The sequence below is a fragment of the Xenia sp. Carnegie-2017 genome, unplaced genomic scaffold (genome assembly GCF_021976095.1).
Source record: "Xenia sp. Carnegie-2017 unplaced genomic scaffold, XeniaSp_v1 HiC_scaffold_1, whole genome shotgun sequence".
Lineage (NCBI taxonomy): Eukaryota > Metazoa > Cnidaria > Anthozoa > Malacalcyonacea > Xeniidae > Xenia > Xenia sp. Carnegie-2017.
Window position 1 is genome coordinate 6,464,470 of NW_025813402.1, and position 124,571 is coordinate 6,589,040.

At 35.0% G+C, this 124,571-nt stretch overlaps 15 protein-coding genes and 1 long non-coding RNA gene across 23 annotated transcripts; 10 read left to right on the top strand and 6 right to left on the bottom strand.

Moving 5' to 3' along the window:
• Positions 1-877: 877 nt before the first annotated feature.
• On the bottom strand, positions 878-3,557 carry LOC124459600. The gene is made up of 4 exons (XM_047009072.1): positions 2,979-3,557; positions 2,525-2,770; positions 1,765-2,460; positions 878-1,621 (listed from the first exon to the last, which is right to left on the bottom strand). The coding sequence occupies exons 1-4, from the start codon at positions 3,555-3,557 to the stop codon at positions 878-880; spliced, it is 2,265 nt and encodes a 754-aa protein (XP_046865028.1).
• A 15,279-nt stretch (positions 3,558-18,836) lies between these two features.
• LOC124442570 (sodium leak channel non-selective protein-like) lies at positions 18,837-24,550 on the bottom strand. The gene has a single exon (XM_046993068.1). It carries the CDS (start codon positions 24,537-24,539, stop codon positions 19,479-19,481), a length of 5,061 nt encoding a protein of 1,686 aa, XP_046849024.1. The 5' UTR covers positions 24,540-24,550; the 3' UTR covers positions 18,837-19,478.
• A 489-nt stretch (positions 24,551-25,039) lies between these two features.
• LOC124442596 (R3H domain-containing protein 4-like) lies at positions 25,040-31,469 on the top strand. Its single transcript, XM_046993087.1, has 8 exons — positions 25,040-25,213; positions 25,458-25,615; positions 25,872-25,990; positions 26,626-26,743; positions 26,822-26,901; positions 27,000-27,085; positions 27,403-27,458; positions 31,212-31,469. Exons 1-8 carry the CDS (start codon positions 25,122-25,124, stop codon positions 31,304-31,306), a joined length of 804 nt encoding a protein of 267 aa, XP_046849043.1. The 5' UTR covers positions 25,040-25,121; the 3' UTR covers positions 31,307-31,469.
• Positions 31,470-32,212: 743 nt separating this feature from the next.
• On the bottom strand, positions 32,213-37,165 carry LOC124442585 (5'-3' exonuclease PLD3-like). Its single transcript, XM_046993077.1, has 6 exons — positions 36,676-37,165; positions 34,557-34,768; positions 34,304-34,451; positions 33,909-34,101; positions 33,646-33,808; positions 32,213-32,740 (listed from the first exon to the last, which is right to left on the bottom strand). Exons 1-6 carry the CDS (start codon positions 37,163-37,165, stop codon positions 32,459-32,461), a joined length of 1,488 nt encoding a protein of 495 aa, XP_046849033.1. The 3' UTR covers positions 32,213-32,458.
• Positions 36,659-37,630, top strand: LOC124442630. Its single transcript, XR_006947308.1, has 3 exons — positions 36,659-36,879; positions 37,025-37,370; positions 37,499-37,630. It is a non-coding gene; the product is annotated as an uncharacterized LOC124442630 (long non-coding RNA).
• Positions 37,631-38,378: 748 nt separating this feature from the next.
• On the top strand, positions 38,379-40,699 carry LOC124442605 (uncharacterized protein NKAPD1-like). The gene is made up of 5 exons (XM_046993098.1): positions 38,379-38,763; positions 39,363-39,451; positions 39,556-39,660; positions 39,747-39,815; positions 39,901-40,699. The coding sequence occupies exons 1-5, from the start codon at positions 38,671-38,673 to the stop codon at positions 40,283-40,285; spliced, it is 741 nt and encodes a 246-aa protein (XP_046849054.1). The 5' UTR covers positions 38,379-38,670; the 3' UTR covers positions 40,286-40,699.
• Positions 40,700-40,965: 266 nt separating this feature from the next.
• On the top strand, positions 40,966-44,653 carry LOC124442617 (thioredoxin-like). Its single transcript, XM_046993109.1, has 5 exons — positions 40,966-41,099; positions 42,443-42,547; positions 44,024-44,083; positions 44,181-44,246; positions 44,319-44,653. The coding sequence occupies exons 1-5, from the start codon at positions 41,076-41,078 to the stop codon at positions 44,382-44,384; spliced, it is 321 nt and encodes a 106-aa protein (XP_046849065.1). The 5' UTR covers positions 40,966-41,075; the 3' UTR covers positions 44,385-44,653.
• A 1,066-nt stretch (positions 44,654-45,719) lies between these two features.
• Positions 45,720-58,402, top strand: LOC124434123 (protein Hook homolog 3-like). 2 transcript variants are annotated; one of them, XM_046984006.1, is made up of 28 exons: positions 45,720-45,860; positions 46,646-46,734; positions 47,002-47,074; positions 47,439-47,489; positions 47,572-47,623; positions 47,968-48,048; positions 48,305-48,372; positions 48,465-48,530; positions 49,468-49,551; positions 49,980-50,077; positions 50,167-50,243; positions 50,535-50,599; positions 50,686-50,769; positions 51,571-51,613; positions 52,616-52,701; positions 53,327-53,380; positions 53,554-53,604; positions 54,028-54,087; positions 54,260-54,405; positions 54,812-54,884; positions 54,986-55,053; positions 55,217-55,333; positions 55,562-55,644; positions 55,746-55,846; positions 56,213-56,263; positions 56,758-56,814; positions 57,393-57,464; positions 57,931-58,402. In XM_046984006.1, the coding sequence occupies exons 1-28, from the start codon at positions 45,822-45,824 to the stop codon at positions 58,066-58,068; spliced, it is 2,127 nt and encodes a 708-aa protein (XP_046839962.1). In that variant the 5' UTR covers positions 45,720-45,821; the 3' UTR covers positions 58,069-58,402. The 2 variants fall into 2 exon arrangements, with proteins under 2 accessions (XP_046839962.1, XP_046839969.1); XM_046984013.1 differs by lacking the exon at positions 47,968-48,048.
• A 2,742-nt stretch (positions 58,403-61,144) lies between these two features.
• LOC124434141 (5'-AMP-activated protein kinase catalytic subunit alpha-2-like) lies at positions 61,145-68,473 on the bottom strand. The gene is made up of 16 exons (XM_046984025.1): positions 68,179-68,473; positions 67,359-67,500; positions 67,115-67,208; positions 66,945-67,027; positions 66,055-66,204; positions 65,851-65,920; positions 64,765-64,813; positions 64,500-64,605; positions 64,325-64,424; positions 63,679-63,790; positions 63,237-63,316; positions 62,602-62,656; positions 62,450-62,527; positions 62,197-62,267; positions 62,059-62,124; positions 61,145-61,874 (listed from the first exon to the last, which is right to left on the bottom strand). The coding sequence occupies exons 1-16, from the start codon at positions 68,345-68,347 to the stop codon at positions 61,632-61,634; spliced, it is 1,668 nt and encodes a 555-aa protein (XP_046839981.1). The 5' UTR covers positions 68,348-68,473; the 3' UTR covers positions 61,145-61,631.
• A 543-nt stretch (positions 68,474-69,016) lies between these two features.
• LOC124436297 (thimet oligopeptidase-like) lies at positions 69,017-78,679 on the top strand. Its single transcript, XM_046986219.1, has 25 exons — positions 69,017-69,202; positions 69,817-69,889; positions 70,206-70,272; positions 70,411-70,450; positions 71,449-71,527; positions 71,610-71,741; positions 72,107-72,144; positions 72,665-72,777; positions 72,856-72,910; positions 72,980-73,027; positions 73,319-73,435; positions 73,544-73,685; positions 73,870-73,889; positions 73,964-74,029; positions 74,462-74,566; positions 74,945-74,977; positions 75,077-75,151; positions 75,331-75,404; positions 75,873-75,976; positions 76,398-76,480; positions 76,907-76,951; positions 77,040-77,103; positions 77,262-77,329; positions 77,851-77,967; positions 78,387-78,679. The coding sequence occupies exons 1-25, from the start codon at positions 69,047-69,049 to the stop codon at positions 78,474-78,476; spliced, it is 2,004 nt and encodes a 667-aa protein (XP_046842175.1). The 5' UTR covers positions 69,017-69,046; the 3' UTR covers positions 78,477-78,679.
• Positions 78,680-79,591: 912 nt separating this feature from the next.
• LOC124436316 (DNA-directed RNA polymerases I, II, and III subunit RPABC2-like) lies at positions 79,592-80,551 on the bottom strand. The gene is made up of 3 exons (XM_046986227.1): positions 80,488-80,551; positions 80,337-80,400; positions 79,592-80,204 (listed from the first exon to the last, which is right to left on the bottom strand). Exons 1-3 carry the CDS (start codon positions 80,547-80,549, stop codon positions 79,902-79,904), a joined length of 429 nt encoding a protein of 142 aa, XP_046842183.1. The 5' UTR covers positions 80,550-80,551; the 3' UTR covers positions 79,592-79,901.
• An 82-nt stretch (positions 80,552-80,633) lies between these two features.
• On the top strand, positions 80,634-84,557 carry LOC124436305 (RNA 3'-terminal phosphate cyclase-like protein). The gene is made up of 9 exons (XM_046986221.1): positions 80,634-80,766; positions 80,894-80,965; positions 81,200-81,375; positions 81,756-81,830; positions 82,380-82,504; positions 82,746-82,871; positions 83,562-83,718; positions 83,849-83,952; positions 84,077-84,557. The coding sequence occupies exons 1-9, from the start codon at positions 80,640-80,642 to the stop codon at positions 84,237-84,239; spliced, it is 1,125 nt and encodes a 374-aa protein (XP_046842177.1). The 5' UTR covers positions 80,634-80,639; the 3' UTR covers positions 84,240-84,557.
• A 1,617-nt stretch (positions 84,558-86,174) lies between these two features.
• On the top strand, positions 86,175-89,797 carry LOC124438636 (zinc finger protein 214-like). Its single transcript, XM_046988849.1, has 5 exons — positions 86,175-86,370; positions 87,200-87,351; positions 87,425-87,556; positions 87,677-87,867; positions 88,361-89,797. Exons 1-5 carry the CDS (start codon positions 86,357-86,359, stop codon positions 89,246-89,248), a joined length of 1,377 nt encoding a protein of 458 aa, XP_046844805.1. The 5' UTR covers positions 86,175-86,356; the 3' UTR covers positions 89,249-89,797.
• Positions 89,798-91,260: 1,463 nt separating this feature from the next.
• On the top strand, positions 91,261-120,317 carry LOC124438375 (general transcription factor 3C polypeptide 3-like). 4 transcript variants are annotated; one of them, XM_046988669.1, is made up of 23 exons: positions 91,261-91,521; positions 93,534-93,857; positions 94,555-94,631; positions 94,705-94,819; positions 94,925-95,034; positions 95,302-95,355; positions 96,345-96,432; positions 96,795-96,853; positions 97,523-97,732; positions 98,832-98,916; positions 99,048-99,109; positions 99,857-100,034; positions 100,628-100,728; positions 100,820-100,949; positions 101,233-101,313; positions 112,943-113,001; positions 113,498-113,696; positions 113,855-114,022; positions 114,139-114,263; positions 115,019-115,106; positions 115,445-115,524; positions 116,124-116,275; positions 119,724-120,317. In XM_046988669.1, the coding sequence occupies exons 1-22, from the start codon at positions 91,305-91,307 to the stop codon at positions 116,238-116,240; spliced, it is 2,727 nt and encodes a 908-aa protein (XP_046844625.1). In that variant the 5' UTR covers positions 91,261-91,304; the 3' UTR covers positions 116,241-116,275; positions 119,724-120,317. The 4 variants fall into 4 exon arrangements, with proteins under 4 accessions (XP_046844625.1, XP_046844558.1, XP_046844489.1 ...); XM_046988602.1 differs by lacking the exon at positions 119,724-120,317 and adding an exon at positions 116,667-117,060; XM_046988533.1 differs by lacking the exon at positions 119,724-120,317 and having other exon boundaries at positions 116,124-116,374.
• LOC124438718 (zinc finger protein 431-like) lies at positions 108,854-111,324 on the top strand. Of its 4 annotated transcripts, none has more exons than XM_046988951.1 (3): positions 108,854-109,035; positions 109,518-110,108; positions 110,680-111,324. In XM_046988951.1, exons 1-3 carry the CDS (start codon positions 108,987-108,989, stop codon positions 110,937-110,939), a joined length of 900 nt encoding a protein of 299 aa, XP_046844907.1. In that variant the 5' UTR covers positions 108,854-108,986; the 3' UTR covers positions 110,940-111,324. The 4 variants fall into 4 exon arrangements, with proteins under 4 accessions (XP_046844907.1, XP_046844979.1, XP_046845044.1 ...); XM_046989023.1 differs by having other exon boundaries at positions 108,855-109,075; XM_046989088.1 differs by having other exon boundaries at positions 108,858-109,374.
• LOC124459609 (QRFP-like peptide receptor) lies at positions 117,046-118,392 on the bottom strand. The gene has a single exon (XM_047009082.1). The coding sequence runs from the start codon at positions 118,084-118,086 to the stop codon at positions 117,046-117,048; it is 1,041 nt and encodes a 346-aa protein (XP_046865038.1). The 5' UTR covers positions 118,087-118,392.
• Positions 120,318-124,571: the final 4,254 nt, after the last annotated feature.

A 124,571-nucleotide genomic window follows, 5' to 3' on the forward strand; every position in this document is an offset into this window, starting at 1 on the left:
ATATAAAACTCGTCTTATAAATCTCGTCATATGAAACTCGTCATATAAACTCGTCATATAAAACTCGTCTTATAAATCTCGTCATATGTCTTATAAATCTCGTCATATAAAAAAACTCGTCTTATAAATCTCGTCACAGTTTATAAAACAACTCGTCATATAAATCTCGTCATACACAACTCAACAATAATAATATAGTTTTCACACCGCATTATAGTAATTTCGAGTACCACTTTACGATTCTCGAATAGACTTATAGTAATTCTAATACGACTTATAAATCTCGATACACTTTTGGCAGGTTTGGCTTGCCATACAATTCGATAGGAAATATCATATGCACTCTGTTCACACGATACAGGACTCGCTGAGCAATCCGATACGAAATATTATATGCACTCTGTTCACACGATGCCGGATTCGTAAGACGCAACATAAGTTCTTAATTCGACCCAGTACTTGTACGGGCAAGTAATAACAGCGATGTTTGCTAATTCATATATTTCGTAAGTGACCTGCGGTTGGGCGAAATAATGAAAAGCTGTATTCACCTTTATACTCCGGCGTGTGAGTAGGCTTTTTCTATTAATACTAATGCCTTGTATTCTTTTTGACATGTTAAGCATTATAATTTAGATGTTAATGTTGATACCATCTTTCTTTTCACACTAACCAACTTATACAGAAAATGGAGCGTACATGTATTACTTCATTTTCATCAAATTGAATTTTTATGTACTATACCTCGTACTGTGGTCTGTACGGACTATTATAATTAATGGCATAATCTATTATGATTGTCATAGGTGTAAGTAACTAAAAAACGAGAAATCGTTTAAAGGATCTGATATAATCTCATTTGCGAATTTTCGCGCTACTACTCAACCATTTTCGCAATCGAAATCCTCCATTTAACAACACGTTTTTCGATTTTGAATAAAGTTATCGCATCGTTTTCAGTTTTATCTCCCGAAATAAGATCATCTACATAAAAACTATTTTTAAGTTTCTGAACAAAGTCGCCATCACGTTCAACAAATTTATCAAAATGGTAACGAAGTGTCGCATTCAAAAGAAATGGAGAACAGTTCACGCCTAATGCAACTCGACAGAATCGGAATACCATTGGTCTATTCGTGCAAGAACTTACGTCTCCTACACACAAAAATCGCAAAACATCGCGGTCTTCTTTAGCGACCTCAACGTTCAGAAAAGTCTTTTCGTTATCCGCAAGAAGCGCAACACGCTTTTCCCTAAAGCGCAACAAAATATCAAAAAGAAAAGGAGCCAAAGACGGATCGACATGCAAACAATCATTCAAAGACGCACTATTCTTATTCTCCTTGCAAGACGCATCGTACACCACTCTACCCTTGGTAGTTTTAGCTTCCTTTTTGACAATTGCATGTTGTGCTAAATAATGTACTCTTCCTGGTTTCTCTAATTCAACCACTTTCTCTATTATTCCGGATTCTAACTCTTTGATTATCTTATCATATTTGTTTAAGGTGTTTGAGTCTTGTCTCAGTTTCGTCAATTGTCCTTTAAGACGTTTCACACTGACGTTGTAGTTTGAGGGCAAGGGATTGTGGCGTCCTTCCAAGGCAATTTGACTTGATATCTTTTTCCATTAAAACTTATCCCATCCTGTAATGCTTTATGCACTTGATTTCCTTCCCTTATACCTAAAGATTCATAATCCCACAACTTATTGATATTGTTAAGAACTTTTGGTTCTTCCGTGACAAAATTACCACAACTTACCTGCTGCGTTCGTGCACTTTCACACAATCCCTTATCCTGCCCTGACAGTACCCAACCCAAACTTGTGTCTACAGCAACCGGTTCATTAGGTTCTCCACGCACAGTCTTTCCATTTTGAAGGAGCCAAATATAATCTGAACCTATTAATACATATATCTCAAACACATCTTTAGACTTAGACACATCTGAAAGCCAGACATCACGTAAATGAGGATACTCCCCCCTACGCAATTCGACGTGCTCATTTGCTACTTGAGCTATCGATTCCACACCGAACGTTTCCATTTTAAACGATTTCGACCCTTTTAAAGGTGCAATCTCAAGCTCAAAAACATCTCGTAGCTGATTATCCCTCATCGCCTTCCCAAACGTTGTAATTTCAAGCCATTCCTTCCTGTTAACAGGTAACCCCGCTGCCTTAACCGTCTTAGACCTAACAAATGATTTATGACTACCAGTATCAAACATAACTCTTAAGCGTGCCTCCCGATTAGCACCCCTTAGCAAGCCTTGAGCAGTATGCAGTACAACACGACACTCGGAGCCGACATGCAAATTTTGACTCACATTACTTCTCGCAACATTCCCAGAGTCAACTAGGGTATTTAACTCACAAAGGGATACGTGATGCCCACCCATGTTACATTGTTTACAGTTTACCTTATTTGGGCAATTCTTAGAGATAATGCCCCTTACCTAAACATATGAAACATTTTCCATATTTTCGAACTAACAATTTTCTATCCTTAACACTACTCACTTTTTTACAGTTCTCATGCGGATGCCTTTCCAAACAAAAAGCACAACGATCGTCTCCTGCTTTTGTTGTTAGTGCTGCTGCAGTTCCTTGTTCTTCCTTACCTCCGTCGTCCCTTTGCTGCAACTTCGGCTTTGAATGCTCTTCTCGCAGTTCTACTTCCGCTAACAGTTCCACATGTAACTCGTCCATCGTCCATTCTTCGTGCCTCTTTCCACGCAAAAGATTCAATCGAACAGTTTCAGGCAGCTGATATAATAAGCTCGGAACGACAATCTTCTCAGAACCTTCAGTGCTTGCAAGCCCCAATGACGAGTTTCCATCGCATCGTAGAGAGCTCGTAGTTTTGCTGGATCACGCACGCTGTAAACGGCTGGCAGATTTATTACTTCTTTGATATGAGTCCTTTTGATGATGCGAGTACGACCATACCGTTGCTTTAACTGTTCTTTTGCACCTCGTAAATTGCTGCCGTCAATGCATAACCAGAAATTGAGTCTTTCGCTTTATCCTTCAATAAGCCGCGAAGATAGGAGAACTTGTCGACGTCAGACAATTCAGCATTTTGGTCGACTGAGCTACAAAAAGAGTCCCAAAACTCTTGCCAATGCTCGATCTTTCCGTCAAATTTCTGCAACTCCAATTTTAGAAGCTTCACTCGAACATTTCGACGACTCAGTGCTTGTTCGTCTTCAATCGATCGTACAGAGTTGTGTTCAGACTCTACGACAGGTATCAACGCTTCTTCTAACCTTCGTATCGATTCCTTCATTTTAGTTCTCAACAACCCTGCTTCTTCGATTTCACTCAAAAGAACGTCTTCTTCCAAGTCTTCAATGTCTTCTAAAAGACGCAATATCTCACTAACAAGCGACTGGATACCCTGCAGCTTATCTTCTATTGTTATTTTACGGTTCTGTATCAGCTGTTTATCTTGTGGGGCAATGTCTATCATTTCTCCGACTTCAGCGAGGATCCATTTTACAAACCCGCGATGACCGTTTCGTGTGCGCTTCTTTTTTCTCAAATTTTCCATTTCACAATCGTTTTTTTTTCTTCAATCCAATCAATTCAAAATGATCCGGCTCGAATGACCATGTGTCGAGGAATCCGCTCCTCAGCTGGTTCACTAACACTCTTCGTTTTTAACCTTTTATTTTACAAGCTAAACAAGCTACAAGTACATCACTGGAGTATTTTTACGCTATCTTTTAGAGTTAATTATTTACATGTATTTATACTAACTGTAATTACAACAAAACATAAGTCGAGCTTTCCTTTTACGTCTTAGCAGTTCTCACTCTTTCATTGCGTTTCAAAAAACTAACATAACTACGACAATTTTATTACTAAGCTCAAAAGAATCCATATCCCACAAAAGTCATCTTGAAAAGTCAAAATTAGTGCTCTTAGTATTGATAGAAACATACATGAAAACGTAGTTCTTCAATTAGTGATATTCTCACTCCATTTCAAAACCGATATATTAAACAGTGTTGTGCGGAGCACAGTGTTTAAGATAAAATTGGGTAAAAGTTGTGAAAAATTATTATGAAATTTTCTTTGCCATCATTAAAATGGTGAAACGAGGAAAATTTTTGATTGATTTCAAATTGCGTCAGTTCTTTGTTTAAAGGCGTGGTCTTGTAGAAAATTATAAATGTAAACCTATATGATCATTCAGCAAATAATTTCATTAACTCACCATCTATGCACTTTTTGGTGTTAAACCTGCACCATCTAGGTTTATACAATTGCAAAATGTTATACAATTTTAGCGCAAGATTCGAACCCGAACTATACGTTGCCCAAAATCATAAGTGACCATATATAGTGTGAACACATAGTTATTTTATTTTTTATCGGCTAGAAAAACAATCCGATGCGAAAGCATCCGGTATCGTGTAAACGCGGTTTGAATTGTGTAGGCCGAAATGGTTGTCAAAGTGCGCTTTGGATACTTGTAAAAATGATTCTTGCTTTCCAAACCGGAAGAAATAATATGAAAACAGTGATTCAACAACAAGTTTGCCTGTTTTTATCAAGCTAACATTGTTCTCGAACGCTAGCCAACGTAAATGATTTTCGTATGATTTTTGAATGAAATATTTCTCATTCTGAAATAAAATCTTTTCTCTCGACCCAGGATTATGTCGTAGCTAATGCTTCTAACACATGTTTCACTTTACTCGACAATGCAATTTAGTGAGTCAGCTTATTTTTGAGACAAATATTCAGTTCTAAAAGATTTTGTCTGTTGTAGTGATGTGTGAAAAGGAACAGTTTGCTGGCTAAGATCGCTTTAGGGAAATTGAACATGAGAGTAATAAAACTTGTTTAGTTGAAAGAAGCGTGATATTTATCCTTTCACCAACCGAACACCGCATATAGTGTAGGAATTATTTGTAAAATCAAACATTAAACAAGAAAGTATAGATTGTTGTACAACATACCTTTTAATCCGAACGAACGTTTGTTTTTTCTAAATACTGCTACTCTAGCTCTTGTTTGACGATTTCTTCAGCAGTCTGCTTACATAAATTACACGAGCACTTTTCACGTTAACATTTATGTCCTTTAACATCAATGATTTTTTCGTGATTTCGGCATTTCCTACATTTGGGAGGACTCTTTCTCTTGATTTTGAGGTCTTTCTTATGGTCTGATTTGCTCTGACTTTCGCATTTTTTGTAATAAAACCTTGACAAGCCTCTAGCGCGTCACGATGAAAACTGACAACAAACGAACAAATCGAAACTTCCGCGTTATATGCAAAGTACTATGGCATGTAGGCGTAAGCATCTTAACATTCATTGGTTATGACATTGCCTTTTTCCCAAATTAGCATATTATTCATGATAAATTGTGTGTCAAATTACTTTCACCATGACAAGTAAACCACTCAATTACCAGGTGTGAGAATAAACAGGATCTCTTGAAGGTTCTCTCGGTGGTAGTCCTGACACAATTCTGCATTTATTGCAAGGGCAATCTTTAAATTGACAGTTTTCTTTGTGATTTCGCCTAGGAATTTTAATGCCATGATCGAAGCATTTAGCACAATTATGTGTTCGTCGACCTGAAGATGAATTATCTCTATCTGAATCACTCATCTTCTCTTTCTTCTATCAAGTGAAATTATTGTTGACCTTCTTCTAATTAAGATCTTGCTGTAAGTAGCTCCAAGCAAATGTGTGGTAGATCTAGACGTATTGCAAATCTTATATATTTCCGATTCCTCATAATTACTCATGAAGTTTTTTTACCTTTAGTATTTAATTACTAACACTAAGACAGCCAGATTATCAAACCATTGTTGAACGAGGTGAAGAAGGCAAATATTTGATATAAATAGTCCTTTAAGAATTTGATATTTACCAAAAAACTTTCTGATAAAACTTATTTGAAACCATGCAGTTATGTTTCACTTCGAATTCATTGCTTTTCATGATATATTTTACCATGTAACGCTTCATTGGCATTATGCCAACTCCTTCATCTCTCTCAAAATTCAAGTAATAAATTGACTGGTGCTCTTGTAAGTTGTAACGTAATTGCTTTTTAATGTTGTGCGTAAAATTGAATGTCGATTTTGAATAAAAAAAACTTGCTTGAAAATTTATCAAAACACAAGAGAAATATTATATTTTACAGTATTTGTTCATTAAACAACACATTGTAAAAGAACTGCAAACTTACACGCTAGAAAATATAAAGTAGACTAATTTGAAAAAGTTGAATTCTGTTCATTGATGATTTTGATTATTATACATATAAAAGTTTCCAGTAATTAACGTAAATGCTTCTCAAGACACTTCGTTAAAACTGAAAAAAACATTTACTCTAAGACACACTATTTCCTTATCATTAAGAAAAGAGAAACGCGTCAGCTTACAATAGAACAAATGGTAAAATTCAGAAGTAGGAAATTACTAGAATCAACAACAATTATAAAATATTAACCGCATATTAACTGCAAATGCAGAACAATTATTGCTCAATTTAAACATTTAAACTATCATAAAGGTAAGCACAACTAAGTAAAATCAACCTACAGTTGACCGAGGAGTCTAATGACTCATTAATTCATTCCTGGTTTGCTGTTAAGCACTGTTGATAGCAGTTTATGCTCTTAACAGCAGTTTCAAATAAGGAACTATTTATAAAAAGCGATATTTGCAACAGTGGCCAGGAATTTTGCAGCGCATCAGAACAAAGAGCTTAATCTCATTCAAACATCAGCACAGTCTAAAACAAACACAATTTACATAACAATAAATGGAACTGGACTTGGCGTGCAGTTCTCGATTTATCTAATCAACTAAGATCAGATTTCTAAGTATCACATTTTCATTTGTTTTAGGCAGCTTGTAACTTATTGCCAAAGATTTTGTTAGATTCTTTTATAAAAGATAAAATCACAAATTGCAACTTGACTTTTGTGTCACGTGATTGTTTTACGCATCCCGCTTTTGTCACACACGCAGGCATATGCTAACAACTATACACCTAGCGACAAAACTTCCCAAAAATAACACCATCAGTTACATACGTTGATGCAGATAATATTGACATGACAATAATGTACAACTGTAGTTTTGCTCTCACTATCTTCTTAATAACCTTTTGATAGTATCTCAATCAACTTATTGCCGTTGATTTTGTGCCAACTGCGATTAAATGATGTTTAATCTTTGAACGCGGAGATCGTAAATAAGGAATATTTTATCGTATTCATTAGCCAGGCCAGACTTGCACCATGCATTTAAATTTTTTGTTATATTTGACGTTTTGTCAAATCTGCACCTATATTATACGTTATCATAAAAAAAATACAGGCCAAACATTTTCCTCACCCGATCACTGTTTTAACCGAGCACTTTAAAAATGGCAAAAACAAAAACTCAAAATGGAAAATTAGTTAAAAGAAAGGTTAAAAACCAATCCTATGAAACAATTTAAAGAATTAAATCAAGACTATCAACTTTGAAACTGTATATGAACTCAGGAAGCAGATGTTAGTAACAAATATAGTCAGTTTTGGAACTTTAATGATGGCGGCTTGCTTCACACGTTATCATAGAATTTTTCCGAGTCAGATATGTAATTAATTCTAGGTTATTGTCACCAATGATCTTATCCGGTTTGAATTGTGTAGGCCGAAACGGTTGTCAAAGTGCCCTTTGCGTACTTGTAAAAACGATTCTTGCTTTCCAAACCGGAAGAAATAATATGAAAACAGTGATTCAACAACAAGTTTCGCGTGTTTTTATTAAGCTAACATTGTTCTCGCTAGCCAACGTAAATAACTTTCGTATGATTTTTGAATGAAATATTTCTCATTCTGAAATAAAATCTTTTCTTTCGACCCAAGATTATGTCGTAGCTAATGCTTCTAACACATGTTTCACTTTACTCGACAATGGAATTTAGTGAGTCAGCTTATTTTTAAGACAAATATTCAGTTCTAAAAGATTTTGTCTGTTGTAGTGATGTGTGAAAAGGAACAGTTTGCTGGCTAAGATCGCTTTAAGGAAATTGAACATGAGAGTAATAAAACTTGTTTAGTTGAACGCAGTGTGATATTTATCCTTTCACCAAACAAACATCGCATATAGTGTAGGAATTATTTGGAAAATCAAACATTGAACAAGAAAGTATAGATTGTTGTACAACATACCTTTTAATCCGAATAAACGTTTGTTTGCTCTAAGTACTCCTATTCTTGCACTTGTGTTACGTCTTTCTTCATCAGTTGTCTTACAGAAATTACACGGGCACTTTTCACGTTAACATTTATGTCCTTTAACATCAATGATTTTTTCGTGATTTCGGCATTTCCTACATTTGGGAGGACTCTTTCTCTTGATTTTGAGGTCTTTCTTATGGTCTGATTTGCTCTGACTTTCGCATTTTTTGTAATAAAACCTTGACAAGCCTCTAGCGCGTCACGATGAAAACTGACAACAAACGAACAAATCGAAACTTCGCGTTATATGCAAAGTACTATGGCATGTAGGCGTAAGCATCTTTAGGCCCAGTTCAAGCGTCGCATTTTACATGCGCCGAATCAAATGCGGGAATTATGTGCATGTAAAATGCGACGTTTGAATCAATTAAATTCGACGGATTTTAATTTAATGCGACTTTAGTCGCATATTCGGCTGAGTTAGTCGAATATTCGACGAAAATTCGATGTTGATTCAAACGTCGCATTTTACATGAGCCGAATTTAATGCATAATTTATTTTAAGATATTTCTAAGCAAAAATCAATTATTTCCATGCTAAATGCCATGCGCAAAGTTGTAAAAACATGGCGGCGGCGAGTGATGGTAATGGCCCTTATATTTCGTGCACGAGTTTAACAAAATACACTTGTTTTAAAGTGCAAAAAATTTATATGTACAAGGAAAGTTTCCTCGAGATACACGAAATGTTTTTTTGAATCGAAGATCAGAATAAATACTCCAAACTTTCTTCCACCAGCGGGAAATTTCTATCTTGCCTTCGACATGATCGATAAGGAGGGCTACGTATGAAGGCATTTCTTTGACCAATTAACGGTAGAAAAACATGGGAAATTTGCAGAGGCTGCCGTCTCGTTTCTAATAGTTTATTTGCTGTAACATGCATCAATATTCGTCTTTTCCTATTAACACGAATCATATTTGAAATGCATAAACTCAACATTTTTCTGTTCGCCATTTTAGGAAATTAGTAAAAGAAAATGAATAAACTATGAAAAGGTGGAAACATAACTATAATAAATGCGACTATTAAATTCGACGTCTGAATCAAACTACGCAAACTACTACAAATCTGAGTTTTAGTCGACTAAAACTCAGATTTGATTCGGCGCATGTAAAATGCGACGTTTGAACCAGGCCTAACATTCATTGGTTATGACATTGCCTTTTTCCCAAATTAGCATATTATTAATGATAAATTGTGTGTCAAATTACTTTCACCATGACAAGTAAACCGCTCACTCACCATGTGAGAGTATAATCAGGAGATCTTAAGTTTAACATTGGTGTATAAAGAAAATGGGATTTACAAAAAACACATTTCCACTTATGAAGATTACCTTTTGACGCCCTACGTTCTCTCTTATGACTATGGTCCTGTTCACACGATACCAGATTCGTATTGTAGCGGATTTGATGTGCAATTTGATAAGAAATATCATATGCACTCTGTTCACATGATGCCGGATTCGCTGAGCAATCCGATAGGAAATATCATATGCACTCTTTTCACACCATGCCGGATTCGTATTGTACCGGATTCCTTGAGAAATCCGATACGAAATATCATGTGCACTCTGTTCACACGATGCCGGATTCGTAAGACGCAACATAAGCTCTTAATTCGCCCCAGTACTTATACGGGCAAGTAATAACAGCGATGTTTGCTAATTCAAATATTTCGTAAGTAACCTGCGGTCGGGCGAAGTAATGAAAAGCTGTATTCTCCTTTATACTCCGGCGTGTGAGTTGGCTTTTTCTTTTAATACTAATGCCTTGTATTCTTTTTCAGAGGCCGCGGAACCGGGGGGCATTGGGGGCAAGTGCCGCCCCACTTTTTACAACAGGGAAAAATTTGCCCTTTTTCTGGAATGAAAATTCCCTTTTTCATGGTGTAGAAATGCCCTTGTTTTAGGTAAAATTGGACTAAAGAAGTTTTTCTTAGATACAAGTAGCCCCGAGAGTCGAACAAAGTCTGTCAGCATCATGCGAAATCAGCTATAGCTTAGTTTTTGATCTTCATTACCCAGATGGATCAAAAATCGCGTTTGTCGATTGGGGTTGTCCTCGCAGACGTCCGCCCAGTAACTTAATTAACCAATGAGAAGTCGAAATTTATGATCCACATGAGACTGTAAATTGTACGGCAACGCATTGCTCCCGTCGTATTGTCTTTCAGGCCATTGGTCCTACAAAACTGTTGAGAATTCATAATCATAATAATTGAAAATTTTGCGGTTTAAATCACTTCTAATCAAAATCATCATGCCTAGAGCTGCTAGGCGGAAATGAGAAAAGGAAAAAGAGCTTATAGAAACAGCTAAAAGGATGAGAAAACTGACGAGTTTTTTTAGTAGTGCTCCAGCAGAGAACGTTGTTGACCAAAACATCGACTCTAGGTCTAATATGACACTGCCGTCAGCTACAGAAACTCCATCAACATATTTCTCTCCTCATTCTCATTCCAAACCAAAATTCGGCGATTCTGACTTTACATCGTCTTTAAAGATACTAGTCGCGCCGCCGACCGAGCCAGTTCACACACCTTCACAAAACCTAACGTATGCGTCTTTGCCAAGCTCCACGACTACCGCCCTATTGGTAGGACCTATGCAAATTGAGTCAACCGAATGTTTGCTAGGACTCGATTGTAAGCATTTGTGCTGTACAGGCTGACAGCGTTACCATCCTACAGCAGTAGAGAATACGCATAGCATTCTAAGAATGTCTACCAATATTTTGCAGACTTTGAAACTTAATCATGATTCACGAAACAATACATATCTGTAATATACTAAAACAGTAAGCTGCAAACTCACATGCCCTTTTCGGTCAGTGCCCCCCCCCCACTTTTGAGATACTTCCGCGGCCCCTGTTCTTTTTGACATGTTAAGCATTTTATTTTAGATGTTAATGTTGATACCATCTCCCTTTTCACATTAACCAACTTATACAGAAAATGGAGTGTACATGTATTACTTCATTTTCATCAAATTGAATTTTTATGTACTATACCTCGTACTTTGGTCTGTACGGACTATCATAATTAATGGCATAATCTATTATGATTGTCATAGGTGTAAGTAACTAAAAAACGAGAAATCTTTGAAAGGATCTTATATAATCTCATAGGAAACATTTCCGTTCTATGAACGCTTGTAAAAACCTGATGGCATATCTCACTGAAAATATTAATTAGAAAACTTTGTAGTAAGTTTTGGTGTGGAGAGCAGACGATTCTTGCTTGCACGTAATACAAGCCCTGCATATAATACAAATTTCCTTGCTGTACTATGACAGAGGGAATATTCAAAGTTATCAAATGTATTTTAAGATATACGTTGTTTCAGTGTATCTTTCAATTGTATGAAGTCGTAATACATACAGATAGGAAGTCATTTATGCTGAAAAATTTGAAGTAATTTGTCACTTTTGTTTACTCTGCACGTATCTATCTACTTTATATCAACTAGTTAGTTTTGACATTGTCAGGAGGAATCTGGTGCTCGCAAATATTGCTGCTTTAGGGAATGCATTTAAATATTATGAACTGATCATTTCTATCATAATAAAATACATGAAAAATCATCATCTAGAAACCAACTTGGAATACTAGAGTCAACTTGACTCCGAAGATGACTACCGCTAAGGTTGTCTAAACATCAATCAACAACAACAAAAACAGTCCTTCTCAGGACTATATTAACCTGGACGATCTACATTTACAAACATGTAACATTCACAGATTTTAAGAACTAATTTTTAAAAATCATAGCTCATATATAGGATACGTGAATGCATTAAAATTGTGAGGTGATTTTTCTCCGCTTGTCGGCAAAACTGGACAGGGGGGAGACGCTAAGTTAGTCTGAAGATGACGACCACTAAGGTTGTCGACACGTAAGTCAACATCAACAACAACAGTCTTTCTCAGGATTCTACTTACCTGGACAATCTACATCTACAAACATGCAGAGAAAATCTTTAATAAACAGTTTGTAAATTTGTGAAAAAAAGAGTCATAAAGAAAAGTAATATAATTTGCTTTATGAAAAATTACATGGAAACAAAACGCCTAAGTTAGTTTAGCCTAGTTCACTCGGACTGAGCGAAAACAATGTTTGGTTATATTTGCGTATCATAATAGTTGCCAAATAGAACAACAAAATTCACGACAATGCAATCTTACATTTGGCATTCACTTGCACTTGTGACTTTTAAGGAACACAATCTGCTATTAAGTATAAACAGACGAAACAAAGAAAAAATATATAAGAAAGTAATTATTTTTAAAAAGAATGCTATTCAAAAAACAACAAAAGAGATTAAAAACGTTGATTATCATGTTGCACACACTATAGTATACTATGCTGTTTGAACAACTTTTTTTCCATCTGACTTTCACAAACTCATTTGCTGTCTTGACGTCTTCATTTAAGTGTGTTTTTTCATTACTCTCCACTTCCGTATCATTAGTCAACAAGTCATCCTCACTGTTTTTGTCTTTCTTAATGCGAGTGATTCTACTTGCAATCGTAATTGTTGCAGTTCCTTGGGAACAAGGGTAGGTCATACAGGAAAAACAAGTTGTCAAAAATGAGTAGGTTGGAGGTGGTTGGGTACGGAAACGAAATTCTGTTAGCTGTACTTTTGCAAACCAAATTGTGATTACCCGTACGTAGCTAAATGTTGTGAAAGGTGGAAATAAAATTGTAGCATTTTTCAGGGTGAATTAAGGGATTCCAATGGGTTTATCGAATCTCGTAAGATCTGGTATAATGAATAAATATGAAATCCAGTAAAACTTTTTCATATTTCTTGCCTCTGGAATTAATTATAGTCTTCTTCTTTTCATCGCCATTTTTGTTTGGACTTTTGTTAAGTGGCTGTATCGTATATTATACAATAAAAAATATACAATAGCACCACACCATGAAACTAAACAATAAAATAGTGAGTAACGTCAAAATTATAAAATTACAGTTAAAAGATATTACTTAAACTATTAGTTCATAGTTGTAATTTAGTTTCAAGTATTTTAAAAGTTTGAATGTCTCTCATATTCTTTGTTGAAGTATTTCATTCAACTAAGGCATGATAGATAAATTTTTTCTTGCTCGAGTTGATCCTGATTTTCAGATGATTGATACATAGGGGAGTTTCAATTTTGTTTTTTGAAGAAAGGCAGTAGTATAAAATTGCGTAGCAGCACAACTGGGGACCCGTGGTTAAAATAGTACAAGCCCCCTTGATGACCATATTATAGTGTAATAACTGCCACATCTGGTATGATTTCGCTGTCTAGCCTTTAAGTTTAAATTTTTTGTACATAAGTTTATGGTGTGCAATTTTTCTTGTTTTAATCCACAGTATAATGATAATCTTCTTATCTGAAAGAGGCCTCCTTAGCCCAGGGTGCCCGTGGGTTCGCCCACTCTGACAATTATTTTTGGTAATTTCTTCAACACAATCTCCCCATGTTAAGTGCGCCCAAGTATTTAAAATGCTTCTTCTCTTCAGTTACTAATTCTCATTCACACAAGTAGTCGGATCAGGGACGTCGCGAACACCTTGATTTCTTTTTTTGTGGGGGGTGTCATAAATATTTACCTGACGATTTTTTTAAATTTACCTGAATTTTTTCGGAAAGAATCAGTCATTTATTCGTTCGCCTAAAATTTTATTGCGTAGGTAACTCAAGGTTAGTCATCGAAAGTCGAAATAATGCAATGTTTTGTTTACTTTATGTCTATACTTCCTACAAAGTATACATTGTTCATGCATTGTGCAGGTTATAACATATCAACTGTCAGGTTTTCAAACAGGTGTTGTAACTACTGTTTCTTTGTTAATTTACATTAATGGTCAATTTAAAATGTTTAAATTTTAACTGGCATCAAAAATATACCCACTCTCACATATTACATGCCAGTAATTTAAGACTGGCAACCAACGCAGCAGTTTCCAGTTGGAATTATCTAAATTGATGGTTTTAGCAATAATTTATATAAGCATCGTACTAATTTACCACATGATTTTCACCCCCGATTTATACCTGATTTTTACCTGATTTTTGTTTTAATTTTTGATTTGGGGGGTGTTGCACCCCAACATCCCCCGGTAGCGTCGTCCCTGAGTCGGATCTTGAAACTTTTCGACATTTTTTATTGTGATCTGGTTTGATTGCAAATGTCATAATATTTGTCTTAATTGCATCTAAAATTTAGAAAGTTAGAAAGTAAGAGTTAAGGCAGCATATGTTTATCAGAACTTCGTTCGTTTTCAACACATTTATTTTGAATCTTTTTTGTGGAGTTTTCACAAAAAAAATAAATGTGTTATCCTTTCTGATACATCACAATTCTTTGAGACTGTGGGTAGATCATTAATTTGAATGATGAATAAAAGGAAGCTGTTACACTTCCTTGAAGAGCACAAACTTTAATTTTATTAAATTAGGATATGAAGTTTCCAGTTAGATGTTACAAAATAGCGAGTGACAATTTCTTAATTTCTTTAATAGCATACAGGTCACAATCATCAGTTTCACTTGCATAGACCACATCCAGAAAGGCTGCACCAGTCATTTTACTCTTGTCTAGATTGAGCATAAAATTTTGTTGGTGAAACGCTTCCTTAGGGAAAACACCACGTAAGATAGAGTAGTCTTAGCAGACATTCATTTTCAGGAATTCAATTTTGGCCTGGTTTTTTGCTGTAGTTGTTGACCTTCTGTTAACAGAACAATTAACAGGTGATTTGAAAATTCACAACCCATATCGACCTAACAGTTGTGCGGTCAATGTTACTTAATTTATACAATTTTTTTGAATTTTGTTTTTCAAAGAAAAAATTTCATGCAACAAAGTGTGATGAAATTTTTGATGTATTTTACCTAAGATTAGGAGAATAACTGAAGGAGTTTCAATGTTCTGGAAGCGACTTGAGAAAAGTGTTCAGAAAAAAAACACAGTTTCAGTTGAACAGACTTTAGTTGTTCATCTTAGTTTATCAGTTTTTGGACTTACTTTTTATAAATATCTCACGAAAAGCAGGGGGAGGTGTCACATCCTCACACCACATTTCGTAATCTGCCCCCTTGCTTTGGGTTAATGTTAATCTACTTTTGATAAATTTTGTCAATTTTCATTTAAAATTCTGAAGATTTCTTTCGAAACGACCCTTACTTGCATTTGATCGTTAAATTAATGTTTGGAATTTTTCCAGTTTTAACGAGTGGCGTCACAGCAAGTTTCTTTATGCTATGAAAATATTTTGGTGTGCACTCACTGTAAAAACAACAGTAGATTTCTAATGAATATCGCTAATGATGAAACAATTACATAGCATGAAAAAATTTGTTGACTGGCTACGCCACTATGCTTCCAGTTTTTTTGTGTTGTTTGCTTTACTTGAGTAATACTTTCACTGAGATTTGAACGTAAACGCAAACCTCAGTCATTTGCATGCTGAAACCAACTGAGTTCTATATGACTTGTATCATCCAGGTCTTATATAGCTCAATTGGCCATATGTTCAAATGCATGCGAGGAAATTCAAACCACTGGACTAGAGATTTCATAGGAATAATATATGTGTAACCAGTTGTGGATGTAATGATAAAATAAAAGTTCTGTGATGAAATAATCATTTACTATTCACCCGTTGAAAACTGTAGTTTGGTAGCCGAAAGCTCGCGAGAGAGAAAACCAGTAAAATTTAAAAAATCAGAGAACTTTTATTCTATTATTGATTCGATCCTTATTTGGAAATACTCTCAACGCCTCTGTGTTGGTTGTATAAATTTGTATTTTATATCATTTATTTGGTTTCGTTTTAAACATGGATGTTTCATTCGATCCGAATGTTGTAACCAATAAATTTTGTTGTTATCAATAAATTATTGGAATTGTCAATGGCTAGCCGAGAGGTTAGGGTTTGGGTCGAGTACATTATGTATTGAAAAAGCAACAATCTTAATAACTATTGGGAATTATTAAACATTGTGTACAATAACTTTATTGGGTTACAATATTCGGATCGGCTGGATGTGTTCCTCAACGGTGCAATAATGTGGATGATTGTATAAACTTTGAAAATGACTGCTTGGGAAATTTTGTTGGCTTTGGACTGCTAATCGTGACGTACCCAAGCTCAACTACCCATCTTTGCTATGGTATTACCCTGCAGACCCTCCTAACATACCGCCATTAGTTCTTGTGTTATTATTCTGACTGGCTGCCATAAATCTGTAGTCAAACTCTTCTCAAATCAACATCGCAAAAATGGACTCGTATAACGCTGAAATCTTAAAAACGTTCGTCATCGATCCTGACCAATGATATTAACATCACATGTATGGAAGACAATTTTATTGCAACATCTTACTTACAGTGCAAATTTTGATGTCGTATTATGAAACGTGAGTTGACGATATCGTCTTAGAATTGTGAAGTCGACCAGATTATGTGATTCATCATGACAGAATAGGAAGATTTGGTGGTCATGCTCTTGTGACTGTAAAGTATAAATTAGATGTCACTTCTTGGTTAGATATAGATTGACTCAGATTGAATTGTTTTTGAACTCAGAACGGAACATAATGAATCAAAAATGTTCGTCATCTAAATTTGTCTCTTCAGAATCTACTTGTGTTTTTTTGATGAGCGACTTTGTTCCACGTTCTACAAACTGGTCATTAGACCAAACAATGCCGGGGACAATTAAAACGAGCATTTTGTTACTTGGCTGGTGACAACTTGCTCCAACAATTTATCAGGACAGTGTGTTACTGGTTTCCATTAATCAATGAATGCTGGGCTCAATGAAGAGAATTTTTTTGAGTGCAGTAAGCAGTATATAAACTTATTCGAATAAAGACGTTAATTCACCACCCTCCATGGAGACTGAAGACATTTTCACAAATATAAAGTATTTCGTGCTCAAATTTTATCGCCAAAGTCGAACTGAATATTGAAAAAGAAAATTACATGGTTTAAGTCAAACTGTTAAAAGCCTTGCTAAAAGAAAACATCGAGATTATCTTTCCAAAGTTAAAAATTTATCTTATGCTACAACCCGAAGCCTTTTCGGAGTTATGATAAAAATATCAGCTCATGTGACTCAATGACATGAGAATTTAAAGAAGACAGTGAAAAACTACAGACTTGTTTCTTTATTGCCTATCGTCAGTAAAATCACGGAACGTTGCATTACTTTTATAAAGATGTATCGTACCTCATTAGTCTTGGCAACATAGTTTTCTTCGCAACCGCTCCTTCCTCCAATGACCTTTATGATAATGGTCAGAATTTGGAATGGAATACGCAAACAAACATCTACCCAAACTTTGCAAGAGCCTTTGATTTTTTGGAACATGCAATTCTAAAAAAAAACAGCTTTGTCATGGTGTGACAAGATCTCTCTAATGTTTTGTTTGCTTATAACTAAATTGCAGGATATATGTCTCATTTACATTATTTACAGTCTTCTTTGGAGTACCTAAACAAACGAGCCATCCTTGTACGCTGAGGACGTTAAATTCCATCAAAAAAATCACCACTTTCCAGACTGTCTATCTTCAAAACAATCACTGACAAGTTTGAACTTCTGAAGTAGGAAAAACAATCTTCAATTCAATGTTTTAGACTTACAGTATTCGACCAGGAAGAAAAATCCGAAAACTTACTATGCTGGTGTGATTGTGTAGACTACATCTTCCTGTAAATTACAGACTTACTTGATCAGTTCGAAAGCCAACAGAGTGCATAAAGTTCTAAGACGAACCTGCATGTACCAGTCTATCTGATCTCTTCCTTGCCATTGTCATTTTGAATTTACTTCGATTCATGCCGCAGAGTGGAGACGGATTCCGAAATGGATCCTGATGAATGAAGATTTGAGGTGCACAAAATTTCTTGTGCATGGCCTTAACTCTTTATTCATTAACATTCGACTTGGAAATTAACTTGATATTTCTGTACCCAAGGTTTTATTTGATTTTTCCAACATCAACGTTATCAAATACCTATCATTTGCTACTCATTGTTGTACTAGACTATGCCAAACTCCAAAATGTCCTTCAAAATCAACCAGCAGAATACGCACCGAATATGACTTGATTCTTTTCTCTAAATGTTTTAAAGCTTGCGTAGATGTACTATGTTTCTCATAGCACTTATGATCTTGAAATATTTAAGATGGTCATCCTTTCTTGAGACTTTTGATTTTTAAGTAAAATTTGCCAAAAATATCGTTTTCAGAAAGGCGCAGCATGAGCAACACAAAATGAAAAAGGCGGTTGGCTGTTGCTCATTACGTAGCACCAGTTTACGAGAAAGGATGACCACGTTTACTCGGTAATAATAGAGATATTGATATAGTACTAGATATTTCTTCCTTGTATTCCAGGTACCTAGTATGATTCTATATATATATATAGTTTCGCTCGTACATTTCTGTTTTTCTTCTTTTGTACATCTCATTTGTGTTTTTAAGCTATTTATTAATTTAGCCTTATATTACTTTATATTTGCAAATAATTTAATTTTCCCATCTACGACATCATTTGTAAGAGTGCAAAAGTTCATTTGTAATTTAATTGTACATTTTCATTTATATATTTCATTACATATTTAGCATACTATAAGTTTTTCAATTATATAACGATTTCCGTGTTTGAATGCGTCCATTTAAATTTAGTTAAGAGAATGTTCTTCGATGATTCTACAAACTGCATTCACGTCACGTTTATAAAATATTTCTCAAGATCTACTAATGCAGAAAGAAACACTTTCAAGTGTCTGGATACAGTATCAAGCAAATTACGCTAAAAAAGTTTTTGGTCTATAAACCCAAGCTCTTTCATACTTTAATGTGACATGCTTGCCATGCAACTATTCCAAAATAAGTGAGTTTCCGTAAATAAGGAACTTCCAAAATGAATCTTACACTTTTTGTGCACTACTACATGTTGAGACTTGTACTGAAGTTTATCGAAATTTCGAACTTGCACCATCCCACAAGAACCTGATGTTACCCATATTCCATCATCTGGGCCGGAGTTCATTGACTTATATTTTATCGGGTTTCAATATATAACCATGTAGAAGGTTGAACTTTGTATAATGAAAGATAACATCTATGACTACATTCCAAATACAAGCAAAAAAGTAAATAAATTTTTCTCTCATCTTGGTGTTTCCATGTTTATTTGATTTGATCATTAAACCATGCATCTAACTCTGTGTCATCATCTTTTTTCTGCTTTGGCTCAAGTTTGGCTTTTGCCGTCTCGCGAGAGGTACCCATCACCAATTTCAACCCCATATTTCGCTTTTGTAAACCTTTAACAGAAAGCCTGTTTGGTTGTTCTGGTGCTTCTTCCTCGCTGGAAAATGTTTCCACACTTGACGCGGAGCTAGCGTTACTAAAAGAGAAGCCACGCTCTTTCTGCATCGCTTTCTCCTTCTTGAGATTTAAAAACCAGTCGCGTATAGTCTGTATAGCCACCTCCTCCTCGATTGATCTCTCGAGTTCCTCACGAGCCAGCAGCTCTTCCAACTGTAAACTTCGTGAAATGTCTTCGATTGAACGGTAAGCTAAAATGTCCAAAAGATCGTGAAAAGATACGTCACGACCTCCACGAAGCTTTTCAATCTCTAAACAAATATGCTTGTAAAGAAACGTCGAGGAGTCAACACCAAGTTTACCACGTAATAATCTTAACACCAAACGAGCTTGACGAACTGTGATGAAGCCTTTGCGGTTTTGATCAACAAGATTCCAAGTTAATTGATATTGATAAACATCTTGATGACTCAAAGCTGCATCTTCCTCACTCGAATAGAATAGCGAGAAATTTTCGATAATAACAGCAATTAAAAGGTTTAGCAAAACAAATGTCAAAATTACGTAAAACGATATAAAATAACATATCGCACCAAATTGATAACCACAATCAGATTCCCAGTAATCTTCACCTGATATTTCCGTACAGTACGGTTTTTCTTTCCTACAATCTTGCATTATCTTATTCCAATCTTCACCTGTAGTTATTCGGAACAGAACAATCATGGCACTAATGCTATCTTCAAAGTTAGCATCGGGAGTGACCCCTGCGCCATGTTTAACGGTACCAAACAAAATCACTCCAATCATTGCATACGACATCATAATTAATATCAACACGAATATGATATAGAAACTCTTCACCAGGCTCATTACAACTGTCATCATTAGCATCTTCAATGTATCATGCTTACCAGACAGGCTAAGAAACCGAAACAGTATGACACCAACACCTAACCAAATAGTTCCATCGTAGATTGGTCTGTGCTCTGTACGATGATTACCATGATAGACAAATGACAGATGAAGAATAATCCACATTACACCAGCTACTGTTAAGGTAAAGTCAAAGCGGTTTCTACGACTTCTCCAGTATCCTTTAAATGTGTAAGCAACAATTTTGACAATACATTCAACGACAAAAAAAATAGTGAGTACAACAGATAGCAACATTAACGACTTTGTTAAATCATCACTCGGTTGTACAATCCACGGAACGACTGCAAGAGGTAAACAATTCAACGCAACCAAGAATGCATTGAGTCGTGCGTAACGCTTCGATTGCAAAATGTCGTACAAGCGGGAACGGATAGGACTATCATCAGGTCGTAATGGTAGATGAAGGGGTTGGGTTAGACGTAATCTCTTTCTCAAATCCTCCCATCTTCTCTGGTCCACAGTAAGTAATGCAGTACCCTTGTTCTCATTGAAGTTATTCACTACAACACCAACAAAGAGAGCAAGACCAATCATGGAAGCAATTAATACGTAACCGTGAATATACACTCCATATACCACAAGGCTCTCTCTGTTTTCAATGACATTTCGAATGTCCAACCAGCCCTCGAGTGAAAGAGCTTCAAATAATGCAAGCAACGCGTGCCAAATATCATCAAAATTGAAATTCTTCGGGTTTTGACTCACGCGCGGGACAAGAAGTTGGTTTTCACTTCCTGAAAGGCTTCGTATCTCTCCCGGTCCCTTCAAGGTTGTGAAGAATACACCTTTACAATGATCCGGGTTACGATCGTCATCATTACATTTCTTGAGCATATGTTGAAACATTTGCAAACCATAGCTAGCAAAAATGAACATCACTGATAACTGCAAAACGGCAACTTTCAGGATTTCCTTAAAGCCTCCAAATAACTCTTGAATCACCTGCTTGGTTTTTGGGATCAAGTTTATGATTCTCAAGGGACGCAAAGCACGTAAAATCAATAAAAACTGCTGTGGCGAGAGTCGGGGGATGTTTTCAGGCGATAAACACACGTATATAACGCCAATTAAATAAATCGATATGTCCACAACATCCCCGAAATTCCGTATAACTGCATTCGGTGTGAACATAAAACCATCAGCGAGAACACGAATCAGTAACTCGATAGTCGTGGAGACCACGAAGAGATACTCGAAAGATTTGAGAGCGGGTACGCTAAATGTTCTATAATTATCTCTTTCAAACATCATTGCGATACAGGATGAGAATGTAATGAGAATAATCGCCCATTCTAAATAAGTTTGTGTTGATAAAACTCTTTTAATCAATGCATCGTTGATCACAAGACGTTTGGATTGAACTTCACCGTTATTGCCTGAGATCTCATACCGCGCATGCACAATACGCTGCAACCATCGACGAAATTGACTGTCACGTGGTACAAGGAATAGTGGGAAATCAAAATATGGATGATTCTCTCGCAGAGATTCTTCACGTGCCGCTTTCACTCTTTGAGCTTGCTCTCGGCGTGCACGCAATTCCCGGATGTTCCAGTTCTCGTTACCTGTGGTCCCACCGTTGCTATGTGATAGCGTTGTCATTCCATGGCCACTTTCATTCTTCATCTGCCGCAACGTACTGATATCCGCTCTTTCAGTCGTCTTTCGTGCACCTTGAGTTAACTTCGCTGCATTGCGGTTTATCTGACGAGCTGTGTAGCCTAACAAATATGATTTAGACGCATGTCTTCCTTGTGTAGACGTGTGATCGGTGTGATTACGTCTTCGTGTGGAGTCTTGAATTAGTTGGGTAAGACTTGTACGTTTCTTTAATTTCAATGTGTGAACATCATCGGGCACAGGTGAACTAAGCAATTTGAAAGGTATATTGTTTCTTTGCGTCATCAATGCATCTTCATAAACACTAGGGTTGGAGGTAAAACGAGACAAACGCATGCGTCCATCGTCTAAAAATTTCCTCATGAAACTCTGTCGCACTTTGGGTACTGGAAAATCGTTTGAAATTTTCGAAGTTTGGACTAATCTAGGGCTTTCTTTGAACTTACCAAATATCTGAAGCCGTTTTGGTAAGCTTTCTTGAATGTTCAATACCTCTTCCCCCAATTTATGCTGTTTCAAAATTTTTGTTTCTTCTTTTATTTCCAAGTTATCTAGAATTACAGCAATGAGAACACTGCCAAGAATGAGCGAGGCAAAAAGGTTGTAACTTGTAAAATAAATGCTCACAAACGGAGCGAGATATGGTTTTGTAGCGTACTTAACTGTATCTAAAACTTCTACCCAACCTTCTTGTGTTATAATTTGAAACATGGACGATGACGATTTAATATAGTCATCGAAGAGAGCATCCTCGCCTTCACCAAAGTCTAATCCTGAAAACAATTGCAGACTCAGAATTGAGGCGAAGACCAACAAGAACAAGGTAAAGATAAGAACAGCGCCTATTTTAGTTCCTGTTCCAAAAGCTTTATGCAGGAAAGCGTTCAGGCTTGGAACGGCGATGATCAAACGTGTTATGCGTAAAACGTGAAACGCAACGAAGATGTCGGGTTCCATTAATTTGTTTTCTGCTATAAAGATGGTGCTGCCGACCGCCAGAAATAATTCAAAACGATAGACTGGGATTTTCCAGTAGCTCTTTATACCAACACACCATATCTTAAAAACACTTTCTATGTCAAATATTATTGTAAATACTATTTTTGAAATGTAACGCCTTCCCGATCCTAAAATTGCCTGAAGTACAGCATCTATCGCCAACAACGACCAAATAAGATAGCGAAAGTATTTAGAGGAGAGGAACTTTCTGAATCTGTTCAAAGCCTCAGTCTTCGTCCACTCGTCCTGAATTGCAACTAAATGCCAACCCATTCCATAGTCCTGAATAATCTCCGAAGATAAACCTGCTATGCGACGGTTTGTACGCCAGTTCTTGAGATATAACTGTGAACGCAAGTCAGCAAATGTCTCCGTTATCACAGCAATAAATACACTTTTCACTAACCAGGCTACGAAGAATATAAGAGATATAAAATACACTGCACTTGCGTAGTAATTTTGACTTTTCATTTGTGCATACATGACAAGCACCCAGCCCTCCTGCGTGGAACTTTCGTAGACCGTTAAAAAACTGTACCAGATATTTTCAAAGTAAGTCGTTTTTTGCGTCGACGACAATTTCAAACTTTCACAAACAAACCCTTCGGGACATGGCCTGTTCGCATTAGTGTCATTATTACACCGTAACTCAGGTAAATTAAGGTCTTTGTACGTAATGTTCGCCGTGTTTGCACCATCTCGAACGCAATAGTAACTTTTCTTCCCAAAAAGTTGTACGCCAATAAGCGAGGCAAGCATCATAAAATACGACAGAAATAATGCAACATTCCTAATTTGCTTTCCAGAACGTCTCGAGACTTGATTTAATAAAGAATAATTCACCAAGTACCTCAAAACACGAAACAAAATGAACGATCTCGGTGCTCGGGCGATTATTTTCATGAATTCTGGAACATGACCAGAAAGTGAGGGTCCTTCAATAATTTGCAAAACTACTGACATTAAAATAAAGATTAGCATTGTCAGATTGAAAATCTTGAATCGGTTCTTAAAAAAGGCCTTTTCGTCTTTCCATAAACCGAGTATTTTCATCTCCACGAGCGATTCAATAAGAAATAAAATTAAGACCATAACGTCAAGCGTTAGAGTAACATACCAAAGTTGTTTGACTTCTTTAAACGTTTTCTTACTGTTCATAGCTACTGAGATAGCACTTACAACGACCGACACTTCAATTAAACGTTTAAAATAAACACTATTGATAAATTGTGCGCTCGGTAGTTCGTCTTCATCGTGTTCGTTGTCTTCAGGTCCGCTTGACTCTACTCCAGTGCTGGCCTGTACTTTGGAATTAGAAACATCACTCGCCAGATCACTTCCATCGCCAGTGTCGGCCTCCATATTTGCATTGTTTATTTGCCCTTTGGAAAGAGCATGTGCAGATGTTCTAATTGTTCTTTGCTATTTCCTGTTGCGAATTATTTTGCAATTATTGGCGCTTATGACTTATGTTAATAAAAATATAAGACAAAATATAACATATAACATAGTTTCCTTAAACGGGGTATGCATGGCATAAATATATTTTAAACCCTAATAGTTGAATAGGTATGTCGACTTAAAAAGTCAAAATCAATGCTATCTTTACTCGCGTAGACTGCAAATTAAAAACGCTTGACTAATAAGTACATTTATAATATAACGACTTTCGAGAACGCAATAAGTTGCGGCCAAACTTTGAAATGTGAAGCAAGCAGAACAAGTTAGCAAACAAACATGGAAGAACCAAAAGGCAGTGCCACAAATATATTATTGTTATGAAACTTAGTACGAGATGAATAGTCATATTTCACGCGTCGAGTCACCGTTTGCGTGGGAGTTTGATAATTTTTCGCGCGTAGTACCGCGTCCACGTTAGTGTTCCGACAACAACAATATACGGGCCTTATTATTTTCCTAATTTTAGCTTATTTATTGATACCTATGGGTGTATTAAACACCCCGGATTGCCGTAAAAGAGCTGAATTGTTGAATTATGTGATTGATGATGACGACCAAGACTCTTCATTTGAAATGTACGCTGTTTATTCGTGCTAGTAATATATTCAATATATTATCAATTTATCAGTGTTTACTATATGGTTGAACGATTTTATCATCCGTTGAAAAATATTGATTGTATCTTTCTGCGATTTTTTTTACAATTGCATTTTAATGTTTTGTGTAAAGTGCTTTATGTCTATGCAGCAGTCTTTTTACTCTTTTAGAAACAGGAGTTGAAAATATACTATTCATTCAGTAAAAGAATTTTTTGTGTAGATCTCATGCACTTGACTTGAATGAAAGAAATAATCAGCGAAGACGTAGACGGAACAACAGTTTGCAAAAATCATCAAAAGCAGCAAGACCACAGTCTCATATAAAAAATACCGGGCGAAAAGCAAAGGGATGCTGTAATTCACGGAAATTTGAGAATGGTATCCATTGAACTTACTCTACTTCATGTTGGTTGAATGAATTATCTTTTCCATTATGGTTAGAATTACATCTTGACATTGTGGCATCATGACCAACTATCAGAAACAAGGAAACTACAACTTAAAAATTTGAATAAATTTTTAAACATCAACTACCAATACATGTATATGAATCATTCTCATACACATACAACCACACTTGCTATATCTTTGGTCTCTGTGTGCTTTTTTAATACATTCCGTGTGTTTTTTTCAGCTAACTTTCTTGCACAAATGATTGAATGTGAAGATTTTGGTGACCTGAATATAGCAGACTTCATGGTTCAATCGGCATCAGCATTTGAGAAGGTTTTTCAGAATGAATCACAATTGAAGGTAAGGTTGATCATGAATTTTTGCTGCTAATAAACCTCCTTTTTAAGTTAAGTTCGCATCAACAAATTTAGCTGGTAAACGTTTTTCCTAGTAAAATTGCTCGCACTATCATGCTATTGTGCACACTAAAACAAACAACATTTTAATAATCAATCTGACCAATTGGTTGATCATCAAGTGGATAAGAAATTGCAGGACACTGTTTCTTGACCCTTTTAATTGACTTTTAAGTAGACCAATGAAACATTGTTTTCAAATTGTAATATCAAAGAAGCAAATAAAACTAACAACAAAGCCCATAAAGTAAACATTCTTCTTTACATCCAAATTCTGGTAAAGTGTTTGATTTTTTGTTTCACCAATATAATGTATCACAAAAAGAAAGAATGAAAAATTGTTGCTTGGAGTGTACTTTTGGTAGTGCTGCTGAAATTGAAAACTATTTTATTCCAATTTTGTTTTGATCTTTTGCTCAAATTGCCATAACTACAGACTAAAATAATAGAATAACAGATGTTAAAAAAATTTTCATCAACCTGAAATGTGTTAATTGGTCAGCTGAAGATAATATATTTCTGCTATGTTCAAGCCACTAAAAAAAGCTTCTATTGCCCTGTATTCAATTAATTTTTCAGAGATGGAATGCATTTATGAATCTCAAAGGTGAAGATCAAGATCAATATCTTCATGAGTTATCCCAGGGAAATGATTATAAAATAACAGTTTCACAACAAACTTCCAGCATTCAAGCAGGTTATATGCTATGTTTAACATTGTAAACTTATGCTTCAGTTAAACCTTTGTCTTAATTATATTTTATATCAATTGCAGATTTTGGAATTGCTTCGAAATGTTTTCAAAATGTTGAACACAAGATCAAATCCACTTTGAAGGGCAGAAACATTTCCATGGTACAAAGTTTGGCAAATATCATCAGTTGATTAATGGCTTAATAGGGATTACTACTCTCAGTTATTGTTTAAATGTAATTGTTGATTTATCTATTTAGTCCGGCCTCAAGTATTTTGAACAAGAGTTGCTATATTTCTTCAATCAGACACAGGAAACTGTTCTTATTTCCTTAATACCTTCAAGGTATGTACATGCGCTTAAAAATACATTTGCTCAACAACTGCCAGTGGTATTTATAATACACTCTATAATGCAGATGGTGCAGCAACTGTTGCAAAGACTATCATAGTTATCATTTTATGATAGCATTTATTCAGTATCATAGCCAGCTCAACTACTCAAAATACATATGTTATCAATTTGGTGCTACTGCTATACAAGCAATACATTCCTATAAAATCAGACTATGGCAATGATTCAATATTTTCATAGCTGGAGTATTTCTGCATGTATAGTCAAGCTTATACAATTGTTAATATCTGATACCTGATCACTTGTAGTATGGATCGACTCATTATTCATGGAATTTGTCAATACCTAAACCTTTCTTCTCAAAGTAAGTTTCACAAATCTAATGATTTTCAATGTAGGTGTTTAAGATAAAGTAAATGATAAGATAAATAAACACAGAACTGGTTATTTGCTATCACTGACATCACTGACACTTGAATCACTGACATCGCTGACACTTGAATCACTGACATCACTGACACTTAAATCACTGACATCACTGACACTTGAATCACTGACATCACTGACACTTGAATCACTGACATCGCTGACACTTGAATCACTGACATCACTGACACTTGAATCACTGACATCACTGACACTTGAATTACTGACATCACTGACACTTGAATCACTGACATCACTGACACTTGAATCACTGACATCGCTGACACTTGAATCACTGACATCACTGACACTTAAATCACTGACATCACTGACACTTGAATCACTGACATCACTGACACTTGAATTACTGACATCACTGACACTTGAATCACTGACATCACTGACACTTGAATCACTGACATCGCTGACACTTGAATCACTGACATCACTGACACTTAAATCACTGACATCACTGACACTTGAATCACTGACATCACTGACACTTGAATCACTGACATCACTGACACTTAAATCACTGACATCACTGACACTTGAATCACTGACATCACTGACACTTGAATCACTGACATCGCTGACGAATCACTGACATCACTGACGCTTGAATTACTGACATCACTGACACTTGAATCACTGACATCACTGACACTTGAATCACTGACATCACTGACACTTGAACATCACTGACATCACTGACACTGACACTTGAATCACTGACATCACTGACACTTGAATCACTGACATCACTGACACTTGAATCACTGACATCACTGACACTTGAATCACTGACATCACTGACACTTGAATCACTGACATCACTGACACTTGAATCACTGACATCACTGACACTTGAATCACTGACATCACTGACACTTGAATCACTGACATCACTGACACTTAAATCACTGACATCACTGACACTTGAATCACTGACATCACTGACACTTGAATCACTGACATCACTGACACTTGAATCACTGACATCACTGACACTTGAATCACTGACATCACACTTGAATCACTGACATCACTGACACTTGAATCACTGACATCACTGACACTTGAATCACTGACATCACTGACACTTGAATCACTGACATCACTGACACTTGAATCACTGACATCACTGACACTTGAATCACTGACATCACTGACACTTGAATCACTGACATCACTGACACTTGAATCACTGACATCACTGACACTTGAATCACTGACATCACTGACACTTGAATCACTGACATCACTGACACTTGAATCACTGACATCACTGACACTTGAATCACTGACATCACTGACACTTGAATCACTGACATCACTGACACTTGAATCACTGACATCACTGACAATCACTGACATCACTGACGAATCACTGACATCACTGACACTTGAATCACTGACATCACTGACACTTGAATCACTGACATCACTGACACTTGAATCACTGACATCACTGACACTTGAATCACTGACATCACTGACACTTGAATCACTGACATCACTGACACTTGAATCACTGACATCACTGACACTTGAATCACTGACATCACTGACACTTGAATCACTGACATCACTGACACTTGAATCACTGACATGACACTTTCACTGACATCACTGACACTTGAATCACTGACATCACTGACACTGAATCACTGACATCACTGACACTTGAATCACTGACATCACTGACACTTGAATCACTGACATCACTGACACTTGAATCACTGACATCACTGACACTTGAATCACTGACATCACTGACATGAATCACTGACATCACTGACACTTGAATCACTGACATCACTGACACTTGAATCACTGACATCACTGAATCACTGACATCGACACTTGAATCACTGACATCACTGACACTTGAATCACTGACATCACTGACACTTGAATCACTGACATCACTGACACTTGAATCACTGACATCACTGACACTTGAATCACTGACATCACTGACACTTGAATCACTGACATCACTGACACTTGAATCACTGACATCACTGACACTTGAATCACTGACATCACTGACACTTGAATCACTGACATCACTGACACTTGAATCACTGACATCACTGACACTTGAATCACTGACATCACTGACACTTGAATCACTGACATCACTGACACTTGAATCACTGACATCACTGACGAATCACTGACATCACTGACACTGACATCACTGACACTTGAATCACTGACATCACTGACACTTGAATCATCACTGACACTTGAATCACTGACATCACTGACACTTGAATCACTGACATCACTGACACTTGAATCACTGACATCACTGACACTTGAATCACTGACATCACTGACACTTGAATCACTGACATCACTGACACTTGAATCACTGACATCACTGACACTTGAATCACTGACATCACTGACACTTGAATCACTGACATCACTGACACTTGAATCACTGACATCACTGACATTGATCACTGACACTGACATCTTGAATCACTGACATCACTGAATCACTGACATCACTGACACTTGAATCACTGACATCACTGACACTTGAATCACTGACATCACTGACTAAATCACTGACATCACTGACACTTGAATCACTGACATCACTGACACTTGAATCACTGACATCACTGACACTTGAATCACTGACATCACTGACACTTGAATCACTGACATCACTGACACTTGAATCACTGACATCACTGACACTTGAATCACTGACATCACTGACACTTGAATCACTGACATCACTGACACTTGAATCACTGACATCACTGACACTTGAATCACTGACATCACTGACACTTGAATCACTGACATCATCACTGACATCACTGACACTTGAATCACTGACATCACTGACACTTGAATCACTGACATCACTGACACTTGAATCACTGACATCACTGACACTTGAATCACTGACATCACTGACACTTGAATCACTGACATCACTGACACTTGAATCACTGACATCACTGACACTTGAATCACTGACATCACTGACATCACTGACACTTGAATCACTGACATCACTGACACTTGAATCACTGACATCACTGACACTTGAATCACTGACATCACTGACACTTGAATCACTGACATCACTGACACTTGAATCACTGACATCACTGACACTTGAATCACTGACATCACTGACACTTAAATCACTGACATCACTGACACTTGAATCACTGACATCACTGACACTTGAATCACTGACATCACTGACACTTGAATCACTGACATCGCTGACACTTAAATCACTGACATCGCTGACACTTGAATCACTGACATCACCGACATTTGAATCACTGACATCACTGACAAACAAGATTTTTTACCATTTTACTGTTTTCTATCTGATCAGTTGCGTTCTTCGCTCATGATCTGGTTTTTGAGCCATAAGCATGGAAGTCAGTGTCTTCTAACTTACCTTTTGCTAAATTCAAGCTAAGAACACCCAACAAACAGTGGCTACCTTTCAAGTTGGGGATTATTAGAAGGAAGAAGGCCGGGGGGAGATAAAAAGGGGCTGAGTGTGGGTGGGGGAAGGGTTAGGAGGTGGGGAGGGAAGGGTTAGGAGGTGGGTTAGGAAGTGGGGCTATAACAAGTCTCGGGCGTTAAATAGAGGAAATACAGTTTGTCAAGTTCACAATTTGCACTGTTTTTTTTGCAGGTGAGCCAAAAAATGTGATTCAAGTTGAAAATCAGAAAAGTGAGTTTTTCCCTCCCAATATATTGTTATCGCAGTATTTAGAACGCACAAGATAACGTCCGCCATCTTCAACGTTGAATAATGACAAACCTGATATTTTAGGGATTTTATCTATTTCAACTATTGTAAATTTTTTGAAATAGCGTCAGTTTTCCGATGCCCTTTACGTAAGATATAGCAATACTGAATTTATAAATTGTGGAAATTAACCACCAAAAATTTTTCGTGATTTGTTTTTTGGTTAAATGCATCACAAGATTTTTTATCCTCGCCTGTATCCACTGGCTACCCATGTACTCGGCCAGCAGCGTAGTGAAGTCTATGTTTTTGTTTTGGGGGGTCGGAGCGTCAAATTTGCCGATAAAGTGAGCGTGGCATGGTCTTGGTTAAGGCGAAGTTACTGAAAACGTATTGAAATTTAGTGATCATTTATCGATAAATGAACAGTTTTGCCGACAGAACGATGATTGGGGGGTCTGACACCCCATTACCCCCACCCCGTTCGTGACGACCCTGCACTCGCCCGTGTATCTATGAGGTCCGTTATTCAAAGATTCAATAGAAAAAATGGAATAAATAATACTTGAAATTGTCTGGTTAAATTCAAAATAATAAAAAGGGTCCTCGTGTTATCAAATTTTTGTTTCTCTGTAGTCGAATTTAAAGCACATGTATTTGTTGCATACAAAATAGTAACGTAATAGTTAATAATAAATGCCAATAAAATCACAATTTCCATTCCGTTTTCTACAAATGTGCCCCCCCGGCCCCCTTATAAAAATTTTATGGTTGTTGCCCTGTGTTCATTTTAATTTTTACGTTTTGAACATTCTTATCATCCATGAACTAGAAATGCTATTTGGCAGGGAGGGTATGGAATACAAGCAACAGGTCGTATTATTTCAAGAAGCGTAGAAGACGCTTTTAATTCAGACTTGATTTACGATAAATGTTTTAATACATTTAGGATTTAGAAAATTTTTATCTTTGAAATCATTATGTACACGATAAAAAGCAGAACGGTACATATTTTTTATAAAAAATAGCCCCAATGATTATGTAACTTTTATGGTTCGATTATTTGTAATGAACTCTCTCGTCACAAAGAAAAATCGTATTCTTAGTAAAATTGCCCCCAATTGCAGTAATTAGACCAAATTAAATTCGATAACCAATTAATTGTGTAAATTTAATTATCCGCGATTGCATTAATAAGACCAAATTGATTTTGTGTAAGGCGAATTCCAATCGCGGTCGAACACATCTTGTAGCTGCCTGTGAATAATCTCCGTGTATAGGAGTCGAGTCTCAAATTCTGGTAATGTTTGGTTGATGATTAGGCCAATCCCTGCCGTATTTACGAAATAATCCGCTGACCAGTTAGATGTTCCTACATATGCAACGTTTTCCGTGACCATATATTTGGTGTGCTGCACACGGCTGTATGGAATTCTTGCTTGCCTTTTACTTGCTGGTACTTTGAATAATCTCTGTTCAATAAAATGAAATCGATGTCTCTAAACCCCAAGTAAATTAGAAAAGCATTTGCACATTATTAAGCCCTTAATAACAGAGCGCGAGGTCTTTACGAAGAAATAACGGACCGATGTCTTTTTGTACAGACCGAGCCCGTAGGGCGAGGTTTGTACAAAACACAGAGGTTCGATATTTTTCAGTAAAGACCGAGAAAGCGAGGTTATTAAAAGGTTTACTATACGGCATTATTTGACTTGAAATGAAGCTTGCTTTCTTTTTTGTTCTGGCTGTTTTTTACCGGTTGCCTTTCACTTTTCTAGTTTTCGTCCATAAAAAATAAATCGTTTCAAATTGTAGCTATCGTCTGGATAGTCAAACTGTTTTCCAAGTGTTTTTCCTTCGAATCACATTCATAAATGTTTTTTTTTGTTTCGTTTATTTTGCGTTTTGCTGTTTGCATGACGAAGTTTGTTTTTTTACATTTGACTGTAAAATTACGCGTTTTGGACCGTGGTCGATCGCGGGAAAATAATGGACCGGCAAAAATGTTTTTGAGCCAATCAAAGCGCGCCATTTCGCAGGAAGTGACGCTTACCATATAATAATTAGAAATAAAGCATTAGTGGGTATAAATTTCCTTGCTGTAACGTAAAATCGACTTCGTTTCTGGTATAAGGTCAAAAACGTGGAGAGGGAGATGAAATTAAATATATTAGGCTTGAAAACAACAACAATAGATTGCTCCATACGTATGTTTGTACCTCAGAATAAGGAACTCATCTCGAAATGTCATCTTTATACTTTAAATTAAACTCAACTTTCTTTGGGGGTGAGACGAATGCGACAAGGAAGGCAGTTAGGGTGTGCAAATTAATAAACTGTACAGAAAAGAAGAAAAAAGCTTTGTCAGTTTGCATACCACTTCAAGATCGACAGATTCGATTGTTCCAACATTAGCTAAAGACTTCAAGAATGGGATCATAGTAGGTATTGTGTGTTCCCAATCGCTTGCCATCAAATGAACCTGGACTCCACGATCGTATGCAGCTGAGCGCAAAGCGTCATCAATAATGCTCCAATATCTAAATATTAGCAAACAACTAATGTTTTAGTTTTAATCCATCAAGACAGACCCCTTCCATTAGCGCGTGAAATACAATCTGTCCTGCGTAAATTGATTACCTTTTTTGCGCGGTATATAAAAATGTTGGGGAATAGTCCATAACAGAAATGTGGATAAATTTTTTCGCTTTGTATATGACATCAAGGATCGAATCGATATCCGTCGTTCTTCCACTTGTACAAAGTTGAGGAGGGGACGATGAGAGATAGGCTTTACCCTTATCGCCATTGATCGATAAATCTAGTGGATATTCTGGAAAACAAAAAAAGACTGTCAGAATGGTTGAATCATGTCGGAGAAAATGTTTTTGATGATATGTGTGTGCATCATTCGGTTAACTTAACGTCATTAAAATTTATCTAATTTTATCAATGAATGTATACGAAAATGTCCGATGATCATGCAAAATGCCACCTTCAATACAAGAAAGACCTTGGATCGGGTACGAAATCACCTTTATTGTACATGGTGTCCAGAAAGGATGGCCAGTATTTTGGTATTGACGAGTATGATGTGGCCATCATCCAATAAATGTCAAAGATCTTAGACATATCATTTGCAAGGCACATGCAATTCGTGTTTAGAAGACCAAGTTCTTTGACCTATCAAGTTTTCAAACGGTACAACAGTTATTCTGCCCCATAGTAGTAATGATGCTAAAATAACTCTACAAAATGGGTCCAAAACCCCTATTTAATATGTTTAACCTGAGTAAGTGACCTCCAGTCCATATTGGCGCTACCAAGATAGAAATGTTTGTTATCGACCAACCACATTTTGGTATGTATGATCCCTGCTCCTATCAGCCTTGTCATGTCGAGAACTCGAACTTCAGCAAGTCCCATGTCTTGCAAAATCTTTGGGTCTCGATTGGGTAGATTTTTCGAATCAACTTGATGTACAATTTTGACGTCGACACCTGTAAAAAGCGATTTTTACAACTTCAAGCCTTTCCGCAAATTTGCGTCTAGTGAAAATGTTAAGAAATCTTTACAAGTGTAAAGCAACATTCATGCATTCAAAGTTTATTTGTTTGGTTATGTTATGTTAAAGATAACTAGTTCATTCGTTAGATGCTGAAGAATAACAGAACAAAAGTCAATATGAATAACCTCTTCCATGCTCATAGCTAAATAAACGCACTTCACGAAGGAATTGTTAAGCGCGACAAAATCATAGAAATGGTATATAAGGGCCAAAAGGCAATGTTACTGTTTAATGGACGCATTCCCTCGTAAATTTAGTGATAATTTGGTGATTAGAAAACAACTTATTAAACCTGCAATTATCTGAGCGCCTTCGTCCAATTCTCAGAAATAGGTCACCTTTTTATGTATATTTGAAAAGCGAAAGTAATGCCATGCCATAAAAGAAACGACAACAACGTGGTGTCTAGCATTATTATCGCAGACAAATGAGACAATGCCCAATTGTCATTCCTTACCGAGCTTCGTAAAGTGAAAACAATGAACATACATTGATTTTTTCAAATCAACTCTCCAAGAAAAGTCGATGTTAAAAGGTTTGTAACAATACGGGGAATTGGGATCGAAGTCAAAAGTACATGCATCCACGTTAGATACGTCCATAAAATTCTGGTAAAATCAGGGTTATGTTAAACTTTTCCCTGTATTGGTCATTGCACAGTTGGCATTACGACAAACGCTTGCTTTTTCTTTACATGGAATGGCTGTCTAGATCTAGCGTTTTAATTTTAATATTTGTAGTTATTTGCATGCAATATGTTTCAGATTTTTCACGTACTAAAGTTTTGGGCATCTGAAAACAATTATATCACACTTGGGTGAACTGTGTACATATATATACACAGATATCTGGATATGTTGTGAATAATTTCTAGTCACCATTATGATTAATGAAAAATATATAATATATAAATAATATGCTATATATTTGAAGATATTCAGCTAGTATAGATCTTGCCAAAAGGAATTAAGACAATATAATCTGTAGTCATAACATAGTAACAAACTTGCTAGCAAATGCATACAAAGTTGTATACAAATCTCGCAATGTAACTGAAAAGAAAAAGTATATCAAGACTTGTGTAAATGTTTTGACATGAAATGCACTCCCAAAAAGTTATTCACAATGAAGCACATAACTTTAAGGGTATAAAGTAGTATTCATATGAACCTTAAAATGTGGTATATTGTGATGTTTATTTAGAAGCACAATTGAAATAATACATTGAATATACTGAGAACAAACTTTTTTAATACAAACAGGTTTCGGCAAACTTATACCATCATCAGTGTAAATACAACAACAAACAACAAACAACATTTGTATACCGGCCAGTATTAATCCCCGCCAGGGGGGTTGACCGGTCCATGAACTTTTCTACGCCAAACGTCTCTATCTCTATCTGTGTAAATGAATGATAAATATTCAAAAAGTTTGTTCTCTATATTCATTGTAGTATATTGTATTTTAATGTAAACTTTAACACCTAAAATGACCATCAAAGTGTGATTTTTGTCTGATGAAATAATTTGGCTATTACTTTATAAAGTTCAAAACATTACATTTAAAATGCATTGGCCTTATTAGGGTGTCAAAATGTGTAATTATAGCACTTGTAGCTATAATGTACACTAGCACTGTATTTACCTGGTGACCTCTGAAAGTTATGGCATGAAGAGAGTAACTACAATAATTATCAATTGCCTTGTCAACTTCTCTTTGTTAATGTTGTAATTTAACTTTATACTCAAGATGGTTGAAGCTAATGGGAAATGTCGCTGCTATATGGAAGCATATGGCCTGGTAAAATTTACTTATAAAGACCATAGGCAGCAATACCTCGTTTGGCTACTTCGATAAGCTTGGAGAAAATATATTCCCCTTGCCATGAGCTGGGATTCCACACTGGCAGGTCATCAGATTGTAGTGTCCAATAAGAAGATGCAATATATACACTTGATTTGGCTCTGTTTAAGAGCTTCAACCATCCATGGAAAGTGGACATGTGCCTTGGAGCACCATGATGATATCTTAAGTTTTGAGGTATGCTCTCCAATAAGGTAATATTGCAGTTGGCTGACCCTAAAGGTTGACAACAATCAGTCTCGTGATTGACGTAACTCTCATTAACTGTGTCACAAATGAAACGATATTCTTGTTTTTCATTGACTGTACTCTGTTTCCACAGTATACATAAGAAGATTGCACCGCCGACAAGAACGATAATGGCAACCGATACCGAAGAGCAAATTAAAGTTTTCCGGCGTTCGCTTGACTTATGAAACATTTGCTTCAACTTTATATGATCCGTTGTTGCAGCGGCATCCATTTTTCCCAATAATTAAATGTTTCCTCGAATTAATGACCGAATGCCAAAACGTAATCGAATAACTTTTTTGTGACATCAATAAATGATATGCTAATAGTATAATACAAACTTTTACGTTAGTCTCAGAAAAAGACCTTTCACAACAGGAGGTGATAATTGCTATTCTTGGTAGTGTGATACCTGCGAATGGCAAAAATAGCTCCAGGTAATACAGACCACATTAACACGACTTCGACTATTTTGGCTATTACTGTGTCTTTCTGTACGGACTTTCCTTAAAAAAAATATTCAGAAAATTTTTTTGCGAAATTTGACTTTTTGCCTTTGTTTCAGTTCCAGTGCCTGCAGTGACTCGCTGCAGTGGCTCGCATGCGCAAGCTCGACACAGCTTTTGACCATTTTTGGAGCTATCGAATATGGGGTAATTGTAATGATCATGTCTATTAAAACAAAGTTAAATCCTTAGGTTGTATTTCTTTATATCAGTTTTTCATTTTCCCAACTTTCATCAGTGTTGTAAATTCAATATTTAGAGGTTTTAACCATTTTATAATTCTGTGAGGCAATTGGGATTTTCTTTTATTTGTTAGCTGTAAGTGCCCAGAAAATCATTCAGAGAATGTTATTTATGAATTTTTGCTAATGCTAATAATGATTTAGCCTTAACTACAATCGAGACGTAAGTTTGACTTTACTGGAAAAACATCAGTGCTGTAGAAGTAGGGGGGAGCGCTTGGGGAAGGAGCCCCTCTTCTACCTTTGAAATGGGTAATTTTGAAAGGGCACTATTCATCAAAACGTCAAGAGAGCCCCCCATCTGATAAATTTAGTTCTACAGCACTGAAAAACATGATAAGTACATAAAAACATGAAAGGATTTAGCTAACTTCTTTTAGTCTTTATTGTTTTCTTTAATTAAAATTTAAAAATACAAGTTTTGCCCATGAAATTTTTCTTTTGTTGTCTTTGACTTCTTTAAAATAATCTCACAATAAAATACTTTCATCAACTCAATGTCCACATGAGCAGAAAGCCTGAAGAATACTGCGTTAGTATTGGAGGCTAAACGTTTTAGTACAACGTAAATAAGTATATTACAGCCTCATCATCCATTCAGCCGTCTTGCATTTCTCGAATGCCAAAATTCTTATTTTATTAGTATTTTATTTTATTAGTATTTTTTTTTTCTTCATTGAAGAAACATAGTTTTTTCCTGGAAAAATCGTCTTGTGTAACTCTGCCGGAATGTACACACATGCAACGGTCCTGGAACTTGAGAGAAGTGCTGGCTGTACAATTTATTATTTGCTTTGTTTAATTGATTGATGTGTACGTTTGATAGTAAATTGTTATGGCGATGTTCACAATTGTTTGTTGTTTAGGAGAATAGACAGATAAGAAAGATTTCTTCCCGCATCGAGCTCGACCTTTGGGGGATGCAAACTCGTCTCGCATACTACATGATGAGGATTGTATTATTGTTATAAACAACAGTTAGCTGAGTCATGGACGATGTTAGTAAATGGAAAAACGCGAGGAAAAGTGTAAATAAAGGGTTATTAAAGAACATCATTAAACATACAGACGCCCATAACAAGGTAAATTGAACATAAATAGATAAATTTATGGCAAAAAGTTATCCCTCATTCATGGCGAGCATAGAATTGTTCACCTATGCGGCTTATTGTGGCGTCATACAAATAGTTAAGTTTGCTTTGTGTATAGTAGTTAGTCATGCTTGGTAAATAAAATAGCTAACTTATGGTGTTTAAAGATGTGGTGTTTGTGGTCTGTGTAATGGCAATTTCAATGAGCAGTTTTCTACTTGAGTGTTAGGATCATTGCTGTAGAAAACTTGCTTATTGGGGTATGCATGTTTTAATTTGTAGAAAACAATTGATTTCAAAGGAACTTATTATAGCAAAATATGCATATATATGAATTAATGAGTGTGTCCCCCCTTCCAATGATTAAGTTTGCTATGCTGCTCATTTGAGTATAGTGTAGCATTTATTATATATCCACCGCAGCAGAAGATTTTGAGTACATATAATCACAAGTATAGTAAAAGCTTACCGAATGTGGACCACTATGGATTGCTTTCTTTTGAATATCTCAAATAGCTTTTTATCAGTGTAGCAACACCAGAAAATTGCACTTGTTTTATATTATTACATGTTTGGAATAACTGTTTTAGATCCAGGAACAAAATGAGATGTGGAAATTATGGGAGTTAAAAAAACAATCCCAGGAAGTTAAGCTATCATCCAAGCATGAAAATGTGAAGTAATAATATGATCTTTTGTTTGGGAGTAATATTTAATATTTTTATCTTTCTAATGCATGCATTTTGTCTTGTGTATCAATTTAACTTTGTTTATTTTGTTAAGAGGATACATGCGAAGTGATGTAAATAAATTGTCTATGTCTGCCAAGAAGGAAAGTTTAAAATGGAATCGTCTTCTTGTGGAGTATGAAGAAACGCTTAATGACAGGTAAGCTGCTGTGGAATTTGGAAATCTGAAAGCAAAATTTAGAGAAAAGGTCCCAAGTGATTTTTATCAATGATTTGTGTTGTTAGGTGGGGTCACAGTGGTTATAAAGAGTTATATCCTGAGGAATTTGATGTGACATGTGAAGATGGCAAAAGGTGACTCTAATTATCTCAATGTAAATAATTTTTTGAAGGCATTTTATGATTGTTGAACGATTGCATTTTTCATTTTTCTCATCAGTGACAAAGGGAAAGATAAAGTGCAGAGAAAAAGATCCAGTGGAGATAGAAAAAAGCATTATAAAAAAACAAAAAGTGGTGAAAGAAAGAAAGAAAAGCAGAGTAAAAACAATGGAAATGCTTTGCCCGGAAAATCTGCTGAAAAGACTGATGCCAAAGTAACTGACCATGAATACCATATGTATAAACGAAAAAACAGGAAAAATAAGAGTCAAAAGGTTTCTCAATCTGGACAATTACAAAGAGAAAGCTCTGAATCAGACAGTGAATCCTTGAAAAGATCTCGTGATGGCTCTTCAAGTAAAAGGATAGTTGATAGAGATATCAGCACTAAATCATTTCAAACCAAAAAGCGCAGAAAGTTTAGTTCTCGTGCCAGTTATTGAGCAATCTGGAAAATGTAGAAAATGTAAAAAGTTGTGAAATAGCTGGGGGAAAATGTGACAAAAGGTTGTTGGGCTTCATCCCTGCCAGATTTAGGGCTTTTGAAAATATCAAGCTTTCTCTATCCTGAATGTTTGGTTGACAAATTTCATGATGGCATCTTTCTAATTTTATACCCCCCAACTATGCCACTTTTTAGAATTGAAAAACATTAACAGGGGAGAAATTAAACTTTTTGTTTAATAGTTTTTTTATTGTAAATAGAATATCTTCAGGCTATGCTATAATGAGCTCACAAGGTTTGTCTTGCTATGTGAATTTACGAGGTTTATCCTTATTTATTTGTTTAGAAATTTTATCTATTGTCTGTTATAATTCATAGAAGTCGAAATATTTTAAAAAAACTTAATATTGCATATCATGCATATATGAATCTGAGCAACCCCTACACCCCCACCCCCTCAATCATAGATCTCACTATATGTCCTTGTTTACACCATTATCTACTGCTCATGTACAGTTTTTGACCAAATTTGTGACATAAAAGTTTACTTGCATTTCCCGATGCAATGATGTGATCATTTTAAGCTGTTTGATAACCATTTTTTCGTGCAGACTATAAAATCTAAAAAAAGAACAACAACTATGACGTCATGCAAAGACAACAAGTTTTGCGCAGACGAGAGACTGGTACAGGATTCCCCTTCGAAGTGTACAACAAGTCACATACATATTCTTATCGTTGAATGTAATATCGTTTTTATCCTTTTGAATAAATTTGTGTAATACAAAATGGTGAGATTTCTAGAGACTAAGGTGAGTTTCATATCATGCAGAATTTAGAATGAGTTAATGCATGGACAATCGCAAAATAATATATGTAGTATGTGGAACATTTGAGTTGATAGAATGGATACAAATAGAATTATTGCTCAATGCTTAATTGCTTAATTCCCACGAACTGTTTCTCATTGCTGTAAAGTAGCGCCATAAAGTTATAGTGAAAATGAAATGTGGTATTAAATGTCTAAAACATGATATTAATTACGTAATAATTTTAACGATGTGATAATAAGGGAGTGGCATATTTGCATCAGTTGATAAGTTTTTTTTATTTCACATCGACAACCCTTAAACACATTTTTGCACTGTAATTGACTTATTTCTTTCCTGCCACGTCGTCGTAGGCATACGTCTCACTAACTTACACATTCCTATGATTGCTTTAGAGGTTTTGCATGTGACGTCAAGCGACCATGTTTGGGAGTAGATCAAAGTGCCCATGCTCAACGGAGCATGAAATTAACATAAATTCTTTTCATTATTTGAATTCCCCTCAACATGGAGACTGATGAAAATAAATATTTATCATACACCAGGTTTTTTACTAGTGAACTGTCAAAAAGTCGCTGCAAATTATGAAAAGGGTGTGTTACATAAAATCTCTTTCAATCATATAAATGAGCAGGAAAATATGTTGTGAAATTTTTAGGTTATGCCATTGTTGGTTATACTTAACACGATCTGTGTAAGATGTTGGATATTTTATCACTATCTTATAATTAAGTGAAATTGATTTTTATGTACATTTTATATATTTGGTTGTGAATGTTTTTAGCTTTTATGTATCTTTATTAATAACAATAGAATATAAGATAGGTATTTACTACATAATAATGTTCTGCTCAAGAATGGTCAATGTGTTTTTCTCAAAGTTCGTATAAGAGGAACAGGAAATAAGATAGATCATGTGACATAATGACATTAATTAAATATATCATCGTAATATATTCTGACAAAAGTTACATGAAAGGTGATCATAGTAATTATTTTTGATGAACACTCGACTACCTTAGGTTTCACATTTTAAAATTTCTTTGAGGTGCTATCAAAACAAATTCATGAGAATGTCATTGTTTTTATTTCTGAAGAATTAAATATCCAGTTGCTTTTAAGGCCACGAAGAACTGTATAGTAGAATGAGCTGTTGAAATTTTAGGCACATTGATTCTCTACCTAATCTGAATAAGATTTTTCGACATTGGCTTAACAGATTATAAAAAATGCTCTGTAAAAATTTGTTACTCTACTACAATTTCAATATGTGGTTTTGCTTCTTGCTTTGCTCTTTTGTCTCAAGCAAATTCTTGTTTTTGAAGGCCGACTTTGATAGTTTTTTGAAAGCAAACAAAGACAAGTTGGTTGCTATAGACTTCACTGCAGCATGGTGTGGCCCTTGTAAGATTATCGGACCTGTTTTTGAGGTATGTTTGTTATGTGCTAACCTTTGTATATGTGGCAGACCATGTAGAGTATGTGATGCGTGAAAGCCTAAAGGGAATAAGCAATGTTGACCATTATAGTTCTGGGCCATTGTCCTGTCACATGGGATCAATGCTCATTTGACAGGAGGGGTGAAGATTTTCCAAGGGGGGCTATGTTATCCTAGCTAAAGTTGCAAGGGCCTTTGGCTATTGTGGATTTTTAAACTTGTAGATGAGTGAGCCTTGTGTAATGAAAGATTTATTACCTCTTAAAAATAATTTTTCATATTTTTTGTTAATGAATGCGCATTTAGTAATTTATTTAAATTTTAATGTTTCAATGAAAATGTGCATGGTGATATTTAATTATTGGTGACATAAAATCTTTAATTGCCTTTGCAATGAGAAGTTCTATCTTAATTTAGTCATTCTGTACAATTTCGTAGTCTCTAATACTGTTATATTAATTGTCTACAGTATGTAATACAATTTGGTATTTTTCATGTTGGGGGTGCTAGAGAATTTGAGGGTGCACCGTCAGAAAATCTGCCCCTGTTATTCTGCTGTTATGGACCTGCTTTGTGTTTCAGCTAACTTTAAATGAAAACCTGTGCTGTTTCAGTTTTTCACTATCCTTCTCAAATATACGAAGAAAAATATGCTTTGTTACATGTGTGACCCATACTCTCAAAGTCTGAGTTTTCTGAGTCCTCATTACAAGTGTCAAACTTTGTAAACTTTGAAAGTGTTAAAAAATTCATGAAATACTTCATACAAAAACAATTTTTAAATAGACTTGTGTTATCAAATTAAAACACATACAATTTGTGTTGAAATTCACACTCTATTTCAGGGATTTGCCCTGATTTAATTGAATCATGCAAATAGTACCTGTCAAGTAAGAGCATTGAGCTAACACTGAAAAGGCTAACTAGTTCCCAGGCTTATGCTAACGATGATGATTCTCTATCTCCCTCCTCCCCCCTCCCCCCCACCCTACTAGTCTTTAATAAGTATAGTAATAGTTTTAAATACTGTTATACTGATCAACAGAACAATATTTAATTGTAGTTTGTATGGCCTTGTGTAGTCCCTATTCCTTTAAGCCTTTATTGTTGTAGTCTATGAGACTTCTTAGTGCGAATGGTGGTTTAGGGTTAGGTATTGAAGTCTCGTTGTGAGTTGTGAGTCGGTGCGTTTTATTTGTTGGGCGACGTAGTGCCTGGTGAGTGAACCTCGGGATCGTTATTTCTCGTTGCTTTGGGTGTAGGAGTAACTGGAAGGGACGGTCCTAGCGGTGTGCCGAGCAAACGGAGGTCATTCTGAATAGTGTGGGGTGTTGTAGGCGTCTAAAATTCACCTTTTGCAGAAACATAGTGAAATTTGCTGGCTATCGTATACCTTATATGCGTAGTTTCCAACTGTAATATCTTTGACAACTTACAACTATAAACATAGATTATTTTGTTTGTTTAGAAGCTTCATGAAGACTTTCCAAATATTGTTTTAGCCAAGGTTGATGTGGATGAAAATGAGGTGTGTGCATAAAATATAATGTGAACTGAAATAAAACTCATTTTTGAAAATGATTGATGTGTAAATAGAAATTAATGATTTGTGTTCGCATTTTTAGGAAACTGCTGCACACTGTGGAATTAGTGCAATGCCTACTTTTCAATTGTACATTGATGAAAAGAAGGTGCAGTTAAACATCAACGAAATCAAAAGGAATGATTCTCTTAATGAATTTATGTGAACATTTTTTTTATAGATTGATTCAATGACAGGAGCAAATGCTGATAAATTGAAAGCATTGGTTGCAAAGTATTATAAATAGTTTTTCGTCTTCTCCATGGCTTAGATTTAGACGCTGACTTCATAAGCAAAAATTACGTATCCTTGTTAGATTTACTACTTCCTAAATGCACTTGCTATTAACACGTATCATCTTTTCATTATTGTTAGACTTCTATGATTACATGCACTTATTATCATCGTAAAAAATGAAACAAAGTACAACTTATCTCAAAAACTACGGCTGACACTGACTATTAACACCTGTAGGCAATAATTATTTGCAATGAAACGTATTTTGCACTTGTTCTACACTGATTATTTTTCATATATTTTTTCTTTCAATTGTCCCGCATGGAAGGTAAGATCTACCGGGCGAAATCCTGTATGCTATTATTCATCTATACCAAAAATGTCGTTTTCATGAAATGCGATATTTCGGTACTGCTAGTTCCCATTAACTGTTGTGGTTGCCAGCATTTATAGAATAATCATTGACAGAGGCGTAACTAGAACGTTAATTGGGGGTATATTCATATATTCAGTTGTGCCCTACTGATTTCTTTTGAAATCCAAATCACTTTCAAAAGAAATCAGTAGGACACAACGGAATATATGAATATGCACTCCCCAATTAACGTTCTAGTTACGCCTCTGATCATTGAATTTACAAAAAAAAACGTGGCAAAATATTAAAAAAGTGTACAAAAATGATGAAGAAAAAAAGAGAGAGGATTTAATGGAGATGAAAGTAGCAAATGCTAGATGGGAAAGTCAATTAAAAGTGAAGTGCTACGAGCATTTGTTCAGATGGGATGAATGGAAAAAAGCATTGAAGCTTGAAGTTAAATGCAAGGTGAATTGGCTTCACTGTCCATTCACGTCATAGTCTTCACTGTCCATTCACGTCATTGGTTTCACTGTCCATTCACGTCATTGGCTTCAATGGCCTGAATGTCTTATCGCTATTGTTCTTAGTATAAATTTATTTTTAGTTCACTAGCTTCTGTTCATCTTCATGACTTCATCGGTTTGTTTGCTTCATTGTTTTCTCCCATTTGAAGGTTTCCACGTTTTAACACATGAGTCTGAGATGAATGAAGGAAATCTTGCACCAAAAATTGTGCGAAATTTGATTTGAACGAACAGAACGAAGACATTATCATAATTTATTTCTGCCGCAGGCTATGTGTATGTATGAATTGTGCGCATGTTCCTACATAAAATCACAACACTGCAAAGTGTCGAAAAATTTTACCAAATACTGGCTTGTAAATTTGATCAAACCCCAACACTCCCCCTCCCCTCGTCACAGATCAACATTTACGTTACGTGATGGTCACGTCCAGGTAATGATATATAGGTCAGTGTTAGCACTGTTGCCATCGTCCATCATTGTTCACTGTTTTCAATCGGATTGGATGTTTATACTGCATGAACATAGAATTTTTGGGCGCATTTTGAATTATATCCCGAAATTATGGACGATGAAAGCCTATGTGAAAGCTTGATTATTTGGGTAAAGTGAATAAGAAATTTTTGAATGCATGTTATCTATTTAGATAAACAATATTCATAGCCATGAAAAATAAATGAGTGCTACGACAAGTTGCCATTTTCGCCATTCGTGTCAATGATTGCTCTAAGTGATCAATAAAACTTTCTAAGTGATCAATATAACTTTCTAATTGATCAATAAAACTTCTGATTCCATTTTCTTAATCAGTGGAAATTTTATACTTCATAGGGTAATCTTGGTTTACCATTGCATTGTTTAAGATGTTGCAGTGTTTAAATCAAAAACTTGAAAGGGAAGACCAGATTTCTAGTTGATGATTCTAGTTACAATTTACAAACTGGAAAACAAGATTAGCTAAGATGAGATAGTCATTTGTCAATTGCTACCCAACACAATTGTTGGCTTAGAATTGTTTCTCTTCTCGTGTCATCAGTTATGTAAGCTCCCAGAATCATTGAAGATATTTTTTTACTTTTTAAATATTTTGTATTTTCAAAGAGTTTTAGGGATTATTTGTCTGCTAAAGTGAAAAGATTGTAAACTACACTCCCAAGAATTGAAATTTTCATGCATACGTAGGTGCCTAGTTTTTCAAAAAGGCATACCAGGGATCTCAGATGCGTAATACAAACTTTCCTGTCCAGTTTGTCTGCCTATAAAAGTTTAATAGTTTTACATGTTTTGCTTAGATCAATTGGGTATATCTTGTTTGTAAAAATAATGCTAGACGAGATCATCAATTTTTTTATATCAAACAAGTTTTGAATGTTTTTGTTTGTTTTCAGCTTAATACTTTTGATGAGATTGAAGCTCTTAAGTCTAATGCTGTTGAGCTCAGCGATGGTGTTGCAATGTGCCAATGTCTGGCATTGATGTAAGTTGAAAACATTTTTGTTTTTATTATTTGAATTGATGTCACCAAACTTCAAACATCAGGTACTTAAGTATATCTTGAAACTTGAAAGACAACTATTGGTTTTTGTCTAAAAGGAAATTCTTGGATAATAAGAAATGGCCGATGTTCTTTGTTTTATTGGCTGATGATTTGAAACTTTTGCCATAGGATTGATATTTTAAGCATGAAGTAGAATATAAGACATATGTACAATGTAAAGGGTCGACATTACTAAATGAATTTTAGTGCTCCTGATTGGTTTGATGATGAATGGATGTCTAAAGTAAAGAAGGATGCTGGAGACAATTGGAGACTGAAGGTTGTTTTTTCTCACAAGTGATGTTTTATGTTTATTGCTCAAAATACATAAAGTGTGTAGCCAGAGTGGGTCCTAGGGGCAAGCCCCAAACTCTTGCAAAATTCTTAGCCCCTTTAAAATGCTATATTTTACGTATATATTATGTTGTTAAGTGATAGTTGTAATCCTTGCTATGCCACTGATGACATAGACACAACAATCACATGTATGGGTTCAACTTTCAGAACGCATTCTCTTATTTCTTTCAAAGTCAATGTATTAATTGTCAGACCAATTAAATGGCGATGTGCATGGAAGTGCATTTGGAAAGTAAAATTTACTTTGGAAAGTGTACATTATTTCTTTTCATTTTTTTTCTCAATAGTGTAGCAATCTGAAGAAATTATTGAAGGGAATAATGGATTATTATACTGAAGTAAGTATCCATGTTTGATCCGAGTTGCATCATCAATATTTGATTTTTACTCATATAACATTGCTGTTTGCAAACTTACTAGGTTTTGAACATGGATATTGTTGGTTTTACGTTACCTGATGTTTCTTGTATTGGTGAGTTTAAATTATTTACGTATGTAAATGGTCATATGTTGAAAAGTGAATATATTGCTATCACTTTATATGATCATAATGTACATATATGGTTATATATGTACATGCAGCGATAAAGAACCAACCAAGTCCACTCAGAAGCACCATCAATATATAAAAAACAAGAAAAATCTTCTATGGTTGTAGTCAGATAAAAATGAGGAAATACGTAAACTACGTATTTTTGACTGACTTCAATCATTGAAGATTTTTATTAGTAATATATATTATACGTATATACATAATTTTTATTTAATTCTGAGAATATGGCTTTATGTTATTGAATTGACTGTCCATTTTCACAGCGGAGAAGCATGACAAAGCAGAATTGGGACGGCTTCTCCAACTTATTTTGGGTTGTGCTGTTAACTGTGATGAAAAACAAGGTAGCAACAGTTGATGACGTAGCTCGAACATTTATTGTTTGCTGATGGTTTCTTCTTTCAAAATGAAGAATCTCTACTAGAGAGAGTAATTTTACGACATTTTAAAGTAGTTTCACTCGGTAATTTAGAAAATTACCTTGTGATAAAGTGATTTCCGTAATAGCGGGATGTCTACAGGGCGAGATGTCTACAGGGCGAGAGTTGACTGTACCTTAAAACTAAGATAAGGATAATTCTATGGTATTATTGCATTCAGAATACATACAAAATATTATGCAAATGGAGGAATCAGTTCAACATGTCGTCATGACTGCTATACAAGAGGTAAATTTATAGAGCGTTGTTTTTCGTTAATGAATGCACGACAAGAAATAAACAGGTTGAACATGAAGTATAATTTGTTTTAAATTTTGCAGTTGATGGCGTGCAAGGATGTTTCCAGCTCTGTTGATAATGATACATACAAAGATCTTGAAGTTCAAGTTAGTGCATCTTGTAGTTGTTTCATTGTTTTAAAGTGTGTAAATGATTCATAATCTACAATGTGAGACAACACACCTCGCAAAACACAACTGAATATGTGTAAATGATCCATAATCTGCAATGTGAGACAACACACATCGCAAAACTCACCTGAATATGTGTAAATGATTCATAATCTACAATGTGAGACAACACACCTCGCAAAACACAACTGAATATGTGTAAATGATTCATAATCTACAATGTGAGACAACACACCTCGCAAAACTCACCTGAATATGTGTAAATGATTCATAATCTACAATGTGAGACAACACACCTCGCAAAACTCACCTGAATATGTGTAAATGATCCATAATCTGCAATGTGAGACAACACACCTCGCAAAACTCACCTGAATATGTGTAAATGATCCATAATTTGCAATGTGAGACAACACACCTCGCAAAACTCACCTGAATATGTGTAAATGATTCATAATGTACAATGTGAGACAACACACCTCGCAAAACACACTGAATATGTGTAAATGATCCAAAATCTACAATGTGAGACTATACATCTCGCAAAACACACCTGAATGTGTGTAAATGATTCATAATCTACAATGTGAGACAATACACCTCGCAAAACACACCTGAATATGTGTAAATGATCCAAAATCTACAATGTGAGACTATACATCTCGCAAAACACACCTGAATGTGTGTAAAGGATTCATAATCTACAATGTGAGACAACACAACTCGCAAAACACACCTGAATATGTGTAAATGATCCATAATCTGCAATGTGAGACAACACACCTCGCAAAACACAACTGAATATGTGTAAATGATTCATAATCTACAATGTGAGACAACACAACTCGCAAAACACAACTGATTATGCGACAATTTTCTTCTTTTAAAAGTATTTTTTTCTTTTTGATTAAAGCACAAAACGACCCTAGAACAGTTACGATCGACTATGGCCCAAAAAGAGGAAATATCACAAAGATGTCACGAGCTCGACGAACAAGTATGTGACAACAAACTTACGTCACAACTATACATCACGATTATACTTTATAACCACAAGTCACAGCAGCACGTCACAATTATCGTCACTAGTCACAACTATATACACGTCACAACTATACGTGACAACTTGCGTCATTATTATACGTCGCTGAAAACGAAGATCAACATTACTGACGTTTGGAAAATTTCTCTCAAAACATAGTTTGTACCTCTTAAGATCAGCCGATCGATGAGGTTATCATAGATCGATGAGTTTTTGGTTTTGATCTCTTTTGTCGCCTATGACCTAACACTAGGGACGATATTACCAGCTCTTTGTTTCACCTTCTATATTTTCGATTGTTTTCTTTTCTTCCCTGTAATGCTGCGCTATTGAGAATATACTAATTTGCTATTGGAACTTAACTTTATTTTTTTCCTATAAAGTTATCATTATTGAGAGAGCATCATTCGACACTCGAGACAGAGAACCATATTTTAAGAAAACAACTGAACAGTAAAAGTGATGAAAGTGGACAGTCTGCGTTAGTATGCTTCCGTATACGTTATATGTCGATGAATAGATTCTTTTATCACGTGATTGACTGATTTTTGACGTCACCGACTTTTCTAGTGATGCGAGTGAGCGACTTAATCAACTTCAGCAACAAGTGGAATTGCTTAAAGAGCAAAACTTTTCTCTTGAATCAAGTACGACTTATGCCTCATGACTTATGTTTACATAGGAATGTCATTTAGAAAACAGATCTGGATTGCAAGTTGGCAGCGAAAAATCCCGCAAAATTTTCATTAATAACCATTGAGAACAAGCAGTGCTCTTGCATATGAATTCCCAAATGGTATTGTAGTTTAGGGAATAAAGATCGCAGAGTAATCTGTATTCTAAATCTATTGGAAGTTTTCAAAAATATTCCCTACGAGCAACAATAATATAAAGTAAATCCACAACTCTATGTTTATTGTTCGTATTTTATTCTCTAGGTCGAGATGAATTTCGAATAAAGTGCAGTACGTATGAAAAAGAAAATTTGGACTTAAGCGAACGTGTACGTATGTGTCATCAAATTGATGATTTCTTTGTTTCAAAGATGGGAAGCTCTCGTTTATTTATTTATAACGACTTTTTCCTTAGATTGAACAACTGCAAAGTTTAGCCGAGGAATCTCAGCAACTTCGAGATGAGATGGATGTACTACGACATACGCAAGAGAAAGTCGTAGGTTTCTTTTTTTCGTATTACGTGCGGCTATGTTGGTTTGCTACCGTTAAGGACTGGTTCTCAACATAGCATGAAATCAGAATAAATTGCTTCATTATACGGGTTTTCCTACCAACATGGCGGACAGTGGAGACACACTGCATATATTAGTATCAGATTATCGATCGTATTTAATGAGGATTGTTGAGCTCTCCACCAACTCTACTTCAGCTAAAAGATTTATTTTAAGTTGCACTATTTGTATGAAGAGAACACGTCCATTAACTGGAGTTTTTCCATTGATAAGTTGCTTGAAAATAACTGTTAGTTTCTCCAATGAATGAAAGAAATGTTTATTTAATAAAAATTCTGAAAGCATGTAAAACAAGGTAAAAAGTATTTTAACCCCACCAGCGTCTTTTCTGACTTCTATCGCTATCCCAGTGTGGAAAATGTATTATTAAGCTTTTGCGTATAAAACATCACAAAGACGGTTAATGGTGTTTTCTTTCTGGAAAAGGTTTTTCAACTTACTCAGAATTACGTGTGGCATTGCCTTATTCACCCCGAGGCAAGCAGAAGCTTAATTAAGTTATCCATGTTAAGACACATACATATCCGAAAGTTACTCACGAATTTATTGATTCATTTGTGTTGTTGGGATTCTTCGAAAGAGAATAATAATATGTAAACTTAGATAAAGGAGAAAATTCCTGGATAAAGAAATTTTTTTTGTTAAACCATGATAATTTCATAGTTTTAACATTTGCAGGTATAGGCCAATGTTATGACGTGTGACATATTTCCCACATATTTTAGGCAAAATATGAATCTACAATCGACTCCTACAAGAAAAAACTTGGTAATTATACGTACATTAGGGCTATGGAAAGCTTATGGAAATTAATTATGCCTTTAAATGTATAATTAGTGGTTAACACTTTGTTCTAACGTTTTTGTCTTGCATATTTAGTAATAGTAGTAGAATTTATTAGCCACTCCCCAAAAAGCGCTTTTCAGTGAACTATTACAAATTTAAAAACTATTTTAAAAAAATAAGCACTATATTACATAAAATTATCTCGGATAATGCACATGCAACATAATATAAATGTTAGCAATATTTGTAAATATTGCTTTTTGTTAGTAGTGTAGCCTGCTCTTTTGCTTTATTCCTGCTATGCAAATGTTTTGTGTTAACTCAATGTGAAAACAATACATTTCTATCAAAACGAATAGAGGATACAGTGGGTTTATTTTTTGACCGAGTTTTTTGTATTTATTGACGTATTATCATTATCATAATATCAATATTCATGTACAAATTAGTGGCAAAGCAAACCTGCCTGTAGGATTTCGTTCCATGCTACGTAAATTTTAGAACATTGCATTATACATTTCTTCGGAAATCTATTGTTTTCACAGTAAGTAAATACGTAATATTTAGCATAGCAGGATTAAATAAGTTGGCTCGCTATTTCACCTTGTATTAACACATTATTGTGGAGCAAATTGTATTGTCTTTCCATGCTGCAAGTTGCGTTTTCTGACCAATAAGAACGATAGCTAACAATTAATAGAATAAACTTTACAGCAGCGACTTGCAGCGTGAAGTTGTCCGACTGTATATTCCCTGTACTGTGATATGATTAACTGAATAAACTTTACAGCAGCGACTTGCAGCGTGAAGTTGTCCGACTGTATTTTCCCTATACTATGGTATGATTAACTGCACGCAAAATTTACGCCATTTTCGCAATGTCTCAAAGACGTCGTGGTAGCCGAATTCCTCTCTTAAAGACTTTAAAGGATTCGTGCATGATTTTATCGGATCCATTAATTATATAATTTGATTTATGTTTAGAGGAATTAACTGAAATGAGAAAGCAAATGAAGTCAATGGAGGAAAAGAATGCTTCATATATGCAGCAAACTATTGATTTACAAGAGGTACGTATGTAGATATACATCAATACTTTGGTTGGTATTTGTAAACATGGCCGGTAAAGACTTTTTAAACCTAACTTTACGACCATTATACATTATTTGAAAATACTTTTGAAGTCTTTGATTTCTATCATTTGTACTCAAATTCATGAAATATAATTAAAATATTACTGCTTTTCAGTGATATCAATGTAATAGGTAGCAATTGCTATAAATGCGAACAGTTTATTAACAGGGTTTGCGTGGAAGACGCCCTGTACAATATTCTCGTTAGACCATAATAGAACTAGACTCCGAGATAGTAAAGGTGCTTCATATTTTTATATACATTTATACAAAGTTAATTTCGCGTGACGTCATGAATTTCTTTTGTTTAAAACATCATGTAGTATGGCTGGTTTATTTACATTAATATTGATGATGTCCAAAAAGATCACTCGCGCACCATTTTAATCTAAAGGCTTAATTTTAAGGCTGTTCGCTAATTGGTGTTTTAAAAGTTCAACGTTGGAAACCGGCTTTCTAAGCCGTCGATTGTGAATCATGGCTCCATGAACGAAATTCATAAATATTCGAATAAACCGCATAACCTTCCCCTTGAATTTTAGGATCTTCTGTTTTTTAACAGGATTTAAAAAAAGCCAACGCACTAAAGACCCAACTCGAAACCTACAAGAAACAGGTACATATACGAATCCTTTTTATGGATTAGTTTAGCGTCATGCTCTACAACTAATTAGATAGTGCTGCTCTAAACTATACTGCTTTTTAAACTTTGACTTAAACTGAAAAGCAAGCAAGCGTATATTATATAGAAGTGTTTGAGCGTTCACCGTGCAAACGTTTGTAAAACAGGTCCATCAGCTACAAAGTTCCGTCTCGGAAAATGAAAGAAGAGCTGACAAGGTAATTCAACTTTCCATCTTCATTTAGTGTTTGTATGGGAGTCATGATGCTTGTTGTTAAATGTCGTTTGTTATACATCTTAATCATATACGTAACGAATGAAAATCTTGCGCTCCTCGTCTTGACTGAGATGAATCATTGCTCATGCTAAAGATGCGGTAAAGTCTTTGTACACTTGGCAATACAATACGTTGGACTCAAAATATACATGATGTACGCTTGTGAGTCGGTTTTGGATCAAGGGGGTTGTAGCGTAAATAGTAGACTGTGCTCAACGTTTGACAGTGAATACTTGAACTAGTACGTATGTCTCATATGTTGCAATGAACATCCAATAGAAACAGGATACATCAGCTCTGTAATAAGCAGTTATAGTCATTGACGTAGCGTTGAACAACTGCACCCACACAGCTCTAATTTTAGGCTGAGTTCGAATCTAAACGCGTCAAAGAGAAAATGGTGCAGTTACAGGGCGAGAACGAGGTAAGTATAGCGTCTATAACGTTTTCGTTCTTCCATGCGAGCTGTTGCTGTGTTATCGTTTTCATCGTTGAAATAAAGAACAACTGCGATTTGTAAAAAGCTAATATATACCTAATTGTTGTGTATTTGATGTAAGTGTAGTCAAATGTATCCTTTTTTGATTTATAATTAGCGTTTGAAACAAGAACGAAATACACTACGAGAAAAAAATGAAGAACTTACCCTCAATGAAGTGTCGAGAACGACTGGGGATAAATCTTCGTTTCTATCTGACAGCTCTGACAACTTTTTCATGGCAGATTTACCACCTGAAGCTAGGTTTGTCACTTAATCAACAGATGATCTACCATGCAGATGAAATATTTTTTTTTTGGGGGGGGGGCAATTGTGCTTTGTTGGTTGAATCAATGCTTCGCAGAATGGTTATTTCTATCATTCTTCTGGAGTTAATGCCCGTTTAAGGAAGTCTGTTTATATAAAGCCGTTGAAGATATTCAGTTGCAACTATCATGTTGCATGTGTATGCCTCTCGTTTATTTGTGTGGTCTTTGTAATCATCAATTAATCTATTATTATCGTTCTTACTGTTAAGTGTTAATGTTGTACATCTTGGCAATAATGCTTGCAATATAATGAAATAATCAAAAATTTTACTGGCGAAAAGAAGTTGTAGATGATTGAACATCATTTTTGTTACATCTACTTTCCATGTGTTTAATGCTAGGGAAAGGATAATTCTTCTCGAACATCAAAATAAGAAACTAAAGGAACTATCAGATGGTGCAGAATCTGAGCAGGTACGTGTCTAGCATCGAGGTATTCAACATTTAATCTTCGACTTGTCTCTGCATCGTAAATTTCAATGCTTTTACAAAATATGAAATGATTGTATTTTCAGACGGAGTTGTTGAAGAGCTTATTGGAAGATGCTAATGCTGCTAAGGAGCAATTGAAAAAGGAAACAAGGTTTGTATGTCATAAGATCGCATGCCATAGAATCACAAACTGTAAAAGTTTTTGTTTGAAATTGTTTAACACAGTGACGGATGCTTTATGAAATATTGGGGGTGGGGGGTACTTGTGGTGAATACGACTATCTGAGCTTTTAAAGTGAGTATTTGACTTTCAGGGAGTTGAACCAGCGGAATATGGAGCTGGAGAGCGAACTTGAAGAAATGCGGAATCAACAAAGTAGTTTGCGCGAAGAGAAAGAAAATGAATTGCAACAAAAATACATGGATCACCTGTATGTGAAATATGGAAGGATGTATACATTTGGATCGGTCACTGATAAATGTCTTTACTACTACTAGAATGCAGTGAATAATTTAGTTAACCATGCATTCTGTGAAGGTTTAACTGACAAAATGTATTGTTTGATATTTATCTTTTTTTGATTGTATCGATTGAAAATTGATCAACAGTCTGGGAATTTTTATCGTATCTTTATAAACAATTAAGACTTTCTTTTTAGGCAAAAATTAAAGGACGCTAATGATGAGTTGCAGAAGAAAAAGACTTATATGGAATCACTTGAGCCAGGAACAAATGCCACAGGTTTAATTTTTTCTTTAATCGATCTGTTGTATTCTTAGCTATGTTTAAAATACTCGTTGCTGGTCTACATCCGCAGTAAAATTATTTCATCCTCATTTCAGCGGAAAAGGTGAACGAGTTACAAGAATTGTTGAATAAAAAAGACCAAGAGACGAAGGCCATGGAAGCGAAATACAAAAAATATCTTGAGAAAGCAAAAAGTGTAAGATATTTAGTGTTCATGTCATACTTAAGGCTGATTTCCATTCAGTGCAAATTGTCGCGTGATCGACTTTTTGATATCACTTTCTTTTCAATTGTAAGCTCTCGGCCTGAGCAGTTTTACGTAGCTGCACACAATTCAAAGGAAAGTGATCACAAAAAGTCGATCGCGCGACAATGTTTGGTTTTTTTGAATACCAAACAAGCGTAGTTTGGATAAAGTAACAAAATACATATTTTATTTGTGTGAGAAACAATATACGTTGAGATATTTCATGATTGTGATTGGTTGATTGCGGGGCAATGTATATGTATTTCCCCTGTGAAAGTGCGTAATTGCACTAACGTTCAACGATATTTCATTTAGGTTATAAAGACACTTGACCCTAAACAAAATACATCTGCAAATGGGCCAGAGGTAAGGACACTTTCCATGCAGTTTCCTTGAGGTGTATTTCTGACTAAAACAAGAAGGGAATCTATTCAGGAGGCCATCTCTAATGATTCTTGTTTTCATTGCTTCATCCAAAAAACGTTTTGATCATTATTTTTTGAATGAACTAAGATTAGCTTATCCACATATCGGGATTGGCGGCTTGATGACAAGTACATTTTTTCAAAAGTTAGCTTGCAGGCTTTTGAACAAAGTGATGTTTTCTCGTTTGCTTGAATCAATGAATGAAATTGTCGAGCTCACTCAACAATGCATGATGTACGTTGATTTCTGCTGTTATTTCATGCTGTGAATTTGTATTCTTGGTCTTATCTGTCAGGAAATTCGTTGCATTAATTTTGGCATGAACCATGATCGAATAGTATTTAGTGCAGTATTTATGAAGACTTTTTTACATCTCATTTATTGTTGAACGTCTAACTTTTTTTTGCATGATTTGTTTTCATTTTTTATTTCAGATCGATACGTTAAAGAATCAACTTCAAGAAAAAGAAAAGTTCATCGAACATTTAGAGGTATTGAATGTATTTCATAGCGTCTTGTATACTGAAAGCGAAAGATGTGCTCTTCAAACGTTGATGCATTGCAATACGTTTGCGTAGCCAGCCTGCATGTTTGGTCTTGCTATGTACATATATCGTTTGGTTTGCTCACTGTAAAACAATAGATTTCTAACGAAATAAATAATGCCAATGATATGAATTTTGCATAGTACGAACAAACTTGCAGACTTGCTATCCCTCTGGATACATAGTTTGATTACTCAATGAATCAATAGTTTAAATAGTTATTGGATCAATAAGTTCGAATACTTGATGGATCAGTATTTTGAAGGGATGTATAGTTTTAATGGATCAAGAATTCGACTCGATGAATCAATAGTTTCATGGGGTTAATGTAGTTTGACTGGATGAATCTATAGTTGCAATGGGTTGATGGTTGAAATACTTAATGAATCAATAGGTCCGATTCCTCTTCTTACGTTACACTCAGGACCAAGTTATCCAAATGTATTTAGCTAGCTATATAGCTGCACCGAAAAACTTTACTCGGAGATACTGATGACTTCGTTGTTCTCAACTTTCATGTATAGCGTAACAACGAGAAAATGAAATTGACTCGTGAACGAGAAGAGAAATTGATGGTTACTGCCTGGTATGAAATGGTACGTAGATGAACTAATTGTCTGTTTTGCCGCAGTGAAAATTCTAGAATGTTCAAAAACTGGTATGCGTTTTTCGGATTGAAATTCTATAAACGCTTTTCTATAGAGGAACTTCATGGAAAATAAACTGTCTACAATGAATATGTTGCACCATGCTACTCGTGATTTTACATTGATGAATATATTGTCATCTTGATTGATGTTTATCTCTGCATAAATTGTAATCTCGTGTGTCAAGGAAAATAGAGGCACGAGTAATATTTTTGAAACATATTTATGTGTTTTTGATACATAACTACTTGCATGCACTTCGCACGTGTTGCCTAAAGTAAACACAATAAACTTATTTGACATTTCGTTGTTGTGAAAGCCTGTTGATTTACATACACCATTTCAAAATACAGTACAGGCAGTGTTTTCTGTTTGTTTATTTTGATTGAGCGTTTCATTTTTTATCATATTTAAGGCTATGCAACTCCATAAAAAAGCTGCAGAAGAAAGATTATCCGGTGGTCCAGGAATGTCATTTTTAGCTAGACAACGTCAGGCTGCTCGTCGACGGTCATCCAATACTAAACAAGCGCAGACAGCATCTTCTCGTTAAGGTTTGTCCTGGCTGGACTATTCATCACGCATATTTTTAAAACAAGCTGGCTTTCATACAAACTATCGAAAAAACTCTATATTTCGGGCTGACCTAGATCACTTGCATGCACTGTTTTTTTACCCCTCATAACTTGTAAACTGGTTTGACGTTAAGGTTAATGCACTTTGGGCTGATATTTTCAGGAATTATTTGACATTTCCCGATCCAATCGTATACGCAGTTAATCATTAACTGTATTTTAAGCTATCAACATTTGTGTTTTGATCAACTCACACTAAATCATGTACAAACGTGCTCTTATTGAAATTATGTACTGAAATTTTGAACGTGAGGAACGGCGAGTTATACGTCAGAGGGAAAACCTGAGGTTTAGACGACATGCAGGTCGTATGTCTCAAGTGTTTTACACACCGAAACTGTTGCGTCAGTGACCTGCTCTTCAACATATAATCTCTCAGTGTAACTTTATTTCTTTGGAGTCGTGCTAAGCCTGCGAGACCGTGTGATGTGAAACAGACTTCACAAAAAAAAAACCAACTTAAAAATACTTTGAGCATGCATGTCTTCGTTAGTTGCATTTGTCCACGAGCAAGCAAATGTTTTGATACCATGTTGAGGACCTAATTTTACCCATTTTTATTTAATCTTTATTTTACTCCTACCTAAAAAAAAACAGAATAGACCTGCGGACTTTGTGGCTAAACCACCGTAAAACTAAAAAAAAACTAAAACAGTAAAAATTCACGATGAATGCAGAAGATTTTTTAGAACTTCAGCAAACAAGATAATTTTGTACTGATAAAAAAAGTACATGGCCCGCGGCTATTGCTGTAATGGACAATAATACTTTAGCCGTGACATCTCCTGAACTAGTTAACAACTGAAGTGATTTGGCCGTGACATCTCCTGAACTAGTTAACAACTGAAGTGATTTGGCCGTGACATCTCCTGAACTAGTTTGAAACTGAAGTGAACTGTAACAAAACCTACAACTTAAGTCCTCGCGCAGTTTACCTCGTCGTAGTCGTTGACAGAAGATGATGAAATTTATGCCCACCAAGGAACATGTTGATGAGATGTTTGATAAAATAAGAAACGACTTGTTCTTCAATCCTTGTGTTTTAGCTATGGTAGAGGTAGAAACCAAACAAATTTTGCACAAATGTTGCACACGAGCTAGAGATATGGAAACACTTACAAGGAGAACTATGGTAATGATCTAAAATTTACATTGCGTGACCAAACTAAACTTGTGGGCTGTCTATTCCACTTCAGCCAACCATATCCAACTTCCATGAATTGTAAAATTACTTAATGGAAATGTGGAATTGATCAAGTCGTTCAGCAGGCTTGTACATGAAGTTTTATGTTCAAACCTAGAAGAAATTGAAATCTCATCTCACTGCAGGGCACAGAAGCATTTGCCTAAACAAAAACGGAAAGGCAACTGGCTTAATCATCACTTCTTAGAGAGACTTCGGATGAATGAATCTAATATGATTGAATGTAGCTGGATATCAGCTTTTCTACTGGTAGTATTGTACTTTCTGATGTTATACATGATGATTCGACAGATAGAATTGGGAAAACAGCATATAAAGATATCCACAATTTCATGATACACTTCATAAGCAGAAATTACAAATTAAAAATAGAAATAGACTTAATAGACTGAAACGAGCAGCAGTTTTAGGCCATTAAGCTGGAACCGAAATCTTCAAATTTAGTGACAGGATCATTGACTACGTTGCAAACTTCACGATTATTTATCTGCATAGTCACGATTGATGACGTCATAATAAAGCACTAATCAGCTGCATTTACATTATGACGTAATAATTTCATTCGGATGAACTTCAGAATTATATTTACGTGAATGCTTGCAGGATGGAAGAATGTGAACAGAACTCACAATTGCAGTGCCTTCTACGTTGTGTTAGGCACGTTGTATCATTGTATGTTGAAAATGGCCACAACACACAGCGTAATGTTCGTGCACTGAACAGAATAATACGTAGAGCAAGAAAGCTTGAATTTGCCACTTTAATTGGCAAAGAATTGCTTGTCTTGTTAAATGATATTGATAGCGTGCTTTCGACTGTTGGGTATGATGATAGCTTCATGCAGGAAAGAATTGAAAAAATAGAAAGAGTACTTCAGCGAATAGAAGGTAGTTCAGCATTTGTCACAGATAATACTGAAAGAAAGGAAGATGAATCATATGTAAATAGATGTTTTACAGTAATCATAGTGAAGGCCTTAAGTCATCACGTAAAAATAGGTAAACTGCACAGGAAACAAATATTAAAGTCAAAAAAAGAACAAGTGCCAAAACAATCTTAATGAGTGGCCTGGCTGCAGTAAAACTGACGATAAACCAACTGTTTTAGATAGTGAATATGATGAAATTGGAAGTTGCCAAATACTAAAAGAATACAAACTTAGAAGAAAAGATTTGAAAAATAACATCAGCATTAAAGAAATGTTATCTGAAACGAGCCAAAAGGTGTATCAGCTGAATGAGGTGAAAAATGAAATGAGAAACAGGAAGATGGATATCAAAAGATCTATGAAATACAATCAGTCTCTGAAACTAGACGACGATGATTACTGGTCGAACAGAAGAAACCGTGTTCATTTTTTATTAGGTGTTACAAGCTTACGTTTCGATAAATCTCATTTGACACGTTCGAAAACTAAGCCAGCGATCATTGAAAACGTAGATGAAAACGTTTTCTCGAAAATTGAAAATAATGATACTGTCAAGTGCCCTGTACTTTCAAGTAAAGATGATCATCATTGTCCTGATATTGACGAGTTCTGGGGTCTTTCAGAAGATTTCTGTCATACAGACATGAACAAAACATGGAAAAATGGCGATTTGATATGCACATTAAACAGTAGAGCGGCGCTCAACACGATGAGAGAGTTTTTAAAACAACAAAGAAAAACTCGTTCATTTTACATTGAAAGAAAACCAATGGGTTTATCAGGTAGAAAAGGAACCTGGCTGACTCCGCCGTATCGCCCACCATTTGAAGTTAAATACGGTTGCAAATTGAAGGAAGTTTGATTTTAACGACGTGACTGCACTCTACTTTTATTGAGTATACTATTCAAATAACATCACAAATACCATCTATATAAGGGTCGATGTTTTTGACAAATAATTACTCTATAGTTTTTACAAATCTTAAGGAAGACTACATAAAATACCAGTCCTTGTTATACATTATCGAGAATTTCAATCAAACCATATTTCTAAAATAATTAAGGAATAGAACCGTGTTCTATTCCTTAGTTATTTTAAGAACGTTGAACGTCTTTCATGTCTCGTTCATCACCTTAGACGTCAGAATAACATAAATATGAAAAGTAAAAATACCTTAATTCAAATTACAAGAGCCAAGTTGTGGAAGTTGTTTAATCATTTGCGCGACATCATAAACAACGACTACTATACATAAATCTACATACAGTATTTCAAAGCAGTCAATAATATAGAAAATTTTCCCCATTCTCATCACAGGTAATATATTTGTGCGTGTACTACTTTAATACTAACATGCTAACGCAATAATCAAATCAGCGCACATATCCAAGAATTCCATCGTATGATGAGCAACAACATAATTTGAGAGTCCAGAGTCGCTTGGATTGCTGAGGTTACTGCACGAGGAGTGAACAGATACACTGCTTGATCGAGAAGATGGCGAGATAGATTCCCCATCGGACGGCAAGCTTTTGAAATCCAGCAAGTAGCTCCGTTGATCTACTTGATACAACTGGATTGCTATCTTGATCTAGACAATAGCAAGCGATCGTCAGACACTAGCCGTCAAGAATATAAATTAATCAAGAAACGACAGTGAGAAAACGATCTTAACTGACGAAGGGCATTCTAAATGTTGAGAAACGATTCATTCAAATACCAGGAATGCAAAATCAGTACTTGTGGTAATCATGCCATTGATTTCTTTTACGTACCGTTTTCTGCGTGATTTTATTTTCGTGAATGACACGCAAATGAAACGGGTTGATGATTTTCCACGACTTAAACGAAAAATAAATCGTCATTATAAAAAATCACCGTTATTGACGAAAAGTGTTTAAATAATATCTTACATATCCCAAAGACATCATAGCTTTGTAAACTTCTCCCATTATATCTTGAGGTTTACTTTGCGAACGAATTCCTATTGGATGCATTCATTTAATACATCACGCAAAACAAGACAGTGCATATGCATGTCGAAACTTCATGTAACATTACTATTGTTTGGCAACATCACTTGCACACAACATTAATCATGGAACTTCGTGTAGACATTTCTATTCTTAGTTTTCTATGGCTTGCGTTTGTGCCAGGCATACTGACCTAAATGCCATTTTGGTTTTTTTGAACTAGCAAACTTTATGTAAGGATGTTTCTTTGATGGCGTAAGTTCTTTCGCAGCTGCAAAATATCAATAAACTATTGCAAGACACAAGACTTTGAAATATCATGCAAACACTTGTCGGATGTCATACCAGAAATTTTGCGTTCAGCGACAGCGTGAGATGTGGATTTACTCGCAAAACTGGACTATAATGAAAAGCATTTGCAATGTCAAACTAAATTTCTTTTATAAACTTGTAAACCGCTAACAATGGCGACGAAATTCGTCTAAAAACAAATGACGTTTACTTCCTATGCTTTCACCAAATCCTAAAGTTTTCAGTCTACATGCCTGTGCATGGTTGCTAAGCATGTTGCATCTCATTGAGCGTTCTTTTGATAAGCAGTTCTCTAATCATACGAGCCTCAGCTTGATCAATTTTACCAACAGTCATTTACTCACCACCCTCCCTCAGCCTTAACAATTTTACCATCAGTCATTAACTCACCACTCACCTCAGCTTGATCAATTTTACCAACAGTCATTAACTCACCACTCACCTCAGCATGATCAATTTTACCATCAGTCATTAACTCACCACTCACCTCAGCATGATCAATTTTACCATCAGTCATTTACTCACCACTCACCTCAGCATGATCAATTTTACCATCAGTCATTAACTCACCACTCACCTCAGCATGACCAATTTTACCATCAGTCATTTACTCACCACCCTCCCTCAGCCTTAACAATTTTACCATCAGTCATTAACTCACCACTTACCTCAGCATGATCAATTTTACCATCAGTCATATTGGTTAAATTGAGCATTTCAACATCAGGTTCAATATGACGCTTAAACGCTAAACAGAAAAGATATTACATTGACAAGAAATCCTTCATATATTATAAAAATTTTGCGCTTTTTGTCTTTTGAAACAGTCATTCAGAACAAGATAATTTCCCTCTGAAGTCGTAGAATTTTTTAGTGTAGAGGAAAACTGTTACGTAACTTGTATACACAAGAACATTGTACTAAATCTTTATTGCATGTTCTTTGTTTGATTCTTAACCCAAATCAAACTACAAGCTCAATTTTGCAGTTTTTCAAATGTTTTCCACAGTTGAGAAAATATACACGTAGAAGGGCACAATGTGTGAACTTTATATGTCTGTCGCGATACTACAGTCTAAACCAGGGAAGTAATGTGTGAATTTGATTCACCTGTCTGCACGTTTCTGTTGTCCAGTATCAAATGATAAGCAATCCTCAATTGATCATGACTATCTTCACTGTTTATTGCAGACAACACGTCATTGTATGTAACGCCAAATCTCTTTATGAAATAAAATGATTTTGAGCGTAATTCATTTATCCCGAAAGAACCTACATCAGCGTTTCACTGAATCTCTTATTTAAGCTCAGTTTCCACTTGCTTTGTGAAATATCTTGATAAATGATTTTCAAAGCAATTGCGAAACAGTTTAAATTTGAAATGACCCTATTCAATTGAGAGCGACAATGGATTTTCTAGTTAAAAAGGTCGTCAACTTTATCATTCGATTGATTAACAAGTATAAATGACAATTTCATTTTTTCTAAAAGGAGAACAATCAAGGTAGTGTGCATCTGCACCCAGAGGGTTCGTTCTAGAACCGACTTTTCGTCATTTTCTACCTCCCCGCTCGTAATTTTCACCCCTGTCTCCCCCCTCTTAATGTTTACCTGGCCTCCCCGCTCGTAGCTTTAACCCTGTCTCCCCCCTCCTAATGTTTACCTGGCCTCCCCGCTCGTAATATTTACCCCTGCACCCCCTCCTAATATTCACCCTTGCCTCCTAATGTTAACCCCTGCCATAATCTCAACGTACCTCGCAAATATGAGATATAGCGTCAGGATCTGGTGTCGTAGGACGATATGTTTCAGTAAATAAATAAGCTGGTAGATTTGTATTAAACCATTCATGATCCCTAAAGCCAACAAATCATTAACAAATAAATTCTCAAGGTGATACATATGCGTCATTCATGTATCGATGGGCTCACCTTATTTGTTTTATGGTTGCACGCCTTACTGGATCTACGTTTAACATGGCCGAAATCAGGTCTGCGGCCTTTGAACTCAAATGGTCTGGAACGTGAAATATCCCACCTAAAGCATTCAGAGCACTACGTGAGTTTGGAATTAAATTAAAAGAAACTTGTTTGAAGTTAAAAAGGTTTGAGGAATAGGAAGAGGAAAGCAAGTTGCTGCATGAAATCATTTCTTGTGACAATATATTCATTCGTCATGCTAAAAGTGTATACTTACTTTTGATTTTTCTAAAGAGTGTTGGGATATGATCATCATCAAAGGGAAGCTGTATTTAAAAATAAACAAACAGAAATACATATAACAGTGATAGATAATTTCAAACATGGTCATCATATGAGAAAAACATTAAGTCATCAAATATTGCTTTATATGAAGTAATTAATGCTTTGTATGAAGTGATTAATGGTAAAAAGATGTCTAGGAAGTTCCAAAAAGAGCTGTTTTGAAAACCATGTATTTTAGTTGTAAATTGACACGATGAATTTCGGCAGACTTTATATCAGGTATCGCGTCTACTTAAATGAAAACTATAAATCAACTTATATTTATAGTGAAGACAAGAAAGTCTATGCACGTGCTTGATAAAGATTTCCAGATTTTCATCGAAGGATTCAATGAAAAATTATCATAACTCCTTCAAAAAAATATCTCTTTGGATATCCTGGGCATCCTATAATGTCCATGGTACCTTGAGAAATTATTATACCAACTGTTTTTATCTACCAACGATGAACAAGAGAGGTCATTTGGACCTGCTAAGTGCCCTGTGTTCATGGGCAAGGCTTCGAATGATACCGAGAGAGAAACTAAGAGAATAACAGAGATTTATTTTTGGCAAGCAATGTCATCTTTATATTTTCGGAAAAAAACTATTCTGCCACCAACCCCAAAGTATCTCTACCTAACAAAATGTCAAGCGATTTTGTTTATGAGTTTAAATGTGTTTGTGATGCCCGCTATGTTGCTAGAACTTTTCAAAGGATAAGTGAATGAATCAAACAGCATGTACCATCTTCTGTGAGAAATAAAACTATTCCCCCACGACAACAACCAAAGCATGATGGTAGTAACTTTGCCATTTAGAAACATGTTTTGACTATAATGAGTCCGGATGGCAATTTTAGAATTGTAAAGAACTGTCACTCATTTTTCCAGTTACGCGTCATGCAATCCGTATTGTAATAATTTATCCTGTTCTCTGCCATCAAAAGGTTTAGGTTTTTAACTTATCCATGTTTTACACATCTCTCAAAGGTTATGTCTTATCCATGTTTTATAAATCTCTCAAAGGTTATGTCTTACCGTGCCACAGAGAAGAGCATACAAGATTACACCACAACTCCAAACATCCACTTCAGGTCCAGCATACAATCTGAAAATCGTGCATATAAAATTTATGCTCTTATCAAATAACATGTATTTTCGAAAGCCACAGCATCAGTCACATGGCTATACATTGTAGCATATAGCCCGTTCATTTATTGATATACATGACAAAATCCTTACTTTCCCGAGATAACTTCCGGTGCAGCATAATTTGGTGATCCACAACTTGTTCTTAGAAATTCTCCATCTTGCATCATGTTGCTCAGTCCAAAATCTGCTATACGAACATTGCCATGGTCATCAAGAAGCAAATTCTCGGGCTTAAGATCTCTACAAAGATATATCAAAGTAATTAAGATCTTAGTGTTCAATGAACATACTAAATTTAGTCGATAGCTCCTAAAAGAATGTTTTTTAAAAAATTGCATTTGTTTTATTATACAAACAAGTTGTGCAAAAACTAGTAACAAAGTAATTATGCCTAGCAACAAATATAAAGGAAGCATAGTTTATGAGCATCAGGTATTTATTTGAAAAGTTTGATTGTTAAGATTACAATGAAGTCAAAATTTTTAGTTTATTGTACACATTTTGATTGAAGTATTTGACATGTGTGTCAGTTATGCCTGTAAACTACCATATGCCTGTGACAATAGTCAACACTGGAGATGACTATCATTGACATGTGTGTAAGCTATACCTGTGAACTACCGTATACCTGTGACAATAGTCAACACGGACAATGATTATCATTGACATGTGTGTAAGCTATACCTGTGAACTACCGTATACCTGTGACAATAGTCAACACGGACAATGATTATCATTGACATGTGTGTAAGCTATACCTGTGAACTACCGTATACCTGTGACCATAGTCAACACCAGAGATGATTATCATTGACATGTGTGTAAGCTATACCTGTGAACTACTGTATACCTGTGACAATAGTCAACACGGACAATGATTATCATTGACATGTGTGTAAGCTATACCTGTGAACTACCGTATGCCTGTGACAATAGTCAACACGGACAATGATTATCATTGACATGTGTGTTAGCTATACCTGTGAACAACCATATGCCTGTGACAATAGTCAACACCAGAGATGATTTGTTGAAAAAATTTTCTTGCACTATGTTCTTCAGACTGTGAGAAAATACAACAAAATCATTTACATAAAAAGTAGGGTTTACAAATGGGATAAATGCTGATTTTAAAAGTTAATATGAATACCTTGCCATGTTTTAAAATGTACTCAAACAGCTCACCACCAGATACATACTCCATTATCATAAATATATCTGTAGGTGTGCTGATAACTTGATAGCTGTAATGAAATAAATTGAGTTTGAGATTTGCATTCAAGTGTTTTCCAATATACGTAATATTCATAGAGCCTAAACATTGCTTAAATATTGCAAAAGCTTATTTCCAGCTTTTTTAATGAAATATTTATGCTAAATTTCATGATACCTACAGTTTAATTATATGTGGATGACGAAACAATTTCAAGTTTGTAATTTCACGGCGTATTTTTCCTACAACATCCAAGCTCTTTATCTTCTGACGATTTAAAATCTTTATGGCAACTTTATGACCTGTCAACTTATGCTCTGCAACTGAAAACAAAAACAAGTGTCTTAATATATTTAACAGTACTCGTAAATAATCACCAAAAACAATAATCACATCTGTATAGCTTGGTCCTCAATTGCAACATAGACATAGCCTCATACATTACGTATCATCAGCAACACATGGCACTCTTCTTATCTTTATGCTTATGTCGCAAGTGCAAACTAAGTTTATATGAAGACATAACCAGAAAAATAGAAAAAATTACAGTGTATGAGTGTATCGTGAAGAGAACTACTGTAGGCACTTCTTTTAATGCAATTGCATGATATGGTTGTATGTATATGAAGGCAACTAGTTGCTAGACTCTATCATGCTAAGCTGTAAGAAAAACATGAATGAAATTGGAAATCCTGCTCTAGCATCTGACACCTAGCTCATCTTTACCATGGGAAACAATGACATAACTTTGACATTTATGCCCCTATGACAACTGAACATCTTGCAAATAATATAGCGTTACTAATTGATGGAAAAAAGCATTACAATTGAGAAAACAGATTGATCGTTGATTAAAATAGGGTAGCCACGTAAACCTGAAAGAGTCCATCAATAAAACCCAAACAACAGCATAAAGAGATGGCACAACCGAATTGACGTGGCTTCGTTGCAATTGTGATGAATCACATAGGTTCAATTATTATCACTGAATCCATACTTACGCTTGACTTTGCCAAATGTGCCGTGTCCAAGTGTTATACCCAAAGTGTAGTTGCCAATTTTTAGTTTTCCTCTTTCTGAATGCACTAAAGATGTCACCATGTTTGAACTAACTTTTCGTGACGCGCGCCGACTACTTTCTTCTCTGTGCCTCTTTTTCTTTTCAGCCATGGTTTAAGAGAGAATGTGTTCTTTTCAAAATGTTTTGTTTTACTTCAATGTCACCCCATATTTACTTTTGTACTTTAGTATTGAACGGGAATAGTCGATTATCTTCGGGAATCGCCGGATGTATAATGAATTGCATGGGATCATAATGGGTCATTGTAAGACGTATGATTTAAGAAATAAAATTAAGATGCACCACTGGTTTGCACCTTGTTTACAACATTGAGTTCTATTTATGGTTCTATTAAATTAGTTCAATGTAAATTACCTATTAGTAATGAGATAATTACTATTCAGGTCAGTGGTTTGCACAGGCTTATGCAAACCGCGGAGACCTTTGGGAGAACTGGAGAGCTGATCAGTGCTAGCCCGAGACCGAAGGTCGAGGGTTGCACCTGCTCGAGAGTTCTCACAAACGTCTCCAAGGTTTGCATAAGACAGTGTGAGCACGAAAAAAATCTTTTATTTCTTTTATAAAATAACAATAATGCGAAATGAGCAAAATGTTTCAAAATTCTTCCAACGTGTATTCATGATTGATTTACAAATTCTCTTTGATTGATTGATTGATTTGATTGGTTAAGCTCAGATCGTTTTGCATGCTAACACAGCTCTAGACCAATCAGCGCACGCGTTTCAATGTGTTTATTTTATAAAAGTTTGACATTTCTTTTTTGGAGGATTTTCTTAAAAGTAAAGTGAATGGAGAATTTAGTGGGAATATCTTGCATAAATTGGACTTTATCTGCGTCTGAAATACGACACGAAACAAATAAGCTTATTGATAAAACTAGATCGGTTTATGATGAAATTGGTTCTTTGACAACGGCGGAAGTTTCTTTTGAGAATACAATCAAGGTACTGCTTTCGGTACACCCTTTCCGATTTTCTTTATATTGCCATGTAGGTCTGGTATTGTTAAGTTTTCTAACAGGTCATTTTAGCAAGCTTTGTACAGTATTCCACCAAGAGTCACACATAGTTGTAAAGTTTGTTTTAAGAGAACGTTTAGCTGTAGACCTGTAGGTGTAGCCTGTAATCATGTAAGAATGGTGGGATGGCAGTGGCTATCGCGTGATCAGATGCTATTTTACGTTTTAATGATTTTTTGGTTAAATGGCTTCGTTTTAATAAGTTTTAATTGATGGCCCATCAGATTTTGAGTTTAGTGTCTTTTTGCCATTAGAAAAACGAAGCTATATGCTTTCTCATAGAAACTTATGTACATTTTGGTTTCTTTTTCTTGTAAACTGATTTCTACAAACATGATGTTGCTTTCTGGGTTTATTGGTCTGCAGCTTCTAGTCCCACTTTGATGAAACTTTTTGTAAATGGGGTGGATGTGGTATGGACGGAATGGTACTTTCAAACCACCTTCATTATCAAGGCTGTTAATTCCTGTTGTGGCTAAAATGTTTTTTGTTGTCATAACACTTATTTTGGAATCTTTATTTCTTTTTGTTAACAATCAGTATTTAGGAGATCATATGGCATACCATTGTACCATACAGAATATTGTGGAATTCTTGCAGCATGTTTCACCAGGTATTTTGGTTTACTTGAAACAAATTTATCAAAATCTTGAATATGCTGTTGCTAATAGTAGAATTTCTTTGACTTTTATGAAAGTATTTTTATGCTTTATTGATAAATTGCACAAACGTACTAGGCCAGTTTTACACTCAAGGATGTTGTTTGTTGTTAAACAATAGATAGATATTTTCATGTTGAACTGTTGCTTGTGAATTTCAGAAGCAGCACTTTTTGAGCTTGCAGTGATATTTTATGTACAGTTGTGTAGTTTTTTAAAAGTTCAACAAAGATTCGCATAACAATTAAGTTTGATGGAAATGTTTACTAGATAGTTATATTCGTGAAGCCAGTACACAATCAGATAAAAAGATTTCAGGATTCTTAATTGAAATGAGGTGAAAAATAACATACTTATACATATAGCTATGATATTATGTGATAGGGCATGTTTTATGTTGACGTTTTGTAAAGATTCTCTATAGAAGGAATAATGGAGGCAGAAGCATTACTTTATTCTTCATATTCAATTTTAGCATGAGAGAAGATGTTTTCAATAATCTGGTATTTTTACAGGTATTTTATCATATTTTTATTTGGCTTTTTATTGGTTATCTGAAACTTCTTTTCTTACATGCCAATAATACCCCTGATTTCATGGAGAGTGCCCCCTTCTTTATGTCAGTTTACCTAATTTAAATGTTTTTACTTTTAGCAAAATTTACGTATCATTTTTACCTTTAGCAAAATTTACGTATCATTTTTACCTTTAGCAAAATTTACGTATCATTTTTACCTTTAGCAAAATTTACGTATCATTTTTACCTTTAGCAAAATTTACGTATCATTTTTACCTTTAGCAAAATTTACGTATCATTTTTACCTTTAGCAAAATTTACGTACCATTTTTACCTTTAGCAAAATTTACGTATCATTTTTACCTTTAGCAAAATGTACGTATCATTTTTACCTTTAGCAAAATTTACGTATCATTTTACTTTAGCAAAATTTACGTATCATTCTTACCTTTAGCAAAATTTACGTATCATTTTTACCTTTAGCAAAATTTACGTATCATTTTTACTTTAGCAAAATTTACGTATCATTCTTACCTTTAGCAAAATTTACGTATCATTTTTACCTTTAGCAAAATTTACGTATCATTTTTACCTTTAGCAAAATTTACGTACCATTTTTACCTTTAGCAAAATTTACGTATCATTCTTACCAAAAGCAACTTTTACAAATCATCTTTCAGAGAGCGAAATTTTACGTACCATCTTTACCAGAATGGAATTCAACGTAGCATCTTTACGCTTTGTATTTTATGAAGGGTAAAATGTTAAAAATTACGAATGATTTTCAATAAAAAGAGCAGGAGAACATATAGCTCTCACGAAAGAGACATTCTGTAAAATGTCATGCTCGTTCCTTGTTACATTAATTTACTTTGCAACATTCGTGTAGCGTCGCATTAAGTTCATTATTATTAGCGACAACAATTCATGATGGCAGTTGATCGATATAAATGCCTTTAAACATCTCACACTTATTCTTTTTTGACGTTTATGTAGAAAAACAAAAAAGAAACTTTAAAAGATGCCGAGTCCGTTAGATATCTTGAGCGATTGATCAAAGTTGGGAGGAGAAACGGTTTGTCTTACTTTGATGCATGCTTATAAACACAAATTGGATTTATAGTTATTTTATATTTTTGTTGGTGAATTCATTTTAGGTGTGCATCTTTGTCAAGAATTAAGGCATCAATTAAAAGAAATAAAGAAGACAACAGGCGAACTTTGTATTGATTTTGGAAAGAATTTGAATGATGATAATACGATTTTGGAATTTTTTGAAAACGATCTCAGTAAGTCTAGGAATCACGTTTTCACATGTTTATGTGCCATGCTCTTTTCAATTTCAATTTCAATTTGGCAAGTAATCGTCTTTTCTCCAGAGTTGATGAAGTATTCTTAAACGTGGACGTTACTAACATAATCTTTATGTGATCAAAAAATAATCATGAAAACTACCCAATGTCAGAATTTTTTAATTAATTGATCGTCCCTTTGGTTTTTGTGGAATATGATTTATAACTTGTAATACCTAACATTGATCAGGAATGCAAAGCTCGCTGTATTCCTAATCAATGTTGGTATTACAAGTGATGATTTTCGAAAGATCTTGCTTTATATTCTCTATTGATATAAACTTTATTTACTATATTTGCAGCTGGTCTTCCTTCAGAATTTGTTGAAAGCTTAGAAAAGGTATTTATGTATACATATACATACTCATTTAGAGGGATATAGTTGATTGACAGCTATTTCGTTGAAGCATATAAATAGCTGTTTATACTGGCCAAAAGTTGAAGGCCACTTTTAGGATCGTTTTATAATGATGGACAAAAACGTCTAATGAACGTTCAATAAGGTATGATTTAGCAAGGCAACAACGAATTTTGTATCTCTCCATCAGCACAAGTGCTATTTAGCGATATGTTATTGTTACAGCGCTAACCATATCAAGACAACAGAATCAAAAACTAACGTCACGAGGTTTTATGAGGATTGTATAAATTGACCTCAAAAGTCGCGTTTATCATTTTAATTTTTTAATTGCTGAAGGTGACCTCTAACTTTTTGTCCGTGGTCTATATTACACGAATTTTCAGGTGATTTGACGGGCAAACTTCGAAACTCATTCTTCTCATATCTTTTAACGTGAATTGGTGCATATATATATGTGTGTGTAAATATGAACTTTTTCTTTTAATTTATTGATTTGTAGAATGAAAACGGTGCTAGAAAGATCACACTAGAGTATCCCCATTACTTCCCTGTTATGAGAAAGTGTTCAAATCCTAAAATTCGTCAAGCTATAGAGAAGGTGTTCAATTCCAGGTCTACTCATGCAGTGATCAACGTTCGATAAAAAATTCACGAATCGTGAATGACATTTTTCGTCTCTTTTAAGAATAGGTGTTTAAAGGAAAATACTGAAATATTGGAACAGTTGGTTGATCTACGACAAAAAGTAATCAATTTGTGAGTGTAAATGACGAAATACTACATTAATTAAAGATGTAATTTCTTCATTTTTTAGATGGCGACAATACTCGGTTATTCAACTCATTCAAGTTACATTCTCGAAGTTAGTGAGTTTAACTGTGCGTGTCGCATGATTACCATCCCGTCATGTGATAGCCCCAATGTATTTTCATGAAATTGTTAACCTTTTGCATTATACGTAGTTTATCAGCTAGCATGGTTCATCAGTTCATCTTATGCAAGTTCTTAGCATGTTTATAGACTAAAATTAAGCTTTTGAACATCAATTCAAGCTCGATAAAAGAATGAAGAAAATATAAAAAAAATGTTGTGAACGTTACTGATGTTCTTTTGCTAAATTCAAATAGTTTAATTTTATATTATTTTATTTCAGATGAGGATGGCTAAAACACCGGAAACCGTTGCAGATTTTCTTTCAGATCTCACTCGTAAATTGAGATCATTAGGTGAAGATGACCTAAAGACGATGCTTGATCTGAAACATAAAGAAGTAGGTTTATACTCATAAGCCATTTGTATAAAATTGTAGAAAATATGTTTTCCGAAAAATCATCGAATCTTATCCATTGATGTTACTGATTGTTGTTTGTTTTTTCAGTGCAAAGAACTTGGCTTCGATTTTGATGGAAAGATAAATGGTTGGGATTTGCGATATTATATGAACAAAATAGAAGAAATCAAATATGCTGTTGATCAAAGTAAAATCAAAGAATACTTTCCAATGTCCTTTGTGACAAATGGTAAGTTTTAAATTAGTTGCGGTTATGAGAATTTCTCTCGCTATACTTCATGAAATACGAAGGTTGATCTCATTGACCGACACACGACTTAACTGCATTCATTTATTATACAGCCACCCAAAATCTTTCCACATATTTTTGTGTAATGTACAAATTAACTTCAACATCTGTAGTTTTTCTTTAGGTCTTTTATCAATATACCAGGTTAGTGTGGTTGGCTTGCGTGAACGTGGAACTGGATTGAGTACATATAAACTGGGACTTCATATTATTTCTAGGAACTTCTTGGATTGAAATTCGAAGAAATTAAGAATCCTCCTGTTTGGTGCGATGAAGTGCGCATGGTACGTTCTTAGTGTTTGATAGATACCTGGCTAGCTACTGCTCCATAACTATTGTGTAAGAGTTTTATAGTCTATATATATATATGTGTGGTCACATGCAAAGCACTGTATAGAAACTCTTTGGGAATATTGTATGTATCAATACCGCAAAGAAGTTCAAATGTTTAATGGAAGGTAACTGTTATAATTTATATTACCCTCCTTAATATTTTGAATAAGCCCCCCCCCCTGCCCTTTAAGGGTAGGTCTTAACTCTCATAATGTGCTAATGTGCTCATAATGTATAAATACGTGCAGTTGTATAATATGCAATCTCCCTTTTTATCCCATATCTTATTTTGTATAAAATGTGTCGCGGTAATCTTCCGTTATCATAATTTTAATGGGTCTACGACGCAGGCTAAGTTTTTCCTATCCGCTTTTTCATTTTAGTTTAGTGTAAAAGATAGTGAATGTGGTGAACTATTGGGATATTTTTATCTCGATTTATTTCCAAGAGAAGGCAAATTTGGACACGCCGCATGCTTTCCTATACAGGTTCATCTTTCATTTGTTTTATAAAGATGTTTGGCTGCGTAAAACTCATAGTTAAGTCAACATTTTGTCTTCATTCAAAGTACATTATTTGCTAACGCTACTTTTGCTTGCAATGTATTTAAAGTACAATTTGAAATTAGTCATATAAGTATCGTCTCTTATGTATATAAATTTAGTGAGAAATTTAATGCATTTCGAGCGTGTGATGATTTGATCCTCAGAGTAGAAAATTGTTACGGCACTAAATAGATCTTGACTTTTTAATGATCTCTGGCTCGTTAATAGTGTTATCCATATTAGATAAAGTTCTTAGCTGCGCGTTCTTAGTTCTTGACAACGCTATTGGCAATGTTTCTAAGAACTTGAACATCTTTGCAGCCCGGTTGCAGACTAGCTGATGGATCGAGACAGGTATCCCAAGTTTTTTCACTTCTAAATGGTAAAAGGGGGTTGTGCTTCATACTACTTGTGGTGATAGCATCTGGCGTTTTCTTTTTTGAAAATTTTAAGCTTGCCGTTGCGGTGATGGTTGCAAATTTTACGAAGCCAAGTTCAGATCGACCTTCGTTACTGATGCATACTGAAGTAAATATGAACTTTGGTTATTTTTCTCCTGAAAGTAATTTTTCTTCGTGAACTGAAGCTAGGTTTGAATTGGTCGGGGGTCATTTTGGGTGATGTTTGAGTAGATAATTGAACATATTTATCTTCGTATCATGACAGGGCTAACAATGATGGATGTGTATTTTCGCCAATTCTTACAGGTAGAAACTTATTTCCACGAATTTGGTCATGTGATGCACAGTTTGTGTATCAAAGTTAACTATCCCATATTCAGGTGATCGAACTCAACTCGAGATACTGATTTATTATCAGCATTACCAAATGTTAAAGTAGAATCTATACAGTAAAACTTTTAACTTTATTTTACATAATTGTTTAAGTCGTATTGTGTGTCAAATAGAATATATAGAGCAGTGGCCGGTTGCACGAAGCCAGGATAGCGTTATCCATTGGATGGCAATTTTTTTTAAACTTTTACAAAACTTTTAAGAAGCAAAAATTATAAGATTTGAACTGAACAATCATTGAAATAAAATATTGTTTCGAAGATTACGAAATTTCTTTGTCGCAAGAAAAATATTAACACCTTTTTAATAAGTTTGAAGATTTTTGCTATCCAATGGATAACGTTATCCAGGCTTCGTGCAACCAGCCCCAGGCTTGCAAACTGTAGTGCTTGTTATTGTGTTATATTGCAGTAACATATTTCCATATGAACTCGAATTTTGCTTTCATTTTCCAGTGGATTGAATGTCGAACGTGATTTTGTGGAAGCACCGTCACAGATGTTGGAAAACTGGTGCTGGGAAAAGGAACCTCTAAGGAGAATGTCGTCGCATTTTAAAGGTATTTGTAGAAGGAACGGGAAAACTTTTTTTTACAAGTTATAACTTTTAAAAGTTATAAGTACAAATACAAGCTATAACTTTTCACAAGTTCTTCACTTTTTACATGTTATAGCTTTTATAAACCTATCAACTTTTTTATACAAGTTGCACACTTTGAAGAACTTTAGTTCTTTCGTATTTTGCATGTGTGGAGTTGTCACATCATTTTCGTCGACTGGCTATAAATTTATAGAAAAGGATTATGGTGAGGTCGTCTACTTTTGAAAAACCGACATTTTTCATTGATGGACAACGATCATATATATTTATCAGCTGAACAACAATAAACGTAGCAACTGTGAATAATATATTATTTTTTGAACTAAAATATCTTCAAGTCTTTTTTATACAGGTTACGTACTTTTCGTCTGTCGTTTCAGACTCCACGCCGCTACCTGAGGAAATGTTGGATACTTTAATCAAGTCACGTTACGCAAATGTTGGTGTTAGTAATTTAAGACAGGTAACTTAAATGCTGCATACTGCTTATCATCCATCAAACGTATACACATACATCAAACTAAACTAGCAAATGAGATCTACATAAGAGCAGAAACATAAGAGCAGAAAAGAGCATATATATGAAATGCTATCTTTTACTACGATTGTAGTCTCTTTGATGAACGTGTGCCACAAACGGATTGATACTTTATGTTGTACGGAATTTTCTAGGATTTTAATTAAAGATACACAGTGTCTGGTTATTTGATATGCTTTTTTCTTATTTCATCATAAATGTTAGATTTTACCATGCTGTTGCTGATATGATTTTGGGTCTTACCTAAGTAGATTCTAACTGACACAATAGAATTTAAGATAGGAAATGAGGAATAAATTGGCTGCTATTTGAAAAAACAAATCAACTTATGGAGATGATTCAACATTTTAGATACTACTTGGAAGTTTTGATCAAGCCATCCATACTCGAGGAAAGGTATTGCTAAGGAGAGGGGGTGTGGTGGGTGGCGAATATTCATTTCATTTTCACGATTAAATACATTAATTAATATGTTCGTCGTTAGGCTGACACTGCAAACATAATGGCAAAGCTTTCCCAGGAGATTTTGCAAGTTGCCGCCACTCCAGGTTTGAAATGTCTTTATAAGTTCTTTCAAGCTTGATTTATTTACTATCTACGAATATCATAGAAGAGACGTCGACTTATTTCCATCGTTTCTTTTCATAATTTCTTTACTTTGAATGTGCCTGCTTTATGTCTAAGTACGTTTTTGTCGTTCTGTTAGGAACTAATATGGCTGCATCATTTGGTCATTTAACCGGAGGATATGACGCCCAATACTACGGTTATCTTGTAAGTTTTTCATTTATGCACCATTTCGTATTAATAGTTTGTTACTGTAATGGGATAAGTATTGAAATAAGTGTGCTTGTTGCGAAGTATCTCTTTGTTCCTTTATTACTGGTGAATTTTAAAAAATTTACATTATTTTTACATGGAGGATTTCTTCCATGGCACGATGAAACAAACAACTCTAATTACTCAAATTACTCTAATTTTAATAAATTTACAATAATTACATGGATGATTTCTTCCATGTCACGATGAAACAAACAAATCTAATTACTCAAATTACTCTAATTAATTTTGATAAATTTATATTATTTACATGGATGATTTTTTCCATGTCACGATCGAACAAACTACTCATCTTCTTGCTTTGATGACTGCGCAGATGATTCTTAGGAATGAGAATAGATCTAAGTGATGCACGAATTTCAAGATATTTAGCATTGATTCAGTCAAATTTTACAACGTGTCTCTAGTTTGAGCGTCTGAAGAAATTATACAACTAAACGGATCATTTTTTTCAGTGGAGTGAAGTTTACTGTATGGATATGTACCACAGTCGCTTCAAGAAAGAAGGAATTATGAACGCTAAAGTTGGAAAGGAATACAGGCGTTGTATCTTAGAGCCAGGTGGATCTCTGGTAAGAAATGAACTGGATTTATTATTTTCATGCTGTGTCACCCGTTTAGTCATCTTTTTTTTAGGTAAGAAAGTTTTTTGCAGAACGAAAATCTTTCTTTTTCTCTTGAACAGTTTTATTACGTCCTTATCATTGAACGGTTTTATTACATCCTTAGTAACGAAAGCCTTGGGGCGATTCCTCCACCTACGGTTGTTGATTTCTATTGACTTCTGTTGTTCCATTAAAATAAGTGCCACAAAATTTGCGAATCAATGCCAATTGTTAGTGACTTACCAATCTTGCACCGCTCACTATTGCCAAATTTTCCAAATGTTTGCTAGGAAACTATTCTAGCTATATAACCTACATTGACGCATGTTCGTATTTCAAAATAACGTTAGTATGGTTAATTGATGACTTTATTTATCTATTTCCAGGACGCAATGGACATGTTGCAAAATTTCCTTGGTCGTAAACCAAACAACAAAGCTTTTTTGAAGAGCAAAGGATTGAACGTTGACGTTTGATTGTGTAACATATCAGTTAGAAGGAACAACTCGCGTATACGTTAATTCTCATTTATTTATTGACATCAATGTTATAGTTGTAGAAATGTACGATCATTGCATGCGTAAAGCAACGCTAACTTTTCGTTTTAAAGTGCTCAAGAAACAAAATTTTCATCTTGAATAAAAAATCTCTTACGAAAGGTACCGTTTGACGAAAAAAATATGCTTGAAATTCTTGTTTCGGCATGCGTTTCCTCGAAAGATCTCGTAAAATAACTGTGGACTTCCTAAAACAGTGTAATCAAATCTCTTTTCCCATTAAAGATATTGAAGTTTTATAATGTAACGTTGCATTACATGAGTCGCTGCTAGTTTGTGATATAGTTTAGTTGCCTGCCAGATTTTTTGATAAAATACCTATGCAGAATTGCATGCCATGAACACTTAACAAATAACAATGATTGATATTTTTAATAATGAAATTCACAAAACTTCATGTCTTGAGAATAAAAAAAAATACGACCAAACTGTTTTTGAAATTCCACAGTCATTTTACGATGTCTTTACAATGAAACAATAATTTTTATAACAAATTTTTCGTTATACTGGCCCTTTGAGTCTGGTCCTTAATTACTCTTCCGAGTTGCTTTAATCCTTTCTATAACGCAGGCCATCTGGGAAAAGCTCTATTTAGATGACTAGGAAGACTCAATTCAAACCACTAGTAAGATTATATGAGTACGAGCGTTTCTCATTAATATTTACAGTTTTTTGCTTGAGCTACTGAAGCTTTTGTGTTATGTAAATGGCGAATTTATTGTTGATTATTTAATTTAAAAATTTTTTTCTTTCATATTCTCTCTATTATTAAAAAAAGTTTCTTAAGAAAATGCATCCAATCCAATTGCGAAATTTGACCTATCTGCTTTGTTTGTTAGAGTTAAATATTAAATGAGATAATTAAATGAGATATGATCTTCGCACTTAGCTGGACAATTTAAGCAATCGTCTCAGGACCTGAAAAAATCAGGTGACTCAACGGGATTCGAACCCCCCCGTTTGTTCAACCAGGAAAAAACTTTGAACATTGCAGCTAAATCATTATCTTGTTACATGTTGAATTTGAAACAGGGTTTTTATCGAGGTAAAACCTTTTTACTTGTTACTTATGATGGAATAACTAAATTGTAAGTCTAAGTAAATGAATACAAAAAAGTAGGTTTGAAACAATAAAACTATATACATAACAAAATTTAAAAACCATTTTGTTGTTATTGGTCGGAATGAATGTTATACAAAAAGCATCTACAGAGAGACCTCTGAACTAACAAAGGGGAACCTGCATTATTGCCTTGAACCTTTTTTGTTATTGAATAAACTAAATTGAAGTGCAATAGACAGTCCTTGAAGTCATAGAGGTTTATATGAAAAGTTCCTTTGATATTATTCTGTGATAATAAGTTCATCAATACCCCAGTCTTCGTGACTTCCATCTGGCATGTAACGACGTATTATAATAGGTATCTTTTGTGCTTTTAATTCTTTCATGGCAATTTGCAATGGATCAGTTTCCCCTTCTAGCTCAACCATAACAGGTGCCCCCATACTGATTTGCAAGGCACGTGTTCCAAGAACTCTAGCTCTTTCATATTTTGTCATGTATGGAGTTGTCACATGTCTTGTTGATTCAGTTCCTTCTTCACCATCTGGTAAGATTTCAAAACCGCCACCATTTTCATCTACTTGCTATAAATTTATAGAAAAGGATTATATGATGAAAAACCGAGATTTTTCATCGTCCAACAACGATCATATATTGTGATATATTGATATATATTAAACAGTGATAACATTTTAATTTAACAATGAATTTTGTACCTCTAACTCATCAACATCTTCAAGCGGTTCTTCCTCCTCAAATTGTTCTAAATCGTCGTCAAACCTTTAGAAAATAGTTTTCGCGGAAAAAACAGATATTACCACAAATTTTTAGCAACAAAAACGAGCAATAAATATACCAAATACAGACCCATCTCCAACGTCGTCGTCGGCCATTTTGTGGAACTGGAAAACAATTTTGCGAATGCGCATTTTTTCCCGAAGGAAACCCGATTAAGTTCCGGAAATGAGCCGAACGGATCCGAACTAGTTCCGATTTTCGAAGTCCGAAACAAATCAGCAATGGCGGCCGACTTGAATTACGAAGGATGTAATTTTTATCGTCAAAGACTTGTTCTTTCTACATTGAGTGGAAAATCAGTTATGATAAAAAATATAAGAACATTTGATGATGATCCAGGTCTTTGTGGTAAGTTGCATTTCTATAATTTCAATTAAAAATTTAAAGTTTCCTTTATTTTTGTGCCATGTGCAACGATGTGCTCATCTTAGTAACTAATGTACTATTTTAATATGTTTGATTGTCTTGGATTTAGCTTTTGAAGCTGGTTTTATAAGGTTACTTGACAAGATAACCAATGGATCTAAGATTGAAGTTAATGAAACAGGTATTTAATTATGGTTAAAAAAATCGTAGTAACGTGAAGTCATAAATGTATTGATGAAAATGGACACATTTATACACTCACGATTGTCAAATGACTTGCATAAAAATACAGAAAGAAATACACATTGTATAAGAATGAATATTTTAGCTCTGATCCCTTTTTGCTATATGTAGATGTTAGCGTTGGTCAGGTTTGTTTTTAGCAATGTCATTCGTCCATTGTATTTCGTTTCAGGCACTTCTATATTCTATAAACCTGGATTGCTTATTGGTGGAACAGTAGATCATGATTGTAGTTTGCAAAGATCAATTGGTTATTTTCTTGAAAGTGTTGTCTGTCTTGCACCGTTTTGTAAAAGACCTTTACAGCTGACACTCCGAGGGGTGACAAATGACGGCGAGGACCCATCAGTGTGTAATTATTACGATTTTTCAATTTCTCTTCATGAGCTGTTATAAAATGGCAGATGTCACTTCCAGTGAAACAGCACAGTTTTATTGACGGCCCATCACAAAAAAAGTAAACAAATTTTTAAAAGAAACAGCTTAAGTACAAATCTCATATGCTGTATAATAAAACATTTCATCGACCTTGATTGCTATGCCATCACAAAAGAAATATTAGCCTTTGGAATGTACTATAATGTGGGCTTAAGAAGTATTGGATCAAGGTCACTTTCAATAAATTTGATTGTAACACTTGCTGTATAAGAGCTTATTACCACATAATAATCAATGAATTTTTCCCATTCAACTTACCAAATGTGTTCTAGCTATAAGGAATTTTTTAGGTTGACATAATTAAGACTGTTACAATTCCTTTGATGAAAAGATTTTTGTTGGATGATGAAGGATTAGATCTTAAGGTATGAACAAAAATATCTTTAATCTTTTATACAAACTATGCATATGCATAAAGCTACAATATACAATGATATATGTTCACACTAAGCTTCCAATAGAAGCTGATAATTATATATTTATGATTTTAGAAATCCACTTATAAATGTCTGTCATTTTATACGTATGAAGATATCTTTTGTTGAAGACAAAACATCATTGAGCAATGATTAAAAGTCTTATGTTGGCCTATTATATTCATTGTGAAAACTTGTTTTCTGCTAGCAAATCCTAGGCCACAATTTTTAATAAATGCTACCAATATTTTGATTTTGAATTTTTAAAGAATAAAATTTTACATATTGCTAACTACCTTTCAAGTATTTTGAAATGTATGTATATGTTCAAGGAACTTGAAGGAACTTTTTCTATTTTGTTCTGCCTATTGCTGGATCTTCCACTGTTCTTAAGAAACCATAAGGAATCTCAATGGGAACTTTTGAGAACTCTTAGGGACGAATCTGGACATGCAATCCTACCCAATAATTGTCAAAATATCTGCAACACATGTTTAGATTGTGAAAAGAGGTGCAGCACCAAATGGAGGTGGCGAGGTGGTGTTTTCATGCCCCGTGAGACGAACTTTACGACCATTACACCTTAATGATGCTGGAAAAATCAAACGTGTTCGGGGACTTGCGTATCTTTTTTATTTAAAAAAACCACCATGCTGCGTTTTTATGTTCTAATACGTATATACATGAAGTCAATCAAGTCATAAGATATTATAACTTATAAGGTCTTAATGTGTTGGTTTTAAGGACTTAAATTGATCATGTTGTAGTCATTGATTACTTGATTTCATTGATTTGACAGTTTGCTTGCGTTTTTTGGGGGAATGCCTCAAGTTGGCTTATTTTTTACTTAACATTTTAACAAAGATATTCTGTGAGAGTTTCTCCCGCTATGGTAAACAGAATTGTTGATGCTGCAAGGGAAATCTTGAACAAATGTGTTTCGGACATTTATATTTATACTGATCATTGCAAAGGTGCTCAAGCTGGAAGGTAAATGTAAGTCAGTTATTATGAATGGTCTGTTCGCAAGTCACAGATAGGAATACCCTTTAAAATGGAACAAATGAAAACATCCATGATTTGACTGACAACATTCATGATTTGACTGACAACATTCATGATTTGACTGACAATATTCATGATTTGACTGACAATATTCATGATTTGACTGACAATATTCATGATTTGACTGACAACATTCATGATTTGACTGACAACATTCATGATTTGACTGACAACATTCATGATTTGACTGACAGCATTCATGATTTGACTGACAACATTCATCACTTGACTGACAACATTCATGATTTGACTGACAACATTTTGAATGCTAAGTTCTATGTTGTAACTCGTGATCACAAAGATCCATTTGCATGACCAGATCAAATGATTGTTTACATAAAATACAATTAACAACACTGCTTTCTTCACAAATAACGTAGAACTAGTAGAACCGTTGTTCAAATATTTGAACCTGTCTCTTTATGGAGAATGTCATTAAGTTATTTGATACAGCGCTAGTAATAACGAGAAAATGTAATTTACATCAATTTTTTTTAAATTCAAGCGTGTAAATCTATATTTTTGAAAAACACCCTGAATAAGCTGTGAATACTGGGTTATAGGATGTTTACGCAATTGAAATACTAATGCCAGGTTCATGTTTTATGGATTTAGATCACCTGGTTTTGGATTGTCCCTTGTTGCCGAATCAACGAAAGGTACTCTACTAAGTGCCGAAGGCGCATCAAAACCTGCTGACCAGGAAGGTGCCGTATCCCCGGAAGATATTGGCAGAAAGACAGCTATGATGCTTCTTGAAGAGATTTACCGGGTGAGGTTTCTCTTGTAGCTAATTTTTATGAAGCCGTGTTATTAATAACTCCTTGAACCTGCTAACTCATCCTTCTGTGGTAAACACATGATTGATTCTTCACGTATTTATCTATCTCTGTCTCCAATAGGGCGGTTGTGTCGATTCAAAACATCAGAGTTTACCGTTGCTCTTTATGGCTCTAGGTCAACGCGATGTTTCAAAACTGCTCACTGGAGTTTTATCATCATACACGTAAGATATTTTCTACCCCTTTCGAGTATATCTTTCATACCACAAGCTTGAAACTTGTCTTTCTAATTTTCATCTCTCCATAGACTCTGATAAGTGATATCACAGTTTTGCTTTCATTTTGTAGAATACAATTTTTACGGCATCTTCGTGATTTCTTTGGGGTTGTTTTTAAAGTTCAAAGTTTAACGAATTACGACGATGAAGACATAAGAACGGGATGCGAGACTCGAATTTTGTTGTCATGTGTAGGTGTAGGGTATAGTAACGTCAGTAAGTCTATTACGTAATTATGTTAGTAAATCTATTACGTAATTATATCAGTAAGTCTTTTACGTAATTATGTGAGTAAGTATATTACGTAATTATGGAGGAAAATTTTCTCGCAAATTTTCTAAAACATTACAATATATTTAAATACTGTACTTGTGTGATCCTTGCGCAATCTAGGCAAGTACATGCTCGTCAGTAAACACATAGAAATGATGTATTAAGGAGCAGTCATAACTTGTCCCCATGAATGTGTCACCATTCATGCGTTTGTAAAAGAGTAGCTGTGTACTACATTAGATCATGTATCATTATGATTGGACTTTGATCTGCACCAACAAGTGTGTTTTACGTAATTTCACGTGGGGGGGGGGTGTAGGGTGCTTCGCTACGAATGTTGTAGCTACGAAAGTGGAACGAGCCAATGTTTAAAACAAGTGGTTTTGTTGTTTATTGATTGCTGAACGTAATCTTACTGTTACAAGTCTACGCGTATAATCGTGCCTGTGATGATGATGAAATGCGTTTTCAATGATTGAACATTTGCAGTGTAGAGCATGAATCGATTTCTCCAACCAACCTCCTTTCCCATACTTTACTCATGAAATCTTAAAATAGGTACGCGTTCGCACGCTAGCACATAGCAATGGCACATACGCGTTCACACGCTAGCATATACGCGTTCACACGCTAGCATATACGTGTTCACACGCAAGCACATACATGTTCATACGCTAGCACATACGTGTTCACACGCTAGCACATACGCGTTCACACGCAAGCCCATACGTGTTCACACGCTAGCACATACGTGTTCACACGCAAGCACATACGTGTTCACACGCTAGTTCATACGTGTACACACGCTAGTTCATACGTGTTCACACGCTAGCACATACGTGTTCACACGCTAGCACATACGTCCTCACCAAATATGACATGCCATGTAGTTTTCCGAGATGGTATGTTGGCAGAACTCGTTATTACTTTCTCGAACATCTTTCATCGTGTATGTACTTGTGCTAATTTCTATGAAATGTTACTTATGAAGCTGAGCTCTACTTTAACAGGCACTACGTATCCAGGATAGGGACATTGAGGGGGGGGGGGCTATTTTATGAGCAAGCAGTAGCATATTAATAACCCAATGAGAATAAATTAATAAGTAATGTTGTTGCTTGAGAACTGCCATGACTGAGCAGTGTGAAAATCATTGTGAGTATTATATTCTTTCAGTTCTATTTAACATTGTTAATTGATTCATACATTAATAAATGTGCTGTAACTTGACTCTTTGATGATGGATTTATTTGTTATAGTCAATGTGGAAGCAAGTAAGCACAAATTTTTGCTCTTGGTGTGACATTTGTCTAATAAGAAATGCACATTACATACTTAACATGCTATATGTGGGTCATTTCATACATGCACTGATCATTATTTACAATTATAAACTGCTGAACTATAACATTGTTCGACAAAGCAAAAGTTTTACATGTTTTGTCATCGATTGATTCTCGGCTCTTCTGAAATGACTGTTAGGTTTTGTTCATAGGTCTTTTTTGTTTCATCATTTTTCTTCTTTTTTTGACGTTCCAAATCCCTTTGAACACCTTCCCTGAGTCTTTTTCTATCAGCATCTTGTGACCAATGAACGACCACAATGATGCCAATTGCAAATCCACTGGCTGCCACCAACACTATTTTGGATAAATTTGACATCAAATTTATGAAATAATGTACTTTAAGCTCCCTTTGAATTGAAAATAGTTCAATTGAAATGCATTGGATGCATGTAACTACACTTATTACAAGTCATAAATCACACTTGTTAATCCAGAACAACTAGAAATTGAATCCAATATCATGTTCATCAGTTATCATTATCCTCCCCTCCCCGGAGTGGAAGTCATTTAAATCGTTAAATCGCGGGCTCGTGTGGGCTCACGGGAAACAAATAATTTGATGAAGAAAGAAAGCAAAGTGGTTGGAAGGAAAGCATACGATACTCTGGTTGAAAAGAAACTTGAATAATTAAGGCGCGGTTTCAAAGACGAAATTCTTGTTTCAGACATTGTTTTCAAATGATACATAGGATGCTAATGAAATTTGGTTCCACCTAACCGCTGAGCTGTTTATGTTGAATTCGAGGTTATTAAAGAAAGCATTGTCATTTCTAATCATGTTAGCCATTATTCGATAATATGTTTAGCAGATGTGATGTGAATGTGTCAGATATTTTCCTTTCATCGTAATTTAGTGAAGCAAACGTTACATTTTGTGAATCGACGTTTTAGTTTTTTGAACAATTGTGTTGACACTACTTCATTTATGAACACATTTAAAGTATGCCTTCAATTGATTTACAGTATGGAAAAAATTAGATCTATCAATTGGCTTTTGAGATCATTTTGCGACATTCTTAAGTACTATTACATTCTATTTTCTGCTGGTGATGATGGTATGGAATGAAAATAAAGTGCAGAACCATCACCCCCCTCCCCTCCCCATCTGCCACTTATATCCCTCAGGAAGTTTAACATACATTTCAAATAAATACAGAGGAGAAAAGAAACCTGTTCAGCAAGATCAGCAGTCTCATGCTGGCTAGGAAGCATGTGCTTTGTGAAGAACATACAATATTATTTTATGAAAATTTACCCAAAATTTCTTGAAATTTGCTTGATAAACATTTGTAGCTCACAGATTTTTAGCCAATTGTATGACAAATATGGCATTTATTTCATGATAACATTACATTAATATGTTAAATATTGCTGAAGCATTTTCACCAAATACGTGTATCTTCATTTTGTGGGAATATTATATAAATTATATTATTTTTAAAGCCTTTTAAACTATTCAATGAAGTAAATTGGGTAAAAACACAGTTCTTAACAACAATCACTTTATTTATTTTATTGAAGTTTCTTCCTTGTATAATTCTGAATGCTTGAGATCATCTTTCATTTTCATCCAGTAAGATGTCATGCAATGCTGATGAAACAAATGCTGCCAGTGTTCTTTCTCAGCTGTCACAGTGCAAGAAAATTGCTAACCAATCAGATAGCACTTTGCATGTAGATGGTTCAGTTATTGCACATGAATGTGATGTTGAAACATCAAATCAAGGTGATTGATTCATTGTCAAAGTAAAGTTGAATTGAAAAGCAAATGATATATATGTTTATCATTTTTACTTCAGAGATTGCTTCTGTTGGTGAAAATGAAGTTCTTGATGCCAGTGGTACATCTGTGATGGTTGCCTTGTGCAATAGTGAACCAGAAAACAAAGCGAAAATTCTGTCGTCGTTTTCAAGAACTGCTGCTCATAATGGTGCGTATGCTTCATTGAATTTCATATTATATCCAATTTTTTCAGTATGAGACATGACATGTGCTGTAAGTGTTTAAATAAATTATAAGTTAAAATTTTGTCTTGTATCTCTTGTTTAAGATACACCGCCTAAGGTGTTTCCATGTGAATATTGTGGTAAGATTTTCAGTAAATCCTATAACCTAAAGACACATCATCGTGTACATAGTGGAGAAAGACCTTACCAATGTGATGTTTGTGGCCATGGCTTTGCCAACCTAGGTGATCTTAAGCGACATAAAAGAATACATACTGGAGAAAAGCCATATTCTGTGAGTATAAGAAAATCTACCTATCTTCATTTATGGTTTGCTTGGGGGAAGGATGTGCATCACCTCCTAGCCTTTCTTAGAGAGGATACAGAGGGATGCGCACCTCCTTTTAGCCTTGGTTAGAGAGGGTGCAGAAGGGATGCCAATTTCCCTACAAGATATCAATATACAAAGCAATTAAAGAAAAGCAATTGTTATTTGTGTTTAATGGATCAGGGAGCACACTTCCAAAGTTATCTCCCTCTCATGGTGAGAAGTAACAGAATTGAACAAAGAAAATTTGACATGGCCCGGCGATACCCACAAAATAGCCACCAAATTCTAAGTTAAACTAGAGTAAATCTTCCATAAATCATCTGATTGGGAAGCTTCCACAGCAATTTATCCTACCCGAGTCAACATCTTTTGCACACGTTCATTAGCACTTTGAAGTAATTGGCGCACAGTTCATGCATCTGACGTTCGACGTAGGTAATAATTTTTTTCTCTTTAGTGCGAATATTGCGGAAGGTCATTTTCTGATTATGGAAGTCATAAGCGCCATTTGCGTTTACACACTGGCTACAAACCGTACAAATGCGAAGAATGTAACCGCGAATTTACTCGTCTTGACAGCTACAAGAACCATCTCCGTCTTCACACTGGGATTAGACCGTACAAATGTGAGATTTGCTTGAAAGAATTTAACTATCTTACCACATATAAACGTCATCGAAATGTGCACAGCGGGGAGCGGCCATTTTCGTGTGAGCAATGTGGAAAGACTTTCACTCGTTCAGTGTACTTGAAGAACCACAAGAGGGGTAATTGTGGCAAAGAAAGGGAACAGAAATCAAGAGCGAAGAAAGTTGACGAACTTTCATCACATGCGCAGTCAGCACAGATCTCATTACCTACGGTGAGCGACATTTCTGTGGGAACGGTAACTGAGAATGTCGCGCAGAATTTGTCCTTTCAAGGAGGTGTGCAGTTTAATGTTGCTAAAGTTGTATACACTAGTCATGGATCGCAACAAGTTTTATTTGAATCGAATGAAACTATCTCTCACACATTGATACTGACAACTAATCCTGAAAATGGCCAGCAGTTATTGGAACTTTCTGCCGAAAGCGTACATCCGGATAAAGCAACTTTACCGCACTCTGATATTTCAAGAACTAATAATGATACTATGTATTTGAACGAGGGGTTATCCTGCGACAAGACTGCTGAATTGTGTGCTAAAGTACTTCACGACGACGGCATTTCTGGGACTGCTGATGAGTGCTATGCCAGAGACCTAAGTGCATTTGGTTTGAATGAAACTGTTAATGAATCAAACAAGAAAACTTTTCTTGCTTTGGCACCTTATCAAGAATGTTTGGAGGAAGAAAAGAGTTAGCTAACTCTTTACTCTGTTTCCAACAATAATTCTTGCTGTGATTATATTTAAACGTGTTTCAGCATTAATGTACTATAAAGACTGTTTATGCGAGGTTTTATGCATTTATCTCATTCACGGTTCACTTGTCAAAATCCGGTTTGATCTTAGACAACTGCTCATTTTTTCATAATCCTTGAAAATACAATGGTATGATTACACTATTTGAAAATTCATAAACAATAGCATTGGTATCTTAGATTCTATAAATCAATCTATTCTTATAAATCATTTGTATAAAAAACTTAAACAGATTTCTGGGCCGCCTATAGTCTCCCAAGAACATCTTAGAGAGTTTTATAATCACTGGAATGCACTTTCATATGGACAACGCAACTGAAGTAATTTAACATGCTGCAGAATTGTAAAATGATAAAACGTTCAACTGCATACATTATTTCCAATAACCTTTATGGCTTAATCACCATCATCATCATTAGTGGGCTAATGTCAAATTAGGACTGTATTCATATTTTTAATGCATTAAAATATAATTCTTGTGTCCAGGCATAGGTATAGGTCAGTTGAACGAGCTCGTGAAATGCTCACGAAAGAAACCGTTAAATTGCGTATCCCGTGACAACGTAAGATTAAAAAATATTTTTGATGCGTGAAGTTCTTACAGAAGATAGACCAAAAAGGTGAGAAAGAACAACGTCTGTATACAAGTATTTATTTGTCTTTTTCATCATGAAACTTCTATAATTTCTACAAATATGGTACTAAAGTCAATTACGACACCAAAGAACTCTTTAGGATAATGTCTACGTTAAAATTTCAAATAAAAAAGTAGCAAAAGTAAGTTTTACAGTAATTTAATATTTCTAAGAATGACAATGAATGATTTAGACGAATAGTTTTAAAGGTCTGCAGCCCAAAACGTTTGTGGGTGGTTTTTTCAAATTTCAATTCTGTCATAAAGTAAGCGACTGTTACAATTATTTTTTTTCGTAATAAAATGGATGATGTGAGCGAACTCATTATAAATCCCTTCAAAGAATCATGGCGTAGTTTTTTATTCAACTTTATAGGTTTGACGCGCTTTTGTGTAACTATATCTTTCTTAAATATACATTTCCTAAAATGTAGCTTTGAAGAAAAAATCACACTGAAAACACAATTTTTTTAATCAGATTTGACAATGAATAGAAGCTGCAACCATGATGCCAAAGGTTTTGAAATTTGGATGCAAAAAATGAACCAACTTCGACAACAATTTGACAACATTACTTGGCGTCCTGCAGTTCAAAGTTTTACAGTCAGAGACAGTTATAGATTGACAGGAGTGTACGAGATACGAAACGAAAATGAAGTAATTTATATCGGGGGAAATCCGTTTTGTAGTAATGTTCGCGACTGCTTAAATGCGCATTTCAGTGGTAATGATGGTCTTGCTATTGGAGCGTATCTAACTAGTAATGCTGCAGCTAACTGGAACAAAATATATGTTCGTTGGATGCCTGCAAAAAATCCACCAGAAGTCGTGTACTATCTTTTACAGGAGTACAGAATGAGACATGGTTGTTATCCTAAATTTAATCAAGTTCCAAGGGAAAATGATCCTTGTAGTTGATCCTTGTACAACAAATATTGAAATAAAATGTGTTTGAATATTTTAGTCGTGCTATTTCAAACATTTTTTTATGAATGCACGAAAACAACACAAGTTTAGAGATACTGCACAGTCCATATATCTATCCTCTTAAATAAAGTAGCCACTCTCCCGAAAAAGAAAGTTTTCAAATTTGCAAAAAATATATTCTGTAACTATATTCCAGTATTAGTGTGATGAAAAATATATATTTTTTAAGCTCATTGAAAAATACTTTTTATATAGCATTGATTTGAATGTTATGTTACCAATTTCTGTACTCAATGCTGAAAATAACAATCTCCCACCCACCCCACCCCCGTGAAATGTGAATGGCAGTTTTGTTTCGACTTATTTGACGTATTAACAGTTCTAAAGTCATAAGCATTTCTCCAAAGTTTCTTGCAATGTATCAACAAAATTACTATGGAAATTGATGAAATTGATCTTCACGATGATCAAAGATCCGGCTTTTTGGAGAAATATTTGAGTGGGCAAATATCGTTTGACGAATGGTTGAAATGTTATTCCGGTGACCCAGATAAGCCTTCAGAAGATGGAGAAAACGTGCTGTTAGATGAAAATGAACACCCTGAATTTAATGAGACCTCCGATGCCATCAGCCAAAAGAACGCTGTTGTTGGTGAGTTTGAGTGGAAGGGGGGCCATAAGGGTTTGAGTGAGTTGTACATTTTCATGTCACCATTTGTTTATAACCCAGATCTCATTCAATGTAGTCTACGTTAAAGATCTTCTGCGTGTACTTTCAATTTTGTAATATAGTTTATGATAATGATAGGCATATTTTCGGAATGCATGTAGGTGTAAAACTGGCCTATCTTCACCATGATATGCAACAGGGAGGGTGGGTTACATATATTTCCTTAGTTGTCTACGCAATTCTGCTAAATATGAGTTTTTCACTCTTTTCCTTGTCATCTTTGGCATCAAATTCCTATGAGTATTATTTGATAATTATAATTGAGTTGGGAATTCATGTAAAAAACTCAATGCTGTTATTCATCATAGTATTTACATAGTTCTCATGTTCGTTAACAATAGTGAAATTGTTAAATCATATCCATTCATGGATACAGATTGTTGATTCATGAAAACCATTTATGGATATTAAAATTTAGAACATGATTTTTGTATGCATTTTTAAAGAAATATCCTATGTGATGGTATTATTCAGAGTAAACTGTGTGGTATTTACTGTAACTTGTCATAAAAAATGCAAATTATCAAATATATTGTCAAAAAACAAAAGTCTTCACTTACCAAATTACTGTCGTTTTCTGAATATGCTTTGGAATTGAGCAAAACAGTCAGAATTTTGAGTTTTACCCCGTGATTTGTCCCAAAACCCCTTGTGAAGTACTGCATGTAACTATATTGTTGATTTTACCACAACCTGGTTGATAAGGACAAGTATGGGTTTTGTTGTTTTGACGAAGTAGCCAGATAAAAATGTGCCAAGTTCAGTTTATATAAAAGAGAGATGTGAACACTTAAATTATTTTCTTAGTCCGTTGTTTTGGTGCATCTTTAGTTCAATTAATTGTGAGAGGTTTGTGACAAGTTACTTGTTTTGTGTGTTAGTTCATGTGTCATACCTCTACCATGTCACGTGAGCATGGTTTTCTGTAGGCCTTATTACCACAACTTTTCATTTTTGTAGATGTAGCTGTCAGAGACTTTGTTTGCTTTTAACTGTTGAGATGTTGATTTTGATTCTGGCCATTGATAAAAAATAATTTTACATTAGCTGCCTCCACCTTTACACATCAGTAGCCTGGAAACTAGTTACATACAACCTTGCCTTTAGATTTACTGCTTGTAGCCTTGCACATTTTTTAGCCTTTATATTAGCTGACCTTTGTTTTTGTTGCTTGTAGCCTTGCGCATTAGTAGCCTTCATGTTAGTTGCCTTCTGCCTTGCCAGTTGCTCGCAAATTGGATAGTCTCTGGTGCCTAGGCATCAATCCTACGTTTATATGTGTGTGTGGGGGGAGGGGGGATGGAGTAACCATATTCTTATATTCTGCTAAGTCCTACGCCTGACTAATTTCTTTTCACAACAATTTCAATTTCAAAACAGAATAACAGAATATATGATTATGGTCCCCCTGAATTAAGTTTGGATTGATACTCTTGTGCTAAGAGTATGTCATTATTCTGCCTAATGTTTTGTGGGTTTTATTGTTGGTCCTCTGAGTTTTTCCTTCAGTAAATATTGCAACATAGTTTGCAGTGTGCGAATTAACGGTGTGCAATATGCAATTTGCACATCGTTTTAGCTAAAACGAAAACAATTGCACATCATTTTTTCAAACGATGTGCAAAAATCAGCGGTTTTAACGAAAAACACTGTCGTAAATCATATGAATTTGTGCACGTTTAAAAATATTAATTTAGCAATTAGCGCTATATAATCATTAACGTAATATCGATTTGATTATGCCTCTAAAGAAACACTTTTGTCAAAAAAATTGCACATCGTTTTTTCTGAACTAATTCACACACTGATAGCTTGCATTCAGTAGTTGTTGTGCTTTTTCCGTATAAATTTTGTAAACTCAAAATGGTTTAAAAACGAGCATGAAGCGAATCTTTTAATAATTGTCATGTTCTCTCTGTGTCTGTATTGTGCAGGTCAATCAAAAGTTGGGGAATCGGACAATAAGCATGATGACGAAGACTGTCCTGACTCGTCTTCTGAATTATTTCATCCATCCATTGTACGTTTCCCAAAGAAAATGACGGAACTTCTATTGATGGGACAAGCCTCTCAATCTGCTAAATCTGTCGACGAATTCATGGATGAACTACCAATCATTGGCAAAAAGCGAAAACGTCGTAGACGAATGAATGAACTTGGCAGGGAGCATCGTGCTTTAATGGGCAAGATCAACATGTTGTATGCTAAGAAACAATTTGATGAAGCTTGGAATCTATGCGAAGAATTAATTCAAAAAGGTATATCCCAAAATTTACGTCGAAGGAAAGTATTTTGAATGCTCGATTAGCGTTATACGACCCTGCGCATTTACAGTTAAAAAGACGAAATGTTTATTATTTTAGTGCTCAGACAATTTTATAAGAACTAAGACACGTACGTAGGAGCAGGGCTAGATAAGGTCAAGCATAATGCACCGTCTTGAATGATTTCAATTTTTTCACCTAGAAACGTAGCTAAATTTTTAATTAGAATTTTCACCATGACCTCGACGTTATAGAAATCAAACACCAACTCTGGCTAAAGAGCACCTTCTTTAGAATTTGAACACTTATTTAAACGGAAGGGCTTTATCAATTTTGCACCAATTCAGGAACGCACATCCCCCACCCCCTAAAAAAAGAATTGGAGAGGGGGGCTTATCGTACTGGGACCGACTTTTGTATTGTCTTTATTTCATAGCTATGCCCAAAATTTTAGAAGGACTAACTTGTTTCGGTCTCTATCAGTTCATCGACCGAATTTTCACACAAACTTATGAGAAGCCGGGGTTGTGTCACACCTACACGCTCCTCGTCTACTGATGTGCGCCTGTGTACCAAATTCTAGGACTGCGAAAATAAACATATATTGATAAATGTTACATTGATTGCATGTTAAATAAACCGCTGTTAAGCATAATCTCCTACGGTACTTATGAATCAGTGTTTGTTTTAGTTCCCCGCGTCCCAGAACCATTTCAAACGCTAGCTTTCATTTGCGAGGAGAAAAATGACCCTGTCAAAGCTCATCAGGTAATTTTAGTAAAAGTCAGTTTTGCCACAAGTTTGAAGTTACAATTTATAGTTGTAATGTTTTGTATCTTAGTACAAGTTGATTGCAGCTCATTTGGGGTCAGCTGATTGCGAGGAATGGATTGAATTGGGTGAAACGTCCTTAAAGAGAGGAAATCCGCAGGAAGCTCTGATATGTTTTAATGAAGGTGGGGTAAAGAGATCATTCATTTTGCTTTTAAGTTTTTCAATTTTAACTGAACAGCCACTTAATTTATCACGATATAAATGCTTGGTCGATTTGTACGTTTTAGCCAGCAGAAAAGATCCCACAAATGTCGACATTCTCATGACCAAAGCTTCTATTTATGAGAATCTCAAGCAGCAAAAAAAGAAGATGGAAGTATATGAAAATATACTTAAGGTGAACGTAAATTTATGAACAGACTGTTTTTTGACGTTTCTTTTTCTCTGTATAATACAGTAGCGGATCCCAGCATTCGTCAAAATAAATTATAGCTGCTCAATTTTATATTCAAACTTCTTTAAAAAAAAACGTGATTGGTTTGAATTTCTTAAGAATATAATTTTACCAATCGAATTGACTCAAAGGGCTTAGAACTGGAAATAGCTATATTCCAAAATGTGCTGCATTAATTTATTGGCATAATATACTACAATTTTCTGTCAGGTTTTGCCGAATGACGGAGAAAAGTATTTTTCGCATGCCAAAATGGTTGCACAAGTAAGTAAGAAGAAAGCTGGTCAAACTGAGTTTTTTGTATTGTACTTTTGAGCTTTCTTGTCTGTGGAAATTGATGATGACAAAATGATGTTGGCATTTTTATCTTCTCGTTATCCTTTGTGGATAAAAGACTTCTCTAACCGTAACATATTGTTCAAGAAGTTGAAGGACAAAAATCTTTTATGATGTTATGATGATTTGATATAGTCGTCATGTCGTCATCTTTTTGCCATCAATTCTCGCCTAGCTATCATTAAGGGGTAGGTGCCGCCAATAGCGAAGCCAGCCCGTTTTTTTCGCCTACAATGCAAATATTTTTGTGTTTAATCGCTGGAAAAACAATGAATGGAATTTGTTAGCATTGCAGGAGTAAATGATCCGGCTGGTTTCGCCTCTAGGTGCCACTTATTTTATAGAGGAATGCCATTTTGCTTGACTGTATTTTTGGGGGGGGGACACATGATGCTCTGTTTTCTTCAGGAATTTTTCCATACACGACCTCGTCTGACTAGTGATAGCTACCTGATGTTTTTATTTGCGCTGTCTTTTAAAATGCTATGCTAATCAGATGATTACTGGCTGGTGTTGGCAGATGTAGCAAAGCCGGTGATTGAACTGGTCTTAGATTGAGTCCATAAAAAGCAGTTCCTTAAAATATGCCTGTATAATTTGCAGGCAGATGATAAAAATTCCAATTACCTATGTAGTTTGAACTATACGTAGTGCAAACTTTATGTGCTAGTTCTTCATTCATTTTATTCCATTCTAATTACTACGTAATAGATTCTTGTCTATAAATGTTGCAAAATGTTATGGACACTCTACTGTAAATGTGCATAACGTTCTTTTCACCGCCGTTTGCAGTTAGCTTAAGGCATTTGCATGTAGCGTGGCTATCTAGAATACAAACATCTTACATTCCTGCATGCTCCCAAAAACATCCTACTTATGTTAGCTGTTTTCACCATACCAAATGTTTTCGCATTTAGTTATACCATAGCGACAAACAACCTGAGAAAGCAATTGAAGTATTGTACCAAGCTTTCAAGAAATATCCAGATGAAATCAAATACGAAGGTGCATTGTTTGTAGCCTACTTTGCATCGCACATTGACATGTTTATTGCTTATATCTTCATGGGACATGTGGACAATAAAAATACACTTAATATAGTGATGATCTGAAATATTCAACGTGAAAATCTTTTAGAAAACTCCTAATTGAAAGTAACTTTTAACGATTTGTTGGTATCGAATCTGGCGGTGAATATTTCAGTTGTTTAATACAGTACTGAACTTATCAATAGATTTGAATTAAAAGCTGTTCTAAATACCCCCATACGTGTGAAATGAATTAATTTGCGAGTTCCAAGTGATGTTTTCGCTCAAAATATAACTAGATATAATGCACCCTGATAGACTAACAGCTTTTTTTCTTAGATGTAAACATCTTCTCCGAACTCTATATGTCACTGCGTCAATTTAACAAAGCATTCCAAGTGAGTTTTGTTGATAGATCAGTTTTTATGTCGTAGATGTTTTACAAAATGCGTGTCAACCAAGATGCTTTGCGCGTTAGTCACAGCGTGACGGCCATTTTGTGGATCGAGAAAGTGGCGGATTTTGTTATTGTAGTCCGTATAACGTAGACAAACAATGCTTCTTAATCAATATTTTTGCTAACTTTTCAGATAAATTAGACGATGTAGTCACGAAATTGAATTCAGTGTGCCGCAAGCTAAAAAAGTAACGATGTAAACATAAACAAATGCGCGCAATGCATCTTGGTTGATACACATTCTTAAAAAAACATTTAGCGAACTAGTGTCGTTGGTTCAATTCATTACATGTGACTGGCTTGTATTTATCGCTAGCTAACAATTTTACATTTTGAAGTCTGTACAGTTTTGAGAGTTTTAATTCAATGAATTCATGATGTTGGTGTGCAGTCTTGTACTTTAGCTTGATAGATACTAAGATTGCCATCATAGCCTTTACATTAGATGCAGCATTTAGGCTCTCGCCATAATTATTATCAAACTCTAACTGATACGCCCTGACACAAGTCGCTCCATAAACGGATTTTTAACTTTATGAAATAAACAATCTCCCCCCCCCCGTCTGCCAAAAACGTATTCGCTATCATAGTTTTTTTTGGAAATTTTTAGGTGTTATGTCAATATTGCGATGTGACCTTTGAGGATGCTGAATACTGCAACTCTTTAGTGAATGCAGCCGAAGTGCTTACTGAAGAGGATCTTGTGAATGAGAAAATTTCCGACTTTACGTTTGAAGTTGGGGTGGAAACTCCTGTTGATATTCGCACTAAAATCGCCGTCTGTCTTATCCATTGCAAAGCGAAAGCAGACAAAATTCAGGTATGCATACGTAAATAGTAATTGAATACGTCCTCGCGCTCTTGTTTTTTTCCATAATCTACTTATTGCACACATGTGACGTCTCTTACGCACATTTGGTGTGAATTCTATTCCATAACAATTTACGATACCGATTTGTATCTTTTATAAGACGCCGTAGACAAACAAACCCGTATCTTTCAGGGATGACGTTTTGACAAACGATGTCGCACTAAAATCTTAAAAAGAGTTTACCTGATCTAAAATTACAATGCTTGTGTCTTAGGTCCTCGTTACGTGTATCCGAATTGATTACACACACATGCAAACTGTAGACGTTTTAAAACATTCCCAGGATATGTGTGTTTTTTTACACCTATGAAATACGTATGAAATACTTTTTTTGTGAGACGGAAAGACAGATACATAAATTAACCGTAATTAATGCAAGACATTTTAATGGGAAAAAAACATCCTGTCTTCATTGAAGCGCGCGTTTCTGTCAATGTCTATTGAGCACCCGAGGCTTTTTATCGCATGAAAAATTGTTTTTATATATGTGCTCATACACGCTAAGTCGAATTGACCGCTCTTGGAAATCGCTGTGTTCTGAAGTAAACAAATTTAATGAGTTTTTTGGAAATTTTTTCTTATTTGACTTCAAAAAATGCCATGTAGGATACTAAGTGGTGCAAAAGCTTGCCCTTGTTTGGTATTCTACCATTCCTGCAAATTTTCCGAAGTTATACTAGGTTTTTAAATAAATATATTGTTTAAAGCAATCCAAATCCCCCTAGTTTTAGCCATTTACAACGCACGTATTACGTAGCTACTTGCTGCGAGATATTTAACACTTTTTCCTATACAATTGTTTGTATGCACATCTGTCGAAAAATTGATAGGAACACTCCATCCCGTCTAATAATATTCAAATTTGAATTTAAAATTTTAAGAAAAATTGTATGCGTTTCACACAAAATGGTTGAAGATTTCCAAAATCAAGTAGTTACGACAAACAGTAAAAGTTACTAGAAATTCATACGATCAAGTAGACTTGTCGATGAAGATTTGCTTGCATGTGCCAGGCTTTAATCATCACATAGACATCACACTTACTTAGGAGATTATATCGCCCATCTTTATGGAACCAATTGAAGAAGTAGGAGATTTGTACCTGGACATATCTGAAGCGTATTTTGAGACAGGTGTGTCTGGATTTTTTTACGTAATTTTATTACATGCCTCCTTCATTATTTATGGTCATAAATTTTACCGTTAATCTTAAATGACGAGCTATAAACTCACTTGTAGATACCTAATGTATCCAATTTCCTAGGGTGCTACGAAGAAGCTCTCGTTTTGTTGGATCCCCTTGTCAACACTGTGCATTTTGGACAGGTATTTCTAAGAAAATATGCGAAAAGACATGTGTCAAATCACGATCTGATAAATCACTCTATTCTTACGTCACGCACTGATCTAATTAGAAAGCTGAAAACTCCTGTCACTGAACATGTCTATGTCATGCAGTTCTGCAAATTAAAAAGCTGTGGACGTATGTCACTGTACATGCCTATATCACGCTCTGCTGCAAATTAGAAAGCTGTGAACTACTGTCGCTCTATAATGCCTTACAACACGCACTGCTGCAAATTAGAAAGCTGTGAACTACTGTCGCTCTATAATGCCTTACAACACGCACTGCTGCAAATTAGAAAGCTGTGAATACTGTCACTGTACATGCCTATATCACGCACTGCTAAAAATTAGAAAGGCATGAACTACTATCACTGTACATGCCTATGTCATGCACTGCTGCAAATTAGAAATGTGTGAACTACTATCACTGTGCATGCCTATGTCATGCACTGCACTGTTGTATTTAAAACTGTCAACTTTAAAATGAAGAAATGTTTTCGGCTTAGATTAAGTGTGGGCAAGTATTTCTCAATGTGAAATCTTTTCTAATATTGACCTAATGTAGACGGCACCTCGCTTTAACGAATCTAATATAACGGCTTGTCCTAGCGTGTAAAAATTCTATTCTATTCTTATTGCATCAATCATCTATGTTTCATGTAACTGTGCGTTTTTTGTCAGCCTTATCTTATATACATATATGTGAAGAAATTTTGCGTTACTCAGGCTGCTGTATGGTTGAAGAAAGCTGAGTGCCTGTCGATATTAGAAAGGGACGAGGAAGCGGCGAGTGCTTATTCCATGGTTGTTGCTTTGGCTCCCAATCATATTGAAGCGCGATTTACTCTTTCAACTTTGTATCAAAGACTGGGTTACTATGAAAAGGCCTTGAGTGTTTTGGAAGGTAAGTGGTATTGTATTTGCATGATCTTTTACCGCTTAAATGACCTGTTTATTGATACTCGAGACAGTTCAATGGCCTCAGTTCATACTTGTGACTGACCTGTTTGTTGACACTTGAATTGGCTCGATTCTAAGGATTTAGAACCCAATCCCGTCGATTTTCCGATTACCAAATGACGCCATCTTGTGATGTGACCAAAAGCAAAACTCAACGAAATTGAGTTCAAAGAAGTATAAATAACAATCCTATTAACTATTTAAAAAAAAATGAAAACTAGATTATCAACTTTATGCAACTGAATATCAACGCGGAGAAAGCAGATTATAGCTGGGCATATGGTGGTTTTGCCGTCTTTCAAGATGGCTGTTTTTACCTCCAGGGGATTGGGTCTGGTATCTTGTAGACTGAGTTTTATATCATTGCCTCAATTCATATTTAAATGGCCTGCTTATTCATATTTGAAAGGCAGGTTCTTTAAACTTGAATGGCCTGTTTGTTTATACTTTCCCCTTGCACGCTTCTTCAAAACCCATAATTAAGTTTTTTGATTATTAATTTAAAAGTTAAAAAATTTTTGGTAATTTTTATAATAGCCAATGACGATAAAGATGATTACGGGTTTGATATTGAAGAAAATGATCGAGATATTTCTCTGACAGAGAAAAAACCCGACTTTGGTCAGCTTTCAACTCAGGTTCGTCTCCCATAACCTATAAATGAAGTATGGTGATACAAAAACCCACAAATTGTTGCAATTATACAGCTTCATGTCCATCACATTTTAGGAAGTTCGACTTGCCTATCATCGATGCTTATTGCTACACTCTCAAAATAAGTTTGATGAATTTTTGTGTGATGGCCTTAAACTTTTGGCTCATTACATGGCAGATGTCTACCATGATGAAGATCTGCTTAGTAAGTACAAATACGGTGTTTTGGAGATCTTTGGTGAATCTTTACTAGTAATCAGTAAATGTTTAATAAGAACAAGTAAGAATACTGCTCAAGAGTTCTATAAATTGCGTGTTGTGGGTCCTGTTGCCCCTATTCGACTGTTCTAATTTATCTCTTATTTCTAACTACTTTGTAAGGGATTTAGTCTCTGTTTAAACTGAGTGATCATTTTGCAATTGAAGCTAAAAAAAAATCAAAGTCACTCGCTTCTTAAAATCACTTTATGTCGACGTTCTTTGTATAGGTGGTCGGCCATCACGAAACTACAGGATGGCTCTTGCAAGAATGAAAAGAATTTGTGAAGACATACCCGAAGAATTAAGAGGTAGGTACATAAATATTGTATTGTAAGAAACCTCTCTGGTTTTAAATTCTTGTGCTGTAGACATTGATTATGAAATACAAATGCTGGGAATGTAGCAACAAACCGTTGCCATTCTTTCCAATTTATATTTAAAACGTATACTGCGCGTGCGCGAGAGACACCAAGATACGTGAGTGCAATTTTTTAAAACACTTTCGTTTTTGCTACTTGTTGACAACGAAAAAAATTGGAGGGAAATTTTGTAGTATCTGATTTCATCTATTCTCCGAAATTCATTCAGGAAGGAGACTGTTTAATCCAATATTCCAATTTCAACTTCACGCGATTTATCCTAATGTGTTGTATGGGTGAAATATTTTATCACAAAATCTCACGATTATTTCAAGAGTTTGATGAGGGTTTTCTACAATAAAATACGATAATTTCAAAACCATGTACGAACAAAAGGCTGGCTTACTTAATCTGCATGTTTAATTTTATTTTATTGTTACAACATAAGGCTTACATGACGTGAATTACGGAAATACTTCGAGCACGAAAAACGTAATTGAAAATATCGAGATTTGTTTTAGATACTGGTTTACGGGAGAAACGTTGTGCTAACGAAAGGCATTAATTCATTGTTTTATTTTGTATGGTCAACATCTCTGGCCTAACCCGAACGCCTGAAACTTTGACAAACATGAAAAGTTTGCACGCCTTGCGGTAGTTAGCAAATGCTGGTAAAACATTTGTAGCAAGTGATTTCAATGTTGTTGTTTTTTTTTCGTGTTTGTATTGACCACAGACTGCGTTTACTTTTGCTCCAAGGCGTGACGAAACTCCTTCGACATCGCGTCAGACACATCTCAACGTCTTGTTGACATGAATGGCTAGCACACTATGGCGAAAACTGTAATAAAGAAAAAACAGGCATTTCCGTTTTGGCAGTGCTTATGTAAAAAATTCTTGTGACATCCATAGTTGTTTCTCGACGAAGTTTACTTCAGCTCGGAGTAAACTTTTACAATGCCGTTCCATTCTTGAGTTTCACCAATGATTGTTGGGGTAATGAACAATAATTCTTATTTGGGTCAATCAAAATCGTGCGCGATAATTATAAGTAGACGAAAGACATAAAAAATGTTTGTTGTAATATAATTCCTTGAATTAACCAAATCTTGGAAAGTTATCGCGCAAGCGTATTTGCGCATGAGATATTTTATAATAATCCTATTACGCGAACATGCTTCATTAAGTACTATCGCATTTCTCAGACATTCGGAACCGTACACAAGTCTATTGTTGTCGTTATTGAACAACCACTGCATAACTTGTGCGTCCATTCCCGTGTAGATGTTTTGTCGGGAAAAAGACACGAAAAGCCTTTATTCTGCAAACTTCCACGCCTATATATCGTTTGAGTCATAAAAGTCGTTAGCCCTTACAACTATTGTCAACCGCGCAAACTCTCGTTACTACGAAACAACTGTGAGAGTGATAGCAGACTCTAGGCAGTTAATTAAAAATTATTTTCGAGAACTTCTACGGGGTTTCGTGAAGAAGTACCGTCCGCACCAGTTAGAAAATATTCATCTCTTCACATTCAAAGTGTTGACTGATGATTAGCGTGAATAAAATCTTCACGAACGAGTGAAAACGTAGGCGTTTAGTTTAGTTGCGAGAAAAAGTTGAGTTCGTTCTGCTATTAAATTCGCTAAAAACGTGAAAAAATTCGAAAAGCGCAAGTTGCTTGAAGGTGTTACTTGACACCTATGCTTACGTAACTTGCGATAAAAAGCAAAAAAATAGCAACTTGCTAAAGAAAATCGCGTTGTGTAACAGCACCTTTAATAGACGTACTTTTGTAGCCATTACGCAAGTTTTTATTATTTTATGAAAATGTTTTATGGACATGCGTCTAAACATAGCTACATGTGGCAACTGCATATACTCTTGCGCATTTGGCGAACAGCCCAATGATTTAAGAATGAATGAAACATGATCACATAATCAAGCTGAAGTGTTTACAACAGTGATTTACAGTAATAAGATGAAAGAAGATCTGTTTTGAAATTTTAAAACTATGAGAAGTCAATTTCTGTCCACTGCAATGTCGGAATACATGAATTCAGCGAACTTGTCACTAGAAGTATCATTCGCTTGACTTGATTTGTTTTTATGAGTTTGTACAGGTAAGTGATCTATTTGTTTCGTTTATTTGATTTGGAGTATAATGGCATTGAGGTATTGATAGTTTAGTATATTAATTGCCATTTCACAATGGTCAACGATACATTTTAATTTTTGAAATCTTAACATTCTGCTGTTTGACAAAACTACGACAAAGTTTTTAGTTCATAAAGAAATCTCGCAAGCACATCCAGAAAACCTGATTTATGTGATTTTGCTGATTTTTAAGTTGAAAATCCATCGCAATTTTTTTTTAAAACAACTGACCAATAAGTGATTGATTAATGCTCACGTGACTTGTTCGTTACAAGAAATTCGTATATTTTTGTTTTGTAAAGGTTATGCCGGTCAAAAGGAAGTCGTACATGAAGATTCTCACATTAAAAGGGACAACAGGCTAGAAGTAAGATTGTGCTTCTTTGATGCATTGGAAAAGGTACATTCATTTCGGGCAATAATTGAAGTGAATGCATTCTGCGAGAACTGATCCCTCTGTTCTCGTCGATCTATACATTTTGTGTAAAAATTATCGTCACGTATTCTCAAGATATTTTCAACAGACATGAGTGAGGAGAAGAGCGATGTTCCATCGGTGAGGAAAATCGCCCGAGCCAGTGTCATCAAGTGGTCTGGAGATGAAGAGCTTCAAACGACGCAAGAGGTTGTTTCACAGAAGAAAGTTTCTTCTTTTCAAAAGAATGCTTGTCATGATGCAGCTGCTGCTGTAAAAGATGCAAAACCGTCAAATAGGTATCAGTGTTCATACTGCAACATGACATTTAGATGGCAGTCTCATTGGAAGTCTCACACACGTACACACACCGGAGAGAGGCCGTTCAAATGTAACATTTGCGATAAGTCTTTCGCTAGATCTGATGGCTTGCAGTGCCACAAGCTAACCCATTTCACAGCAAAATATGGTCGTTCTGCGTTTGGTAATGCATCCTTTCCTCCACCAAGTCTGTCGTCTTTTGAACCAGGCTCAAATCCCGTCAGAGATTTTGAACGATCGAAGTTATTTAGCTGCAACTACTGCAGTCGAATATTTTTTAGTTCAGCAGGCGTTGTCAAACACATGCAAGTACACAGAGGTATGGTTCACTTATTTGATATAATAGATTTATTCACAAAAATGCTTCTCAACTGAAGCAAAAATCTTTTTTGAATTTGTCTTTATTTGGAGTAACTGTCACTTCAAGTACAATTATTATACTGACGCATTGGAAAGCACTTTGAAAGGTGATAATTAGATTCTTCTGAATAAATTTTTTTGTAGTTCTTTTGCAAATAGCTTGAAGAAATCTTGGAAACCTATTAGATACATGAAATTTCGCATACTGAAATGCAAATTTAACTGATGTATGTATGTCATATTTATACAAATAAAATAATCGTGTATGCATAAGTACAGAAATACAAATTATGATGTACAGTTATTATATATTGTATGATATGTTATGAAGAGGTGTTGTATAATGAAAAAATAAGTGAAGGCATTATGACATTAAGAAACTCTTAAATCAAACGTTTTGATGTATGAAAACATCAGCTTAAGTTTTCCATTTAGATATTTTGTTGAATCACTACATTAAATTGGGATAATTGTACTTAACTTCAGCACAATTTACGCATGATAAGATGACCTTATATAGAGGTACTGCGCATTTTGTCCTCTACGTCTTTAATTCTAATCTTATTTCTAATTCTAGTCTATCTAATTCTAACTTATTTTTATGGTTAAATCAAATTTAATGATTATATTTCTGTGGTTATATATTGCTTCTTCATTTTATTCTAAATATGATTTTATTGGGCATTTGTTAAAGTTCAATTAGGTTTACAGGAGTTTGAGATCGTTTCTGATATTTTCTCAAGTTTGTTGTTAAGGAATGTACAGAAACATAAAAGAAACTCGGCTATAGATATTTGTTGGAAATTGCAACATGCTAATTACTGACCAAGAAATTGCACACAATAGCAGCTAGTTCTTAACATAATTCATCGCTTAATCGTACAATGCACACAAATTTTTTTCGCGAATTTTTCATGTCGTCAAGAAAATCGTCAAGAGGGGCACTTTTTGCATTCGATTTTTCTTGCTTATATTCTAAAGTCGCTTGATCAGTTGTAGACGGAGACTAACTTATAAAATACATATAGCTAACGAGATAATTAAATTCTATTTTATCACATAGATGTTTTTATGACGGTATTTCCTCATTTATCCCTTTAGCTCGTAATAACTTTATATGTCAACTGTGTAACATGGTGTTCTCAAAGAGAAGTGCTTTAGAGGTCCACAGCAGAGTTCACACAGGCGTGAGACCCTATCATTGTAACGTATGTGACAAGGCATTTTCAATTCACGGAAATTTGAAGAGACACATGTTGATCCATTCCGGAGAAAGGCCTTATCAATGCAGCCTTTGCCCAAACAGTTTTAACAATCCAAGTCACTTAACGAGACACATGAAAAACAAACATGGCCAAGAAAAGAAGACTGTTTGATTTAAGGTAAACTAGCCTTTCAACGTTGTCAACGCTCAGAGCATTCATTATATGTTCTGATTAGCTTATCAAACTGTTTTTTGTCAACTAAAATATTCATTTATTGTTGTGAAGTATAGACTTTGTATCTGTGTAATCAGCTGTATAAATAGTTCTCATATTAACTGTATATATACATAACTTAGTGAATAAATGACTGTGAAAGCAAATTTTCTCTGGAATTAATGAACTCTGGAATGGAAGAGTTGTTTTGATGGTATTAGAAGCTTCAAAGAGGTTATAAGATGATTCTGAAGATGTCGTAGAAATTTTTTTCGCAATTTTATTGCACAATTTTAAGTTTGGCATAAAGGTACTTTATCGGTCATCAGTATTTTCTGTCTTTCAAGACCTAGTCTGTATATCTCTCTGTGAATACGTGTAAATATATACTACGACAGTCACAGAAACTAGTCACAATTATTGAAATTGACTATTTCTGGGTCTTATCATTCATTGCAAGTTCATGCATAAAATTTGCTATATAGCAAGATTCGACTAAGGCCAAGACCATTTTATTAATAACCGTGTCAAGTCTTTCAAGTTTCAATGAAACTTTCTTCATACATATATAACGTAGCGGCGAATTCTGTTTTGCTTTGGACAAAAATATTTTGTCCTGTTACTATAAATCGCTGTCAATAGAAGCAGCTACACGACACTAGAACAATATCATTTGATATTCGTCCCAGAGAGCAGGAATTTGCTATGAAAATATTTACATTGTGAATGAACTTGCAAACGTCGCCTGAATGACGAGTCGTACAACTCGACGAAATATCTTTTGCCTGAAAATAGCTACAAAAAGCCCGTTTGTATTAAAAGGCATTAGAGAAAATAAATTAAACTGTTTATCTTACAAATGAGTTTGATTTTCACTGACAGCAGTTTCATTGAGTTGTGGATAACAACATGAAAACTTACAGAGTGCTTTCTTCTCTCGCTAATGGAAAACTTTAACTCAACTCCTCTACTTTAAGCATCTCATAAAATTTGTTTCATCTTCGGTTAATGTATTTTATAATTACATATTTTAGAAGCCGATATTTCGATCAAAAACTTGTACATTATAAAAATAGTTAATTTGCATGGAAAGAAATGGATAACATGCTTGTCAGGTGACATTTAATTTTCCGTCGATAATCAGGCGTGCCACCTTCACACACAGAACACATTTTGACTAACATTGTAGCTAGTGAATCTTGCGCTTTTTTCAAAGTTTTCTTTAACGGTATTCAGGGATTTAATACTTTTCAATGATAATTCGAGGATTTTTTGAGGGGCAAATTGTATGTCTCTCGTGTCGCCCTGTTGGTAATTGGTGACTTTTCTTTTGAATTTGAGGTGGTATTTGGTATGATCGGCATCAAACTTATTTATAACTCAAGACTGAAATGAATAAATATAATGCGAAAGTGAATCTTTCAACTTATTGAATTGTAAACTGAGTTTAAATAATGCTCTTTATATTTCTTTGTTCTTAAAAAATTCCCGATTCGCCATTATTTGTAGCAATCAATTGCGAAATACTTCGTGATAGCTAGGACTCCTGTAGTTAGAAGAATGCTGCCTTTGTAGCCGGCATACATGTGTCAGTGCATAATTATGTTGTTCGCGCTGCAATGTCTATTGTATTGAAAGAATTCGTTAGAAAATTTGCATGTCTACATTTCTTTGCGTGTATTTTTAGATGAACATTTTTTTTATTATTTCTAGTTAAACTAAGATTTTTCGTAAATTATATAAAAATCTTCACTTGACCTACTAACGTTGTTTATTGAATTCGTATGTTGGTTATTTTAGAACTATTACTGTACTATTCGGTTTATGGACATGATTTCATTTATATCTATCTTTATTTATACAAAACGGTTGTGCTTGCGACACTAAATCTAGAGAACTCGACAGAGGTTCTATACAATACATTCGACATTTTCATCATCTTATTTCACACTTTATACACACAAATATTTATAGCTATATTGCTTTGTTTTAGTTTACAGTGCACAAATGGTCGTTGAAATGTACCTTTTTGCTCGATGAGCCTAAAATGACACAAAGAGCCTGATTTTCACATTTAGAAGTTTTATACAATACATGCGACGTTTTCATCATCTTATTTCACGCTTTATACACACAAATATTTATAGCTATATTGCTTTGTTTTAGTTTACAGTGCACAAATGGTCATTCAAATGTACCTTTTTGCTCGATGAGCCTAAATTGACACAAAGAGCCTGATTTTCACATTTATATATATATATATATATATATATATGTCATATATAACATTTAAAAAATAAAAGATGTTTACTGTGTTTGCACGCTTAAATAAACAATTGCTAAATGAAATCATGCGACTAGTATTTCTCACCATAAATACTTGTAGGTATGCACTAATGTGCTTTCATTTGCCGCTTATTTAAAATTCAAGTATCATTAATGTAGCGCTCATTTGTTGAGATCGTTTCAGACTATATAAACGGCAAATAATCTAATTTTATGGGAAGTTTGGGAACTTCGAGGCAACAATCTTTGTACTGTGTTGTTAGAAGTAGATGTTGTAGAAACCTCTGATAGGCCTTGGATCCTCCTAATTTGAACAATACTTGGACCATGGAAAGAGCAAGCAGCCTAATAATACATGAATGAAAGTAACAGTCACATCAAAGACTTACATATATTTATGTATACTGAAATTATCGCTCCGAATACTTCTGTAATGATATGGTACATGACGCTTTAACCTGACCGCAATGCTCTATATTGACATGGATATGTTGTAATGTATATGCACCTATATATGGTCCCACGTGACGGATACGTGTTTAGATCGTGCGATTTGTCATGACCATTTCATGACCTTAAATCACCCAGTTATTATGACAACTACATCATTTGCTTGAGCGCTGGTTTTCAACAGCTGACATGTTACGAAGAGCAAATTCTTTCGTATGCATCTTTGTCTAAAGTTGATTCGATTTGAAGAAGACAGAAAAACTGGTACGCTGTTAGTTGCTGTTAGATTTCTATCGCATGCATGGTTGGTTTTCGTTAAATTTTCCTATAAATTGAATCTAACTAATGTGATTTGTGTCTATGCCGGGACACGGATTTGTTGAAGAAGGAGCTTAAAAGTCGTGGACTTTAAATACAATACAAAATTCTTCTTATATATAAACTGATTTCCGATCAAGGTCAGCGGTTTTAGTTCGATAAAGTGGGTTGTTATTTGCAGAAGTTGTTATTGAGTGTATAAACTCCCAAGCCTGAGACAGCGTTCTAGTTCGAATGACTTGACCTGCTGTTAGAATCAAACACAATATGTTAACTTCAATGCAGGTATGCATTTGAACTACAAAACCTATATGCTTTCGTAAGAGCGAGAATTCTGTCTGTTATATCATAAAATTAATACTGACTTTTAAAACTCATTTTATGTAAGTTGTGCAGTGTACGTATAAGTAGCCGTTTTGGTACTGTAGGTTTTCTGATTGAACTTGATGCAGTCAAGAAAGATTCTTTGTGGTTAAAAATATATAGCCAGTCTAGACACTCGCCTGACATGAATAGAAATGGTCAAGTGATAGAATCAACTCAGCGAGTTAGTGTTATTAAATGGTTTGGCGTCGAAGACTCAACGAATGTCTTGCCCAAAGATTGTAGCTCATGCAGCTATACAGCTTCCAACGTTGAGCTCCCAATTCCTTCTGTAGAAAAATCACGTATTTCTGCCGATACTACCTGTAAATTTAAATGCTCGTATTGCAACAAACCATTTCGATGGCAGTCTCATTGGAAAGCGCACGAGCGAACTCATACAGGAGAGCGACCGTTTAGCTGCGATATTTGTGGGAAATCCTTTGCCAGATCTGATGGTTTACAGTGCCACAAACTAACTCATGTTACAGCAAAATATAAACAAAGTACGAATTGCAATTATCAGGTCTCTCAAATGGAACATAGCCCTAACAGTGCAAGAGATTGTGGTCTTTCTAAGTTATTAAGTTGTGATTATTGCAACCGAGTGTTTTACAGTTCTGCGGGCTTGGTAAAACACATGCAGTCTCATAAAGGTAAAGATGTTCATAAAGCTATTAATATTTTATGTTACGGTAAATATACAAGAAACCGCCCTTTAACAAATTTCTACGATCAACACATTCGCACAAATACAGGCAAACTTGTTTAGGAAAGCTATTCTTCAGTGCAAACGTGCATATAATTTGAACATACAACATCCCTACTGCTCGAGTCCTCGAGTCGTATACATCCTGTTTGTTACATTAAGATTTTTTTCTTTGGTTGTATGTATTTCTGTATATTCACACTAGTATCACATGTATGTATATGTATATATAAGTTTAAAGATTGGTAATCCAGGCATATTTAATGTATAAAAATAAAAGTTTCTCCGGATTGTATAAAATGATTTTATTGAGCTTTCGACTGATCCTGTCGACTCATCATTTCACTTTTTACATCCTGTGTAATTCTGATGAAGGCTCGAAGCACCGAGTCGAAAGCTCAATAAAATCATTTTATACAATCCGGAGATACTTTTATTTTTACAGATATATATATACATACATCTATCTATCTTATTGCAACGTCGACAAGTTATAGTGTTTTCGGTATTTTCTACAGGGAGGAGTAACTTTTCATGTGAATTTTGTAACATGGTGTTCTTGAAGAGAAGTGCTTTGGAGGTTCACAGCAGAGTTCACACTGGAATAAAGCCGTATCAATGTCACATTTGTAAAAAGGCATTCTCTATTCACGGAAATTTGAAAAGACATATGTTAATCCATTCCGGAGAGAAGCCTTATCAATGTAGCTTTTGCCCAAAACGCTTTAACAATCCAAGTCATTTGACAAGGCATCTCAAAAGTAAACATGGCGTTTAATAGGTCTAAATTTCATGTTGTTTTTCACTTATAGCATAGCTGTTACACAACCGTGTCAATGATTATATACAATTGAAGAACAAGTTTTAGATAGTATTAAACCTATTTTTCCAATTCTAATTTATAATTTATTGGATGAAATCCTAAATTGCTTCGTATATATTATACGTGGAACTTCAAATGTTTGAAGTAGCATATTTATAAGTTCTAATACATGAAAAAGTTATTATAATTATTCTTAACATAGCTCGCAATGCAGGAACATTGTGTTGCAAAGAGCGAATTGTTAACATAGTTGACCTCAACATGAGTTTAGGTACTTGTTCATATCCTTGCGCAATATGTAACGATCTACAATCTACATTCTTTAAAAGAACTTGACTTACTTTTTTTGGAAAATTTATTTATATATGGTCAAGACTATACGTTAAGTCGCAATTACTCCATAAATTCACAGTGGTTGATTCGTGGGAGTGAAACAAATGCAGCGTTTCTTAATTTTTTTATTAGGTCGAAAGAATTCTTTTTAAAGAGGGATACATACAAAAGGAGGATTCTCTTTCCTGACAAGCAATAAACTATGCATTTATCTTCCAGGTCTTTGCCATGAAATCACCCCTTGACCATTTTGACCAAAGTAATTTTAACACAGACTATCAACACCCACGTTCATTCCTCTATTTCAATGTTTCACATGTATTCATTTTAGTTTGGTCAACTTTGCATGTGGTATTGAACTCTGTCAGTATGTTTCGCAATATTTTAGGATTGTAGAGGGTTTGGTGGGGGCCATGTAGAGGGTTTGGTGGACGCCTTGTTGAGGGTTTGGTGGGGGCCTTGCAGCGGTCGTGTGTGGTTGCATTTTGTTAAAGTCAACCATGAAAATTGAGTAAACAACCAAATATCGATAATGATAAAATGTGGCTCTCATTTCTAACAAAAATTTTGCTATTCTTTAACGTACTATGTCATGTAAGTGGAGTTTTGCATACCTAATGAATACTTTCATCAGTATAATCATTTAAGATTTACGTCATTTTAGCGTCGGCGATAGCAAATTAATCGTTGAATCAATGTTGCATTTTCATTGAACAACATGATGTCTTTACGCTAGACGTAATTTGTGTTAAAATTTTGTTCATCAACTACGCGCTGTATCAGCAAGAGCACATTCCGATAACAAGTGAAATGCATTTTAGATATCCAGCCAACGCAATCCCTTCGTAAATGGTTGTCATTTACGTAAGTGATCACATAATCAAGGGTTGGCTTGTAAAATCCTAGAGTGGAAGAAAATGTTAGAGAATTTTCGAAAAAGCTATCATTGAAGTCTAGGAGATTGCAAAGTTAAGATGTCTCATGATCTTTGACTTTCTCTGCTTCTTTATTTTGATATATTTGGAGAGAATTTAAATGGCAGAAATGCTGTAGCTATACTTTACTACCATTCCCATTTTCATGCTCGAAGAATTTCTGGAAACAACACTGTCTCATAAGCATGTACTTAATTTTTGCTTTCAAACCGCTGGTTTTCCATGATTAAAACGGTTTTCGAATTTCATGCAATTATTTTATGTTCGCAGTCAGACTTTTCGTTCACACAGCGGAAATTTGAACGTATTTAACAGTTGGAAATTATGGAGTATACAAAATCAATTATCTTTTTTATCCTCTGTCCTTCCAAACTGTGTCAGCTTTTGTTTTGCTCCCCTGTTTTCGACAGGCTGACTTGGCAACATGATTATGAGGACGAGGTTGGTCCTCTTATTAACCTATTGTTATGAGTGGTGCATTCTTTGTGCATTCAGTGTGAGCAAAGGGGCTTACTGTTGGGTAGGGACTTACTGTTACTTACTCGATTATTCAAATATGCCTAAATTAGAAATGTGTGTTTCCTATGAATGCAAACAAAAGCCTTGAGCTGGAAAGCTTCTGGCTATTATTTTAAAGCATAGTCGTAGCAAAGTAAATCATCTTAACTGATAATTATTACGTTTGTTTAGCTCAAGGAGGAATGTATGCTGATATAAAACGTGAAGACTGGTGGAATCTTCTATTGCAGGTACTTTATTGTGGGGATTGAGAGATCTGCTGACGTTGAAGTTTAAATATTTTAGTGCATTTAACCTGTCAAGGATGCACAAATAATCTGTCGTTGACTTTTGTGCACTTCTATCAGTTATTTGTGATATCATTTTCTCATATAAGTCTCGGCTGGAAAGGAAAGAGAGAGGAAGAAACTATACATTACTGTATACGTACAATGTACTTCTGCAGGGAAAAGTGAGAGACACTAGACATTACTGTATACGTACAATGTACTTCTGGAGAGAAAAGAGAGAGAAACTAGACATTACTATGTACGTACAATGTACCTCTGGAGAGTGAAGAATGGATGAGTTTATACTAGAGGATATTTAACATTTCATCCCGCATTAATGTTGTGACAAACAATATCGTATTGTTCCATATCAAAAATTAGATTACAAATATGTTGTTTTTGTGTAAGTCTGATCAACGGATTACGATTAAGGATGTAAATATTATTTTGTGCTTAGGTTGCTCGAGTTTTACACAGTGCTAGTCGTCTATCAGAACTAGAGCATATTATAAAATGTGCTATGAGTGCACTCCAATTCAGTGGGATCAAGATTTATCAACGTGAACTGGATTTTCTTGGAGTTACTGCTAGCTATTGTAATGGTAATTTGTCTGCTGCTTTTGATGTGCTTCGCGTGGTTCTTATAAGGGACACAAGTAAGATATACAATCGATATCAATAATTGGGGAGGGGGCAACATTCATACATGCATGATGTGCTGTGTTAAATTCCTTTGAAATCTATTGTTTTCTACGGAGTATAATTGCATATGTGAATATGAGCTTACAGGTACTTTATGTCGTATTTCTTTTAGATTGCATACATCTTTGGAATATGTTTGCAAGATTGATGGTTGGAAATGGTGATTCGAAACATCAAAAGTTTTGTCTTCGTTTGCTACTCAAGAACCCCGAGAACTTTGCCCTTCAGATAATAAACGGTCATAATGCTTTATCATCTGGAAATTACAGATATGCGTTAGGTAAGACGTGCGAATGTAGGCGACAACTGGAAAAAACACGTCACACTTACTTTCTTTGTCTTTTGTGATTTTATTAAGAATTCTGTGCATTTGTAGCTTTTCCCGTTCAATTGCAGGGGAATATGCCAGAGCATTTCGTCAGAAACCTTTAGACCCAATGGTAAGCTTATTGATGGGATTGTCTTTCATTCAAATGGCTTGCCAGAAATTTCAATATTGTCGAAACGCCAGCATCGTTCAGGTAAGATCGTCTTATAAAATCTGTATATGCCCATGGAAAACATGTTTATGCTTGTGACATTATGCCAATGACCTAGAACCCAATCTACTTGATAACTGACTCCGCCGATGTTGTATAGTAACGAGTGAGGCAAGCCGCCGTCTTGAAAGGTGGCAAAACTGACGATATTTACGACTAATATCTTGTTTTTTTCTGAGTTGATATAGAGGTGCAAAGGTGGTAGTCTAGGTTTAATTATTAAAACGTTTGATAGGATGGGTTTTTTAAACTTTGTTTTAGTTTAACTTTCATTTTGAGTTTTGCTTTTTTCCACCGTTCAAGATGGCGTCCTTGCCTCACCTTGACTCGGTATTTAGACATCTTGAAGACTGGGTTCTAAATCATTGCATTATGTATATGAGGACAAAGATATTATGTTGACATTCGTGTACATTCTGCTTGTGAAGATAAGGATATTCTATTGACATTCGTGTACATTCTGCATGTTAGTATATGGACATTATGTTGACATTCGTGTACATTCTGCATGTTAGTATATGGACATTATGTTGACATTCGTGTACATTCTGCATGTTAGTATATGGACATTATGTTGACATTCGTATACATTCTGCATGTTAGGATAAGGACATGATGTTGACATTCGTGTACATTTTGCATGTAAAGACTCATGTAGTGTTTCTTCGAAAAATTTTGCTTCTATAATCGTGTTGCCTTAGTTTCCTTTTTCTCTTGTGTTTTTTTTTTTGTGATAGGGATTCCTATTTCTTTATCAATACGAAGGTTTACGAGGGCGATGTCAGGAGACTGATTTTAATCTGGGAAGAAGTTATCACCAAATTGGTAATTATCTCCTGCTGAGTACAATTTGTCCATTATATCGTCAATACATAAAATTATGTTTATATACTGTGGAGAATTTTTATATGAAGACATTTTTTCAATCAATTTACCAAAAAATTTATATTATTATGTTACATTGCGTTATCACGAATCGCATGTGGTTGTCGTTGTGGCTAGCATGTATGATATCTTACATGAAGTCTTGTTTGAAACAACTCACGTTAATATTCCTTTTTTTGTTTATTTTCAACTGTCTGTTTGGTGGTGTGTTTGCATGCATTAAATGTTTGTACGCCCATTCATGGAAATCTTTAAAGGAAGCTATTTGTTCCGTATAGGTTTATTGAACTTTGCGTCACATTACTACCGTCGAGTTCTTAACTACCCAATGATAGAAAATGGCGATAAAAGCGAAATGGTATGTGTAAAATAGAGCGTAAAATTCGCAAATGGTCTATTTGATCTTGAGACTTTATAAAAACAAATCATTTCATACGATTAATGAAGACCCACAACACTGAAGCATTTACCGACACCTATCGACAAGTGCATCGCATTACTGATTAAAACAACAAACATTTGAGAAAGAAATCATTTCACATACAAAATAGGTTTCATTAGTCATATTTGCAGTAACAAAAACAGGAACAAAAACAAACAACGCAATATCTTTTAGTTCAATCTATCTTTTTTCAGCAACGTCTTCACGATCAGAGAAATCGAAGCTGTAGTTTAAAAATTAATGCGTGATTGGATTTGCTTAACTTTAGCTTGAACATCAACTCTTGTATCTTTCATGAACAGATCTATCTACAGTCTCCAAGCGACAACGAATTGACAAAATTATAGAGATAAAAATTGCAATTACATTTGTATTTATGATTTAGTAGTTACATATCAACTTTTGTGCTCTATCTATTTAACATCATCAGCTAAAAAACGGTGTTATAGAGACTATATTGTTCGTAATATCCTTGAATAGTCGGTCGTTTATTTCTTTTATGTTTTTCAACATAGTTTTGGGACAAAAATAACCTCCATCGTGAAGCTGCCTTCAACTTGTCATTAATATATCGTACAAGTGGCAATAATCAAGTGGCTAAGGACCTTTTACGAAAATATTGCTTATTTTAAACAATCTTCGTGGAATACGTTTTACCTACAGAACGGTAAGCAACCATGGATAACCAGGTACAAATGGGGTCTTTAAGGTGTGTAGTTAGATATCTTAGGTAAAGAAATGAATGAATAAGTATTACTTTCTGGTATAGTCGTTTAGCGTTTGCTTGTCCCTCCATTAAAACACCAATGCACAATTACTCGGTAGATTATGAATTGTTTGTCAAAATAATGACATCAATAAGAGATATACGACTGTGCGTCTGTCTTCGATGTTAACGAAGACGAAACTTTGTTTGCCATCTACCAACATTATATTAATTTGCGAAAAATTGAAGATTTAGACGATTAATGAAGATAAGATAACATCTCATCCGTTTCAACAACTATTTCAGTAGCAAACACGACCTTTTCATTGAAAAAACTAAAAATTTTGTTCAGATTGAGTGTGGAAGCAAGGCGTTTACAAAAAAAGTCGTTCTGCTCTCGCCCAAAAAAATGTCGTGCTAGCGAAGTTGAAAAAGATTTATGAGAGTTGAAGCTTGAACGTTCACTATGCATAATGTCCTGCAAACATAAACGACTTTTATTCTTTACCGTACAATCTATTTTCTTTATTTTGTCTATAGAAGTTTTAGTTAAAAAATCTAAATTAAATCTACATACATTTGAATATTTAAAATGACGGTCAATATTCCATTTGTGAAACATGAGGATATTGGTTTAGATAGAGTGAACTTACTTTGCTATATCAGACATTCGTTGCCTTCGTTCATATGTTTGTAATTTTACGTCGAAATGTTTCGTTTCATTTAAATTTCTATGTCTGAAAGCAGTTTTTAAGTGCACGTAAATTGGGTCTATAACCCCTATTGCTCAACATGAGAATAACTGGGTCCATGACAACTCCAGAGTTCACCAGACAAGTACATATTACATATATGTACTCGATCTCAGGAAACATATCCTCTGTTATTTCTTTGTACTGCAAGAACAGAAGAAGACAAGCAATCGGTATGAACGTTATCATGTAACTGAGAAGTAAGAGAAGGGAGATTTTTACTGCTCGATGACTTTTGACGACCGTCGACAACATATCTTCATTTGGATGTGCCATTTTAATCGTGGATAACGGTGCTATCATGTTACTTGCATGCTTCAGTCGTGTTATTATGCCAATATAACTTATACCGACAAACATAGTTGGTATGACGACATGGGCGACAACGACAAATGTTATATAACCCCGCTCCTCTTGCAATGTTGACCAGTTAGTCGTATCACAAATCAATATGTCGTTCACTTGCTCCGGTTTGTACCCTCGACTGTATGGAAACGCGAAGACGAAATAACAGAACAGCCAGAGTACAATGTTATTTAAGATGGGATAGCGAAATATCTTTCTGTTTTGGAAAGTCTTAAAGAGAATGAAGTAACGGCTGACGGCGATGAGAGTGAGAGAGAAGCAAGAGACAGCGTAAAAAAGTTCACGAATTGGCCAAATGAAACGACACGCAAAGTTGGTGACGGGAATATTTTTGAAATACAGCGGCAGTATTATTAGACCGATTGAAAAAGTTGACGTGCCAAGATTCGCTATTGCTAGACTGATAACAAACATGTTCGTCGAATCGATTGAAATTTTTCGATAAGTTCCCGATGTTAGCAAGCTGTTTCTGTAACGCAGAGCTCTGAATATTACGATCATATTCAAAGTCGTACCAAATACACAGAGAAATGACAGATAAGCCACCTGAACGATGATTACAGTTCTGTACCTTTCAATGATCTCCTCATCCCAATACTCGCTTTCTTCGGTCGTGTTTACCGTTGAAACGTTTTCTTTGCTTTCTGCCATCATAGTGTCGTGTAATAGTTAAGTATAGTGATATAGCGCTGAGTCTACGAAGAGTTATGTCAGTTGGGAAGACGAAGCGTTTTATAAGACTCTACATTTTTAATACGGGATATCTGATTATCAAATCAAGTACATACTTATCCAACATTATAAGATTATCTTTCATGAACATTAAGACATTTGCAGCGGCCACCATCAAAGTTAACAGATAACAATATTATTCTACATTGTTTTTCTTCCGTATTAATTGCATGGAAAATATTTTCTGTTGTTTTTTGAACAACTCCACTCGACTAATGCCGCACACTAGGCAGAGACCCAATGAAACATTTATTGGAGGGAGGGAGGAGATGGTTGACATTATTGTATGCATTTGTTATATAGACGCCTGCAGGTCAAAATATCGCCTTATTTTTCCTTGATCTTGAAGGAGAGTGTCTTCAGAATTTACGGAGTGCAAAATTCGCATGTTTTAGAAGTACCTGTATACAATAATTTTTTTATCTTCTGCTGTGAATTTTTCTGTCTAAATACAATTCATTTCCTTTCTTCCCATCCGTCTTACTTTGCGTTGACCAAGCTGTATGATGGTTGTTACAAAAATCTACTGTCCTCGATGAAATTTTGTTTCCGAATATGTACAGCTTTTCATTCTCTTCAATGATAAACAAGAAATGGGATATATCGGTATGAAAATTATTTAATTGATTCATAAAGTTCAGATTTTAAATTTTTGCATCGAATTGTGCATTTTTGCATCAGAAAAACTTACGTTTTCTAAAGAATGCCAATAATTATTCATTTTCTATGGAACCATGTAGTGAAAGAATTGCTTTTTGTTTTGTTATTTTCTTAGCGTAGCTATTTCTATAACTAGTTTGTAATATGCAGAATGAATCGTCCATCTTTATGCTAAAAATTGTTGGTTTTTCGAGGCAAAAATGTGGCCATCGTTTTCAAATTTTCTCTTCTAAACTTTGTGCTCTGGGCTGCGAGGTCAATAACGTAAATCATGGACTTCCTTTGACGCACTCTTAACGAGCGCGAGACTTCGGCTATCGTAAGCACACAGTAAAGGAATATTATGTATCTCATAGAAATCAACACCAGATAATCTAGTTGTTTGAGTTAAAAAAAAAGATCAGTTTATGTATAATCCTACCATATACAGTATGATCCTACTATATACATTGTGTAAGCTCTCACGAATTTTTTGTGATCAAATACACTTGAAGAGATTAGCTAGTCTGTCATAGTTTCTGCGTAATTGCTATTTATTTTCCTTCTTTTTGTCATTATATTAATTTCTGAGTAAACAAGCCTTTATTTGATTTGATATGTTGACACTATTTTTTAACTGGGGAGGTCTGTATCAAGTCAGCCGACTTGTTAATCCCACTTGTCTAAATGTGTTCGAATTTGATAGAAACGGATGGGGTGTTGGAGGTTCAGAGTCCCTTGCATTGATGATAGAAAGGTGATCAGGTGTGTTCAATCTTCTGGAAACCTCGCGTATTTAGACCAGACTCAGCGAAATTTATGAAATTTTTGCATGCGTTTTTGGTTCGTGTTAGTAAGTCAAAGCAATATTTGCGCCTTGTTTCTCAAGATCTAACGCAGTTTTTTGCTGCCTGTTTTAGAAGCGCTTGTCTACAGCAGAAAACCTGTTTAGAAGTACTCGGCTAGTAGAAATTCTTGAATGGGTACGCTGTTGTTCAGTCACGCTATGAGAATCGAGTTTCGTGTTTCGGCAATACTTGGATATGAAGTGGAGGGTCATTTCCGCGTTGACATCCTTTATAAATTGCAAATTCATTTATGTAGCTGTAAATGAATCTCGGACTTAGTGACGAAATTTTGTAAAACAGAAGAATGTAGATGTACAAAGTAGCAAAAATATTTATCACAAATATCCTATTTTCAACAATAGCGTCACGTAAGTATTTTACTTGAGTACGTGCTATGTTTAAATCAAAAAATGTGTTCACAAACTTGTTTTTCAAACAACAAACTTAATAAACATATTTAGCGATGCCATACTAAACTGATTTTATGGCATTGTAATAAATATACTGATACAAGAAATTTGTACACCATTTTGCCAAAAAATATCGTCACGCTTTTTCGCGCGATATGCTAATTTATGATGAGTCTATTAAATCACATGGGTAGATTGGATTATTTATTCTTTTTTGCAAAAAAAAAAGCAATAAAAGGATGTTTTCAGAACTATACATTGCTTGTTTTAGCCTTTAAAAATTCACATGGGGGTCAAACTGTGGTGTTCAAGTTTGCTAGAGGGAGATTTAAATAGTAGAAGGATTAGTTCTATATATTATATTAACTATATACACGTTTTCATTTAACTCAAGTATATATGGAAAATATTTTACATATCCTTGAACGTTATAATGTGCAAGTGTTCTGATAGGGGTTAGATAGATTACGCCCTGGTACAGTTAGAGCACTGGACGCCAAGTTAAAGATACAAATAATCATCGCATTCTATTTTGAAAAATCTTTTTGACGATGAAATATTGTCATTTGTTTGTGGTACGTTTGCACGGAAATATTTCTTTGTAGGAAAGGGAAAGTTACTTATAAAAGTAATCGTTTTAACTAATGCGACATACGGTAGACAGTTGCGAAAACGAATTTCTCGTTCCCGGACATTTTTTGAAACAGCGAGATATTTAATCTGAAATCGTTGTCATTATTCATCGATCAATGGATTGTATCACGACATGAAAACTAAGAAAATTTGCACAAAAATTTGATGATTTCCGATTGTTAACATTGGATTTTGAAAATATGAAAATCTGTATTGAGTGTTTACTATTAGCTTTAATGAATCATTTATCAAAAAAAAAAGAATAAACAGTAGATAAGTAGTATTTCTCAGTGCACTAAATATCATTACTAGTTTGTAAATCACTAAAGTAGTTTGAAATGAAGTTGTTACGCCGACGATTGAACAAGTGTAGTGTAATAATACATGATAACGAGCGTGAGAGATTCAACTAGCCACGACAAAGACGTTTTTGTTCTCCTTTTGAACTATATTTTTCTTTTGCGTAAAAAAGTACAACACTAATAAGATTTACAGGCGACAAGAAAATTGTCTGTCTTCCATTTTTGGTTTCTATTTTTCCTGCTTTGCATTTGTAGAAGAGTCGATTTCGCTTTCGTTTTCAGATGTATTTTACCGCTTTGATAGGCAAACGAGATCTATTGGCAAAAGCAGAGTTGTTTTCGGTTATTTCATAGTTTATCGTAAACAAATGGGACAAGGACAAGATTTTATGTTATAATGTCGCCTTTCGTTACATAAAATGTCGTTAGTCGGATTATAACAAGTTTAATCGCGTATGAAGGCTTTCCATGGTGTTCAACACGCTTTTTATGTTAAAGAATTGAACGTACACGATTTGATGTCATCTTGTGCGCCTGGTCTTTTGTAGCGTTTTCAAATCATTGTACAATCTTCAACTAGGATTATTTTGATGAAAAAATAGAGATTGCGATGGACATCAGAGGATATAAGATAGCGAGAAACGAGGAAGAACAGTCGCAAAAATAATAATAAGTAATGAGATCAGTTCATTGTTCATTGTCATATCATTTTGAGCGTATCCAATTTGTCATGTTTTTGTTCTTTATAGGTGCATCACAGAGAATTGAAATGCTCACTGTGATTAATGATATTCTGTTGTATTTGCTTATAAAAACTCTTGTTATACGACGAAGCTATTATGTAAGTGCCGATAGCAGGAATCTAGGAATAGATACATTGTTATACTACATAAAGTATAGGCGATTGATAGTTAATTTAACCAGTGACATTGGTGATTGAGGATAACAGAATATTACATCGATTTAGCAAGTCGTTGATTCGTTTATTTTGTGAACGCTGCCATACTTTGTTAAGCCACTGTTTTCCAATTCTAAATGTTCTCTATCAAAAAATAGCATCATCAGTTTTTTCCCTTTTTTTAAACAGTGGAGAAATCGCCGTTGGAAGAAATTCCAGTTTGTCGTACTTTGAATGCACATAATATATAACAGACAAATCCTTCTACGCTAATTAACACATTTTGTACCACTGCAATTGCATGATTTTAATGGTTTGCAATGAATCTCCTTTCTTCTGAAAAATGTAGCCATATGATGTGATGCATGCAAAACATAGCTCTAGTCAAACCAACTGTAATGACGAAGACGATGCGTTTTACCGGAAAATGTAATAAAAAGAAAATTACATCGGCACTGTTCAAAAGGAAAGGTGTGTTGCTAATAAGGATTGCAGACATCTCAAATAACTTGTTCTTTGATTATCCATGGAAATGACGTGATGTTGGAGAACATTTGAAGTTCTTTATGATAAATTGAAATAGAAATATCCGTTACATATATACTATATTCCAAATGAAATTCTGAGAGCAAATTTTACGCCGGCGAAGACGGGTTTAAGTCCGATAATTTTGTGGAGAATTCCTCTAAGGATTATCCTTGAAAAAGCTTAGTGAAATTGTTGGAAACATTGTTATATTTCCGTTTCATTATCTAGAATAATCATATAAGTGGTAAGTATGTCTTAAGGAACAAGCGTATCTGTTTACTAAATACCGTAGCGATAAGTGGAATTAATCACTGAGTCGTTCTTGGATTTATTACAGAAAGTTGCATTTGACTAATAACGAAATTAGTTTTTAATTAGTAATTTTTTTGTTGTGCGTCGCATAAATGTTTCTTAATGCATAATTTGATTGACTGTCCTTTTCAAATTGTGCTATCGGCATCTTTAGCGTCTGAACTCCTCATAAAATTTTAAGTGCAAATAGTTTATGGTGCTGGACGGCGGATGTTTTTGTGTGCATAAAAGCTTAATGCTGTTTCATAGCATGTTCAAATTCTAATTAGCATATACTGATCAGATGAAAGAACTTCACAAAATGTAAACAAATGTTTTGCTATTAAAAATTCTTGTCAGGTAGCCGTAGAAGCGTAAATGCATATATTCAGAGAACATGCACATTCGAATAGTCATAGAAAAGTTGGAGTCAAAGTCTCCCCTGTCACGTTACTTTTTCTGCTCGTGCAGTTGTGGTGACTGTAAGCTTCCTTAATACTTGGTTTTGAAAGGTAAGTTCATGCTGATATGAACTTATCTTGTTTTCTTAGTAAAAAATTTAATTCTCGAAATGACTTTAATAATCTCCAATTCACTGCTTGTTTCTTGAATTAAGTCCATTTCACAACATTCAACAATACAAAAAAATTTGTCGAAAACAAGCAGTTCCATTTTTTGTAATACTAACAAATTTTGCCACGCTTTCTTAGCTTACATCAAGTCTTTATCAAAGTAATTGTTAGGATATGAACATCACGCGAAAAACATGATTGCGTAGGTATGACAAATGTCATATTAAGTGACATTCTGAACTTGTTATTGTAATATCGTTGTTAGCATGTACGTAAGTTGTTATTTTGTTCCACAATAAAAATCATAATATTTCACATATTATCCGAACGTCATTGCCGAATCTCGAATAATTTAACAGGTTATGGGCCCAGGAGCGTTTGAGTTTCTGTTGATGACGGCAAATACGGAAAGTATATGAGATATCGCGATTTCATGAGAATATAACTTACATAAGTGCGAAATATTGAATATGGCGACTTCGGGAAATGAGGAAGCATTTACACGGATCGAAAAGTTCAATGGCCAAAACTTTCACCTTTGGAAGTTTAAGATGCAGATGGTACTTGAAGAGAAGGATCTCTGGCAAATAGTTATTGGCGATGAGGTAGAACCTAATGGCGAAGGAACTACTGATACACAACGTCGACAATATCAAAGGCGGGAAAGGAAGGCATTTGCAACAATATGTTTGTCTCTCGGTGATGAACAGCTCTATCTCTCGTTCGATCAGCGCGTACTGCAAAAGATGCTAGGGCGAAATTAGAAAGTCATTACGAAGTCAAATCTTTGGCCAATAAGTTATTCTTGCGAAAGAAATATTTCACTACAAATATGGGTCCTGATGATTCCATGACCGAACATCTCAACAAGATGAAGGATATTGCAAGTCAATTAGAAGCATTGGGTGCGTCTGTTTCTGAGGAAGATCAAGTAGCGACACTCCTTTGTAGTTTACCTGATTCGTACCGTGGCTTAATAACAGCATTGGAATCAAGAGCAGATGACTTATCATTAGAATTCGTTACTGCTAGACTTCTTCATGAAGAACAGAAACGTAAAGAATCCAACGAAAGTAAGGATATTGGTGAGAAAGCACTACTATGTCAAAAGTTGAAAAACGACAAAGTAAAGAATACCAAATTCAAAAGAAAAGGTAAATGCCATAACTGCGGGTTACCTGGACATTGTGCTCAAGAATGTCACAAACCCAAACAGAATCAGCAAAGTGACAATAGAAATAAAAGGGAAAAAGCATCCTATGGAGCCACAGTTCAGAATTCATCAT

Coding starts and splice junctions, on each gene's coding strand:
- LOC124442617 (XM_046993109.1), top strand. CDS start 41,076: ATGGTGAGATTTCTAGAGACTAAG. Junction 41,100..42,442: donor TGAGATTTCTAGAGACTAAG/GTGAGTTTCATA, acceptor TTGTTTTTGAAG/GCCGACTTTGATAGTTTTTT. Junction 44,084..44,180: donor TTGATGTGGATGAAAATGAG/GTGTGTGCATAA, acceptor TCGCATTTTTAG/GAAACTGCTGCACACTGTGG.
- LOC124436316 (XM_046986227.1), bottom strand. CDS start 80,549: ATGCGCATTCGCAAAATTGTTTTCCAGTTCCACAAAATGGCCGACGAC. Junction 80,401..80,487: donor GACGACGACGTTGGAGATGG/GTCTGTATTTGG, acceptor TATTTTCTAAAG/GTTTGACGACGATTTAGAAC. Junction 80,205..80,336: donor AAGATGTTGATGAGTTAGAG/GTACAAAATTCA, acceptor ATAAATTTATAG/CAAGTAGATGAAAATGGTGG.
- LOC124442570 (XM_046993068.1), bottom strand. CDS start 24,539: ATGGAGGCCGACACTGGCGATGGAAGTGATCTGGCGAGTGATGTTTCT.
- LOC124438718 (XM_046988951.1), top strand. CDS start 108,987: ATGCATCTTTGTCTAAAGTTGATTCGATTTGAAGAAGACAGAAAAACT. Junction 109,036..109,517: donor TGAAGAAGACAGAAAAACTG/GTACGCTGTTAG, acceptor TTGGTACTGTAG/GTTTTCTGATTGAACTTGAT. Junction 110,109..110,679: donor ACACATGCAGTCTCATAAAG/GTAAAGATGTTC, acceptor TATTTTCTACAG/GGAGGAGTAACTTTTCATGT.
- LOC124442605 (XM_046993098.1), top strand. CDS start 38,671: ATGGACGATGTTAGTAAATGGAAAAACGCGAGGAAAAGTGTAAATAAA. Junction 39,661..39,746: donor GAAGAAACGCTTAATGACAG/GTAAGCTGCTGT, acceptor TTGTGTTGTTAG/GTGGGGTCACAGTGGTTATA. Junction 39,816..39,900: donor ACATGTGAAGATGGCAAAAG/GTGACTCTAATT, acceptor TTTTCTCATCAG/TGACAAAGGGAAAGATAAAG.
- LOC124438636 (XM_046988849.1), top strand. Junction 87,352..87,424: donor TGTTGAAACATCAAATCAAG/GTGATTGATTCA, acceptor TTTTTACTTCAG/AGATTGCTTCTGTTGGTGAA. Junction 87,557..87,676: donor AAGAACTGCTGCTCATAATG/GTGCGTATGCTT, acceptor CTCTTGTTTAAG/ATACACCGCCTAAGGTGTTT.
- LOC124442596 (XM_046993087.1), top strand. CDS start 25,122: ATGGGTGTATTAAACACCCCGGATTGCCGTAAAAGAGCTGAATTGTTG. Junction 25,214..25,457: donor CAAGACTCTTCATTTGAAAT/GTACGCTGTTTA, acceptor TTTTTTGTGTAG/ATCTCATGCACTTGACTTGA. Junction 26,744..26,821: donor AACTTCCAGCATTCAAGCAG/GTTATATGCTAT, acceptor TATCAATTGCAG/ATTTTGGAATTGCTTCGAAA.
- LOC124436297 (XM_046986219.1), top strand. CDS start 69,047: ATGGAGAATTTAGTGGGAATATCTTGCATAAATTGGACTTTATCTGCG. Junction 74,567..74,944: donor CCGCATGCTTTCCTATACAG/GTTCATCTTTCA, acceptor ACATCTTTGCAG/CCCGGTTGCAGACTAGCTGA. Junction 75,977..76,397: donor AATGTCGTCGCATTTTAAAG/GTATTTGTAGAA, acceptor CTGTCGTTTCAG/ACTCCACGCCGCTACCTGAG.
- LOC124459609 (XM_047009082.1), bottom strand. CDS start 118,086: ATGATGGCAGAAAGCAAAGAAAACGTTTCAACGGTAAACACGACCGAA.
- LOC124459600 (XM_047009072.1), bottom strand. CDS start 3,557: ATGGAAAATTTGAGAAAAAAGAAGCGCACACGAAACGGTCATCGCGGG. Junction 2,461..2,524: donor CGCATGAGAACTGTAAAAAA/GTGAGTAGTGTT, acceptor TCATATGTTTAG/GTAAGGGGCATTATCTCTAA. Junction 1,622..1,764: donor AAAGTGCACGAACGCAGCAG/GTAAGTTGTGGT, acceptor TAATGGAAAAAG/ATATCAAGTCAAATTGCCTT.
- LOC124434141 (XM_046984025.1), bottom strand. CDS start 68,347: ATGGCTGAAAAGAAAAAGAGGCACAGAGAAGAAAGTAGTCGGCGCGCG. Junction 67,501..68,178: donor CACATTTGGCAAAGTCAAGC/GTAAGTATGGAT, acceptor TTTTGTTTTCAG/TTGCAGAGCATAAGTTGACA. Junction 66,205..66,944: donor AGGCATATGGTTGTTCACAG/GTATAGCTAACA, acceptor ATATCTTTGTAG/AGATCTTAAGCCCGAGAATT.
- LOC124442585 (XM_046993077.1), bottom strand. CDS start 37,165: ATGGATGCCGCTGCAACAACGGATCATATAAAGTTGAAGCAAATGTTT. Junction 34,452..34,556: donor ACTGGAGGTCACTTACTCAG/GTTAAACATATT, acceptor AAAACTTGATAG/GTCAAAGAACTTGGTCTTCT. Junction 33,809..33,908: donor TTATATACCGCGCAAAAAAG/GTAATCAATTTA, acceptor GCTAATATTTAG/ATATTGGAGCATTATTGATG.
- LOC124438375 (XM_046988669.1), top strand. CDS start 91,305: ATGGAAATTGATGAAATTGATCTTCACGATGATCAAAGATCCGGCTTT. Junction 95,035..95,301: donor TATATGAAAATATACTTAAG/GTGAACGTAAAT, acceptor ATTTTCTGTCAG/GTTTTGCCGAATGACGGAGA. Junction 98,917..99,047: donor TGAAGCGTATTTTGAGACAG/GTGTGTCTGGAT, acceptor CCAATTTCCTAG/GGTGCTACGAAGAAGCTCTC.
- LOC124434123 (XM_046984006.1), top strand. CDS start 45,822: ATGGACGATGAAAGCCTATGTGAAAGCTTGATTATTTGG. Junction 47,624..47,967: donor ACCTGATGTTTCTTGTATTG/GTGAGTTTAAAT, acceptor CCATTTTCACAG/CGGAGAAGCATGACAAAGCA. Junction 55,334..55,561: donor CAAAAATACATGGATCACCT/GTATGTGAAATA, acceptor CTTTCTTTTTAG/GCAAAAATTAAAGGACGCTA.
- LOC124436305 (XM_046986221.1), top strand. CDS start 80,640: ATGGCGGCCGACTTGAATTACGAAGGATGTAATTTTTATCGTCAAAGA. Junction 80,767..80,893: donor TGATGATCCAGGTCTTTGTG/GTAAGTTGCATT, acceptor TCTTGGATTTAG/CTTTTGAAGCTGGTTTTATA. Junction 82,872..83,561: donor AAAGGTGCTCAAGCTGGAAG/GTAAATGTAAGT, acceptor TTATGGATTTAG/ATCACCTGGTTTTGGATTGT.